The 144,179-nt window shown below is 36.1% G+C and overlaps 2 protein-coding genes, 1 long non-coding RNA gene and 2 pseudogenes across 7 annotated transcripts; 2 read left to right on the forward strand and 3 right to left on the reverse strand.

The window, feature by feature from the left end:
- Positions 1 to 12,589: 12,589 nt before the first annotated feature.
- LOC143304823 (very long chain fatty acid elongase 6 pseudogene) lies at positions 12,590 to 14,850 on the reverse strand (annotated as a pseudogene).
- A 16,441-nt stretch (positions 14,851 to 31,291) lies between these two features.
- LOC143304819 (omega-amidase NIT2-like) lies at positions 31,292 to 97,827 on the forward strand. The gene is made up of 3 exons (XM_076627305.1): positions 31,292 to 31,586; positions 48,864 to 49,048; positions 92,971 to 97,827. Exons 1-3 carry the CDS (start codon positions 31,292 to 31,294, stop codon positions 93,151 to 93,153), a joined length of 663 nt encoding a protein of 220 aa, XP_076483420.1. The 3' UTR covers positions 93,154 to 97,827.
- LOC143304816 (venom serine protease Bi-VSP-like) lies at positions 84,189 to 89,499 on the reverse strand. Of its 5 annotated transcripts, none has more exons than XR_013061446.1 (7): positions 86,992 to 87,755; positions 86,684 to 86,779; positions 86,329 to 86,607; positions 85,985 to 86,253; positions 85,805 to 85,895; positions 85,034 to 85,642; positions 84,189 to 84,888 (listed from the first exon to the last, which is right to left on the reverse strand). XR_013061446.1 is itself a non-coding variant. In XM_076627302.1 (7 exons), exons 1-2 carry the CDS (start codon positions 88,946 to 88,948, stop codon positions 88,450 to 88,452), a joined length of 171 nt encoding a protein of 56 aa, XP_076483417.1. In that variant the 5' UTR covers positions 88,949 to 89,499; the 3' UTR covers positions 85,166 to 85,642; positions 85,805 to 85,901; positions 85,985 to 86,253; positions 86,329 to 86,607; positions 86,684 to 86,779; positions 88,434 to 88,449. The 5 variants fall into 5 exon arrangements, 4 of the variants coding, with proteins under 4 accessions (XP_076483417.1, XP_076483415.1, XP_076483416.1 ...); XM_076627302.1 differs by lacking the exons at positions 84,189 to 84,888; positions 86,992 to 87,755 and adding exons at positions 88,434 to 88,488; positions 88,817 to 89,499 and having other exon boundaries at positions 85,166 to 85,642; positions 85,805 to 85,901; XM_076627300.1 differs by lacking the exons at positions 84,189 to 84,888; positions 86,992 to 87,755 and adding an exon at positions 88,434 to 88,488 and having other exon boundaries at positions 85,166 to 85,642; positions 85,805 to 85,901.
- A 2,688-nt stretch (positions 97,828 to 100,515) lies between the features above and the next one.
- On the forward strand, positions 100,516 to 104,809 carry LOC143304815 (katanin p60 ATPase-containing subunit A-like 2; annotated as a pseudogene).
- A 16-nt stretch (positions 104,810 to 104,825) lies between these two features.
- Positions 104,826 to 105,214, reverse strand: LOC143304817 (uncharacterized). The gene is made up of 3 exons (XR_013061447.1): positions 105,184 to 105,214; positions 104,984 to 105,063; positions 104,826 to 104,915 (listed from the first exon to the last, which is right to left on the reverse strand). It is a non-coding gene; the product is annotated as an uncharacterized LOC143304817 (long non-coding RNA).
- Between the last annotated feature and the right edge of the window lie 38,965 nt (positions 105,215 to 144,179).

Here is a 144,179-nt window from a genome sequence, read left to right on the forward strand (position 1 = left end):
TTATTGTCAATGTTAGTATTATTTTAGAAATGATATAAATAGTAAAAATGAAAAGGAAACAACTTTTAATTCTCTGATAATTTAATAAGAGGAGCATCTAACGCTCCTTTTCTCTCGATCTGTTTAGCAATAATTTTATTCACTAATTTTTCGAGAGCTTCAAATATGATCTCACTGCGCTCAATAGACTGTCAATAGACAACGTGCGGAGAAAACTTTGATGCCTCATCTGTGAAATGCTGTCAAAAAGGCTTTAAGTGAAAACATACATACATGCCTGTATGAAAACTGCAACTGCTCATGAATTCAATTTCGACTCGGATTTGAGAATCCTATAAGATATCATTTTAAACTATACTAAATATATAGAGTACGCTGTCCCGCGTATCCTGAAGATATCTTTAAAATGACGGTCCTACCAAATTAAATTCAGGCTGTTTTCTGAAACTGCTTAATCAAATGATGCATTGATTTATTTTTATAGTAGTAAATCTGGGCATCAGAAATTTGCTTCGTCCATTTGAAAGTCCATCGAACTCGGTCTATTTATCACCGTTATGAAACATATATACTCTAGTAGGAACATTCCTAACACGATAATGCTTAGAGGAAAGCACGCCAGAATCGCTGTCTCTCAAATCCATTCAATGAATAAGAGACGAATGAAGATGCGTATTATAGTTATATGCAAGTATCCGTAAAGTGGTGTGAGACGTTCGAACAGGTTTGTTCGATGAAAATCAGCTACATACTCTGTTAAGAAGAAATGAAGAAACTGAAGAAATGAGCCGCAAGTGGAAAAGGGTGAAAAGGGAAGGGGAAATAAGGAGAATACAAAGAGTTGATGAATGTAAGGAATGGAAGCTGAATCTCAAAATAAAGAACAAGAAAGAACAAGCTACTTACGATAACACGATTGCTAGTCATCTGTTCTCGATGACGATTGCCTATACCACCGCCCTTGTCGAATATTTTAGCAGTTCTAGTATATTTGAGCATATTATATTTATATTTCGATGCACACTACCTCTTCGACCATTTATTTCCGTGATTATGACTGAAGAACAAACAGAAGATACTTATCGTAAATGAAATTTAAGCAAGAAGGAACTTTTTGCGATGCTAACTCCAAATGAGAAAATATGTATATATCAGTATGGATCATGACCTGCCTATTTTTACATTAAATGTTTTGAAAAGTTGTATTTCAAAGCATGGCATGGTTTTCGTCGAAGGAAATCGTTTCGTGGAAGGAAATAGTTTCAAATAGTGAAAGAGCAAAATTATATAACTCTGAAAGAATAATATAATTTAACATGAAAATATTAGAAAACTGAGTACATCGAAATATAATAGATATTTTACAAGGGAAGTAAAAATATAGGTAAATAAATATAAGTAAAAAAGTATAAGAAATCATTTATTTTTTCTAAAATATATTTTGTATGGCGCGTGCTATCATTTTGTTATCTCAAATTTATCTTCTATTTATATTTCTTTACATAATTTTCACAATATATTTATGAATTAGATGTATTTTCATAACCTACTACTACCGTTCTACTAGCGAGTTTTCGCATGCTCAATGAGATATGTAGTATAGGAAGTGCATAAATATATATTTTTTATGTATCTTCAAACACGAACTAGAATATCGAGCATGTTATCATTTTCCTGTGGATTGTAAAATGATCAACCGTGGTTGATAAATTAACAAATTGTAAAAATTTGTCGATTTGTACTACGAGTGCGGAGTGCGAGTAGTAACGATAGTGAACACACAATTGAATACCCAAACGACAAAACTCCTGAGCTTTATACTTATTTTTACGTGGGTCCAAACTTTATCGATTCGATATAGGCTCCGACCGCTCTGGGTTATTTAAAATATATGTCGGGTTAAGATCGGAATTTTGGGCGCGTGACAACTCTTCGCGTGGACTAGCCAATGTATGTCCCATTGTATCGGCACCTCCGAGGTAACCTCACACGTGGCTAGGCCCGCTCTCGAGGCCGCATGCCGCCACAATCACACTTCTCGGAAAACCCATACAACCACTCGTCAGACCTCCGTTAGGCAAAACGTTTATCTCGTGACCGTGGCTACGTTCGGCGACCAATTGTCACCTCGAAGCCAATCTCGCTATCACTAATTTTAAACAATTACAGCTATAATAAAATCTAGGCTAAAGTACTAGAGGATGTTCCGAAAATTTCCAAGGAAAGGCTTCGGCTTTCCTTTCATCTCCGACATATAGGTAGAGAAATAGGAAAGGATAGGGGAAGACGTTTGGATATAGTGGATTTGAAGTACAATTTCATTCGCAAAATATAGCGAACCAAGAAAGAACCGTGGAAAGATTTGGACATTTGTGCGCTTCATGTGACGCTGGAGAGAAGAAAAGAAAAAAGAAACGAGAGGGAAGAGACCAAAAGAATGAAAAATGAAACCTTTCTTCACAAAAGACAGAAAAGATTCACTATGCATATTATTCGCTTCGCCTTATCGTTATCCACGTACGCACGCACGCACGCACGCACGCACGCACGCACGCACATTCACGGTTTCACCTTATACACTTGTTGTGTACTATCGTATCATTTTACCGACCAGTAGCGGTTGAAAATCCTATGTACTGTCTACCTCTCACTCGGTCGCAGATACATCGTTGAAGCCAGTTTAGACTCTAGCTCTGTTTAGACTCTAGGATATCGCGCGGGAATATACGCGCTCTTTCTCATACCTATAGAAATGTTAACTCAAATTTGGCGAAATTACTTATAATATTTATATTGATATTTATTTGATCTATTAGAATCGTTTTTAGATTAATATTTATATAATATTCCATAATCCATACAATGATTTTCCTCAAGCAAATAATAATTTAATATTTTTTTAAAAGTGTGATATCGTCCAAAACAATCGCTTCTGTGTAATGGAACATTGCAAAATTTACAGACAAAACATATTCTACTTCTTTTCTTTTTTAATTGTGCAAATTCTACATTGGGGTTTTGGGGCTTTTTTACTCCGACGACTAGACACTATGTTTATAAGTTTATGTTTTCCGAAATTTGATAGTCTTTGTGGGTGATCTAGTCTGGATGATCTGCTTGTCATATGTCTCATAAGTGTTTGCTGTACTAGATATTTCTTCGTCGTTTTCCTTTGATCCACAATCTTCTATCCACGAAATTATCACTTTTTGCAGGAAATTTTTTATATGTATTCTTATTCTATGGCCCATAATCATTCCCGTTGGGGCCCCGGGAGCAGCTCCTTTCGTCCCCTCGTAGTGCTGATCCCCACCGCTTGCCCTTCACCGTCGTTACTTCTGAGGTGATGGGCGTGATAGGTATTGAAGGAACACTCGAATATGTTTAACAATAAATATTTATTAACAAAATATATTCGCTGAGTATACTTGACGTAAAACTCGCGGTTATTAATTTCGGTTCGCGGTTCGCGATTACAAGTTCGAACTCGGGTAGATTCGGGTAGATACGATTCGATATGCGCTACGAGTTCGGACGATGATTGCCTGAGATGTCGAGCAACTCGGATCAGTGATTGCTGCCAACTATCAACTATCAATTCGGACAGGCGTCTCGCGACTGACTTTCCGTCACGATGATGCTGGATAGGAAAAACTATGATGGGGTGTGTCTAAGGATACGAGATCATCGGATTCGTTTAGGAAAGCGTTGGTTCGGAAAGTGAGGGAAGTGGACGTCGTTGTTAATTGGCTAAATTTTGAGTTGGTGGTTGGAAAAGGATACTAACCATCCTTGAGAGAAAGATGCTAGTAGGAAGCGTCGTACGTGAGAAAAGCAGATTTCCCGTATCTTCCCGTAGTAGGTGGTAGATTTAGGGACTATTGGGATAAAGACTGTTTGTCCGTTTGAAGGACCTTAATTAACAAAATCCTAAGATTTGTAGCGGGCCCTTAGGTTAACTGAAAATATTCTGTAAGAATGTATCGGCATCTGGCAATCATCTTGTCTTGTATAGGGTCTTTGTGTAACGAGCCACGGGACAGAAACCGTTGGAAAGTTTGCTGTCGAGTGTCGCTACACTTCCTTCTGTTACTGCCCTCTTAGTACACATTCCTTGGTCAACCGTTCCACCGTCTTCTGGAGACGACTGACCTCACTCTCCAGAAAGCGCACCGTCCTCCGCAGATATGCGCTGTCCGCGTGTTCATGTCCGTGAATCGGTTAGCTGTCCTTCTCGGTCCCTTCTCTTTCATCCGATTCCATCTTTATATCCTCTTTCCGCGCGTCGTCGCCGCCAACGGCACCGTCGCGGATGCAGAGACGGCAGAGATCGGCCATTGTTGAGGCGACGGCGGAGGTGGTTGTGATGTCACGTAAAATAACAAAATAAAAAAGGAATTTGAGGTGAAAAATAAAAAAAGAAAACTTTGTTTTTTTTTCTAACATCAATACACTTTACAATCTACCTCCGAACTCTAGGCGTGACTTTCTAAGACTGACTTTTATGATTTTACTTTCGATCGGATCCGATTACTTTCTTTTGTCATCCCTCAACATCCTCACCGTCCATGCATTTGTTAGGCGTCCGCGATCGTTGCCACGTGCTCTTTCTTCTAGAACCTTCGGTGGAAGGACCGTTGGGATGTTGATGGTTCATTAGGCACTTCAGCGATATACATTGTCGCCGAGTGCCGCCACATCTTTATCTCTATCGTCAGTCCGTCGGATTTGAAGTATGCCGGTCGTGACAGTGACCACGTGCGCCGTTGGAGTTCAGCGCTGGACGCTTTCGCCCTCCGTGAGGCCAACCTTGACCCAGTAATCTTCCGGTATGATCGCTTGCCGAGCGCGTTCACAACGGTCGAAGAGGAAGAACACGATGACATTTCGTCGTCGAATTGTTGCAAAAATTCCAACTCTGCGTTATTTGTAAAAATCTGTTTCTGCTTATTACTTGCGAGAAGAATGGAGTTTCCATACATGGATCAGTTGACCAATAGTCGTAGAGAGCATTCATTTTTACTTGTCTCGTTAGAACTGCTAGGCCTTAAAATTTCTTTTTTTCTGTTCATTTCTTTGTTTTTGATGTAATTTTGTATTTATCTATAACTTAATAATGATACCTATTCGGTTCTCTCACCAGATACTCATTAAAAGAGTCATTTCCAATGAATAAATTTGCACTGCCTAAAACACATTCTGGAGAATTCGGCATGATTTTTATGTCGGGATGTCGTGGGACGACGACGCACTCAGTGCTCTCCGCTTGTTTTCTTTTTTTTTTTTTTTTTGTACGTGGAGAAATACTCGTGGACACTCCACCTCTGCGGCAGCAGCAGAGCAGCGTCGGTCTCTTACCGACTAAAACTCCACGGTGGTCATCCTGACGTTTGACAGAAGTGTTCCCGGGGTCTCTCATGAATTACTAACAGTGCACTCCTTGCACTCCGATCCTTTTGATCGAGCCAACAATGCAAATTCCCTAACCGATTAATTTGTCGCTAGGGGAGGCCATCGCCCCCGAGGAGACCGCGCGAAGCAGATCTTCGTCCCTCTCGCCCAATATGTGCTAATAATGGGAAGAGAAACACGGAGACCATAGGTGTTTTCTATGATTGAAAACACCGTAATTAGCACAACGTTTCGGCTGCGTCAGATCACTAGTTAATGCAGAGAACGGTCGTTGTGAATCCAAAATGTCTTGGGCAAAATCCGCGTTAATCGTGTGCTTGATATTCTTGTTCGTTGATTGTAACTGCCAACGGATACTTTTATTCCGATTTCAAATATCGTACAACTGCGAAGTTATCAGAGAAGAGAATATACAAACTTTAAAATTCTCACCTTAAATGTATGCGGAGTCAATCGTGTTCTATTATACAATTCGGCGGTTAATCGAACTTTGGCACTTATTTCGCTTGGGCAACCTTCGTAGTTAACACTTATAAATTTCGTTTGAAACAATTATTCGAGAGATAACTGGCAGAGTGACGGTGTAAACACTTCTATCGAAAGATGGTAGCTCTTGTTAATACTTATAAATTTCTACTAACTTGATTCCGATTAAGACAAACTGTAGTTAATACTTATAGATTTCAATTGAGACAGACTGACAGAGTGGAGGTGTAAACGCTTCAATTGACCAAATGGTAACTAACTTGTGACAAAATGTGAATATCGTAATTGCTAGCTTAAGCTGAGGTTTCGTTTTTTTGGTTGTCTTGTTTACGCTGTGTCTTAATTTCTCATATTCCCTTTTACCTGAGGAAACGCGGGTGCTGCTTATCTTCTGCTGAAGTTTCGTCTTCTTGATTATCCTATTTACACCGCTTATTGCATAACCTGAAGCGTCTGTCGTAAAGTTAAAGGGTTTGGAAAGATTCGGACATTGCAGAATAGGTTTTGTCATTAGCGCTGTTTTTAAATTGTTAAATGCATTTTCTTGATTCTCCGACCATTTAAAGGAGATGTCTTTGTTCAATAGTTGTGTTAATGGTTTTGCAATTTTGGAAAAATTAGGTATAAATCTTCGGTAGTATCCCGCTAGTCGCAAAAACTGTTTGATATTTTTTGCTTTCTTTGGTCGTGGAAATTTCGATACGGCTTCGATCTTCTGTGGATCGGGTTTTACACCATCTTCACTGATTATGTGTCCCAAATAACTTCGTGTCGTAGGAATCGGGTTGCAATCGCAATTTGGCTTCCTTTAGTATTTCTATTAACTCGTTAAATTTAATTTCGTGTTCGTGAGGAGATTTTGAATAAATCACTATGTCATCCAGATTGTTCACAGAGAGTATAGTTTCAAAATTGAAATAATCGTTCTTGCTCAAGATTTAATGAATTGTCTGGAATAAAACAACTCTATCAACTTTCGATCTATTTCGTTCACAATTGTTCGCTGTATCAACCAGTGATTACGGTGTTTTCAACGCAAAAAACAAAACATATCTTATTAAATAAAATATAAGAATATAGACAAAATCACTCCAATAAAATAACACCCGCTGGGAACACATTTAGGCATATATACACACATGAACAAATAAGGCACTGTTACCAAGTAAAGTCAAAATCCACACACGGAGCATCCGGATACATCTCACGAAACCTATTTAAACACCATGAGAGTACGTCCGGACAAGTACCCCCCTGACCTGAGGAATGGTGGCGTAGGTAAGCCTCCATCACTTGATCAGGGATCTCCTCCCAAAAACGAACCTTGGCACAGGCATCTGTATCAACCACTTCGATCGAAGGAGAACTTGGCGGCAACTGAAGGGTGTCCTCATCGGAGAAGGTTAGATCAATAACCAAAAGGATCACCGAGACTCGACGATGGGGCTGGAGCCACACTATTGCTACCCTCTGTGGAAGACGATCCCTCCAGCCTCCTTAACCTCTGCCCACGAGCTTTTGCGCCGCCACGACGACCACGTTTCCTAGAACGTTTCGGAGGAGGTTTGAACGGCCTACGACTTTTTTTCTTCTTCTCACACTAAAATAAAACACACAAGTTTAAGAAAACGAACAACAATACGAAACAGGATGAAGTCAAAACAAATTAAAATAATACATACTTCTACAGCTTCAGACATATCAGTATCCATGATCCAACATAACCTGTATTCATAAGGGAAAACATGAAAATGCAATAAACAAAATCGACACTACCAATCATACAAAATATCGAATAATCAAACACTATCAAAATCACTTATTACTATGAATTAATGCATATTATTACCTAAAAGGAAAAACTAACCTAAAAACTCGCCAAGCAAATCAAACTCGCCAAGCAGAACAAACTCGCCAAGCAAATTAACAATTATTACAAACTACCACTTGGCGCCACCTCCTATGGAATGAAGTATTAAAAACTTGCCATTGGAATTTTAATAATTCTTGGGGAACATAGGAAATAGAGCGTGTTACACGTGCAAAGACTCGACAAACACTAAGTTGCCACACGCCTTGTACGTTTCATTGACATGAGCAAGGAAATTACCAAATACATCACAAATGCAACCTCAGCAAGGACAAAGCTGCCACGCGCCTGGCACGTTCCACTGGCATCAGTAGGGAAGGCCTGGGAAGCATCGCAGACGAAACATCAACAAAATACGAGCTACTACAATATCTACATTTTATCACGCACCTCGTATGTCACTAACACCAAACGAAACATGAGAAATTAAGAAGACGAAACTTCAGCAGCATCTACGTGTCTCAAGGATGTGCAAAATTAAAAATAGCGTAAACAAGATAATCAAGAAGACGAAACTTCAGCAGACTCCGTGCGTCCAAAAAAAGGTGAGATAATCAAGAAGACGGAACTTCAGGCGGCGAGGCGAGGTTCTCAAATTCTTTAATTACTATTGTAGGTGTGATAAATTCGTAATCTTTCGATGTGGTATTTATTATTCTTGTATATCCTTGTCCCTTATGGTTCTTCGCACCTACATTACCAAAATAGACTCCCTTGATTGGCTCGATTTTGGGAATAAATCCCTCTTTTATCTCCAGATTTGTAATGTTAATCGAACATTTGTAATGGTACCGAACTTCGTTTCCGCACGATTATCTTTTCTCTTGTATCGAAGGGGATATAAATATTTCCCCACTTACAATGCTTTCGCTCGTAATCCAAACGAGCCTTGCATCCTGCGAAAAATTCGGATCCTAAGATTCCATCTTGATCGATCAGCAATGAGTCAACTACGTGAAAAATAACTTTTTTTTTTATAATTATTATTATTAACGTAGAGGAAATCCGCACGGACACCAGGTCGCTTCTGGGGAAAAGCGGCGTGGTAATGCCGGACTCCAACCGACTAAAACCTCCACGATGACCGTCCCGGCAGCGGTCGAATAGGAAGAGCATGACGACATTTCGTCGTCGGATCTCACCGCCCCGCCGCGATTGCGGCGTCGCCGCATCCCATCCCGTGAGGGTCCCGGGCCGACGGTCATAACGTCGAGTTCCTCCAACCCTCTCCGAGACCCCCCAGTTCGTGTGTCCCCTTCGCCAGACGCATGAGCGTGTTTGGGGGCCTGGCGGCCCACCCCCGGACGGTCACGGTTGCTCGATGACGACTCGGGGCCCGTTTTACAACCCGCGGCTGCGCCGGTACTATGGTATCCCTCCCCTGCGCTGTAAACGATTTTTTGGTTCGTTTCTCTGTCCATTGTGATTCTGAAGTCGCCGAGGTCGTCAACAAGGGTTTTCATCCTGGTGCCACTCACTCTTTCGCACCCTGCCCCAGCAAAGGCCGGCGCAGGGTGACGGGGAGCCCCACAAGAAGGTGAGGTGAGTGGTCTTGGCAGATACGGGCCCACCAACTTCTCCGAGGTTCTTCGCACCGGATCGGCAAACTGGCGAGGGCCGAAGACGCCGACCAGTCACCACCCGGCTATAGGAGAACATTAGATTCATCGTGGTTTCCCGATGGGACCAGGGCGTGGTCCTACGCCCTGAGAACCCGTAGCCGCCTCGTGCTCCCCACGTGAAAAATAACTGAATTTCCCGCAACCTGCATTACGATTGCATGATTGCTGCAGCATGATTGCTGATTCGGATAAGGCAGGTTTCTTGATGACATTGATTTCTGATCCGGGGTCTAATAGTAAATTTGTCTTAGTTTTTAAATCTGGGAAAATTATTCTAGCGGTGGGAGTACTTGGAGTTTCGTTTATTTTTATTGAAATAATCCGGAGAGGTCGTCGTCCAAATCTGAGTCCGGCCGAACATATCCTTTAATTTGTTCCCGAAATCGTTCAAACTGTTTAGCTAACTGTCCTGTATGGCGAGGAACGCGTGCCCGCGAAGCTACGCCGCGAAGCTTACAGAAACCTGATGCCGCGGAATCATGTTTCGTGCGCGCTCGCATGCTCTTAAATATTGAAATACTGAGGGTCGATATCTGACGAATATTGGTACTGACTCGATCGCGTCTTTTAACTTAATTGGTTGGGGGCTACCGTCTGTCGGTATTGTCACCTAGAGAATTATCGGCGGTGATGCGGGTGTCTCGATTTCCTTTTTTGTCTTGAGTGAACGCATGTCGTCTTTTAATTCATTGATTTTTGTACTCATGTCGGCTATTACTCGTAAATTCGCATCGCATTCGCATCTCGCGTCTCCCCTATCTTCCGGTAGTTGGGACAAAGACTGTTTGTCTGTTTGAAGGACTTTAGTTAACTAAACCTTAAGATTTATAACGGGCCCTCGGGCTAGCCGAACATGTACTGCGGAGACGCATCGACATCTGGCAATCATCGAAGAATAGGGTCTGCGTGTGGCGAGCCACGGGACAGAAACCGTTGGAATGTTTACTGTCGCGTGTCGCCACGAATATTTCTTTTAAGGAGAGCTATAGAATTATTCCATACCTTTGTTAGACAAAGCGTTCATCCCGTGACCGCGGCTACGTTCGGCGACTGACTGTCGCCTCAAGCCCAAGCTCATTATCACAACTCTCGAACAATTACAATTGGACTGGGTGACTGCAATTATTTAATTACAGCTATGGTAGATTCTGAATTACAATGTTACGGGATTTTCCCAAAATTCCAAAGGGAAGGCTCCGGTGTTCTTTCATCTCCGACATATTAATAAGGAACCATTTGGCTGAATAACGAAAAAACATATAAAGAGTTCTTTAGATTATGTGACGCGGTCAAAATCAAATTTCAGGAGTTGAATTTAAAAACATTTTGTCCCTATGAATTCACAACCTCCCAAAGCTTCGAAATCCACACATATTTCTTCCTTCAGATGATTCTGTGATTACATTAGGGTTGTGAAGACATATTTTAAGTGAAACTAATTGTTTTAACTCGTAATTATTGTTAAAATAAGAATATTTAATGACAATTAATTGTTATTAAAAAATGTATAGGTTTCACTAATTGCTATTAATTTTTACTAACTAAAAATATATTTTTAGCATAAGAATATTTAATAGCAAATAATTTTTAATAATTTTTATTGGGTAAAAATTAACTCTTAAAATAAAAGTATTTAATAAAAATTAATAGTCACTAATTCGGCTGCAGTGGTCGGATCGCAAAACAGCTTCCAAGCCAGTCAAATGCGTGTGTCACGTCGAAGACAGAAGAAATCATGAAACCAATAGATCGCTGGTGATCTCCTCTCCTCGCGTCGCAGTAAATATATTCGTACGTTTCACGAATAACGTGAAGGAATTGAACTTCGTATAAGATGATGGAAATTTTATTGTATAAATCCAACGGAGTGACGGTTCAAAGTGTTACAGAATAATTAACAGAATAATGTGTTGAGCGCTAATGTAGGAGGGTTTTTATATGGAGGTTTTAGTCCCTTTGGAGGGGTTATCGTCCGATGTATATCAGAGGCGGCTATTCAGTTGCTGTTTTGTTATTATTTCGATAGCTGTGGCATGCAGGATGTTTCGTCTACTTTATTACTGTTTCTGAGCGGGTGACAGGTGCATCAGACGCAATGCAATACTTGAAACTTGCTTGTTGAAAAATAGAAGCAGTGCTGTCCATGATATTAACGCTGTGGTATATATGTCAACACAAACATGGCATACATATGTTGGAACTAGTGCGGCTATGGATATCGCCCATGTGATTCGAGTTTTAACAAACGTAGCCGCGTATGGCGCGGGGGTACCGGAAGAAATCCGTCCTTAATTAAAGCCTTAATTAAAGCTTACCGTCACACCGACGAATATTTTTTCCTCGATTCTGAAGTTTCATAAGGCTGCTTTTTAAAATATTGTAACAAACTAAAAAGAAAGCACTGTTTGCAAAAATTTTATCATTTCTTTAATTTTTGTAGTAATAACTCTTAAATTCATAATAAAACTAGTAGATGATATAATATAGACGCAATGGGAAGGTTATCAATTCTTCACCGGTAGTGTGTATTTTACAAAACAATGAGTATAAGTATTTTCTTACACCATTAGAATATGTAATACCACCAGAAAACGGCGGTATAATATACATACATATATACGTACATAGGCAGTTCGAATGAAAATAGAAAAACGTTTGAGAGGCGTTCCCTACATACTAAACAAGATAATAATCAATATTGACACTTAAAAATAGCAGAAAATATTCTAAGGCTCAATAAAGATTTTGAACTAATGCATGATCCATTTTTTAATATCACTCGTACTTTATTCATACAAATTGTTATGTATTCTATGGCTTCTTTCAATATATATAGTTTCATAGTTTTATACGTACGACAATAAATATGTCAACCCTATAATTCATTATTATAAAAGTATATCAGATTTGCCGGCGAATCTGTGTTTAATATTTTTTTTACTATTAGATGATTCAATATTAGATACGTTAATATTACCCGAATATTTACACATTACATTTTCAAATATTATATCGCTTCCGTTCTTGTTCCAGTAAGGTTTTGTCACGTTATCGGAAGAAGGAAACATTACAAATAAAAGAGACCAAAAAATTTCTTTGGAAATCGTTTCATAAGTAAACAGATTAGGGATATATGTGTTTCCAGGACGAGATTTATTAATTCATTCGTACTATAGTTAACGATAATATTGTTAAGATATTAAAAATTTATTTCTGATTTAGTGTGCGAGATTTACTTTAATTCTATTTCTCCATTTTCATTCATTCACAATCAATCTTTACAACTTTGCCTTCACAAAGGCTTGAGAGAACTATATTCATCAAATTATTTCTTGACGTCCATATCCATCACATGAGATTTTGATAAAGTTTTTCTTAAGATATGTCACTGAAAAGCATCCGTAAAAAAGATTTAAAAAATTTTTCACCTGCTCTACATAAACTTCAGCTTGTTATAACTTGCAGATCTATTAGGCTAATCCTTCTTTCCAATTTTTTTTATGTGTTTGTTAGATAAATAAGCCTGCTGGAAGAATCTGACAAATAAAATGAAATAGCTGAGGTACATCAGCATAGCAAGTTTGATGTTCAAAGGCGTAACGTGACATTCAACTTGGGCACTGTGTACATAGTAGTAAGCTGATGCAGTTAAAATGCAACCCACAACCATTTGTGATAGCTGTAGCGTAGTAACAAACATGGCGACCCATTTTGGTATATTGAACCGCATTGCTTTCAGAGCATAATAGGAGTACATCCAGGCATGAACGAAAGAGTTTACCAAGCCAAACCACTTGCCATTTTCTGTGGCCTCTGCATAAGAGAACCAGGTATAGAGAAGGACTGTTACGTGATGGTACCAATGTAGAAAAATCAACGGTTGCTTTCGTAACACAATGAAGGCTGTGTCGCAAAATTCTACTAGCTTCGATAGGGCAAAGGTCCACGACCAAAAACCGAAAACTGGATCTTGAGTAAGATGGCTGGAAAGAATATAATTACATTTCTATTATGATATAATATTTTGGAAATATTGTTATATGTTATGAACATGATATATAAATTGAAGTTACATAGTGTGTTTCTTAATATCTGTCTGATGTTGTGTATTTTTCATATTACAAACAATTTACTTTTATGTTGGAAGTGGCTGAATTTATTTCAAGTATAGTACAATAATAACAAATGCAGTTATTTTTGTTATAATATCAAAAATAAAAATTTCCATTTATCCATATTTTATACATTTCTTTGAAGTTTCTCAATTTTCCACAGCATCGAACAACATTTTGCAATAAAAGTTAACAAAAAGACGCGAATTTCTAGTATTAAAGAAAATTTGCAGATAAAATTAAATTATAGATTAAAACTGTTTAGCTGAATTCCTTGCTTGTAGACAATTGCTACGTTTAAACTGTCTTTCTAAACGTAATAATTTCCGGGATATTCCGTAAAATATGTTTTCAGTCTCAATTTTGCAGGATATTTTTGCTCCTTCGACATGGATTTTCCCGTGTAAAGATAATATGTGTCAAATATATTACGAATCCCCTGTTAGATACGTATGCTATCGCAAGGCGGATTGAGCATGTACAGATACTTTTAGCATAAAATCAAATTCTGTATGCATTTACATTTAAAACGTTTCGGGCTAATATTATTAAAAAGAACAGTTTTTAAGGTAAATGAAGTTTTATTATCTATTATTCAACACACATCCCTTCCTTGTCATATTTTTCTGAATTGCTTCTACAGTATTGAGTTGATGTAATGACCCACTTGAGAGGCTCGAATTGCTTGACTGACTATTCCCTCTTATGTTTTTCCGGAGGAAAGTTTGGCGTGGGTGTGCCCTTTGAACGAAGAACGCGGATTCGTTGTTCACACTTTTCGTCAAGGAAGTGAGGGTAACCATCCGCGATGCCGATTGGTTATGAGCCATGCTAATGAAAAAGGATATGAGGTAGTCTCCCACCAACGTGGATCGGGGGGTGACTTCGTTCCTGGGGAAAACCAGTCCTTTTCGATAAACATGTGTTCGGTATTCCCATTCGGTGACTACACGCTTTCTCCGTGATTTCTAAGAGCCTAATAAACTCAAGGACTTTTCCGAAACCCGAAAATAAACTGAAAATACTTACTTCTAGACAAACAGTTTGACTGGCAAACATGTGGAAACAATGAAGCCAAAGTTGACGGTTTATGGTGGGTCCTTGAGTTTATTGAGGGCCGCTGGCTGCCAGGTAGCGTCGGCTGGAGTACAGCTGTTCCATGCGACGTAACAGCGTGGGAAGCTAGTAGCGCTGTGTCGTCAGCAAATGTTGCTATTGTTATCTCTGTTGATGGTGGTAAATCGGTAACAGTGTAGATGGAGAACAGCAGGCGTCCGAGGACACTACCTCGGAGTATGCTAGATTCCATTGGGAACGCTGTGGAAGTGACGTCTAAGTATTTAACCATGAGTTGTCTATTGGTTAGGTAGGACTTTAAGATGGAGTAGTTGGTGTGTGGTAGGACTTTTTTAAGTTTGTATAGTAGTACTTCGTGTCATACTTTGTCGAATGCCTGTTGAATGTTTAGGAATATCGCTGAGCAATATTTTTTCTTTTCAAGGGATTGGTTGATAATGTGTGTTATGCGATGGATTTGCTCTACTGTTGAATGCTGTTTCCGAAAACCGAATTGATGATCTGGGAGTATTTTCAAATCCCCCAAGAGTGGAAGGAGTCTATTCGTTAGCATTTTCTCGAATAGTTTTGACAGGATAGGTAAAAGACTAATTGGGCGATAGGAGCAGAGTTTCATATATTGGTTTTCCGAGTTTAGGGATGAGAGTAATCAGTGAAATTTTCCAGGCCTTAGGAAAGTATTCAAGGCGAAGAATTGCGTTAAAAATCGATGTGACGAGTGCAATCCCTTTTATGAGAAGTTCATTGATTGCTCTATTGCCTATTAGGTCATGCCCCGCTGCTTTCTTGGGGTTTAGGCGACTGATTGATTCTATAATCTCTGCAGAAGTGAAGGGTTCAATAGGAGGAGACATTTAGAAGGGAGAGTGCAGGTGTTCAGTAATGTCTGCGGCAGCGTTGGAGGAATGGGGTTTAAATACTTTAGACAAGTATTTAGCAAACAGGTTGGCTTTACCTATAGGGCTACACGCCCATCCACCTTGCGGATAGCGGATTGATGGGATTATTTGCGGGGAGCGCGTGAGTTTCCTGGAAGCCCTCCATAGTGAGTAGTTGGAGTCAGCTGTGGGGGACAAATTGGCGAGATATTTATGAAAACAGTCGTTTTTATAATTTTTGATGATTGTGATTGGCTTTCTAGTTGCGTTGTTTAGTTTGCGTTTGTTATCCGGTGTTCTATGGGACTACCATACTCTTCTTAGTCTACGTTTTTCTGCTATTTTTTTAAATATGTAATGGGGATATTCACGTTTGCTGATAGAAGTCTTAGTAGGTGTGGAGGAGCGGATAGCGTTTATTATGCTCGTGTTTAAGTATTTCGTGACTGCTTCGATATCTTCATTAGTTTTTAGTGAAATTAAGGCTGAAGTTGAGTCATTAAAGACTTCTCTAAAGAGCTGCCAGTTGGTGAGTTGATTATGAATAAAGCCATTAGGTGTATTCTCGATACTTGTTGAACTGACTGTTGCTATCACGGGCGAATGGTCAGAAGAGAGATCAGCCGAGGAGTTGATTTGGACATATTTTGGCGAGATATTTTTAGTTATGAAGAAGTCAAGTAAGTCAGGTATTTTGTTAGTGTCAGTGGGCCAGTGTGTGGGTTCATATGTGGTGAAGTAGTCGAGATTGTTGGTGATTATGCTGTTTAAGAGATTTTTGCCTCTTACTGTGACCTCTGCCCCATTGGGTAAGTTTGGCGTTATAGTCTCCTCCAGCTATGAATCTATTGCCCAGAGTGCCAAGAAAATTATCAAAATCTTCTTTGGCGATGGAGTGTCTGGGAGGGCAGTATACTGCTGAAGTGGTGATTGTACCATGGTAGTCTTCTATTGCTACGTTTGTTGCTTGGAGGTAATCTTTCTGGAATGATGGAAGTTCGTAGTGCTTAATGCTGGATTTGATAATGATTCCGGTGCCACCGTGGGCCTTTCCGCTGGGATGTTGGGTATGGTAGAAGTTATAACCATTTATTTTCAGATAGTTTTTGTCGGTGAAGTGGGTTTCAGATACGAGCATTACGTCGACTTGCTGTTGCTTTAGGAAGAGTTCTAGTTCGAATTTGTATTGAGCTAGCCCCTTGGCATTCCAAAGAGCTATGCGTCTTGATTTTATTTTGCGTCGGGGCGTATTAATTTATCCATGGTGAGTGTTAATAGTGATAGCAAATTATTTATTTGTTCAGATTGTTTTTCCTTTAACTTTTCAACTCTAATGTCACGTTGATTCGGGATTATTTCACATTCCGCACGTAAGGTGAGAGATTCGTATTCCAATTATGATCGTTATTACAAAATTTATTAGAAACTGACAAAGTAACGATACAGAATGTTATAACAGAACAGAATAGAATGTCGAGTACTGACTTGGGAGGTTTTTTTATATCAAGGGGTTGGCTCCTGTGGAGGGGTTATCGTTGGATGCCGGTCACATAGGGATCCTGTTACTGCTTAGTTACTGTTTCGATGGCTAAGGTATGTGAGAGATATGATTATCCTATTGCTGCATTCGCGGGGCCACTGTGACACTAGAGACGTTGTCTGTGTTTTATGAATTGGAGACATTATTTTGAGAATGGTCCCTGTGGTTATTTGGATTATTTTGATTTCCTTGTACTGTTTGGGAGTAGTATAGGAGATTGAAGTAGTAGTGAATTTCGGAAGACTGGGTATTTGATTGGTTGTCTCTTTGGCTCTAAGCTTGGGATACTTATTTATACATAAGGTTTTGTAGGCTGAGCGGCCTTTGTAGTTAGCAGAATGGTCACCTTGACAGTGGATGCACTTCGTTGGGATTTCCGGTGATTTAGTGCACTGGTCAGTGGGGTGTGTACCTGCACATTTAACGCAGCGGATTTATATGCAATCGCTTCCTCTGCAATGTTTGCATTTTTCAAAGCTTTTGTTCATGCAATAGCTCTAGTGTTTTATTCTCGTGTTTTCGTTCTAGTTATCCTAGTTGAACAAGTTTTGAAGTGTCCGTGCCTGTGTAACGTCAATTCACATCAGAGACCAGGCCACACACCACGGACAGGATGGCACCCAGATGTCTGCATATCCTTGGCACGCACCCTCAATAGTCTTAAGTGCCCACCAGGGGCCTTGGCATTTTTATAGTTAAGGTCCTTCGGACCAAGCGAGTATTTCCTGTCTTAAATTTCCCTTTACGTTTATTGTCTACCACGTGTTAGCTTAGAAAGTTGGTTTTCTCCACATCTGGTATGTTCCGTTGGCAACTTTCTCGCGAGAGCGGCTAAAACCCTTCCTGGTCCACCAACCGTCCTATTATCCAATCGGAGACGGTATCTACTGCCCTCACTTCCTTAACCAAAATTGTCATCAACAAATCCGATAGTCCCGTGTCCTTAGACACACCCACCCCTAGCTTTCCTTAGACACAGTATCGTCAGTAAAACTTCACTTATTCTGTATCCTTAGAATAGTCAACATATCTATATCGGTCTCTACCCTTATAAGTCGCGTACTTAATATATTTACACGGAAGCTTGCAATTACACTAATGTCAATGAATATTAACGTATATGTTTATTATTACACCAAATAAAAGTGAAAGTACTCTAATGAAAAATACAATATACTTTAATGGAAATAAAATAAGTAAATAGCGAAGCATTTATTAATATTATTATACAGTACTATATTATATTATTATAATATTTATTAATATTTACTTACCTTTTACGTTTGCATAAAAACTACAAAATTGTAAATATCAACTTTTATAACAGAGATAAAACAAGTCACAGAAATTCGTGTCTTTCAATGGCAAAATGCGTTAAAGGAAGGGAAACGATAATCTCCGTTTCGCGTCACAAGCGGGACTGTGCCAGTTTTGCTCCTTGAAAGTACATGTAGCGGTACATGAGCTAGAGGACAATTCAAATTATGTTGTTTTTTTGCCTCGGAGTATCAATATCGTTAGGACATACATAATGTAGCAATAAATAAACTCCGGACAAAACTATGTTGCCGCTACGTGCAACTGTCGAACGAAGACGAATTTGAATTTTCCGATTCTCCTCCGACCAGTTTATACTGTACCAGTTTAAACGGACGCAATCGTAAAGAGTTATCGATCATGTAGTGGATCGTGTGAGGATCAATAATTTAGAGAATACGAGAAATTGCTGCTGCAATGCCTCAAATATATTTAGAATAAATAAAATAAATACGAATAAATATAAATACCGTCGAGAGACGCTCGTACAAATGTATTCGCGAAGCTAGGGTATGGTCGCTTGCGAAAAACTCGATAACTATAACTCGGATGAGTCGGATAATAACTCGTAGATATTGATCGATAATTCGTAGGTACTCGGTATATACAAACTCGCGATCACGTCCGTTTATTTATACTGGGGGAGGGGGGGGGGAGTCGGAAAATTTGAATTCATCTTAGATCGACGATTGCCCATAACGGTGACTTTGTTTTGTCCGGAGTTTACCTATCGATATATTTCGTGCGTCAAGGCGATGTCCGTGTTCCGAGGCACAACAACATGAGTCGCTCTCGATCCGCCACGTCCTATGACTCTACCGACTATCTACCGAGTATTGATCAGTTACTAACGAGTTATGAGCGAGCGGTTATACACTGTCTTAGCGAATCCGTTAATACGAGCGTCTTTGCGAACATTATCTGTTCTTATTTATTTAATCATTTTAAAATATACTTGACGGTTTCTACAACGGGCAATCTCGTCTAATAAATCTCTCGATTAACCATCCTCTACACACAAGTCCCTTAATACATAACGACTTTTCAGTTCAATTGGGATCATTGCGTTTAACGCCATCTATTCGTCCGGGCGCGCCATTTTTCTCTAGAATATAAATTGTACCGCATGCTTGAATATGTACCGCATGCTTGAAATAGCCAGCCATGTTGATATGGAAGAGGAGGCGAAAGTGGAGCATATTGTAGAAGGAATAGTAGATGAAGAAAACAATAAGTCTACTACATCCATTAAAGAATTGAGGAAGAGATTAATCATGTACGAGGAACAGAATTATCGCAGAGCAAAATTGATTGTGAAGCTAGCCAAAATTGAAAGGAGCAGGATGCCCAGTCAATCTGGAGATATGAAGAAGACGAGATGTTACAATTGCGGCGACGAAGAATATGAGTGTGCAGAGTGCCCGAATAGGTCGAGAGGACCCAAGTGCTTTAAGTGTAGAGAGTACGGACACATCGTATCGAAATGCGACAACCTGAGCGAGTCCCATAAAGTTGTTTCTAGCACGTGGCAATCGTTGCAGACGAAGCGTGGTAAAGACTTCAAGATCGGAAATTTCGAATTGAGCGCGCTAATAGATACCGGTAGCGAACTAACTTTAATGAGAGCGAATCAGTATGTGAAAATTGGTATCGGGTCCGGAAGAAATTGTACACTCGAAGAATTTTCGACGAATATTGTGATAGATGATGAGTCGTACGTTGTAACGATACATGTAGTTTCAGATACTTTGATGCAACACTCGTTCATAATTGGCACATACTTCCTGAATACCGTCGAATTAAACATAAAGGACGGAAATGCTTCTATTCGTAAAGTAGAGAAAAAAGATTGTAATAGACACCCGGAGGTGTTTAAAGTAGATATAGAAATGCGGCAAGACAAAGTAATTGAGTCTTAAAGTCTTAATCCGACTTTGCAAATCCGATCGTAGTTGAAAAAAGGAACGGATCTCTTCATGTTCCTATCGAGGAGAATAGTAGAGAATGTACGGCAGTTGTAGTTACCATGAGTCCTTATCTCGAGGACACCGTCGTCATGAAACAAAAATTTGTTAGATAAACCGGTTTTTTTGCGTGAAGAGGGAAAAATGCTATTACGCGTACCCAGAGAGATCCGCGTCTCTGGGTTATGTAGGACTCGGCAGGTGACATCGCCATACGCCCTAAAAACCCCTCGATCCTTTATTTGATTAGACACGGACAACCCCGGCATAGCCGATCAGCATTCATCAGGGTTGTCATTAACCGCGTCTCCGAATATTTAACGTTGCATGCTGGTACCGCTCCTCCTGTTCGCTGACCCCATAGCCATTTCCATTTCTCTTCTGTAATTTATTATCGATTTGCAGAACGCTTTGAGCTTTGTCCAGTATTCGTCCTTGGTAACCACGGTGTCCACCAAGTTGACCACACTTATCCTGAGACCCAGGAAATTCTCGAGTTCGATCGTTATGTTCATTAGGTCCATTTAGGACACACGAACAGGACGTGTTCTGCATCGTCGTTCGGGTCACCACAATCCCTACACTTAGTGTCGACCCCCTTACCGATCCTCTTTCTGCAGCTGTTGAAGATACCATGCCCCGTTAACATTTGCATCGTAAAGTAATCGATGTCTCTCCTTTCCTTGGCGAATATAGACGCATTACCTATCAACTTCCTAGTAAAGTTGTCCTCTTTGTAATTGCCCTATTCCGCTTGTCACTCCATTAGGGCTTTCTTCCTTATGTCATCCAGTTCTTCTTTTAACATGATGTATCTATCGATCACTTCACCTTCAACAGCTAAGCTCTTATAAATCTTCATTCTCTCGTATGATTCTTTCAACATCCTAGCTTTAATGTTGATCGGTAAGTTGCCGGTCAATACACAAAGCACCGCATGAGATACAGTGAGGTAGGCTGTAAATGTAATGCACAGGGCAGTACGTTGGGTCCTTTTTATAATCTTCCTGTTCTTCTCATAGTTCATTGCATCAGCCCACACAGGCGCACCATATGTCACGATGGGTTCCCAAACATTGTAATAATATTGTAAATAATATGTGTATAATATTTGTGTGTGTGTATATACATATTTATAGCTAAAATTTTTATAAATAGAATATTTATAATAGCATCATTGATTAACTTTGGATTGAAAAGAAAATATAAAATATTAAATTTTTGAAAAATTAAATTTATACGATAGATACTAATCTATAGTGTTAAAATGAATATGGGTAAATAATATGTGTATAATATTTGTGTGTGTGTATATACATATTTATAGCTAAAATTTTTATAAATAGAATATTTATAATAGCATCATTGATTAACTTTGGATTGAAAAGAAAATATAAAAAATTAAATTTTTGAGAAATTAAATTTATACGATAGATACTAATCTATAGTGTTAAAATGAATATGGGTAAATAATATGTGTATAATATTTGTGTGTGTGTATATACATATTTATAGCCAAAATTTTTATAAATAGAATATTTATAACAGCATCATTGATTAACTTTGGATTGAAAAGAAAATATAAAAAATTAAATTTTTGAGAAATCAAATTTATACGATAGATACTAATCTATAGTGTTAAAATGAATATGGGTAAATAATATGTGTATAATATTTGTGTGTGTGTATATACATATTTATAGCTAAAATTTTTATGAATAGAATATTTATAATAGCATCATTGATTAACTTTGGATTGAAAAGAAAATATAAAATATTAAATTTTTGAGAAATTAAATTTATACGATAGATACTAATCTATAGTGTTAAAATGAATATGGGTAAATAATATGTGTATAATATTTGTGTGTGTGTATATACATATTTATAGCTAAAATTTTTATAAATAGAATATTTATAATAGCATCATTGATTAACTTTGGATTGAAAAGAAAATATAAAATATTAAATTTTTGAAAAATTAAATTTATACGATAGATACTAATCTATAGTGTTAAAATGAATATGGGTAAATAATATGTGTATAATATTTGTGTGTGTGTATATACATATTTATAGCTAAAATTTTTATAAATAGAATATTTATAATAGCATCATTGATTAACTTTGGATTGAAAAGAAAATATAAAAAATTAAATTTTTGAGAAATTAAATTTATACGATAGATACTAATCTATAGTGTTAAAATGAATATGGGTAAATAATATGTGTATAATATTTGTGTGTGTGTATATACATATTTATAGCCAAAATTTTTATAAATAGAATATTTATAACAGCATCATTGATTAACTTTGGATTGAAAAGAAAATATAAAAAATTAAATTTTTGAGAAATTAAATTTATACGATAGATACTAATCTATAGTGTTAAAATGAATATGGGTAAATAATATGTGTATAATATTTGTGTGTGTGTATATACATATTTATAGCTAAAATTTTTATAAATAGAATATTTATAATAGCATCATTGATTAACTTTGGATTGAAAAGAAAATATAAAATATTAAATTTTTGAGAAATTAAATTTATACGATAGATACTAATCTACTGTGTTAAAATGAATATGGGTAAATAATATGTGTATAATATTTGTGTGTGTGTATATACATATTTATAGCTAAAATTTTTATAAATAGAATATTTATAATAGCATCATTGATTAACTTTGGATTGAAAAGAAAATATAAAAAATTAAATTTTTGAGAAATTAAATTTATACGATAAATACTAATCTATAGTGTTAAAAAGAATATGAGTAAATAATATATGTATAATATTTGTGTGTGTATATATGTATATATTTATAGTTAAAATTTTTATAAATAGAATATTTATAATAGCATCATTGATTAACTTTGGATTGAATAGAAAATATAAAATATTAAATTTTTGGGAAATTAAATTTATACGATAAATACTAATCTATAGTGTTAAAATTAATATGAGTAAATAATGTATGTATAATATTTGTGTGTGTGTGTATATATATATATTTATAGTTAAAATTTTTATAAATAGAATATTTATAATAGCATCATTGATTAACTTTGGATTGAAAATAAAATATAAAAAATTAAATTTTTGAGAAATTAAATTTATACGATAAATACTAATCTATAGTGTTAAAATGAATATGAGTAAATAATATATGTATAATATTTGTGTGTGTGTATATATATTTATAGTTAAAATTTTTATAAATAGAATATTTATAATAGCATCATTGATTAATTTTGGATTGAATAGAAAATATAAAAAATTAAATTTTTGAGAAATTAAATTTATACGATAAATACTAATCTATAGTGTTAAAATGAATATTAGTAAATAATATATGTATAATATGTGTGTGTATATATATATATATATATATATATATTTATAGTTAAAATTTTTATAAATAGAATATTTATAATAGCATCATTGATTAATTTTGGATTGAATAGAAAATATAAAAAAATAAAAAATAAATTTTTAATAAAAATTAAAATTTATATTTATAAATTAAAAAATATTAATTAAAAAATTTTAGTTTAAATTAAAATATTTTATTTACAATAAAAAGAGTAATTATTAATTAAAATTTTATAAAAAAAATAATAAAATAAAATTAAAAATAATATAAATAATTAAATAATATATAAATATAAACATATATATATAAATATAGTAAAATCAAATTTTTTAAAAAAATTACATTTAATGTAGTTTGCATATTAAATTTTGATTTTAATAGAATTAATAATATTAATAATATAAAATAAATTTTATAATGATTTTTAAATTAATTATATTTTTGTATTAATAAATAATAATTTAAAATTAAATATTTATTATATTTTAATAATTAAATTTAAATAATTAATGAAAGTTAAATTTAGAAAAAAAAATAAATAATGATTAATTTAGTGCCAGCAATAGCGGTTAAACTAAAATTGTAAGTTAATTTTATTAATTTATATTTATATAAATAAATATTTAAATATATTTTATTTAATAAAAATTATATATTTTAGGTGAAATTTAATTTATAATAAAATTAAATTTTATATTTATAAAAATAATAAGATAAAATAATAAACTAGGATTAGATACCCTATTATATAAAATAATAATATTAGATTTATTATTAAATGTTGAATCAGTAAAATTAAATTATATGGCGGCTTTTCATTCTTATTAGAGAAACTTGTAGTTTAATTTGATAATCCACGATAAGATTTACTTAAGTTGATGTTTATATATTGTTGTATATTTTTATATAAAATTAATTTAAATAAAAATTTAATAAAAAAATTTTAATTCAAATCAAAATGTAGTATATTTAAGAATTTATGAGTTATAATAAATTTAATTTTTGGATAATTATATTTTAATATTAATTAAAAAGAGGATTTAAAAGTAAAATTAATAAATTAATTAATTTGAAAATAGTTTTGAAAAGTGTACAAATTGCCCGTCAATTTCATTTATGGAATAAGTCGTAACATAGTAAAAATATTGGAAAATGTTTTTAGATAAGAAATTAATTTTTATAATATTTTATTTTTAGTAAAAATAATTAAAGTTAATTTTTTTTTTGAATTTATAAATTTGATATTTTAGTTTAAAAATTTATTTAATTATATTTTTTTAAAATTATATAAAAAATAATTGTTTAAGTAATAATTTATGAAATAATATGATGAATAATAGATTTAGTAATGTGAATGAAATTTTAAAAAATTAAATAAGTAAAATAAATTTTGTACCTTTTGTATCAGGGTTAATTAATATAATTTAATAATATTAATATTCTCGAAAGAAAAAGAGTTAAATATATAATTATGTTTTTGTGGAATAAAAAATTATAATATATATTTAGAATTTAAATGTTAAAACCTAACCCCAATCTATATATTTTTAATTAAAATATGAATATATTGAAAAATTTCTAAAATTTAAATTATTTACATTATAAAAATTAAAAAAATATATTAAAGTTGAAAATATACATAAATAAATTAGAATTAATAATATGAATAAGTTTTATTAGTATGAAGAATGAAATAAAAAAATAATGAATTAAAAATTGATGAACATCCAAATAATTTTTTTATAGAGAAGTCTATATTTGTATATAAAGCAATGAATGTATTATTAATAAATAAAGTAAGAATTAGATATGGTGTAATGAAAGTTATTGAAGAAAAAAATAAATTGGAATAAATTTTATAAATGTTGAAATAATTAAAATTTGATTTCATGAAGATATATTATAAATATAAATTATTCAAAAACAAAACGGAAATAAACCAATTTTTAAAAATATAGATAAATTTATTAGAAAATTAATTATATAATTTTTAAAAATAAAAATTTGTGTATAATTTAAAGAAATAATAATAATAATGAATAATCTTGAAATTGATGATATTATAAAATATATGATTCTAACAATTTTATTATTTGATTTAATATTAATTATTCTAGTTAAAATAATTGTTGAAAATTCTATTGATAATCATTTAATGTAAATTCTTGATGAATTTAATATAATAAAAAATAAAATAATTACTGATAAATAAGAGAATATATATATTTTATTATAAAAAATAAATAATTTTTTTTTGAAAAAATTAAATATTGTATATAAAAATAAAATTTATATAGAAAAATTTCTATTAGTTTTTAACTTATTATATAAATAGTAATAGTATAATTTAATTATATACATAAATATTTTATCAAAATATAACTTTTATCAGACATATTACTTATATTTTTATATTTTATATAAAAATTTTTTGAATTTATCGATAGGGTATGAACCTATAAGCTTAATTTAGCTTATTATATAGTTTATAAATTTAATTTTTAAAATATAATTGAATTTATTAAATTGTAATTTAATAGTAATTTTAGAATTATATAGTTAATTTATAGGAATAAAAATTATTGAATTATTTATAAAAAGTTAGATATATTTTAAGAATTACTATTAAATGCAATTTAATTATTATATTTTTTTATTAACTAATACCCAAATTGTTAATAATTAATTGATAAATTTAATATTATATATATAATATTATTATTAATAATAAATTTAAATTTTAATTAAATATATATATATACATAAATAAGTAACAGCGGTCAGTTTGTGAAAAGTGCTCGTTAACAAATCTTAAATTACAACGAAACGAAATTGTTCAACACCTTAAAATTGAAAATTACCGAACTAAGTAGGAAAAAGGCCACAATGTTTGTAGAACCTCGATAAGTGTTCGCCGAGACAGTTTCGACATCTGGACTACGTCGGACAGTTTACGACGGATATCCGTCACATAAAAGGGGTAGAAAATAACGTAGCCGATACTCTATCTCGCATCGAAGCGATCGGAAAATCAATAGATCACCATACGCTAGCTGCAGCGCAAGAAAAGGATAGCGAGCTACGCAAAATTATCAACGCTGGCTCGAGCGCGTTGCAGCTGAGAAAAGTACGATTTCCCGATCACAACGTCGAGTTATACTGCGATATTAAAACCGAGACCGTGCGACCGTACGTGCCGGAACTGTTACGCCGCACCGTATTCCAAGCGCTACATGGACTTTCCCACCCGGGGATGCGAGCTACGCGAAAATTGGTAGCGACGCGCTTCGTCTGGCCGTCGGTAAATAAAGATTGCCGAACGTGGACACGACAATGCATACCGTGTCAGCGCAACAAAGTCACCAGACACGTATCCTCGCCCGTCGGAACGTTCGGAACGTTAGCGGGCCGGTTCGAGCATATACACGTAGATATCATCACAATGCAATATTCGCAAGGATACCGTTATTGCCTTACGTGTATCGATCGTTTTTCGCGTTGGCCTGAAGCCATACCTATCGCCGATATGGAAGCGTCAACCGTGGCTTCGGCCCTCCTTTCTACCTGGATATCTCGTTTCGGCGTACCCTTGAAAATTACGACTGATCAAGGACGTCAATTCGAATCGCGTTTATTCGAGGAATTATGCCGGTTGCTCGGCGTCAAACATTTGCGTACAACGGCCTACCATCCAGCGTCTAACGGGATGGTAGAACGCCTACACAGACAATTAAAGGCGGCGATCAAATGCCACGACACGAGCAACTGGGTCGGAATTCTCCCGATCGTCTTATTAGGTATAAGAACCGCGATAAAGGAGGACCTAAACGCAACGGCGGCCGAAATGATTTACGGCACCGGCATACGTCTGCCGGCGGAATTCTTTTTGCCAACTAGTCAACGGGCCAACTTGGAATACGCGCGAAAATTTTTGCAAAAATTTCCTAAAGGAATTATAATCTATGAGATAAATGAAATAAAAATACAAAAACCAACTGATATTAAAAGAAGAATGATTATTTTACAAGATAATATGAAACTGTGTAAGGGATTACATATGTAACATATTGTCCCGATGTACACATATCTGCGAAGCGACTTACTACCCTGTATATTCCAGAAACTTCTTAGTTTGCCCCAGCCTTAGCAATTTGAAACTATTTTATTAAAATTAAGAATTTTCCACATTAGATCGAACGCACTTCTAATAGGTACCAAACAGTATATATATATAGCAAGATTTCACATATCTCTAAATTATTCACAGAAAATTAATACGGCACATAAATTAGACTTCGGATTGTAAATATTAAGAATAAATAACCGATACAGTCTCACAAAAATAGAAGGATAAAGATAGAGATAAGGGATCAAAAACAACAGTTATTTTTCAAATTTGTATGAAAAGCCCTTAAGAAAATAAGTTCCTCCTTAAATTGAAAACAGTTATATGTATAGAAATCAAACTTGCGATAAAAGTAAAAAAGATAGAAAATAAGAAAATTGTATTTGTTTTTATGACTCACTTTTACATGTAGTATATGCTATTTTAGCACAGAACAAATTTTTAGGTTAAAATTATTCATACAAAGCTAGTACGTAGTTGAATATTTTTTCATTTTATAAACATTCGTGTAAAATATTTACCTCACTAAACTAATCGTTCTTTATAGAAATTTCAGAAATCAACCTTCTAATAATCAAATTGTGTTCTTCACTCATCAGATATTACCAATTAATGCTTGGTAGGCAAAAGAATTGTTTCAGTAAATGTCTATACAATGTGTATCACGTATCCGAAAGGCGACTCAACTCAGACGATAACTGATTCCGCGACACTGTGACTCTAACGACAACAGACTAATGCTGTATAAATACAAATGACACTGTTATTTTGCGGCATGCTTGTAAAGTCTAGACGTGATTCTATTGTTAGCTTTTCATGATTGTACTACAAATTTTAGACTGATTAAATAAATATCTAATAACGGTTTTAACGCGTTGACTGTCACGCGTGTTTTCAAAGAAATCTCTGTCAGGCCACGCGTACAGCAGTACCGAGCGTTTTCTGCTAGGTGCTCCCCATCGATGTTTTAGTAATACGAGTCGCTCAAGTGGTGATCTCAAGAATGATCTTTCGTTTCATTTGTTCGCAACATTAAAACCACTATCTATCGTTGAATATAATGAAGGAAAGTGTGGTATAGATTATTCCGACCAAATGGTTTCTTATGCCACCACAATTAGAAAAGGAATCAAATGGTACAGAAAACTTGGCATTCAATTCCTTCTGAGAATTTCTGTTGTAAACGCTTTGACGGTTTAGAAAATTGCAACAAGGAAAAATATAAATATTAGAATATTTAGACAATTATTAGGTGCAAAATTATTAAGGTTGTCTGAAAATACAAAAAATCCTTGTCTTCGACGGAGTCAGCATAATATCGCCATTCGCAAAAATGATTCCGGAAGAAGCATTAGACGCGCATGCAAACTATCTATGTTATGCAAATAAAAGACGTCGAGTGGACCGAACAATGGCACAAAAGAATTTGAGGAAAACAACAACTTATTGACCAAATTGTCCCGACCAACCTCAGCTACGTATAGAATGCTTTAAGGTTTTACATTCTAAATAATTTTTTAATGAACCATTTTCGTATTTCTATTTTATAACAATTCAACAGTTTTATTATTATGGAATATCTTTTCAAATACCTACGAAGATCCTTCGCAAGTAGTCAAATAAGCGACACCCGAATATGGGTTACGCGGCCTGGTCAGAAACTTTGCTGACACCCGAATACAGGTGTCGTGGCAGTCAACGTGTTAATACTTAAAAATAATGATTATTATACTACGAATTTTTATATGGATAATAATATAATAAAATTTGTAAAATATGTATATGTCGGTCCAACCATCGCAGCTGTTACGACCGTTCGCGTAGAGACGCGATCGCGAGGGAAAAGTGTGAGCGGGAGACGTAAATTTTTGCTACGATTATGATAATCGACGCCGCGAATTAGTCGTTCCCCTGTTTCGGTTAAGATAACAGAGGTGGTTAAATGAATGTAACACTGTATAGTAAGTTACATATCACCGTTTATTCTAACAACTTGTAAAGAAGACAGTTACGCTGATGCGTATGTATAAGATGAGTGAGTGACTGATCTACGGGTGTATTCCCGGTCAAGGATGTTGACTGTTCGAAGGATGGAAAATCAGTGCTGTTCGGAGACGATGCTGTGGCGGAGGAAAGCTAAGGATCGGTGTGTCTAGCGCACGGGACCATCGGATTTGTTGGTGACGATTTTGGCTAAGAGAGTGAGGGAAATAGGCTTCGTTGTTAATTGGTTAAACGAAGGTTGGTGGACTAGGAAGGGTCTTAGCCGCCCTCGATAGAAAGTTGCTAGTGGGAAGCATCGTACGTGAGAAAAACTAACTTTCCCGTGTCAAGCCGTAGTATACAATACTCTTAAAAGTAGCGATTTAGAAAAAAGATATTTGTTGGGTCTGAAGGGCCTTAGCTAGAAAATTCCTTAGATTTACGATGGGTCCTTAAGACTATTGAGGGTACGCAGCAAGGATGAGCGGACATCTGGTTTCTGTCTGGCCCGCGGTGTATGGCCTGGTCTAGGTAGAGAGTCGCTCGACGTAACAGCCTCAAACGAAAAATTTTTATTATATATTTCCGACTTCTTTTTTCATAATGTACATGATAGTTTTGGAGAAATATTAAATATTAAAAATTGCAAAAATTTTAAACGGTACAACCTGAAGAGACGAATCGTGTGTATTCATTTGTTGTACGAATCGGATAATTTGGAATAATTTCCTGTCTTATTTATGATAAGTCTTGGTGTTTGGAACAGGAACCGGGAAACCGTTCTATTTGCCGATCGGCAATCTCCAGACAGTTGTTGGTCTTTTACAGACAGTTCTTTAAACTAGCAAAGAGCGTCGGCCGTTAATTTTTTAAACTTCCGCGTCTGGCTTTAACTTTCTATATAACAATCCTTTAAACGGTTTAAACGTTTGCGTATTCCGAAAAATTTAGAGGAATCAACGAAAAAGGAGCACGCAGGGGCATAAATCGGCGAGCCGTGCTCGGTTCGCGTCATTGCAAAGTATTCGGTCATTGCCGAATCATCTGATATCTGCGGTTGAACAACTAGAAAAGTTCTAAATGCCTATTTGCCTTCACTCCTTGTAATCCTTGACTAGATTTCATAGACGCGCTCGGTATATCTGATTATAATCATTTCTCGTGTATTGTTTCATTATTGAATTTTGTTTTAAATAAATTTTGATTATGAAATTGCGACGTCGTGAGTGGCGAGATCATTTCTCGCCAGTTTTAACTCTCCGTTTAGCGTATCGTCGGAGCTCTGACGTGTCCGTCCACGAAAAAATTTCTAACATGTACTATAAAAAACATGCATTCTTTGAATAGAAAATAGTATAGTACCTGATTACTGTTTCCGAACGAGTGGCCTTTTTGCGCATGTAACACAAACACCAGACGATTGGTCCAAACACCTAGAGACAGCGCAGAGGTATTTGAACGCATCTCCCAGCAAAAGTACGAATGTTACTCCGTTCCAGCTGTTGTTTGGAACGCGGATGAGAATGCGGGATGATCCGCAGATCAGGCAGCTGATCGAAGACGAGTGGGTCGCGATGTTCCAGGAGAAGCGAGATCAGTTGCGCGTATCAGCAAAGAAACGGATCGAGGAGATTCAAGCTGAAAACAGGCGGACGTTTAACCAGAGACGTAATGAGGCGACAACATACAAGACGGGAGAACTAGTGGCAATCGAGAGGACGCAGGGCGGTTCTGAGCTAAAGCTGCAGTCGAAGTTCCTTGGGCCGTACCGCGTGGTGAAAGTTTTGGGGAATGACCGTTACATGGCACAAAGAGAAGGCGAACACGAAGGGCCGCGAACGACCTCCATGGCGGCTGATCACATGAAATGGTGGGACGCTGTTGTAACCTCAATGCACATCAGAGACCAGGCCACACACCGCGGGCAGGATGGCGCCCAGATGTCTGCACATCCTTGGCGCGTGCCCTCAGTAGTCCTAAGTACCCACCAAGGGTCTTGGAATTTTCATAGTTAAGGTCCTTCAGGCCAAGCGAGTATCTCTTGTCTTAGATTTCCTTTTACGTTTATTGTTTACTACGGGTTAACAGGGAAAGTAGGTTTTCCTCGCGTCTGCTATGTTGCGTTAGCAACTTTTTCACGAGGGCAGCTAAAACCCTTCCTGGTCCACCAACCGTCTTATTATCCAATCGGAGACGGTGTCTACTGCCCTCACTTCCTTAACCAAAATTGTCATCAACGAATCCGATAGTCCTGTGTCCTTAGACACACTCACCCCTAGCCTTTCTCAGACATAGTATCGCCAGAAAAACTCACTTATTCTGTATCCTTAGAATAGTCAATATATCTATACCGGTCTCTATCCTTATAACAATCGCGTACTTAACGTATTGTTGTAACTAAATCTTACATAACGTGGTTGGAGTGAGTTGTGATTTATGTTAATTCAGTGTGTGTTACATTGTGATTGCTGAATTAATAATAAAGTTTAATTAAAACAAAGTTAATAGTTGTGTTACGACTCAGCTATTTTATTTTCACCAATCAACCCCAAAAATTACGTGACACTGTCGTAGTCAACGACGCGAGTGAAACTAGCGAAGATGAGCACATCTGAGGGCAGATGTGATTGCCAGTACGGCAGAGTGTAGTATCGTGGACGAAGGGTCTAGCGAGAGGAGGGGGGGGGGGGCGTGCGAATTATAAACAAGCGGTTGCTGAGCATGTGCGTGGTGCGGCTAAAACAAAAGATATAAGGTTAAGACAAAAGACAGGGGGTTGCTAAGGGACGATAAACGAATTAACAGCAATATGAATTGAGAGGCCAGAGAGTGCGGGTTGCGTTGTTGAGATAGTGTTGTTAGCGTTGTGAAGAGAGAGTTGAATCTGTGTTGACGAGAGTTGTTAATTAATTATCTAGTTGTCTTAATTATAATACGTTTTTGCGATTAGTTCATGTTAAATAATCATTGTTTTCTGTTTAATTAACATCTGTTTAATCAATTTATTATTAATAAACTAATTATAATAGTTTACGATACTACAATATATTTAAATCAATGACTTTATGTACATCTGTATCAAAAAACTGTATCAAAATCATTCACGTATATAGTGAAATCATTGACGTTGATGTTTGTATTAAAAATCATCTTATATAGACATATAAAGTGATTCAGATAATATGGGAAGTACGGAGGCCAATTCACCACACTAGAACGAGGAGAAAGGTCTATATAAACATTTACCCAATATAACCGCAGTTTCGAATGACAGCTTATTTTGTGTTGTAGCATGTAATTTTTCACAGAAATGCGACGGAATTAGTGGTTGGTTTAGCGCTTTTTTACGTTGTTTGAGTATCATGTAAACATTGTGTTATGTTAACGTACAAGCTACATTCACTGAATCAGAGTCTGTATGGGAAACGATTTTCGAATCGCCGTTTGCTTGAGAGGAAAATGTTACAAATAATAAACGAGCGTTTTCGAAATACCCGTTCTTAGAGGAAGCTTACAACAAAAGGAAATGCGCGTGTCGGTAAAAGTGTTAGACAAGAACGAGGTTAAGAAGTACGAGGGGGGGGGGAGAACAAGAGGAAAGTAAAAAGTGATATGCAGCTTGGTAGAGGTTCAGAAGAAAAGTCTGAGGAAATTGTGAAAGGAAAATGTCTGACATAAAATGTGATGATTAAGAAAAGAGTGGGGCATGAAACATGTTATATAAAATATATCTTATATGTTCTATTTTGGTTCATATATATGTCGGAGATAAAAGAACATCGGTGCATACCCTTTGGAACTTCAGGAGAAATCCCTTAACACCGTAATCTAGATTCTATCATAGGCATAATTAAACAATTGTCGTCTTTTAATCCGATTGTATTTGTTCGAGATTTGTAATAATGAGCTTGGGCTCGAGGCGACAGCCAGTCGCCGAACGTAGCTGCGATCACGGGATGAACGCTTTGTCTAACAAAGGTATGGAGTAATTCTATAGCTCTCCTTAAAAGAAATATTTGTGGCGGCACGCGACAGTAAACATTCCAACGGTTTCTGTCCCCTGGCTCGCCACACGCAGACCCTATTCTTCGAGTAAGATGATTGCCAGATGTCGATGCGTCTCCGCAGTACATGTTCAGCTAGCCTGAGGAGCCGCTATAAATCTTAGGATTTAGTTAACTAAAGTCCTTCAAACAAACAGTCTTTGTCCCAGCTACGGGAAGATAGGAGAGACCTATTTTTCAACGAACGGCGTCTCCAACTAGCAACATTCCCTCGAGGGCGGCTAGCATCTTTTTCTAACCACCAATATGGAAATTGACCAATTAGCAGCAACGTCAATTTCCCTTACTTTCTGAACGAAGGCTATCCTCGACGAATCCGATGATCTCGTGTCCTTAGACACACCCCATCATAGTTTTTCTCTGTGGCATCATCGGGACGGAAATTCATTCTTTCTTGCGATCTCATCGACGAAAAGAGTAACCCCATACGACCAGTGAATATTACGCGTTTTATTAACAAAGAGTCCGACTTAGATTTTGTGAGCCCGTACATCTACTATCCCGTTGACCGCGGATTCGTTATTGCACTTAGGATCATTGTCATTAGTTTCTCGAGTATCTAATTACCACGGTTACTTGTCCGATTCTATAATAATCGCAGTTGCACTAGTCAATGTCTTCCCTATTGCACAACGACAATGTGTAATCCAAATGAAGATTCGTTTCACGCCCCTAACCCTAATTCTAATGTAAACCCGACATTTATAATGTAAAAAATGTATATGTAATACAAAAAGAATGCAGAATATAGGTACTAATGTTTAATCTGATTTTCTGTAATTTTGACAGTTTTGTAATCTTTTATTTTTATATTTTTATATTTTCTATATCTTTGTGCTCTTGTATTTTTCATACAATTCTATATTCAAGTAACAGTATAAAAAGGATACGAAAAGTATGGAATGGCAATGCATGTAACGGTACGTGAATGTTACGCGTGCGCAAGATAACCAGGAGAGGTTGTATAGGAATCAAGAGGTCGTTGGACAAAGAGAACGTTTTTTAGCATTACCTTATGTTTAAGACATTCATATATTCTGCAGATATTAGTTCCTATCAGTATACCCACGTCGTTATTAACAAGATGTTTATGTATTTCCATTATCTTTGTTTTAAAATTCACTGTTATTTTGGGAATTTGTTAAAAAATCTCTTAATCCTTTTAGGAGATGTATCACTCTAAACTGAGATCTAAACTCATATCACAGGCTTTTTTTATTTTATAGATTAGATTCACAATTTGTCCAGTTTGGACATTTGGTAGAATTTTTTAACTGTTAGATTATTATGTGGGTAGCTACCCCCAGTGGGATACCATCTTCGTGTTTGTTTGGTTGTGTCCTTTGTGAGGTCTGCTGGGTATTTCCCTTTCAGCCTTCTATCCATGTTTGAGGTGTTGATCGTTTCCGCAGCTAGCCAGTTTGGCTGTGTTCCTATTCTTTCTTTGTATTTTTCTGCGTGTCTGCTAATTTTCTCTTTGACCATTGGTATTCCCAGGTCCTTCCGTATGCCTTCGCTTCTAACGTACCATGGGGCGTTTACTATTGTTTTAAGAATTTTAGCTTGTACTGTCTCTATTTTGTTTATATGGCTCATTGCCGCTGCCCCCCATAGTGGTATTCCGTACGTCCAGATAGGTTTTATGATCGTTTTGTATATTTTTAATTTATTTTCTATGCTTAATTTGGATTTTCGACTTGTTAGCCAATGCATTTGTCTCCTAGTTGTCTGTATTTTGTCTATTATTGATTTAGTATGCTGTTTCTATGTGAGTTGTGTTTCTAGGTGGTCTAGTCCTAGGTATTTGACTTGCCTTGTTTGCGGTATGTGCGTGCCGTTCGGTAGGATGTTTGATGGTGTCTGTTTTCGCAGTGTGAGTGTAATATGGTTGCATTTATCGGGGTTTGCTTTTATTTGTTTATCTTGCAGCCACTTTTCTATTTTTGTGATATGTTCTTGTAGTAATTTGACTGCTGTTTCTGGGTTAGTGTGCCTGACTAGTACAGCTGTGTCGTCCGTGAGTGTCAGTATTTTGCTATTGGTAGTTGTTGGTATGTTTTGTGTATAGTATTGATCCTAAGACGCTTCCTCGCGGAACCCCTGCCTTTATGTCTTTAACTTCAGAGTATGTGTCCTTGATTTTTATTACGAAGGTTCTGCTGCTTAAGTAAGATTTTATTAATTGGTATATTTGCTCCGGAAATTGTTTCCTGATTGTTTGTAGTAGGCTTTCGTGGTGTATTTTGTCAAATGCTTTATCTATGTCCATAGAGAGGGCTGTACAGTATTGTTTGTTTTCTAATGCTAGTATTATTTCTTTAATGAGCCTGTGCATTTGCTCTATAGTGGAGTGTATGTTTCTGAATCGAAATTGGTGATCTGGTATTAATTTTTCCTTCTATATTATTGGTTTTATGCGGTTGCATATTATTTCCTCTAGTATTTTGGAAAACACAGGAAGTAGTGATATTGGTCTGTAAGATGCAGTTTGGTGTGGTTCTTTGCCTGGTTTAGGTAACATTATGTCCTGTGCTAGTTTCCACAGTTTAGGAAAGTATTGGATTCTTAGTATTGCATTGAATATTATTGTCATTAGTGTTATCGCTTTTGGCGAAAGGTTTTTCAAGATTTTACCATTTATTAGGTCGATTCGTGGTGCTTTATTGTTTTTTGTTTTCTCGATTATGTTTCTAATTTCTTGTGCTGTTGTTTTAGGTATGGTATAGTGGTTGTCAGTTGAGGTACTAGTGGTAAACGCATCCTCGTCCGTATGACATTTGGGGTTGCTGTTGTTGATATTATGTGGTATAAATGTGTTTCAAAGGTGGTTGGAAAATTCTTCAGCTTGCTCTTCGTTGCTTCTTGCCCATGTGTTGTCTGCCGTCCTGATTGCTGGGACTAGTTTTATTGGTTTCTTTTTTTTCGTGGCTTTCCATAGGGAGTAGTTGGAGTTCTCGTGAGCAGAGAGTGACTCTATGAATTTTGTGAATTCGTTATTGTTGTGCACTTTTATTTTGTTTTTTATTTCCTTTGCAAGTTTGTTTAGGTGTTTTTTGTTTTCTCGTGTTCTATGTTTTTGCCATTTTGCTTTCGCTTTTCTTTTTTCTCTAATTTTTTCAAGTATGTCTGATGGAATTATTTTTGTTTGTCTGTTGGTTGGTTCAGGTATAGTGGTTGTCCATGATGCTTCTAGGATAGTTTCTGTCAATGGTGTTACTGCCTGTTCGACGTGTTCGGGTGTTTCCAATGGGATGCTGCAACTGGTTTTGCTCTCGATTATTTCTTTAAAAATTTGCCATTTGGTTGTTCTGTTGCATAGTGTCCCTGGATTGCTATAAAGTATTAATTTGTTTCTGTAAGCAATTGGGCTGTATGCAATGAGGCTGGGTGTTATTTTTAGTTTATTTGCGTTTAGTCCCTTTGTAACTGCAAAATCGAGTAGGCCAGGTATTTTGCTCAGGTCTGTCGGCCAGTATGTCTTCCCGTGGATAATATATTGAGATTGTTGTTAATGTATTTTTCCAGGGTTCTACCTCGAGGTGTGGTAATTCTTGATCCCCATAGCGTGTGGTTTGCATTGTAGTCTCCCGTTGCGATATACTTGTCACCTAAGTGTTGAAAGTACTCTTCCCACGTTTGTGATGTCATTTTGTGTCGCGGTGGTACATATACTGCTGACAACTGTAAATGGTTGCTGCTAGTTTGTACAGTAACGGTGGTTGCTTGTATATATTCCTTACTAGCTTGGCTGTGTTAGTGGTGTTTAATGTCGTTTCTTATTATTACTGCGGTCCCTCCGTGTGATTTTCCTGAGGGATGCTTGGTATCATATATTATGTAGTACGGTATTTTTATGTAACTTTTTATAGTGAAGTGTGTTTCCGATACGAGTAGTATGTCGATATTATTATTATACAGGAATGTTTTAGTTTCTAGGGCCCTTTGTTATAGTCCGTTAGAGTTCCATGCTGCTATTTCAAGCATGTCCATTTTTATTTTTTACTTAGCAAGTTTGTGAGTAGTTGTAACATGACTGTTGTTTGTTGTACTTGTTGCCTTAGTATTGTGTTTTTCTCACGTACCATTTTTCTTAATATCTCTGTACCTTTAATGGATTGTTTGAGCATTTCTTTGATTTCTGTATCGTCTTCGGTGTTGTTGCTTTGATTCTGTTTGTTTGTGGGCGTTGTTTGTCTAATGTTTTGGGTTACTTGCGCGTAGCTGCGGTTTCCTTGGGGATCGGTGTTTCCGTTTATAGCTTTTGGTTCATTTTGTGCTTTCAATGTTGCTTAATTATCCGTTATACTTTGTTGTGGTTGGTAGTTGTTGATTGATCTATTGCCAAGTGGTGGAAACTGTTTACGTTGTGATTGTTTTCTGATTTCGCATCCTTTATAGCTGGCTGGGTGGTTTCCATTACAGTTGTAACATTTTACTTCATTTATTTTCCCTACGTATGGACAGTGTGTTGTTAAATGCTTCGTATCGTATCTTGTCATATTGTTTATTGCTCTTGTTTGGTGACCAATTTTTGCTAATTCGTCACTTAATTTTTTTTGTGTTAGTTTTTGAATGTAGTCCTCTTATAACTATTTCGTAGCTCCTTTCCGTTTTCAGCTGATATGTGTGGTACACAGCGTTTTTTCTTTTAATTCTTTTATCACTTTCCTATAATTTTCTGGGGTGTTTATTTGAATTTTTACTTGTTCTAATTTTGTTTGTTTTATTGTGTAGTTTTCCTTCCCAACTATATCGTTTAGTCGATCAATAAGCGGGTCTATTATCTGGGCGTCGACAAATATTGGTGGTGGTTTTGTAGTTTGCGTTGATTTAGTTGTGTTTTTGGTTGTTGGGTCGTCTATTTCTTCCGTAAGTGAGCTGAAGGAGTTTCTTAATGGTAATTCTTGCAGCCATCGCTGCTTTTCTGTATCTGAATTTCCTGTTATTTTTCGTTTCTTGTTATAACTTGCCACCTTCCAGCTTTCATCCTGTTGGGTTAATTCGTTATTGGTAATATTCTCTTCATTGTTTGGTATTGTTTCCATATCAACTTCGTTTGTAGCTGAGCATTCCTGTTCTTCGTTTATTGGTTGGCTTGGTTTTGATATGTTTGTTGTTTTATTTATGTAGTATTGTTCGTCTTTGTTAATTATTTTTATCGGTGGGATGTGCTTTTTCATTTTAGTTTTGCTTGTAGTCTTCTTAGTAGAAGACACGAGTTTCCACCATTTAGCTATGGGCGTTGCCGTTCGTAACTTTCTCTTCCCCACTTGCCGCACTTTTTCTGAAGCACTGTTTTACACGTCCGTTTGGCTCGGTTGCTCTGGCAGAACTCGATTTACAACATTGAGAACATTTATATCGAAAATTCTTTCTCGCATGAAGCTTCTGTATTAATACAAAAGGCACGAATTAAGATATATGATTGTTCACAAGTATTAGAGTACTTGCTGATCTTATAGATTTTATAGAAAATGTGATACATGATTGACCAAGATTATTAAGAAAATGAAGTTTACATCCGTATGAGATTAACGATCCGAAATACACACTTTGTGAAAATTCGTGACAGTTTGAGGAAAAGTAATGAATTAACGATTATGTGACAGCAATTAAAATCCATCGATCTAAGGTCTTTATTAAATTAAATAGTTCAAAATCGTTTACATATTAGGTGATCCCATAAGTTTTTGTGTATATATTTATACACTTTTGTGTATATATTTCATGTGTCGATTTCTAAACATACGGCCATACGGGACCAATGCACTTGAGCTTAGCTGATCGAGAACAGGCTAGAGTAGATCTTCGTGGGCATAAGATCGTAATATAGTGAACACAGTGCCTTCTAACAGTAAAAAATCACGAGTGAAATGCGTATCCATTTTCGACATCTCATGTTATATGAATTTCGGAAAGAAAGTTCGGTAATAATTGCCAGGAAAAACATATGTGCTGTTTACGGAGAAAATACGCTTTCATCTCGCACCTGTAGGAAGTGGTTCCAACGTTTTAGAGCTGGGAATTTCTGTTTAGAAGAGGAGGTACGCTCCGGGCGTCCTCCTCAGACAGACGGAGATAAAATTCGGGATCTTGTTGAAAAATCACCAAGTTTGACAGTTCAAGAGATGTCAAATGTCCTGAAAATACCTAAGACAACGATTCATAGGTGTTTAAAAGAAATGGGGATGGTGTCAAAGTTGAACGTTTGGGTGCCCCATGAACTTACGGAACGGAACCGTCTTGAACGAACGACAGCGTGCATGTCATTAATTGCACGTAATAAACGTGAACCATTCCTTAAACGCCCCTGGTAACTGGTGATGAAAAGTGGATACTTTTCGAAAACCCTGAACGGAAACGTAGTCGATCCCAACGAAATCAGCCACCTGAACGCTGTGCAAAACCAGGGTTACATCCACGTAAAGTTCTTTTGTGTGTATGGTGGGATTATAAAGGAATACTCTATTTTGAACTTTTATCTAGTGGTAATACCATTAATTCAGACAAATATTGCGCTCAGTTAGAAAAATTAAGGGAAGCACTAGCTGAAAAACGGCCAGGTTTAGTGAATAGGAACAACGTTATCTTCCATCACGACAATGCTAAACCGCATGTCGCGAAAAGCGTTACAAAAAAATTGTCTGAATTTAATTGAAAAATTTTACCACATCCCCCATATTCCCCAGACATTGCCTCATCTGATTACCACCTGTTCAGAGCATTACAACACTTTTTAGTAGCTAAAAAATTTGAAAATATTGACACTCTCAAAAATAGCATAGAAAATTATTTTAAAGAAAAACAAGAGAACTTTTATCGAGACGGAACCTACCAGAAAAATGGGAAGAAGTTGTACAACGAGAGGGGGATTACATTTTTTCATGAAACTGAAAGGTATGTAAACGATCTTAACATATATAACCTCTCGAAAAACGGCACGAACTTATGGGATGACCTAATAATTAAACAACTATAAATATATCAAAAGATTATAATAAAAGAATGTAATAGAATATCTAATGTCCGTACTTGTAAATACAACGAAAAACGTAACGTGTAGATTGCAGATGTTTATGAATGTAAAATTTGCGAAAAGCATATGAAAGTTATACACATAAAATATACAAATATTGATATATGCACGAAAACTATGCGTATATGCACAAAGATATGTACAATTTATGAGTAATATGTCTAATATTGATTTATTAACGTTATGTGAATTGATACAAAAGGATATTTAACAATTTCGTTTTAAATAAAAATCTATTTATGACGACGCGCCAAAATTCGCATTACGATAAATTACGATAAATTATAAATTGCTTTTCCGTATCTGCAGCACTCGAATTGTACAAGTAATGTGTGCGTTTGAGGGCCCGACCTTTTGGTCGACCGCGCCATACCTGCAGTAAAAACGCATACTGGCTTCGCATTTAGACGTTCGCGTTCGACTTGGGAATGGCGCGCATAGATGGTCGGCGCGCTACTTGCCCTCTCCTTGCGGATCATTGGACAAGTTAAACCTACCCTTTCGGGCGGCAGCTCGCTTAGCTGGCGCCACGCGATACCTGCCACCATATAGCTCGGTCCCAGCAGATTGGCTCTCCAGCCGATTATTCCTGCTCGGCAACCATTTTGTAGGCTTACCGCTTGCACCGACGGTCACAGGTTTCCTCTCCAGCTCGCACGCTTCGTGCTTTTTTCTGCGCCCCGGTTCTTCGTTACTGTTGTTTTCTTGGTTCTATCTTGTTTATTGTTCTATCTTCGATCCAGTGTTCTGTTTGTTGTATCCGTTTATTTCTTCGTTGCGATTCTTTATTTGGTTGTTGTTGTTGTCTCTATAAACTTGAAATATAAATGCAATTTCCTTTTAAATACAGTAACGAGGTTTATTCAATTTCGATAACATTGTATTAGTAAGATATCGAAGCTAGCAACTTTTCGTTGAAGTTTATTTTATATTTCTTAAATTATTCGGGTAAAGATAACTCCACACTGACGGCCTATTGTCCACAGACAGATGTCGTAGTAATCGGCGGACAATGTCTGTCAGTGAAACTTAAGGCGCGCACGGGCAGACTACAGGCGTCTGTAGACATTGCCTGCCGACAACACATGCCAAAACATGTATATAAACTGCCTGCAAGCAACGTCGCTTGTCCACTAGAAGTTTGCCGGGTATCACTGCGTATCGATGAGTCGAAGATGCCTTGGAGATGCAACACACGGATCGTTTAAATCTACCTGTAATCCAATCAAGCTAGCCTAAAAAAAAGACAAATTCAACATTAAATTGTATCGGACATTTTGCTACAACGCTCAACTGATAGAAATCATGCTCAGGAACAAATATATGTCTTTGCTAACTTTCTAAATATATGTAGACGACGTTTTAAATTGCTAGTAGTTGAAACAAACAATATGATATATTTTTGAGTGATCTATAAGGATTTACAGGCCCACTGGGAAATCTTATTAGTGTTCTCTTGCACTATGTATTAAAGCGCATCAACACCGATAGAAGCACTGTACACGCGATATCGTCGCGTCGTGTCTCCTGAAAATCGCCGATAAGTCGCTCGAAACTTTACTGGAAACATTTCTCCATGTTCTACTGACAATCACATAGCATGTGTCATTGCTGGAATTTGATAAATTTGGTTGAGAACACGAAAGAATTTTCCGTTTACAGTAAAGCAAGGGACTATCGAGTTGGAACAATTCGTGTTTGAAAATAGCGTTCTATGCTAAAATAGCGGTGGAAATTATACTACATGTAAAAGTGAGTCATAAAAACAAATACAATTTTCTTATTTTCTATCTTTTTTACTTTTATCGCAAGTTTGATTTCTATACATATAACTGTTTTCAATTTAAGGAGGAACTTATTTTCTTAAGGGCTTTTCATACAAATTTGAAAAATAACTGTTGTTTTTGATCCCTTATCTCTATCTTTATCCTTCTATTTTTGTGAGACTGTATCGGTTATTTATTCTTAATATTTACAATCCGAAGTCTAATTTATGTGCCGTATTAATTTTCTGTGAATAATTTAGAGATATGTGAAATCTTGCTATATATATATATATATATATATATATATATATATACTGTTTGGTACCTATTAGAAGTGCGTTCGATCTAATGTGGAAAATTCTTAATTTTAATAAAATAGTCTCAAATTGCTAAGGCTGGGGCAAACTAAGAAGTTTCTGGAATATACAGGGTAATAAGTCGCCTCGCAGATATGTGTACATCGGGACAATATGTTACATATGTAATCCCTTACACAGTTTCATATTATCTTGTAAAATAATCATTCTTCTTTTAATATCAGTTGGTTTTTGTATTTTTATTTCATTTATCTCATAGGTTATAATTCCTTTAGGAAATTTTTGCAAAAATTTTCGCTGGAAATTTTCAGAAAACCTTATTCCTGAACAAAATTTGTTCTGTACTACGAACTGTCGCATTTAAATAAGAAAAATTCTATTTATTTAATTTTGTTATTAAGCTTCTTCATATCCAACTTCAAATTATCTGTAGCTTGTTTATAATTAATTAAGTTTGAAATGTTTGTTTGTTAGTTATTACAAAAGGGTCATAGCTAAGTTTTTGAGTTGTGCTCAGGTTATTATAACTTCAGTTATTATGCTCTGAGCGTCATGTTGTTTCTTAATAAAATTCTTTAGTCTCAATAATCAATTTTCTCTGTTCATAAAGATGGTGGTTGTTTATTTTAAGAATTTTGTTCTTAATTCCAAATATTGCGGACATTCTTTTATTATGCATTAGTTGGTATCCAATCTTCTTGGATAGGACGTATTGCATATTTCATTTTTATTTGGTTTATATTTTATCCTGTTTCCTAGACTCACTGCACAATCACGTTTGTCTCTCTGCTAATCTAACTTGTACTATTATTCTTTTAGTTATTAACAATAATTTCATATCTAAGCAACTCACTTCAATTATGTTTTCTGAGTCGTTAGTATATTTATATACTTCACCGTTGATAATCCTGTAGATTATTCTATTCTCTCCGTTTATTGCGACCCAAGGCTTACTGTAGGCCCTGTTCCTAACCGTCGCAAACAGATCGTCTTACATGACCGTCGAGATATACACAAAGTAGCGATAAACGCATAGTTGTCGTCAAGCAGCGAGTTCCAGAAACATCTATTCGCCTTCGGTGCGTTATTTTATCCGCATAAAGAAACTGGTATACGTGATCATAGGCGCGAACGGTGGCGTGATCCGAGCGTAATGGGGGTCGTCTTCCAGAGAAGACAACGAAAAGGATCGAAGAGTAATCGGTCCCTTCTGAAGAGTCAAACGTTATAAATTGCTTAGTCTAACGAATTCATTGAGAGATATCGCAATGTCGGGTTGAATTCCTATAACATATCAACTGTATTTATCGCTAAATAATTTGTGACGTTCTTATTATTACATTCATTATTTTTAAATATACAAGCTATATTAACCTGTTAATACAGTGTTAAATTCATTGAACCACCCCTATTATCGTAACAGAAATCAGGGGATCGATCAGTTCGTGGCGTCGGTTATCTAATTGCAACGGGAATTTACTACTCCCGTTGACGTGCTTTCTCGCGATCGCGTCTCTCCGCGAATGCTCGAATAAACACGGATTGCTTTTTAACTAAACGTATTCATACCCTGTTTTCTCAAAATCGAAAGCTTAAAACATCCGTTCTTACTGATGTTATTTCAATTATATTTGTCGGATCACGATTCGAATTTTGGGCGCGCGACGACTCTTCATGTGGACTAGCCATCGTTTCACAAAGCCGAGATTTTATTTACACGTATATACAGGTCTATCACTAAGCTTAACAAATAATAAGTACAACTAATAATAAGTCTAACAAACACTAAGCCTAATGAATAATACGATCTACGAATAATTAAATTAAATAATACTATTAGCAATGTTTGAGTTCAAACGAATCCACGGTCACCGGGATAACTCCTTACTAAGCGAAACTAACTTAGACGCAAATGCGATCGTCGAAAATGCTCGATGTATCACTCTCCAAGGCAATCGCAAGAATGCCAGCCTCGTGGAGATTTTTCTCCCTGTACAATTGCATTTTGTTTTCTATACCCGTTTGGAAGCATCGAGAAGGTTCCAAACGCCGTTGCTAGGCACACTCGTTGGGAGCATCGAGAAAGTTCCAAACGCCGTTGCTAGGCAGTTTCTGCCTGGAGTTTTGATTACTAATACAATGTATGTCCCATTGCATCGGCACCTCCGAGGCAACATCACACGTGGCTAGGCCCGCTCTCGAGGCCGCATGCCGCCACAACCACATTTCTCGGAAAACACATACAACCACTCCAAACCTCCGTTAGATAAAACATCCATCCCGTGACCGTGGCTACGTTCAGCGACCGATTGTCACCTCGAACCCAATCTCGCTTATTACAAATCTTAAGCAATTACAACTATAATAAAATCTAGGCTAAGGTACTAGAGGATGTTCCCAAAATTTCCAAGGAAAGGCTTCGGCTTTCCTTTCATCTCCGACATATTTATATCGCGTTATTTCAATTATCTAATATATTTTTTACTTTTTTCATGTAAAATCATCATTTTACCAATTGTATCATAATTATTAGGAAGCTCTGTTAGAATTTAATCTTGGAATTAAGATTAATAATCTGTGGAAGACACAATGTTTGTGTTGAAGCAATATAATGTGATATTTATTAAACAATTATTACAGGAATTATAAGTGTGTGTGTTCTGGAATGTAGACAGTTGGCTAGTTATTCACAGACTGACTGGCTTAGTGACCCATGGCCCTTGAAAAGGTTTTGAACCTCACTCTCTATGCAGTAATGAGTGTGACCTGTGTGGGTGTCTGTGTGGCGTCACATGTGCCACAGAACCTTCTAGTAGCTTCTCGACGTGCCCATCGGGAATGTTCCATCCATATTCCTACGCTTCTTCCGCCGAATTCTCGAAAGAGCATGCACGTGCTAGCCGCCGTGGTACATCTCACGAACGCACGCTAATGAGGATATCGCTGAACAACGAAGGAAAGAATCCGTTCGATCAATCACCTCATCTGTATGCGATTAATATCGTTGTATTCCAACAAACTCTGAACAATAACTTAAACACGAAACTGTAATTTGTGTCTTTATAATTTGCAACGTTGTTAAAATTTTGTATCTCCCTTTGCAAATGCAAATAATTTAAATGAAAAAATACATGGTTTTTAAATCGTTTCTCTTATATTCGTAATAATAATTTCGTTCTACAGTGAATGCATTTATTATTCAACGACGTGATTTTCGGTTGTTTATTGGAAAGTTATAATGCTGCTGATCTATAGAATTAGTACTGACTGTTATAGTAATATGCACAGCGAGTCATTTGTAATAAATTGTAATTACTTGTAATGTATATCGATTGTAATTACTTGTAAACCACTCAATTCATAAATGCATACATATGTGGCGGCACTCGACAGCACAAATACGACAACTCGACACTAACTAATACCAGACAACGGCAGCGCAGTGGTTAGCGCCTCAAGTTACGAACGTTCGGGATCTGGGTTCTTAAATCCCGGCGACCGTAGTCCGATTTTTCTTCCACGATTCTTAAATGAAAAGAAAATACAGCAGTACCCTAGCAGCGACATCTACAGCCAGCGGTAGATTTTTCTTCATCGCCCGCGATGCTCGCCGCCGCGAGCTATCTCTCTAGTAAGGAGAACCATAGCACTATCTTCTAGGGCATCGTCAAAGGCACGCGGACTACTTCACTGGTCGTAACTGTTTTATTCTTGTCTGACATATCGTTAGCGCGCCCGGAATCACGATCATTGAAATCTCATTAGCTCGATCACGTAGGGGTCACTTACACCTCACATATTTCAAATAAAATCTGCATAATTCTGAAGGAAACACAACTACATTTGGGTTATCTTGTTTTCACAGAAACCTGAGAATTGCTCAGAGTATTTTAATAAAATATTCAACTACTTTAAAACGCAAAAAATAGTTTATTGTATGGAATATATAGAGTGGTTCGCGCAATTGTTTCGGCATAATTGGAAAATTCGAAATGTGTAGCTTTAAAAATATTGCAGAGGAAAAATCGGATTCGTCGAGGACAACCTTCGTTCAGAAAGTAAGGGAAATTGGCATTGCTGCTAATTGGTCAATTTGTATATCGGTGGTTAGAAAAGGATGCTAGCCGCTCTCGAGAGAAAGTCTCTAGTGGGAGACGTCGTTCGTTAAAAAATAGGCGTTTCGACCGTTCGCGGAGAGACGCGATCGCGAGATAGCACGTCAACGAGAGTTGTAAGTTCCCGTTACGATTAAATAATCGACGCCACGAACTGATCGATCCCCTTATTTCGATTATGATAATAAGGGTAGTTCAATGAAATTCCACAGAATTAACACAAAGAAATTAATGTTTATTTCAACAACTTATTAACTAGAAAGATATAAAAGGAACAAAAAAATGTAACTGCGTTTTGATTGATAAGTAATGCGCGACGTATCAGATGTGTTGACGGTTTGACTTCTCGAAAAGTTCTGAACGCCTTTCGATTTTTTTTCGTTTTTTCTGGAAGGCGACCCCCACTACGTTCGGATCACGCCACATTCTTTTACGCGAGGTAAAATACGGGCCACGAGTCGACGTTTCTGGAAGTCGCCCTGCTTAATGAACCATGCGGTTGCCACTACAATGTTTGTTTGCCGGGCACATGCGACGATCCGTCTGCGACATTATAGTGCCGCGATCGATAGTTAAGAATATGACCTATGGTAAGCCGCATGGCGTAACATTCTCCCCCCGTTGAGAGGGTACCGATCAAACTAGCGAGGTGTGTTTGAAGTTCCCACCTTATTTCGTCTCGGTGGCTAGTTGTTCGGGTTTCTCGAGATCGGGTTGAATTGGCAGTGGGACAAGCCTTTTGACGCCCCGATCCAAAATGCTATTTGCCGTCTGAACTGTAGCTGTCCGGATGACACCATCGGCGCCTGGATGAACCTTGATAACTCGACCCAGAGGCCAATGCATGGAGGGAACGTTGTCCTCTCTGAGGATGACGATTGTGCCCTTTTGGATGCTGTGTCCACCCTTGCTCCATTTATTGCGGTTGGTTAGCTCGTTCAAATACTCCTTATGCTAGCGGTTCCAAAAATGTTGTTTAAGCTGTTGGATATGCTGCCATTTGGAGAGTCGGTTCGATGGAATGTCTCTGAAATCTCGATCACGTAAGCACATTAATGAATCGCCAATGAGGAAATGTCCGGGAGTGAGGGCTAGGAGATCATTTGGATCGGTGGAGATAGGAGTTAGCGGGCGGGAATTGAGGACTGCTTCTATTTCTATGATAAGAGTATTACGGTGTTAAGCTCATATGTTTCTGTTTCTCCACTCGCGCTGCGCCATAATATCCTTTGATATTTCCGATCCTCTGGTCGTACGAGAAATTGCCGATACATTTTCTCGATGTCGCCAGTGAGTACGTACTGATGAGCGCGGAATCTAATTAATATACAAAATAAATTGTGAATTGATTCGAGAATATAGGATTTCCCCATTTTCATGATTATCGTGATTTTTGTATAAATATATTTTTTAACATACTAATAATTAGGTACTTATAAATTAGTATTATCAATTATTTTGCATTTATAATTCCGCCTCTAGTATAAGTGTTAATTGAAAACTAACTTTATGTTTCAAAAAGTACTAGCAAAGTCGTTGAGTAACAAGCCACTGATGCTAACACAAATAGCATTGTCGTAATTAAATATTTCTAAATATTCATTTTTCATTTTGAACCTGTAGAAACAATTTATTATATATACTATTAGCTAAGTAATTGCATATTTAATTAAGTCGAAATATAAAACTTAGTTATTTTAATAATTTAAAAAATAAAAAACTGACAAACATTTCAATTTAATTTATGGTTGGAACAAAAGACAGTTATTTTTCATTAATTGAAATATTGCAATGCAGAGTACTTTCCAAAATACGCCGAGAGTATTCCTGATGGTGAAACGAGCGTTGCTTCATCGAACGCAGCTAAAGAAAACAACATCTATGTAGTTGGTGGTACGATGCCTGAAATAGAGGGCGATAAATTGTACAATACCTGTACTATTTGGGGTCCCGATGGAACTTTGATAGCAAAACACCGGAAGGTAAGTAATATATTCCTTTATGGCTTTGAATTTGAAAATATTGGGGTGAAGAAAGTGACTCTATCTAGGAATAATTTAGGAATATACATATGTACATACGTATACTATAACCAATTCTATAATTTACGGTTTATAAAATACGTTATGATACGGGAAACGCCCATTTTTGTTGTAATGTGTTTGTTGTTGTATAAATTTTTCACATACGAAAATACTTATTTTTTCTCCTTTTTAAACATTATTAAATGATAAGATCTTTTAATAAAAGAAAGTGATAAAAACGCTGTCAGTTATTAAATAAAAAATAATTAAAGTTTAGGAGTTGGTAACTTTGATATTAATTTACATAAGTTGCAGCAATAGAATTAGCGATTACATTTTTATGTTATTAGGTACATCTATTCGTGTTAAGGAAATTCGAGGATTTGGGAATACAAATAATTGACTATATTTCCCACACAACAGTTATACATCTATATTACGCTCTGAAGAACGTCTTGCACGCACGCTTGTCTCCAACCGACTATCCTAGATTCTTCTAACATCTGGCAACAGTCTTTTGTCTCAACTAAGACCTTGACGCCCTCTGACCCTTACACACACACTCTCATGTACTGTGTAAATGTACCACTTCCCTAACAATTTTTATGATTAGATTTAAATTATTAATATTTGTATTTTTAGTAATATTAATTAGTTCTTTTATTTAATTATATAGAATTAGATATATAAATTTAAATAATAAATGTTTAATTAATCGTTTTTATTATTTAATATTAATGTTTTTAATATCAATAATTTTTTAAATTTTGAGACCTAATATATTAACTTTATTATTAGGATGAGATGGTCTGGGTTTAATTTCTTATTGTTTAATTATTTATTATCAAAAATTTTTATCATTTAATTCAGGAATAATTATAGTAATTTTAAATCGTGTAGGAGATTCTAGTTTATTAATAATTATTTCTTTTTTAGTAATTTTTGGTACATGAAATTTAATTTTATATAAAATAGATTTATTAATTTTATTAATGTTCTTTTTAATAGTATTTACAAAAAGTGCACAATTAATATTTATGATGTGATTACCAGCTGCAATAATTACTCCTACTTCTGTGTCTTCATTAGTTCATTCATCAACTTTAGTTACTGCTGGAATTTATTTATTAATCAATTATGAGATAATAATTGATTTTAAATATAAAAGATTTATTTTAATAATTTCAAGAATAACAATATTAGTTTCAGGAGTTATAGCTAATTTTGAAATAGATTTTAAAAAGATTATTGCTTTATCAACATTAAGTCAATTAGGTCTTATAGTAAGAATTTATCCTTTAGGAATAACAGATTTAACATTTTTACATTTATTTATTCATGCATTTTTTAAATCTATAAAATTTATGTGTGTTGGAAGATTTATTCATTATATAAATGGTATTCAGAATTTTCGTTTTTATTCTGGTATATTTTATTTATATCCAATAAAAGGATTATTAATAATATTTTCATTATTAATATTATGTGGATTTCCGTTTTTAGTAGGATTTTATTCTAAAGATTTAATTGTTGAATATTATTTTTTAAATATGAAAAGAATTTTTAGTACAATAAATTTAATTTTTGGAACAATTTTTACAGTATCATATTCTTTTCGTACAATATTTATAATAATGGGAAATAATTATATAATAAATTTAATTTATTTAAATGAAGATTGTATTATAGCTGGAATTATATCAGTAATTTTAATAATTATATCAATTTTAAGAAAATTTATTTTTAATTTTTTCTTTTATCAATTAAATATTAATTTAATTCATAGTTATAAATATCTTGTATTTAAGATAATATTATTAGGATTAATATTTTTAGTATTAATATTAAATATTTATTTGAAAAAAATTAATATTTATCAAAAGATTTTTTATAATAGAATTTTTTTATAAGTTTATAATGAGTTATTTAACAAATAAAATAATTTATTATGAATTTGATTTTGAAAAATGTTTAGTTGAAACATTTACAGGAAAGATTATAGGATATGTTTGTGATTTATTAGAAATACATTTTAGATTAAAAATTTCTTATTTATTATTAATATATATTTATTTATTAATATTAATAATAATAATTTGATTATAAATATATTTATAATTAATTATTTAATTATTATTACTAATTTATATTTAAATTAAATAAAGAGAAAGATGAACTTGTTTAATTTAAATAGCTTATACATTTAGAGCATAATATTGAAAATATTAGGGAAATTTAAAAAATTTTGAATATTAAAAAAAAAATATTTAAAAATATTAATACGTATGTCGGATTAGCACTGGGAGTAGGGTTGTGGGCGTCAAATGAATCTTCACGGGAATTAACCATTGGTAAGGTACACGCAGGTGTAGTTTATTACAATAATAGAGTTATTACAGTTTTGACAATAGATCACGACAATTGGCACTCGCGAAACTAGTGACGATGATCTCAGGCCCGATAACGAATCCGCGGCCAACGGGATCACAAAAGAACGTGTCGGAGATGAAAGGAAAACCGGAGCCTTCCCTTTGCAATTTTGAGGAAGCCTTCTAATGCTTTAGCCTAGATTTTATCATAACTGTAATTAAGCAATTGTCATTTGTAATTGTTTGACATTTGTGAAAGCGAAAGTGGGTTCGAGGTGACAACTGGTCGCCGAACGTAGCCACGGTCACGGGATAAACGTTTTGCCTGACGAAGGTGTGGATCGGTTGTATTGTTCTCCCTAGAAATCACATAGAATTGTACTTTGGAGATGCTGATATAATGGGACACACGTTGTATTAGGAATCAATCTCCAGACAGAAACTGCCTAGTATCGGCGTTTGGATCTTTCTCGATGTTTCCAAAGAGTATACAACAAACTTTTGACAGAAATTGCCTAGCAACAACGATTGGAACCTTCTCGATGTCTCCAGCGAGCATATAACAAACAAATGCAGTCGTATAGCGAAAAAGATTTTCATCAGATATTCATTCGTGTGATCGCCTTGGAAAGTGATACATCGAGCAATTTACCGAGTGTCTCAGCAATTGTATGTTGTGTTTAAAATTATTCTACGCATAGTAAAGAGTTATCCCGTTGACCGTGGATTCGTTTGGAATCATTAGTTAAACTTATCATTTGTTAATCTTATCATTTGTTAATCTTATCATTCATTAAACTCAATACTCATAATATTTTGTAAAATCTTGTATATTCGCGTAAATATAATCTCTGTTTCATAAAACGATAGCTAATTCAAACGAAGAATCGTTACACGCCTTAAATTCTAATGTTAACCCGACATATATATATATAAATAATATAATAATAAATCAAACTTGCTCGAGCCTGCTTGAATCTCTGTATCATTGTATCATAATGTGAGAACTTTCACAAGCCTAAATCCTGGCAGTCTGACGATCGAGAATATTGCTATCGGAAGAATCGCTCTCATCCGTAAACAAGATATTTCCAAGGATTGCGTTATAATTTTCTTAGCGGCTAACCATCGAATATTCGTCAAACGACATAATTTCGCACACGGCGAACCTTATATCGTACACCTTTTGGCGTATTATTTTTCCCACTTTTTTTTTTTTTATTAACGTGGAGGAAATCCGCACGGACACCAGGTCGCTTCTGGGAAAAAGCGGCGTGGTAGTGGCAGACGCCAACGGACTAAAACCTCCACGATGACCGTCCCGGCAGCGATCTAGAGGGGCCCGGGAACTGGTGTGAGGGATACACCCCCTCCGCGCTCAATACACCCCCTAATGGAGCGATATGCGGCCACGTTACACCGCGCCTCGTCGCCGGAGCCGCCGTGCCAGACAATCCGGTTCCCCTGCCGGGCAGATTTGCGACGGACCTAGCGCACCTCACCGAAGGGCTTCCATGGCCTCTGTCGCGCCCTCGCCGGTCAATTCTCTCAGGGTGAGAGTATTATTTTTCCCACTGCTGCGTGTGAAACCCCTATTGGACAAACTGTTCTTTGCAATACATCGATGGATAAATACGCGCACAAACACGCAATACGTGCAATAGAATGCTCGAGGTCAATTTTGTGATCCTCTTTTTCAACAGATCTTCGCAAATCCGAAGGTGTAGAATTACCTCCCAAAGACATAAGATGACAACAAACACTTTCTTGACACACTGTATAACATTGAGGTATCCAGTTTTGCCACATACAATGTTGTCATTGTCACGTTTGACTTTGTTCATTGTAAAGTCAAATTTGCACACTCCATCTGTGAAATAGTACGAAGAAATCATAGTGACTTGTATTCCTTATGATATCATGATGCCACATAATATATAATACAATACAATAATTCGCGAACAGATCACTCGTTAATTGCTTTTAAAAGAATTACCACGGAAGCTTCCTAACACGGTACCCGGGGGCCAGGGATTTATTTCGTCGATAAGTTAGGTTATTAAACTTATGTTCTTTCATTGAAGACATCGATGGACGCTGTGTTCCAGAAATAGCCAATCACACTTGGCGAAGCATAATAGTAATTTACGATAACAAATACTTAAGAATGCCTAATTTTGCTAAACATAGGGTTCAATTTACAATTATGTAAATATTACTTCTTGAAAGTAACTTCTTAATCAATTTTAACAAATTTTGTAAAATCATGTAATAAATCTTATTATTTATCATACGCGTGTATTAAGCCAATTGCCAACCGAACATGTTCAAACTGTATTTTTTTCAAAACGGGACCTTAAGCTAAAAAGCTTTATTTCACATATTCGACTTGTTCTTGTATGTGGTATCAGCACCTAGTCGGATGCCCGCGTTATGCAGGACACCCTGATGGCGTTGAACGCAACGATTCAAATTGAACTGAAAAGTCGTTATGTTTTCAGAGGACTTGTGTGTAGAGGATGGTTGATCGTGAGATTTATTAGACAAGATTGCTCGTTGTTGAAACCTTCAAGTATATTTTCAAATGATTAAATAAATAATTATAGATAATGTTCGCAAAGACGGTAGATACTCGTAGATACTGATCCATAACTCTCGTGAACTCCTTACGATTGCGTCCGTTTAAACTGGTATAGTATAAACAGATCGGGGGAGAGTCGGAGAATTCAAATTCGTCTTTGTTCGACGGTTCGACGGTTCGACGGTAACGTAACGGCGACATTGTTTTGCCCGGAGTTTATTTATTAATATATTATGTATGTCCTCACGATCTTGATACTCCGAAGCAAAAAAACAACAACATGATTTGAAATGTTCTCTAGCTCATGTACCGCTACGTGTACTTTCAAGGAGCAAAACTGACACAGTTCCGCTTGTGACGCGAGACGGAGATTATCGTTTCACTTCCTTTAACGCATTTTTGCCATTGAAAGACACTAATTTCTGTGACTTGCTTTATCTCTGTTATAAATCTCTCTTTATATTTAAAATTTTATAGTTTTTGTGCAAACGTAAAAGGTAAGTAAATATTAATAAATATTATAATAATATAATATAATGCTATATAATAATATTAATAAATACTTCGCTATTTACTTATTTTATTTCCATTAAGGTATATTGTATTTTTCATTGCATTACTTTCATTTTTATTTAGTGTAATAATAAACGCATACGTTAATATTCATTGGCATTAGTGTAATTGTAAGCTTCACTGTAAATTTAATAAAATTTATAAGAACGGAATTATTAAAAGGGTATATATGTGTAATTAAACTAGATTCTATTCTCAATGTTACTTCATTATTTTATTATTGTTTCATATATATATATATTTTTTTAATTTACATGTGCTTCTAAGTTAATAGAACTAAACACATGTGTATGTATTAATTGCTATATACGTCATAATTTCAACCATAATATTAAATTATGGTATGTATTATTAAAAAGTATAGTTTAATGTATATATTAAATATATATCATTTATTCGTAGATTTTAAATATGGATACTGGATCAAAGAAGGAGATTAAAGAAATGATTACCAAAGATATATCGAATATACATAATTACTTTCATTTCGAACTTTTTTAGTCTTATTGTTACGTCGATTCTTATATTTCAAGATCTAGTCTTGTATGTACGCTGGGGAGCGCTTTTATTTATTGATTCAACAAAGAATATCGTTGTAGGTGTCATACATGCGAGTAAAAGTAACGAAGTACGAGCAGTTTCACTGTAACATACTTCCTGATAATTTCTCGTTATTTATACCATAAGAAAGTATCAAAGAGGAACTCTTATCTCGAACGTGGATCTATTTGTCGATAATGCATCCGTGTAATACTCGAGTGTCGTTCATACAGCGTAAATATACGTGCAGATACGTAAACCTTTTATGATTTTTGTATCAAAGGCAGACCTGCTATAATACTCGCAAGTGAAATATAATTCTACGAAAGAAAATGGAGCAAAAGAGTTTCGTTGGTAATATATTCTTCCTTTTTCATCACAAGTTTCCTCTTTGTTGTGCTTCTGTTACATTATAATCCTGTTAGATTTACGCGCGTAAAATTTCACTTTGTTGCACTATATATCTCATCATCGCCATCTGCCGAACACCTGTGAGAAACGCGGTTTACTTTGTCTCAAAGCGAGCAAACGTCTAATTTCACAAATTGGATTTTCATCAACAGCGAGAAGGGCATATGCGATGTAAAGGAGGCTGTAAGGGTGTCCTACGGCTTACGGTGGTTGTCACGATGCCGGAAGTGGCGCCGAGCAGACACGTCAAGGGAGAATCAGAATCGCTATTGGCAAAAACCATCGCGAACATTTGTCCTTCGCGCCACCAAAATTCTATCTTCCGAGATATTTTTCGCGTTTCCGAGGTCATCGCCACTCTCCTTAACTTTGCCTTACGATGTATAATATCTCGATGTTACGGTAGTTAGAAATTTGTATTAATTTGGAGAACCTTGCAAAAGTACGCAAATCTGCTACGATAGTCGGATAGAGAGTATCGGCAGAGATCTGTTCCTTTATCGTGAAACTCTCTCGGACAACTTAGATGCTACCAGATATCGATTCTCGCATCCAACCATTTCGTAATAAACGTAGATCACCCAAGAAATTTCTCAATTGTCATCCGTTAATTTCGCGCAACTTTTGCTTTATTTTAGCTACGTGGGAACCTATTAGTGCGCAAATGTTACCCCGAAAATGTTACTCCTCTGTGCCAAATATCGCTCACGTGTATAATCAAAGTTGCATAAAACCGCGTACAATTGCATCAGGAAATTTCTAATAATTTGCTCGTCTCGCAGGACGAAAACAGGCTCACGAAGGATCCCTCTGTTCTGGCTATCGAATGTACCGCAAGCACGTAGTTTCAAGTGTCCGTTCTCTAGAAAATTCGAAACAATTTATGGTCGATGGTCGAGTGAACGGTGCAACGGTCGAGTCGGAAAGATCAGAAAGACAAATCATCATAGTTCGAACAGACCGGGAAGCAGAAACGCACTTCCATGATCATTTGTATCGTTGCTCGATCTGTTGCTGCGCAATGACCGAGCAAGCTGTTGATTTTTCTTTTTCTGCGATGCTACTATACTCTACACTCTATGCTTTATACCGTTCTTTTGCCCGCTATTTACCTTGTACGCGAACTTTTTATCGCTAGTGGATTGCAAAAATCCTTTTTTATCACGAATTTTACGTGACAATGCGTAGGTCAAGGTGGACGTAAGATAAAGGAAGGTGTAGATAAATAAGACAGGGTGTATTTAAAAATAATAAGTTATTTATTACAGTTTATTTAATATGTATACAGGCTATTCGTATTATAGCAGCGATAGCTAGTGTTAAATTAACAATGACAGTTTCTATCGTAGTTAATATTATATTGGTTATTGGCCATGACGAAGGCGAATTTTGATAGCCCTGGTGGAGGTCGGTGGTCTGGATCTATAACAAATAATACTATATTAATATAGCAAAGAAATGTCGTAAATATCGATATCATTTGCAAGGCGATTCTTTTTGGGCATAGTGAAATTATGTTGATCAGTTTGTGGATATTAGGTTGAAATTAGATAATAAAGTTATAGATTTACCCGTTTTAAGGGATTGTTCAGGCGCCGTTAATTCACTGGATATGTCGCCCTGAAGCAGGATGTTTAAATTTTGGATCATATATTGTACTGATAGGAAGTATTTCATCGATACAATTATGAGTTTATTTGATTAAAATATCTAACGTAGTGTCCAGTCACCAAACGAATTAGTAGATCAGCCGTGAACAATGGCAGTAATTTGTATAATAACAAAGGATAAGCCAAATATAGCAGAATGACTCATCGGCTAGCGGGAGGTTGTGTCTAATTATCAAAAGCGAAAGAAATATGAAAGATCCTAGTTTGTAGGACTTGTTGACAATCAATGTCAACAATTTTTTCGTTTGGTCCATAGAATGTTTTGAGTGGGCTGTATTTCGACACACGACAAAATTGATAACGTAAATAAATCTTATATATTTGTTTCAAGAAATGATAGCTTGTTTGTGAGCGGTATCTTTAGACAGGTTGTTGAAAACTGGATGTTAATTCGGATTTTATATTTTCAATAACTTCGCATGAGTATTTTAGTCAAATCTAGCACGAATCGAACAGGTGAAAACAATCTATACGGCGTTCGTGCTGAGGTGGTATGGTGATAGGTGCGTAAGGAACTACTCTTGGTGTTTTTAACGAACAATAGTTTATTTAGAACTAATCAACAATCAGAGTTAACAATTAACAATTAACAATTACACTTAACAGACAACTGGTAACAACTTACAAATAACGATAGACACCGAGAGATCATTCGACGCGTTGCTATGCAAATAATACCGAGGAGTTACACATTTAATGGCGTAAGGCAGACTGCCTGTGCTTTTGTTTCGGATCGCGCAGATTCTTCCCTTCGTAGCCCATCGATATCGTAGCCCAGTGCTGGCACGTGTATGCTCTTCCGAGAATTCGGCGGAAAGAGTGTGAAGATATCGATGGTACATTGGGCACGTCGGTGTTGCGCTTTGGCGGCGTCGCGCTTTGCATCCGGAGCCGTTGAAAAGTTCCGTGGCCCGTGCCGCCACAGTGCTTGGCAGGCTTTTATTTTGTTTACCTAGTGGATCGGTATGATAGAGTTCGAGACATGTGGAAAGTACGGCTTCCAGGCAAGCAGGGGCTGATTCAGCGCATTAAAATAAGAAGAAAATTTCGTATAAACGTTTTCGAGTAGACGCTTGCTTTGTGTCACAGTACTTTCTTACCTATCTTTAGAAAAATTACTCGAATCGACCAGTTCCAGTTCCAGTTTCTACGGAAACGAATGCGTCGCGTCATAGATCGTCCATCTTGTTCGAACAGCTTACACGAATTTGTCGAAAATTTTGATCGTCACGTCAACTAACGTTTTATAAGTAAGAGATTTTAAACGCCCCCGTATTTAATAATCGAACGGATTCGGATCCGAAGAGCGTATTGGTCCGGAAATAAGGCCAGCACGATTTATCTATTTTCCAAGAAATCGTTCATCTGTGTAATGTTTAGCATCGCAAAATAAGCTATAAGCGGAACGTATGGTCATATTAGGCATATTATGTTATATAAAATTTTCTTCTTATTTCAGTATTCAGAATCAACCTCTGCCATATTTTCCACGTGTTCTGATTCACCTTGTATAATATATAAGAATGATAATTGCAAATATATTTGTATAATAACTCTATGATAAGCGCTTAATAATACATACAGTGAACTTGTACAGAGTAACGTTTGCTGACTGTCGGAGGCACATTGTTGCTGTCTATGCAAAGACAAGTGCCCATTTCTTGTCGAAGAACTCCAGTCAATTCTAGCGTTTCACCCACATAAGTTTTCAACGCTGAAACATGAAGATATATAGTCGTTATTTTTTAGCTTTGCCTCTATTTGATCTTCATCTTATCTGCTTACGCGCTTAATAATGGAACTAGGTTTGGTCTACGTAAAAATTAACTTCTTTTTATTAAGACTCATATTTATTAAGATTTAATAAGATACAATTTATTAAGATACATGTAACGAAAGGCAGGAAGTAGTAACATTTTACGTGAATTTGCATGGATCGAATATGCTGATGTGCTTACGAATAAGAGAGTATTGATCGATAATTATTAAAGCCAATTGTTTGTGACATGGGAATAAGCAAAAGTCATTTTTAAGTTTAAAGATCTTTAGTTTAGTATTGAAATGTGTTTAATGTATTTTAGCAAAAGTAGATAAAATAGGAATATTAAAAAGTTGTGTTTTGAAGACAAAATTTGACAAAAATGATGCATATACAAATGCTATCTGTGGTCATTAATATATTTTTTCGTTATCGACAGAACATTTTCCCTTGATTTTATTGACATATTGGATTAATCACTTCTTTAAGTTACTCGTTGTTGAAACAACATCAAAATCGTATATTGTTTCGTGCTAAAAAATCTACTAAATCCATTGACAGTGAAACGATATTTCGTATACGGTTCTTACAAGAATTATTATTATTTAAGACTTAGGAAAACGTATATACAGTAGCCACGCACACTGTGCGTATTTCTGGCGCGCGTTTCCGTTCAGTGACAGTACTTCGGCGGACTGGATTGCCGAAGCGAAAGGGTTAAAAAAATACGATAAAATCACATGTAGCTCTCTATTTGTCTAGTCGCTTTTGTAGCAATATCACTATGTCCTCTGACATACTTGAGGTTTCTTACAATTCACAAATTAAATGAACAACTGTGCAAGCGAAATCGCTGCTGTAGAATCCCCGCTTCTGTAGAATCAGTCGTATGGATTTCAAAATTTAGTGTGTCGCCGGGATTAGCGTTATCCAAAGTACGCCACAGGAATAGAACATAAAGATATTTCTCAAAATTTGTTATTGCTGGTATGATATTGCTGAAATACAAGGCTGCAGTTTCTTAATGTCGTCAAAACATTCAGTTCTTTTTTGGTCAGTCACTTTTCGCGTGTGTCACGACCGGCATACTTCAAATCCGACGGACTGACGATAGAGATAAAGATGTGGCGGCACTCGGCGACAATGTATATCGCTGAAGTGCCTAATGAACCATCAACATCCCAACGGTCCTTCCACCGAAGGTTCTAGAAGAAAGAGCACGTGGCAACGAACGCGGACGCCTAGCAAATGCATGGACGGTGGGGATGTTGAGGGATGACAAAAGAAAGTAATCGGATGCGATCGAAAGTAAAATCATAAGAGTCAGTCTTAGAAAGTCACGCCTAGAGTTCGGAAGTAGATTGTAAAGTGTATTGATGTTAGAAAAAAAATAAAGTTTTCTTTTTTTATTTTTTTACCTCAAATTCCTTTTTTAGTTTGTTATTTTACGTGACACGTGCTTTGTATTGCTCTGTCGAATTTGAAAGTTTCTATTACGATAGCGGATGGTGCGAAAGACGCAAGTTTCTAGTATTTTAGAGATGTCTGAACGTCAGCTGCGTGATTATGTAACAAAAAATGGAGATATCCATTGAAATATTTTAACACGCAAGAGATTTCATGTTAAGACAATACACGCAAAGTAAATACACACGAATATAATAGTATATCCCTTTCGATGTCATTCGATTTTTGTGTCATTCATTTTTTCCCCGATATATTTGAGCGATTCGAGATAAACAGGATACACTTCTAAACAATTCCTCTCAAAAGTGGCAGGAATTAATATTTTTTCTACTGAAAACAAATAACTCTGGAAATATTGAAAATGTAAAAGAATAGGAAGCTTAAAATCCGTTCACTTGTCGATGCAATGAGCAGAACAATACATATTTGCGATAATAAGAAGAATATCTCTAATGATACTGTAGTATCGGGGAGAAGGGCCCAAGAAACGTCGAGCTAACTACAGACAATGTCGCGAGAGCAGAGGCGCTGTCGGCTCCATCAATGCATTACCGGGTCCTTCAAGTAAATAGCCTTGCCGAAAAGACCTACGTGACCCTGGCTACGAGCGTCTGCAGAACACGTGTGCGGTGGGCCTAGCAAAAGACAATAGAGTGCTACAACGGCCAGAGAGTCAGTCGAGAAGCAGAGTGCGAGTTGAGCGGATACGGAGTGTGAGTCGGCGTGCGACGATATTGTAGTCGGTCCTTTTGTTATTGAATATCACTTATTAAAATACACTAAACTTTGAACTCTACCATCATCACTTGTCCTTACTCTAAGAAACCATCAGTTACTACAATACTTTTAATACATCAAAAGGCAAATACTATAAAAAGATTCGACGCGCTCTTTGAATACAGCTACTATCAAGATGTATAAACATTAGTACACATAATTAGCCTAGATCGTGTCGAAGTAGTAAGTATGTATGTACTTTTGACGAATTTTTAAATTCAAAATTCTTTTGAAATCACGTTTAAAATACAGTTATTCTTAGAATATGATTTAAAATATAATCTTCTTTTTACTTTTTGCGTAATTTATTACGTAAATCATTACTAAAGAAAGTTACTTTCCAGTTGTGTTACAAAGTAATCCACTTTGTACACAGGTATGTAATAAGTTGCCAGAAACTTTGATGAGAACGAACTTTTTATTAAAAAAAGTGACATCTTTCATGTATGATTTCCTCTTCAATCTAATATTTGCTTGGTAGTAGTATATCAAATATTTTTGAGCTAAAAGTAAGTAATAAATATTCGGTAGGCTTATATGCGGAATGCATAAATAATTGTTATGAGTATTGAAAGTATTACATTTTTCTGTCTAAATCGTTTCGGTTCAATTTGGAAAATCTTATTCTGCGTGTGCAATTAATACCAGCAGCATGTCAACTCTAAAGTTTCATATCACGAAAAGAGTTTATGCAAAAGACGAGTAAGAGTTAAGTTTGACATCGAGTAAAGAAAACCCAATTTGAAATTGATCTAACAGTGTTTTTCTAAATTATTTCTAGGTATTGTTCAATTTGTTCTTTTCTCAATATTGTTGGATTTAATTAACGCAGCGTCATATTTACGCTAATATCTGCTTGTTAAGCATAATTTTAATATATAATAACATGATCTATAACTCTTTACAATTTATATTTTATCATGGCATATGTTTTAGAATATTCTCCGGCTTCTTGTAATTTTTATTCATACCTATTCCACGTGTATCATGTTCTCTTTATTAACTTGAAACGTTTTACACGCACAGGTGTACGCGAGTACTATCAATTACACGTACATACAGAACTTCCTCAAGCTAATATTATCAACTCTAGAGCTATTAATAAATGTTCATAAAGGGGATACTTCTTCACGACATGTAGTTTAATAGTTTATTAACACATTGACTGCCACGCGTGTTTTCAAAAAAATCTGCGTCAGGCCACGCGTACAGCAGTACCAAGCGTTCTCTGCTAGGTGCTCCTATCGATATTTTAGTAATGCGAATCGCTCAAGTGGTGGTCTCAAGAATGATCTTTCGTTTCGCTTGTTCGCTACATTAAAACCGCTAGCTGTTGTCGAATATAACGAAGGAAAGTGTGGTATAGATTATTCCGATCAAATGGTTTCTTATGCCACCACAATTAGAAAAGGAATCAAATGGTACAGAAAACTTGGCATTCAATTCCTTCTGGGAATTTCTGTTGTAAACGCTTTGACGGTTTACAAAATTGCAACAAGGAAAAATATAAATATTGGAATATTGTTATTCTATAAATTTATTATTATTATGTTATTTTTATTTATTATTATATTATTTTTTTATTATTATTATATTATATTATTATTATTATTTATTATTGTATACTGTTATTTTATAAATTCAGAAAGATAGTTATATTCACTGTATATACTACGTACATATATGTATAAAATATATGATCTTTTAGGAATATCTCTCTACTTTAAACTGTTACTAGCAAAGATACTTTGCAAGTAGCATTCTTATATGTTGGATTTCAAGCTATTTCAATTAGCCTTGCAGTGAATATACTGTACAATATTTGTAATTTTAGCGAATGTCGTGATATTGTTCTGTAGGAGTACCAAAACATAGTTATCTTCTATTAGCAAATAAAATTCTATTTTTGATGAAATTTAGTAAAAAATATTAAAGTATCCGAGGAACAATTTCTTTTGCCTGCAAAAGTCACTTTGAGCAGGTGAAATCGAATCTTCAAGATTTTGATTAACTTGTGATGATCCGAGATACAGTAAAACTTTGCATCGCTCTATTGAAAAATATTTGTGCGCTAGGAATAAATCTCGAGTAAATAATGAGTTTGCTATTTTAAAGATAAAACGTGTAACAGGCATTACATGTAAGAAATACAATGCGGGCAAAATAACAGCTCACTTAACATTTCTGTTAATTTCTAAATACATAGGATTTTTCACCAGATATTAGCGCTTTTATTGGAACAAACAAATGAAAATGAACAATTCCGTGTAACATATTTCGGAGCCATATTGATCTGATATGTCAAACATATACATTGATATTTCGAAAATTAAAAATTATTTTCTAGAGTTGACATGTTGTTTTTCAGGTAAGTAAAATTTTTTTTAATGTATACTATATCTAATTTATTAAGTGTAATTACCAGTTATTTGCCCCACTTTTATAATTTCCTTTGTATATTATATACATTATAATCTAAAACGTATTTGTTCAACGTATTTGTCGTCCAATACCGATGATTTAGTCATAGACCGAATTTCTTTTACCTGTAAGTTCAATATTTTGGCAACTGAGACTAAATTAGAAGGTGTCCGTTTAATTTTTCTTCTACCTTTTCCCATAGAAAAATGTTTGAAAGTCCAAAACAGAAAAGAGAGAAATGGTCAGAGGAGAACATGAATGGGGCTTCGAAGCTACTCTTCAAAAATAAAATGGCCCAAAGACAGGTCACTGAAGCTTTCAATGTTTCAAAAACGACGAATGTGAAGTCTGGGCACACGTCGAATGCGCAGATCAAGAAAATATTAAGTATTTTCCATACGATATACATAATAATCAAATTTGAATAAGAATATGTATACTGACATCTAGAGGACTTTTTAAAACATTATTAACCATTTAGAGCAAAAGATCAAATAATTAAATAATTGATCGGTACTGGACGACAATTTTTCGTTTCCTACAAATTCCGACATTACTATTCTTGCACATTGTTAATTCGTCAATTCGTATTATTGAATTTCATAAAATTAATTTTCCTACTTTTATCAAGTTCCATTTGTGCTATAAAGTCACTTTGTAAATTCTCACTTTTATCAACTCTAGCACAAGGTACCGTGCGACTCTCCCCTGCATCTTAATTTGTATGTGATTCGAAATCCAAATTATTCGATATTTTTCATACCAAACTACGATAAAGATTCTTAACAACTTCTGCAAGATTACCTATACTAGCATTTATGACGTTCCTGTCTCACAAGATCAATAACCAAGCCTTTTCCTCGATTCTTTTTCTCTGATGAAACGTTAAATAGTTTTCTTCCTTCTTTCTGTCCGGATGAATTTTATCTTTTTCGTAGGTCATTGATATCTGGTCGCTTTTTTAAATTACTTTTTCCGTAGTTTTCATGTCACAATAAAGAGATTAAAAAATGCTGGATCAAAATTCTTAATGCTTTTCTCACCCACTCCGTACTCTTATCTTTCTGTTCATGTTCAAAATAGCGAATAGAGGTACATATAGAGGCGAATACTTCTGTGTTTAGTCTATTGACACCCCCTCCCTCTCGCCCCTTGATGAGGTTGACTCGTGTTAGATTACAATATCAGTTTGCCTAACAATCAGAACTACATGGAATTTTGGGGATATACAGGCTGAGTCTTCAACAGCAAACCACCTGAATAATTCTTTCAATTTTTTGAGACGCAGGGAAATGTTTGAAACAAAAGTTGTTTGGTTTCGAGGAGGCTATTACGCGATGGAAAAAGTTTTTCTCAGATGGACGCGTTTACGAGTTTTAAAGAACACTTTAATAGGCTTCGTTTTTTTTTAAGTGTAGCCGTGTAGTTTTGAATACCTATTTGTCCCATTGTTGCTCTTTTGAAGACGGATTTAAATATCGCGGTCATTTAAGGTCACTCAAGGTCATAAAACGTAGTAAAATAGTCCAATCGAACGTAATGTTTCAATATTCCGAAACAAAGGAAAATGGATTTACCATTTTCAAGATAAGCGGCCCGTTTATAAAACACCATTAAACTAGGAGACGCAATCAATTGGAGAAAAGATAAATTTTCTGTGACTACTTATCGTACTCGAATTCGACTCTACATCTTCGTTACTTTGTCGAAATTGCTATGTATAATAATTATTAATTATGAATAACGAAAGAAATCCTTAACCGAAAAATACTTCGTTATTCAGTATTCGTTGTTTAATATAATTATAAAACACCAATCAATAATAACACAGGTACTTCACAGTGAGATATTTGAATTATTCATCTAATATAAAGAATAAGAATTTTGGAACAAAAAATTAAACGGTTAGTACAAACATTCGATAATTGCACGAAAAAGTCCTCTACGTAGTTACACAGCCGTCGTGTCCACTTTGAGAAGGACAGATTTCCCTGAGGTATCGCGGAAATTTGGCGGTCCATTGCGATCGAGCAGTGTAACATGATCCAATATTATCAGTTATCGTTGAGACAATGTATCCGAGTAATCATTCAAAACTGAAAATTGCCTTATTTTAGGTTTTTTAAAATTAAATTTCCACTAACGCATTTGTAGGATTTCCCCGACTAAAATAAGATCAAACATGATATAATATGAATAATATTTAATTATCAATTATTAAGTAAGCAAATATGTTCCAAATTTTATCGTGTTTGGTGTCATTTTAACCAGTAAAACGCGAGAAACATATTAGCAAAAATTTCATTGATCAAAAATCGCAAATAAGAATCTTTCAACTTATCGCCAGTCTTTAACGAGGCTCTCTTTCTCTTTCATTCGCGTTGTCAATTTTGAGGAATAGAGTCGTTCCTACGTCTCCATAATTGTAACGTTTCAGTCCCGATTTTTGTGCAATTATCGAATGTAATTATCAAAATTGTATACACGACATATTACAAACATTGAATCGAATCTTCTTCTGCAAAACGTTATCGAACACGAAAAAACGAACACGAATAATCGAATCGAAAATTACTAAACGATCGGCTGTTGGATAAGTGTTTACTAAGAATCTGACTAAGTACACTCTCTTAAATGCAAATGACTCATTGAACTTTTTTGATATTAACTTTTTAATGAACGGCAATCCTCGAATAAAATCTTACTCAAACTGATAACATTAACAAAATATTTAAAAAATGTCAAAATCGGCGGTATCTCCTTTTTTTGTAAATATTTACCGGCTATTGAATCCATTGATTCTCGATTGCCTTATCTGTTTGCTTGTGTATATCTTTTATATATACATAGATGGATACACAAATAAGTTTCGTCTATGGCGAGATCAATTTAGCCACCTGAGTAACCAGCTATCTTTCGAATCAACAGATACAATACCGATACAATGATACGACATGCGATGTACATACTCGAAACGTTACAGATTGAATCAATGAATTAATGAATTAATGAAGAGTAACTGCTAATCATTGGTAGGATACACGCTTGTTAAAGATCGAAGATGTCCGTGAATTAATTAGCTTTGAAATTAAAAGGTTAGGTACGTGGGAGATTTTGCGTTTGAGGAAAATTATTCGAAGATAGCAATATGGTTGATGATACGGAAGTGTAGGGGTAATAGGGTGAATGCAACGAGCAATGTATAATAAACAATTGATAATTGGTAATAATGTATAAATAATTCGTAACGATTAAGAATAGAAGCAGATAGTAATATTTAATTAGAACCCATGTTTTTTGTTTCAACTTCCAATTTATGTTCCTTTGATAGCAAAAACTAAAATGGAATTGATTATAATAAATTTTGAATATAGGAGATTGAAAATTGAAATGGTTTATCAATTGGGCTGATTTCAAACTAATCTCGTAAAAAAGTTGTAAAGAGGAGAAATATAGCTTTAAGAAATACGCAATTAGTCGAGTGTTTACGGTACGTGCCAATAACAAGACAAGCTTTTGACTTTTGGAGAAGTCGACTGTAACAAAAATATACTATATTATATTATATTATATATTATATTATATATTATAGCTATAATTTTAGCAGATACTGTTTATCTATTTCGTTTTGCGTGTATTAACGTCCTCATGGTGTATCGTATAGTAATTAATGCATCAGATTATATACATATCGGTGTTTGTAGGTAACACGTTATACAGAGTGGAGAAGCAGCATCAAATTGTCACGATTGCAAAATAAAATGAGTGAACGGCTGGTGAACGAGCAAAATACTCGTACAATAACAAGTGAATGTAAAGGGAGCTCTAAATTCCAAGAAATTCCATTTTATCAGCCGAACAAAATGTATAATCTGATAACGTTTTGAGGATAGTAAGTTAGGCAGGCGAAAAAAATAAGTGTTAACGATCAAGTATAACAGATACAGTAGTAAATATTCAACAATTTTTCAACCGTAATGTATTTATACACAAATCTGCGTACTTTGTATCAAAGTTTCTGTTGAAAATGACAACGTGAGTTCGTGCTCGCCATCCATATGCAGATACGTTAGTGATAAGAAATAGTAACTAGAGGATGATGCTAGTTACAATCGATAGATTTAATCGATAGGCTTAAGATGCTCTTTTGTTTTTATCCCTAGTTTTTGTAAGCGTGTGCAATAAAGGCTCTTTTTGGCTCAGAACGGTGTAATAGATTTATCCATTCAATAAAATAATAACTACTCTGATCTTACCTCTGAGTATAGAAATAACAACAGTTTCGATACATATATTTTTATGTACAGCATGTATAAAAAGTGTCAGGGCGTATAAGTGTCCACTAGCGTGATTTCGGAGGATCGGAGCCTCTGGATCGATTGATTCATGCAAAATTTTGTAAAAATTGACGTTTGCTGGCACCGTATGCCACTTAGCACGAGGATCAAATGGAACTTTACTGGGAAAGTATATTTGGATACCATGATGTGCAAGATATTATTCTTGTATATGTAGGATTTGTATACATTTTAATCAATTTACTTTTTTTAATCAATTTAATCCTCATTTTATCAATAAATCCAATTATTTTGCCATCTATCTCTATTACCGACTATCGAATTGTTCGTTGTTCCAAAAATGTGTTGCGCGCAATACTGGGCACTATTAAATAAATTTTCATTTAAATAATTGTTTAAATGTTAAAAGACAGAAATAAATTATTTGCAATTTCAACAAGTTTAAATATATTATTCAAAATAATGAGATTAATTGTTATTTACAAATTTTATTTTCTATTTATTCTAAAAGAAAGCTAATAAAATCAGAATCTTTGTTTGAAAGTCTTTTTTCACACAGTAGATAATTCTGTAATAATGTGAAATCACGCTGATTGCTCCATTCTGTTTATCACGGGCTATCCCACCTGCTAACGAAAACTTGTTGTTTTCTCGTTGATGTCACATTGCTTACTTTCTACCTGACTGCGAAATATAAACTTGTTGCGAATAATCTCGATGTAAGACCCAATGGAATTTCAACGTCATTTCTCCAGAAAACGGTTCAATTGCGACTCATAGCTTATTTTGAAAAGTTGGCAAGTTGGTCCTCGCGATGAGTAGACGTTTGTAAAACTGTATCATCCAGAGTTGTAGAATTAGGGTGGTCCGGTCAAATAAGTGTATTTTTTATATACTCTGTACATATACAGGCTTTTCCAGAATAATTCCATACCGCCAGACAGGATAAGACGTCAAACAAGAAAAAAAACATTTTTCTTTTCTTCAGCTTATTTTTGCGCGTAAACTTTTTGTATTTAAAGCTAAAGTTTGAAATAGTTGCCGATACTCTGTCACACTGAACGTATTTCATTGTAAGCTAGCTCAAGCAGAAACAAAGCCTTATACAAGAAAACTTCATCCTCTTCCTTTGACTTACTTTTGCATACAGAAAAATCTGCAGTCTAAGTGTGCTATCCTGAGATTCCTTGATTATACATATCTTTTCTAAATTTTTCGTTTCTGTTAACAAAACTTCCATAAATGATAAAGTGCAGGTACTCCTAAAGGAAAAAAATGTAAAGAAACTAAAATTAACGCCCAAACACCCAAAATTTCAACATTAACCCGCCATATATATATTGTTAAATATGTAAATTCGCACGTTCGTGGGGAGACGCGATCTCGAGGAAGTGCGCCAACGGGAATCGTAAATTCCCGTTACGATTGACTAATCGACGCCACGAATCGTTCAATCCCTTATTTCTTTTGGGATAATGAGGGTAGTTAACATGAAGAGAACGCTGCTATTAACAGATTATTATATATGTCGGAGATGAAAGGAAAACCGGAGCCTTCCCTTTGCAATTTTGAGGAAGCCTTCTAATGCTTTAGCCTAGATTTTATCATAACTGTAATTAAGCAATTGTCATTTGTAATTGTTTGACATTTGTGAAAGCGAAAGTGGGTTCGAGGTGACAACTGGTCGCCGAACGTAGCCACGGTCACGGGATAAACGTTTTGCCTGACGAAGGTGTGGATCGGTTGTATTGTTCTCCCTAGAAATCACATAGAATTGTACTTTGGAGATGCTGATATAATGGGACACACGTTGTATTAGGAATCAATCTCCAGACAGAAACAGGTCGTCCCATATAACGTAATACGTTATACCGTCATACCATATAACGTATTACGTTATAAAGTTATAACGTTATACCATATAACGTAATACGTTATAACGTCATCCCATAAAACGTAATACGTTATAACGTCATACCATTTAACCTAATACGTTATAACGGCATACCATATGATGTATTACGATATAACGTCATCCCATATAACGTAATACTTTATAACGTCATACCATATAACGTATTACGTTATAACGTTATAACATATAACGTAATGCGTTATAACGTTATAAGATATAACGTAATACGTTATAACGTCATCCCATATAACGTAATACGTAATAACGTCATACCATATAACGTATTACATTATAAAGTTATAGCATATAACGTTATACGTTATAACGTCATAGCACACAACGTATTACGTTATAACGTTATAAAATATAACGTAATACGTTATAACGTCATACCATATAACGTAATACGTTATAAAGTTATATCATGTAAAGTAATACGTTATAACGTTATACCATATATCGTTACATATGTCACGACCGGCATACTTCAAATCCGACGGACTGACGATAGAGATAAAGATGTGGCGGCACTCGGCGACAATGTATATCGCTGAAGTGCCTAATGAACCATCAACATCCCAACGGTCCTTCCACCGAAGGTTCTAGAAGAAAGAGCACGTGGCAACGATCGCGGACGCCTAGCAAATGCACGGACGGTGGGGATGTTGAGGGATGACAAAAGAAAGTAATCGGATCCGATCGAAAGTAAAATCATAAGAGTCAGTCTTAGAAAGTCATGCCTAGATTTCGGAAGTAGATTGTAAAGTGTATTGATGTAGGAAAAAAAATAAAGTTTTCTTTTTTTATTTTTTTACCTCAAATTCCTTTTTTATTTTGTTATTTTACGTGACACATACATCGACACTCTGTGTTACCACAGATTTTATACGAAATAGTGAAATTGGAAATTGAATACTGTATTCAGAGTTAAAATATAATGCTATATGGAAATGAAATAGCACTTCAAAGACTTGATAGATTTCGTTAATAAAATAAAGCAAAATAAATCTTTAATTCACTCACTACGAATTTATGGTATTGATTAAAATCAATGAATGTAGAGTTACTTCCGATTAAGGGTACAACTGTTATAAATTAAGAGCATAATTATATTGAATTAATGGGAAAATGTTGTTATAAATTATTGGTATAACTGTTAAGAATTAATGATGTAATTGTTTTAGATTAATGGCTTAAATGTTATAAATTAATGGCTTAGAAGGTATAAATGAATAGCTTAAATGTTATAAATTAATAGTTTAAATGTATAAAATAACAGTTTAAATGTTGTACATTATTGGCTTAGATGTTGAAAATTAATAGCTTAAATGTTATAAATTAATGGCTTAAATGTTATAAATTAATAGTTTAAATGTTATAAATTAATGGCTTAAATGTATAAAATAATAGTTCAAATATTGTAAATTAATGGCTAAGATGTTGTAAATTAATAGCCTAAATGTTATAAATTAATAACTTAAATGTATAAAATAACAGTTCAAATGTTGTAAATTAATGGCTTAGATGTTGTAAATTAATAACTTAAATGTTATAAATTAATAGCACAAATGTTGTTGAGAATTGTGGATCTTTGAAGTCGAAATAATGTTATAAGAACACTAAATTTATACTGAGGATTAATTTTAAAATAGTAATATATTTATTTCATGGACGATTTCTTATATATTCATCGATACACACTTGCACGCGTCTCACCACTTTCTTCTATACCCGACTGTTAACGGACTGAACAGTTTACATTCATCTGTTTTCGAGACGCCGCGCACACACATACATCCACACGCTGATATTCACATACAAGTATCTCTACTACACATTTAACCCAGTCCAACACAGAAAATTATACATATCTCAACAAATGTTATAAATTAATAGTTTAGACGTTATAAATTAATTGCTTATATGTTATATATTAATGGCTTAAATGTTATAAATTAATAGCTTAAATATTATAAATTAATTTCTCAAGTATTGTAAATTAATGGCTTAGACGTTATAAATTACTAGTTACAATGTTGTTATTTGATATTTTTTTTTATTTACCTTATATTTAAATTCTTCTTGGATGTTCACTGTCCGGAATTTCAGGCACGAAAGAGCTCACGCGCGACTTCCGCGTTCCTTATATATCTTGACAAGGTGTCGAGATGTCAATCAAACGTTAACGATCTCTTGACATAGCAAAGGACGGGTTTTCCATTATAACAAAATAAAATTGAACAATTTCTTAATTTTTATCGTAAATTGGCGCCTTCGACGATTTAATACGCTATCCATTTTTATCATTTTAATAGTTTCTACAAACTAAGACTAAATTCACACCTCCTTGATACTAGTTTTCGACTATCAATTAGTTTGAACAAAAAGGGAAAAGAGCCTAACGGCAGTCGATGACGTTACTGTGAAATATGTTATGGTATTTAAATAATCAGCCAGATAAAATTCATATTAATCATTATATTATATTATCGATATTCGTTCATTTACTCGTGCTAATTACAAAATAAAATGTTCTCTTTTCTTGAATAACACCTACATCACCGTCTGCGATATTTAAATTTCTTATTTAATGCTTATTTAAAAGTCAGGTACCTTTTTAATTCCTCTCAAGTTAAACGAGTAAATTTACTCGTTATAGTTGTAACATAAAATGGCTATTTTCTTCAATACCACTTGCATCGCTGTACGTGATACAAATATTAATTATGTATCGAATAATATGTACCAATTGGCTGTAATCGCGGTTAGGTATTTCTTCGTTTGATCTATCAAGAGATCTATTAGGCTATTAGCGAAAGACTTATTGATTCCTCAAAGATGTATCTTAACTTAAATCTTAAAGATTAACTAAATGATTATATTTGATTAGTGTTCGACAGTGTCTATCATATTCAGCCATCTTCTTTTATAATTGATACTGCTCGGATCAATTATTTTATAATAAATTGCAGATTATGCCACGGTATATTATAAGATATTTGTCTATAGCTCTTTTTTTCTAATTCATTGATTTTATTATTAGTCTCGTTGGTTTTTCCTGTGAGTATCTGCTGTACGTACATTGGAAATACATAATGGATACGTACATTATATATATATTTTAAAATATAAAAATAAAAAATTAACAATACTATTATAAATATTGCTATTATAATTAATTAATAATAATTTAATTAGATAATTAAATTAAAATAATTTATAAATATTTAACGTAATAAAATAAAATTTTTTAATAAAAAATTGAAATTTTTTAATAAAATTGATAAAAATTGAATTATCTTGTATATAAGTATATATTAATATATAATTATTAATTTTAAATATATTAATTTTAAAATCTTTATACATATATTTAATTTTATAAAAAAATTAAGATATAAATATAAATATTTTAACTTTAAATTGAAAAAAATGCATTATATATAATTAAATATTTATATATAAAAATTAATATAAATTATAAATATTTTATTATCTTGAGATATATAATTAAATTATTATTAATAATAGGTAATATTAATTTATAATTATTTATTTATTTATATATATATATATACGTCGGGTTTACATTAGAATTAGGGTTAGGGGCGTGAAACGAATCTTCGTTTGGGTTACACGTTGTCGTTATGCAATAGAGAAGACATTGACTAGTGCAAATACGATTACCATAGAAGCGGACAAATAACCGTGGTAATTAGATACTCGAGAGACTAATGACAATGATCCTAGGTTCAATAACGAATCCGCGGGCAACGGGACGGTAGTCCTACGCACTCGCAAAAAATCTAAGTCGGATTCTGTGTTAATATTCGCTGACCGTAAGGAGTTAATCCTTTTTTGTCGATGAGACTGCAAGAGAGAGAGACTTTCCGAACCGGTGATACCCCAGAGGAAAAATATGACGGGGTGTGTCTAAGGACACGAGATCATCGGATTCGTCGGGGACATCCTACGTTCGGAAAGTAAGGGAAATTGACGCTGCTGCTAATTGGCCAATCTCCATATCGGTAGTTAGAAAAGGATGCTAGCCGCCCTTGAGGGAGTGTTGCTAGTGGGAGGCGTCGTTCGTGGAAAAATAGGTCTCTCCTGTCTTCCCGTAACTGGGACAAAGACTGTGTATCTGTTGAAGGATTTTAGGTAACTAGATATTAGTGTTTATGACGGTCCTCGGGCTAGCCGATCACGTACTGTGGAGACGCGTCGACATCTGGTAAACATCCTGCCCGGAGAATAGGATCTGCGTGTGGCGAGCTACGGGACAGAAACCGTTGGAATGTTTACTGCCATGTGCCGCTACAAATCTTTCCTTTAAGGAGAGCTATAGGATTACTTAATGCCTTTGTTAGATGGAGAGTTCGTCCCGTTGACCGTGTGACACCAATTACCTCTCAGAGAAAAGACATCGACTCCCGACTGTCGGACGCCAACGCCGCGACGCATCTTAGTCCCCATCAGAGATAAGGCCCCAACCCCGACTTTCGGACTCCTTGGAATCCACACCAAACCCCCCAACATCCCCAAGCCAGGGTGTATATAAGCCGAGACTTCACCCAGCCCGGGGAGTTCTCGTTCTAGTTGCTGTTCTTGTACAACACCCCTTTCTCTGTTCAACGTTATTCTACTGTAAGTGCCAAAGTCATAATAAAGTTCGATAAAAGAGAATTAATAGTTGGGCTACGACTCAGCTTTCTTTTCTCTCGCAACCCAAGTATCCATTTTACGTGACATTTTGGCGATCCGTGCCAGGATCCATCAACTTCAAGAAAACGAAATTACGCATTTCGGATGCGATCGACTGCAGATCAGCTCACTTTGCGTGAAAACGACTTCTACGGAAAGCGGACTACGGTCATCACCAAAACTGAAACTGGTCACGAAAAGAAGAATATTCAGGTAAAGAACTGGATTCTTTTAAATATTATTGTACTCGTCGCAATAGCTTCGCTAGTACAGACTCCAACAACAGTACAATAACCACTATGAGCAAAAAATCAGAAGACACATCTTCTGTTAGCCCTATGGCTACTGGTGTGGATCCAAGTATTCGGGCCATACTAGACGCTATGCAGAAGCAGAACGAAATCAAGTTAAGAAAACTGTTAAAGGAGACTATTAAAGCAGCGACTAGTCGGAGTTATCAGGGTAGTTTAGTTTCTAATACTTTGAACAGAAGCTTGGAGAAAACAGACGTTACTGTAGGAAATGAAGAAATGGTTTTGAAAGAATTTTCAAAAGAATTGCAGTCTAATGTAGAAAATTCTTATGAAAAGAAAGTATCAATTGACACCGCTTCACAGGATTATATTTTCATTAAAACAGACTTAATGTTTGATGTCAATAGCTCAACAGAATACCAGAAAGAGTCTGTGAAACGAAGGAAAGAAGATATTGCAGTATTGTATAATGATTTGTCACCATCTTTGTCACAAGATACTCAAAATTTACAAGAATGGTTTGACGAAAAAAGTAAAAGTTTAGGAGAAGCAGAAAAAGATCATAACAAGAAGGACAATATTTCAATGAGAAATATTTTGGACGGCGATACAAATAAAGAAAACCAAATTGAAACGAAGGAATTAGAAGCAGTTAGTAAATCAACTGCTGAAAATGATACAAAATCAATAGACAATGTTGAACAAAATATATCATTAGAATCCATACAAAAAGCAAGAGATAATGCTTACAATAATGAACATTTGCTTATAGAAGAAGACCAAATGATGACAGCGAAAAATGCGTGTGACACTACAGAATCAAAAACTTCAGCAGATCTTATGTCGAGAAATTTAGATGCTAATACACAAGAGAAGTCTTTAGAGAATAAAGATGACAAGAATCCATCTCCATCTATGTTAGATAGTAGTAAACGGAGCAGTCGTTATAATGTTGCTGCAAAGCCTGCTACTTCGCCAAAATGTGAAGAAATTGTTTATAATCAAACCAGACAATCAAACACAAATAAAATTTTGCGGAGCGCTTTAAAGACGAAATTAATCGAAGACAAGTCTGAAATAATTAATAAACAAAAGGCATCGGAAAATGTAGAAAATAAATTTGCCAAAGAAGAAAAAAGAGGTGTTAAACAAAAATCAATTTCAGATAGTGAAAACGAAACAACTGATACTCGTCAACGAAGGGAAGTTCTTTTAACGAACACAGCTAGTGATAGCGATAGGTATAAATCTGTAGAAAATGATAATGCAGTAACGGGTGTAATAGCAACTGATGAAGCGAAACATAGAGGCAGACCTAGGAGATCGGATAAAGTCGAAGTTAAAAAAGATGAAGATACAAGGAAGATCCTACAAAATGAGAAGGGTGGATTAGAAGAACAAAGAAAACTCGAAGAAGTTACAAAAGAAGAAACTGCAGAGACAGAAGTCAATTCAAAAGGTATATTAAATAATAAGTGCGATTTACTTGATACCGAAAGAGCTATTGAAATTAATGATACGGTTCAAGATATTAAATTTACTGAAGGTAGAAGCCGCACTCAAAATGATATGGAAGATGTAGTAGAAGATTCACAAGAATTATCTAATAAAACTAAGTTATCAGAAATAAGGATTGCACTTAACAAAATTGAATATACAAAAACTATTTTACGGAATAAAAAGAATTCATTAGAAAGAGAAAGAGGAGTAAGGGAAAAGAAGAAAATGTACAGACAGAAATTATTTCAAAAATTATATCAGATGATAAATGTGATTTGCTTTAGAAAAAAAAAAAAAAATATTATCCACAAACTACATTAGGAATTTATCTATTTTAGTGGGGAGAAAGAGAAAGGATAGAGGAGTTGATCAATAGACTGTGGATTTTGAAGCGTTTATGAAAAACTTACAATTTTAATAAAATATTCAATGTAAAGTCTTTGTTATAATATTCAGATAGATAGATGAAAAAAAACTGAATTTGCATAATTACTCATGGCTTATTGATCAATCATGCGACTCGTTCAGAGGTAACTCGAGTTGTAAAGGCGACAATTTATTAAAAATGGTATATCTGACGTACGATGCATTTGCTTATGTTAAACTATTTAAATAAGTATAAAAATCACGCGAAAAAAAATCTACTGAAAATAATGTTGAACTAGTTAATAATAATAAATCATATAGTGAAACACAAACCTTAAATCAAGATTTTAAGTTCAAAAAAAAAAAAAGAAGAAAGAAGTTGATAAAATGACAGCAACATGTAGCAGCAGGCGAGAGAAAATAAGCCAAATTTCTAAAAGAAGAAACGATGCTCAAGAACTCGGAATTTCTCGAGTGGATATGCTAAACAACGAATTTAATGAACAGTTGAAAGAACGTGAAACAGCAATAGAAGACTTACATCAAATGTTAAAGCATCAATTGGAAATTCATAAAGTTACCTTAAATGAAGCAAGTTTGAAAATAGGAGAACTGCAGAGTGCAGTGTATCAATGTGCACTAAAAATGCAAGCGACGTGACGATTACTTTTAGAACACCACAAGCACCACGAAAACACAATCAAGACCAAACAAGATCAAGTTCAAAAGTGAAGTTACGTGAGCTTATTACTGCTAACGACCAAAAATTGAATTACGATCCCGAGCATCAACTCGCTGATCTTCAAGTAGAATGTTCCGACAAAGACAGGACGACACAAGAGTTCGAGAAGCACATAGAAGACATGAAGGAGGAAGTGCAAAAATTAGAATTGCAACTCGACGAGTTACAAAAAAAAGAAAAACACACACGCACGTAAAAAGAGTTCAATCTTTTGGAATACAAATTGAAGAACTAACAATAAAATTAGAAGAAATAACATAAGTCACAAATATGAAGTTGACTTGCTGGAACAAAAAAAAAAGGCCAAACTTAATTCATGTGTTAGTAATTCAATGGAGGAACGTGAAGCTGGAGCTAAAGATGCAAAAGAGATAAAATGTAGTTCTTGAACCACAAGGACAAATAATCTGCCCTTCAATGTGAACTAGACGAACTAAAGGGTGAATATGAAAAAATGGGTGATTTTGGATATAAATATGAAGAAGAAACTAATAAATTGAAACTGGATTTTAGTAAAGTAAAAGATATGCATTCAAGATATGCAGGTGACACATCTTTAGATAAAGAAAGTACGAACGATGTTGAAATATTTAATACAAATGAGGGTGAACAAAACATTGAGAAACACAACGTTTGTACAGTGTTAAATATAGATACAGTTAGTGTTTACTAATGCTCAGTGTCAAGCATTAATTAAAACACTTGGTGAGACTTTTGATGATAAAGCCCAAACATTGCATGTCACGGATACAGACACAGATTTGTCTAAACTAGTTGATAGTAGTTCAGAAGTAATGGTACTGACTGTAGAAACTACTATATATTAATGATATGAATGAAAGTACAGAAGAAAATATTGTTTTAACTGTACATGAAAAGGATGCTGTTGTAAATTCCAATGAAGAAAAAAAATGTTTCTGCAGAACAAAAAGGAATGAAGAACGCTGAAATTGTAAATGAAGAATTTAATTCGATAGGTTAAGCACGAGAAAGTGATGGAACAATTATAGAAGTAATTTCAACAGAAATTGTGGCCCAAGAAGTTTCTGAAAATTGTAGCCAGAAATACAATTATGACATATTAAATCATACAAAGACAAGAAACGATTCTATAACTCCTATTACCTCAGGAGTAATTAGTGATCTAGAAACTGTAGATGACATTGATATTAAAGAAAAGAATAACAAGAAACAACAAATGGAAATGGCAAGATTGATCTTTTGATAGTTCACATAAAATTAATGTAGAAAAGAAAATTATTCATAATAAAATTGTCGTACTTATACATGTTGCTAATACAGAAGGAAGGAATAAATCTATAAGTGAAGCAGATAAAGTGCGCATAACTAACAAAAGAAGTGTCATTCAGGATATCTTTGATGATTGGGGCATTGAAAATGCAGAAGATGATAGTCAGTCGGTATCCAAAGCTCCAGATACTGTGGAAATTGAATTGAAAAGTTTACTAAATGACACAAAAACACGAACTATAGAGGAAAGCACAGTTGTACTGGTCGAAGAAGAAATTACATGCATGGAAAAAGAACCAGTTGTAGATGCTGAAAAGGCTTTAGAAGTTGCTAAACAAAACAAAGAAATGCAAGTATCAAAGGAACAACTGGATAACAATCAAACTATAAAGAAACAACAAGATAGTATAAAACCATTACTCAAAGACCACTAACTCATTCTATATCACAGGCTGTTAGAAAGTCTACAAAAGATTCAACGCGTGATACTGCGGCATTTCGTCAAACTTAGCAAATTATCCCTATTAATCGTAGTCGAAATTTAACCAGCCAACAACATTCACAGGTTGAAATAGCAAAAGCATATACCACGACGAAGAAGAACAAGTACAAGTCGAGCCAGTCAGAGTCCAATTCCATCGCTCCATACTGAGGAAACACTAAGATTTTGGAGGACCAAAATCAATCTAAAGAGGGGGGTATGTGACATCAATCACATCTCAACCTACATCAGTGATAATACATCGACGGTCGACTTTCGAACACTTTTGGACACATCACCACCTTATCATCATAGCATACACCAAGACTGTGACGCACCTTAGTCCACATCAGAGATAGGATATGGACCCCCGACCTTTGGACACTTTTGGATACATCACCACCTTATCATCATAGCATACACCAAGGCTGTGATGCACCAAAGTCCACATCAGAGATAGGATATGGACCCCCGACCTTCAGACACTTTTCTACATCATAACCTACACCTATCCCCTCAACATCCTAAAACCAAAACGTATATAAACCGAAACTTCACCCAGCTCGGGCAGTTCTTGTTCCTCTTCTAGTTGCTGTACTCATACAACCCCTATTCTCCGGTTCGATGTTATTTTGTAGGTGTTTATAATAAAGTTTTATAAAGGAAAATAAGTAGTTGGGTTACGACTCAGCCTTCTTACTACCACCCAAGTACCAACTTTACGTGACAGGAGCCGCCTCGGACCAAAGACTGATAATATAGGACTTGGGTTAAGTAGTAGAAAGGTAGTCGCGATACACTGTGTGGTTTTTAATAGTTCTTACACACGGTGTGTACGCGAACCTTTCCCACCAAACTAGATTAAGAGTGGGGCCGCTCCACTGGGATACGTCGCAAGAGAGGGTAGGAGATCCGACCGGCCTTGGATACAGTGTCCGGCCGTGGGAGGGAGGAATCCGTCTTCAATGTCTCTGCCATGTACATAGCTTTGTTTCCCCCTCCTTCCATTGTATCTAAGGCATGAGCCTGCTAGGTAAGCCTTACTGATGAGTCCACTAGCAGGCTCTGGACGAAACACACTTTTTTTCTTCTTTTTCTCCGTCTTCCTTCATATATCCGTGATAATTGTAGCCTGCTGGCTGTAGATGTCGCTTGCCGGGGTGTAGTACTGCTGTATTTCCTTCTTATTTAGATGTCGTGGAAGAAAAATCGGACTTTGGAAAAGTACGAGGCGCCGGGATTTGAATCCGGGATCCGAACGTTTGTACTCTATGGCGCTAACCACTGCGTTGCCGTCGTCCGACACTAGTTGGTTTCGAGTGGTGAGATTTGCGTTCTCGTGTGCCGCCACGAGAGGAAATCTCAGTGTGGGTGTGCTTTCTGAACGAAGAACGCGGATTCGTTGTTCACACTTTTCGTTAGGAAAGTGAGGGTGCCCATTGATTATAGCCAATGTTAATGAATGAAGATAGGAGGAGGAAGCCTCCTACCAACGTGGCTCGTGGGTGACATTGTTTATTGGAAAAATAACTACCCGCTTTCTCCGTTATTTGTAAGAGTGCGCAATAAACCTAAGCATTGTTCTAAGGACCATCCATAAAACGAAAACACTTACAGGGTTAGAGATTCCTTCAAGCTATTAAGATTACGTCAAAGGATTCAGTTTATAGGATATAGTATGTAGTAGATCAGTATATAGTATAAAGTTTCAGACGGCGCACGGACCATCGTACGCGCCGTAACAGAGAGAGTTATAAGAATATACATAAAATGTAATTAAACATCGCAAAAGTAACTTAATTAGAAATGACTAGAATGTATGATGTATAATATAATGAATTCAAATTGTCTAAAAAATATTACAAATTTATAGAGATTTTACTATAAAATGTTTTTAACAGAAGCTGATACAGTTATATAGCATTTTCAAGCATTTACGAACATTAATGTACGAATTTGAAATTAGCAATATTGAAGCGCGGTACTCGGAAAGACGAATGTACATGGATAATTGTATGCACTAATCAACGATACGGTTATAATTGCATGCTTGATAGAAAAATATCATCGTAAAATTGATATGATTTCATGGAAACGCGTCTAACTTGGTATCTCGAAAGTATCTTAAGCAAACTAATTAGCGTGCCTGTTATGTCTTTTAAAATGTAAATTAACATGTAACAAAGAAACCTTCATCAATTTGATTCGCTTCAAACTGCGCAAATAAGTAGTATAAATAATATTTGTGATAAATTTGGCATCAATTCCATGTTTCCTTTAATATTTGCCTTTAGAAAGTTCAATTCGTTTCACGATTATACAAATTACTAAAAAAATGTCTATATTAGTAATTTATTTATTTTGCATTAATCGTGACATGTTAGTTGCATTATGTTATATGTAAACTACCACAGAGGAGAAATGATAATCTTTCAGTTATTAGTTTTCTAATTTTAATGTCATTTTATGAGTACTTTAACACGAGGTACTTGTAAATGAAAACAACCAATTAGGTCTAAAAACATAAGCCTGTTACCAAGACTCTTATTAAATTGAACAAGCCTTTCAAAAATCGAACGTGTATATTAACGCGAACTTATTATTTGACTGATTTGACTGACATCCGAAATTGGTGAGATCATATGAAATTTTGCTTTTCGCGGTTCGGTGTATAAGAACGCGTCACCGATTGCTCAACTTTCGATATAAAAAGCGGATCAAGTCTACCGGATTATCCTACAGACACGCATTAATTCGTAAGAGTTAGTCATCATCTGGATAATAATTATCTGAAGAAACTTTCAACGTGAAAATATAAAATTTTCATTGATTACATATTGCGTTCGCCATAATTGAAAAAATGGTAAACCTTCGATCTCATCTTTCTAATACACATTTTCTTTACCTCGTGATAAATAAATTCTTGGAAATTTAGGAAAATTTTCAGTGATCATTTTAAGGAATTTGACAAATTTCCAACGAGACTATGTGACACCGTTAGGTAAAAGTGATTCAAATGTAGTAGCGATATTAAACGAGAAATCTATAAAGGTGTCATTAGAAATTCTAAGAATGTCTCTGCATCTTTCTCTTAGGTATCACGCCAATAGTTTTCATTACCGTGATGTAATATTTATCATGCTTATTTTGTACGTAAAACGAATCGTTGGAATATTCCCGAAGCTAACGAAGCATTTCCCAAAAGTTAAACCGAAGAAATTAACGCGAATAGTTAAGTGAAATTTTTCCATTAACTTGCTGACCAACCGGCAAATAAAAAATCATAAAAATTGTTTCAATGTGTTGAGGTCACGCATAACTTCTTTTTTCATTGACGATTACCAAACAGGTAAAATTTCGAAATTGTACGAAGGCCACGTGACCAGATCGTATTGGAATTTGAAGTGCATGGAAAAAGACAACTCGAAGTACAAACCTTGAGCTGTACTACTCGAAGTACAAACGTGAACTAATGGATGCAGAAAAGCAATTAACGCCAAACATCCGAACAGCATCTTGGAGCCCGTCATTGTTCTGAAATAAAAGAAGTGACGAATTAAAAAGACGCAGGACTAATAATAATAAAGGAAACTTAGTTCGTATTATAAATTGAATTTACATCAGAAAAGAAGCACGATCAAGCGAAACAGATCGTAGAAATGACAAATATCATCGATATACGTTTCAGTGTAATTTCACTTTTGAAAATTATTTAGTTTAATACGATCGTATTCATCGCTCTGAAACTTTCATTGTGCTGCAATTTGTGCTGCGTCTTTTTAATTTCTCTATCTTTCTGTGTTTTCGGAAAAATTACTTGAAAGATTAAGAATTGCTTGCCTTATTTTATTTTCGATTAGTTAGGATTTGATTATTCCAGGTAAGCTTTATTATTTATAACAGGTTTTATCACTTGTTTATTATTTAGGAGTTTGTTATTTTAGGATTAGTACCTTTTAGGATTTCTTATCCTTCGAGTTTCTGTTTCAGATATCTAGGTCTATTTCAAGATGTTTTATTACATTAGGATTATTTATTCGATTAAGATAATTTAAGAGTTTCACAATGTACAAAGAAATAATCGCGTGAAATTTAGATTTATGCTTTAAACGTATTAAACACGCGGTAATTTCAATGTCTATAGCCTCGAACGTGTTCTGATTAGTTGTGTCATTGTCTGTGACATTGAAATCACAAAAATCCATTGCAAGTGTGCTGTCATGCAATGTGGATGTAATTGGGTTTTTTGGGTATTTCCTGTATCATCTGATTTGTACAGTACTATTTTAACGCAAGGACAGGAAACTTATTATATATTTCCCGTCCATTATTTGAATCGTTGTGAAGTGTAACGAATTATATTCGATTCGAGGAGATGTTAATGAATTACTCATTTCATATGTAATTACATGGAAATAAAAATCATTGCAAAAATAATTGATCTAATGACAACGGAATTTCCAATATTTTTTTGTTTCGTCACGTCTTTTTCATAATATATCTTTTATAGGTACGTGATTTATTAATCGTTCGAATGGAAATAATTATTCGTATGATATTCAAATGATTCTAGCCATAAAATAAATTAAAACGATACCTGTCAATGATATGCAATCTGCGTATGACGTCAACCTCGATCTATGCTTATACAAGAAATTTTATCAATCAATGACTAGATATACAATAATCAAATATTATAAAATTTCCTGAAAACCTTTAGGTGTTAATATTAAGGTGTTAATATCTTTAATATTTGCAAGTTATTGTTTAGCGCTAATTAGTTAGAATGTAACAAGTGGTGTACCAGAATTGAGATAATTAAGCCACACGAACAATCTTATTTAGATCTTTTTAATTTTTTAATTCTCTTTTGCTCTAATACTTCGTAAAATTAATCTTCATTAGCTACTACACTTCATAGAATAACAAGAGATAATTTTTCTTATATAACGTTTCATTCATAAAATCTATCATTAAAGTATATCTTCATAAAAATATCATTCCATACTAACGGTATATTTGGTGTCATACGAGATAACAGTTACCAGTGATGACATATGTAACTTTATAAAGATATCTCGTTTTATTATATATTAAAAGAATGTACTCATTGCTGCTATATTTCAGATGAAAAAAAGGAGGCAATGATTTTACAGTAAAATCGTTCGTTTACAACTGATTCATTTACATTTCATGATAATACTGTGCATTCTGAATATGCTATGATTTGGTTTAAAATAATAAATAGTCCATTCTTGCATACTATTGCTCCAGCTTTACTTGTATTTTCGATATTGGTATAAATAGAAAGACAATTAATGTCGTTCGAGTCTATTTTCGGATCATTTATATTACGTTTAATCCATATAGTTATTATATGAGACATAGTATCGTAAAATTTGAAAGAATAAAACGTTCGTACAGGAAGTACATTTTATAAGAACTCCAACAAATCTGCGTGTGCACCTAAAATACAAACTGATAGTGATTGTTCATAAGTTTATATAGATTATCTAATGTCAATCGAAGGTATCAATTCTTTTTCTCCATAAGAGTACTTTTTCATTTATATGTGTTCAAAAATACATGTGTTCAACCGTGAAGCATATGTCACCTACAACGAAAAAGAGTTTTCCTATACTTAATATTTCCTTTATATACCTATGAAAGTCTATTCTTCGCGTAGTATGAAATTATGAATAAATCTGGAATATTGTTCAATCTGAAAAGAAAAATAACTTATTGACATCATTCATTGATACGAGATTCAGAATGTTTGTTTTGTCTTGCAGAAAAAGGAAGGCAGCCCTTTCTTTTAATGTGAAATAGAAAGCGAAGATTTGAAAACAGATTTTTTGGAAATTTACTTGCAAATATCGTTTTCAATATCGTGATTTTCTTCCCAATGGTACTGTACTTTCAAATTTTCCAGTATCCCTCTAAAAACAAAAAGTCGAACCTCGTTATTATTAACGTAGGCATTATAAGGAAGAGAAGTATTAGAAAGCAGCTCCTTTTTATTATGGATTTCTTTATAATCATGTAAATAAGAAATTCCGGAAATTTTTTCCTCAAGAATTTAATTCTTGTGTTTTGATTGATAATTATTACACTGCATACTAACTTTTCGCATACTGTTCGCGTCTAACAATTTCCTAATAATAACTACTTCAAAATTACATATGTTCTTGCACGAATTCAAAAGTACGTATGATACAATTACAATTGATTCTAAAATAATAATTATTTGAAGATATTAAGATACTAATTAAACGTTTCACTATATTTCAAAATCTGGAACAACAAATTTTTATTTATAAAAAATGAAACTGTGGTTATATATTCTTTGTCATGATGCTATTTCTTATTACCATGTCGACATTTTTTAAAATTCATTTTGTTATCTCTACGCAATATGAAAATTCATATACTGCTTAATATTTTTTACATATTATCCATCCACCGCATGATATCTCCTGAAAAATCAAAATATTAATGTTATATTATTACAATGCTTCTTAAATTTCAATTTTTGACAAATTTGAAATCCAATATATTTTGCACAATTATTATTTATCAAAAAATTCTAAGTTAGTAACTTTCTTTTCAAATGGCAAATAACATATACTTTGACTTACCTGTAACTTTTTGCTCCTAATCATCATTTCCTCTTATAGAACATCATTATTGTTCTTATAATTACTACCAGTGTCATAGATATTGTAGTGGCTACAACTGAATTAATAGAAAATGATAAATAACTGTGTATAGCACTAACACATAACTGTGTATAACAATGACACATAACTTTTACTTACATATCAGTCGATAAGGGATTACTGTGATATCCTGTTGATGTTTCTTAAGGCACTTGATTAGGTGTGATACGGTATCATTCCTTATGGTATACTGTAGATAAGTATTTTAGAAAATGACAAGAATAAATCTAAATTATTCAGAGGTTCCAGTTTCGGCTTAGACATAAATACAGGACCATTTGCAAAGAAGAAAGGGTGCGTTTCTACAGCCTCGTTATAGTAACCATGAATACCAATCTCTGAATTACTGGTTAGTAAACATAAATATCCTATAAAATTTAATATATTTCTTTAATTTTTAATACATACATGAGTTAGTAGTTCTAAATTATGAATCATCCTACCTGTGATATTACACTTTTCCTTATAATATCATCACTCAAGTGAACAACATTAAGATCATGTAAACCATGTCATCCTATCTTACTGTGAAGATACTTAGTTATGTTATCTAACATTATAAAAATATCATCAAATTCAAGTCCTTTTATTCACATCACATGGCCACGACCATCTGGTTCTTCGTTATATAATGTTCTAAAATTTGTCGTACATATAGGATGTACAAACCGTGATATCAAGGTATCAGTTCTTCCTTCCCAAGGGACAGTTTCATTAAAATTCTGATAGAATTAAAAATTAATTATTAATATTCTAACAATCATATATGTTAAATACATTATAGTCAACGATATATACCTGAGCGAATGTAGGGGTGATTCCTTGATAATTATAAATGTCATCAGCCCACATCATTGTGCCACTTCCTTGTACTCCAGCCTCTAGATTAACAGCCTAAACAAACATACAAAATTTTATAGAAGCTGTACAAAATATAGTATATACGCGCAATATTGAAGCTTTCAAGGGGATATAAAGGTAATGTACATCACATACACGTGTACTCTCATGCAACAAAATACAATTAGATTTAATAGTATAAGCTCTTTTATTCATCATAATAGATTGGAAATTTAAGTGTCTTACGAGGGTGAGTAAAAAGTTACCCGCTCTGTCGGTGTAGAATTTATTTTAAGCAATTGTCAAAAAAGACATACATCATTTTTTGACATAATCACTCAATTTCTGTATACACTTTGTCCATTTGCTGAAAGACCTTCGTATTTTCTCATTAAAAAATGTTTTGGGCTGAGCTGCGAACCACGAATGCATCGTCGTCTTCACCTTTTCATCAGCTTTCTCGGCATCCATCTCGCACAAACTTTTTAAAACCCAAATCTGTCGTGCACTATTGCATAAGCAGAGCCGTGGCTGATTTGCAAATGATTTGCCACATTATCCAGTGTCACTCGTCTATTCCATAGAGCATAAGTTCATGAGCACGTTCAATGTTGTCGTCGTGGATGTGGACGGGCGTCCAGCTGTTTTTTCATAACACTTGTGCGATCTTCTTTGAACTTTTGTGCCCATTCAAACACACTTCGTGACAAAACACTTTCTCCATAATGTGCATTAAATCTTTGATAAATATAGGCATCAAACATAACTTCCGACCACAAGAAACGAATCACAGCATCCTGCACTGTTTTCCTGCAAATCGCCATTGCAAAGCGCCATTACTCGCGCAACGGTCACAAACGAATTGACGTAACACAATGAAACCTGCGCAGCAGCACTGAACAGATATTGACGTCATACGAAGAGTGCAGATGGATCAATACGGTCCACAGAAGTTTTAACTATCTGGAGTGCGGATAAATTTTTACCGAGAGTCGTATAGGAATCTATAATCTGTAAGTACACCTTTGGCTGAATGGAAATTTCTCTTACATATAGTCAAAAATGCAGAAACAGTGTATTGAATTGGAAAGTGATAAAAAATAAGTGAAGTTTCGAGGTTGCATGTGATTGCATGAGTACACAGGACGTTTTTAGCGAATAAAAAATAATTTTGAAAGACACGAGACTTATCTTGTATTTCATGTACTCTCTGTGTCCGAATTTCCAGAAGCTCTCTATCTTATGAAGTGTTTTAGATTAGCCGGAAAATTTTGTATGTACATACAAGAAGTATACGATCTAAGTGGAATATTCCATTATTCTCTTGATACAACAGAAACGAAATTTACAGAACTTCTCAGAAAGTTGGTTTATTATTACCAAATTAATAGAATTAATATACGTTTATCATCTTTACATACCTAAGTCGTGGAGGTTTATCGTGCGTAAAAAATTAGTGTCCTTTCAAAGTTACATTTCGTACATTTTAAGCCTATAATTTGTAACGTACAAAACAATGTAAATTTGAGCTGTTTCTTATCTCCACAATAAGAAAATCCAACTTTACGTTTTTTACACAATGATATTTATGGAACAGTAATATCATATTATTGCATCGCTTGGAGAATGAAGTCAAGGTACGATGTGACCCTAGTGTAAACGCTGGGATACCCAGCTGTGTCGCACTTATAAGCATAAGACACAATACCTATTAAATACGAGGTTCATTCATGTTGTATCAGCAGTGGTCCGCCGCGGTCAGCCTGAAAGGATCGTTAAATTTTTAATCAAAGATACTGAAATATATCGATCGAATTGTATTGAAATTATACTTATATACAGTAATAATCTTCTATTGATTTGTGTATTGAAATACTCCAATTTATAATGTACATGTTATATGTATTTTGAGCAAAACTAAGATTAGAAGGAAATTAGATTAAATACCATAATGAGGTGTGAGAAGTGGGCAAGACTATTAAATTGTGTTTATCTATTATTTCTAATGTTTAAGACGTCGATTTGATGTTAATTCGAATTGACGTGTCTTCAGATACCGTATAGTTTGTAGTAACTCTATAACTTAATTACCGTACAAGAATCCTCTCCACCCTGAGCATGTTCGGCGCATATTATACCATCAGTGATATCAGGTGCATTAGGAAATTTGGAATAAGCTATTTTGCATTCGGCGTTCTTAATCACTGGCATTTGTACTTCCATTAATGCATTACGTCGTGGTCGTCCTACGAAGAAAATAAGAAAGATATTTAAGACTGGAACTGTTTAATTTTATTATAAAATTGATATCACTTACTATATCTTAATGCTCCCCATCCAGCAACAAGGGGGTTATAGCCGACGAAGTTGCTCTTTCGTAGGGGCTCTTTCGTACAAATGGGATATACGTACCCTGAAAAATAAAAAAATAAATGAAAATGCAGGAAACGAATGACCAAAAGTATGAGAAAGAATTGTACACGCTTTATGACACAATATATGTGTACAGTAAGAAATTTCAGGATATGATACTTCAGTAATACTCAATAGCATATATATATATATATTTGAGGACTTACTCGAAAATGGCACCTCCTCCACCAATCTAAGAATGGCAATATTATGATTGTGTATGTTTTCTATTCCATCCATATGTGCACAATGTGCTGCGGTCAAAACATGCCTAGCCGATATCAGGGAACCTCCGCACTTCCATAGTGGTTTGTCTGGGTTTCGGGGATTACGAAAACCTAATGCAGCGATCCATGGCCAAGCGCCTAAAATGCAATAGTCATAGTTGTGAATATACATAATTTTTTCTCACATAATGAGTAACAACGATTATTACCTATTCGATATTCGATCATACAGCAGACGATAAGTACATACGTACAAATACTCTGAAATAGAGATTTGATAAAGACAGAAATTAAATTTTTATTCCAGTGGAATACAAATTATTAAATAATTCTATATAATTTCTATTTGAACTATACCGAACTATAAAGTTCAAACGTGTAATTTCTGCCCTAACAGTTTTTGATCTCTATCCATATTATTACTCCTATATCAATTTTTTATTTCAAGCAAAAAGATACTCTTCCTAACATGAAGTAAAAGAAAGAAATAATTCAAGTTAATAAGTAAAGTTAGTACCGATAAAATCATAGCATTATTATTTAGTCTAATTGAAATGTACATTGATGTGCTGTTTAATGCCTTTAAAGTTCATTCTTTGCAGTAAATGGCTTATTATTAATCGGAAAGAAAGACATAAAACGTACCAAGTTCAGCTGGTTTACTATCGACCACTCTGGTATGAGAGACGTTGCTAAAACCACAGTATGGTGGTCGCCAAGCCTTATACTTATACACAGTTTTTATTAAAATTTCTCTCTTCTCTTTGTTTGGATCGTCCGGACAGCAAACGATCGTAACATTGCCCTGGTATCTGCACACTGATCGTCTATAAAAATCGGTGGCTGTACGGTACTGTATCTGCTATATTTCTTGCAGAGGTTTACATTTTCTGTAGTCAAGGCACCTGCCTTCTTGATTGTCCGGTGTGGTACATTCTGGATCAAACAATTTTAAAACATTTATACAGTTCAAAGATGCGTAAGAAAGCGACACCGATTACTCAACTTTCGAAGTAAAAAGCCGATCAAGTCCACCGGATTGCCCTACAGACACGTATTAATCCGTAAGAGTTAGTCATCATGTTGATAATAATTATCTAAAGAAACTTTTCACGTGAAAATATAAAATTTTAATTGATTAGATATTGTGTTAGCCATACTTAAGAAAGAAAATGAAAATGAATGAAATGAAAGAAAAGGACTACCTTCAACCTCATTTTTTAAATAAACACTTTGTCAGTTTTGCGGTAAATAAATTCTTAGGAATTCAGGACAGTTTTTAGTGAATCATTTTGTTTCGACCGTTCGCGGAGAGACGCGATCGCGGGATAGCACGTCAACGAGAGTTGTAAGTTCCCGTTACGATTAAATAATCGACGCCACGAACTGATCGATCCCCTTATTTCGATTATGATAATAAGGGTAGTTCAATGAAATTCCACAGAATTAACACAAATAAATTAATGTTTATTTCAACAACTTATTAACTAGAAAGATATAAATGGAACAAAAAAAATGTAACTGCGTTTTGGTTGATAAGTAATGCGCGACATACCACATGTGTTGACGGTTCGACTTCTCGAAAAGTTCTGAACGCCTTTCGATTTTTTTCGTGTTTTCTGGAAGGCGACCCCCACTACGTTCGGATCACGCCACATTCTTTTACGCGAGGTAAAATACGGGCCACGAGTCGACGTTTCTGGAAGTCGCCCTGCTTAATGAACCATGCGCTTGCCACTATAATGTTTGTTTGCCGGGCAGACGCGACGATCCGTCTGCGACATTATAGTGCCGCGATCGATAGTTAAGAATATGACCTATGGTAAGCCGCATGGCGTAACATTCTCCCCCCGTTGAGAGGGTACCGATCAAACTAGCGAGGTGTGGTTGAAGTTCCCATCTTATTTCGTCTCGGTGGCTAGTTGTTCGGGTTTCTCGAGATCGGGTTGAATTGGCAGTGGGACAAGCCTTTTGACGCCCCGATCCAAAATGCTCTTTGCCGTCTGAACTGTAGCTGTCCGGATGACACCATCGGCGCCTGGATGAACCTTGATAACTCGGCCCAGAGGCCAATGCATGGAGGGAACGTTGTCCTCTCTGAGGATGACGATTGTGCCCTTTTGGATGCTGTGTCCACCCTTGCTCCATTTATTGCGGTTGGTTAGCTCGTTCAAATACTCCTTATGCCAGCGGTTCCAAAAATGTTGTTTAAGCTGTTGGATATGCTGCCATTTGGAGAGTCGGTTCGATGGAATGTCTCTGAAATCTCGATCACGTAAGCACATTAATGAATCGCCAATGAGGAAATGTCCGGGAGTGAGGGCTAGGAGATCATTTGGATCGGTGGAGATAGGAGTTAGCGGGCGGGAATTGAGGACTGCTTCTATTTCTATGATAAGAGTATTACGGTGTTAAGCTCATATGTTTCTGTTTCTCCACTCGCGCTGCGCCATAATATCCTTTGATATTTCCGATCCTCTGGTCGTACGAGGAATTGCCGATACATTTTCTCGATGTCGCCAGTGAGTACGTACTGATGAGCGCGGAATCTAATTAATATACAAAATAAATTGTGAATTGATTCGAGAATATAGGATTTCCCCATTTTCATGATTATCGTGATTTTTGTATAAATATATTTTTTAAGATACTAATAATTAGGTAGTCATAAATTAGTATTATCAATTATTTTGCATTTATAATTCCGCCTCTAGTATAAGTGTTAATTGAAAACTAACTTTATGTTTCAAAAAGTACTAGCAAAGTCGTTGAGTAACAAGCCACTGATGCTAACACAAATAGCATTGTCGTAATTAAATATTTCTAAATATTCATTTTTCATTTTGAACCTGTAGAAACAATTTATTATATATACTATTAGCTAAGTAATTGCATATTTAATTAAGTCGAAATATAAAACTTAGTTATTTTGATAATTTAGAAAATAAAAAACTGACAAACATTTCAATTTAATTTATGGTTGGAACAAAAGACAGTTATTTTTCATTAATTGAAATATTGCAATGCAGAGTACTTTCCAAAATACGCCGAGAGTATTCCTGATGGTGAAACGAGCGTTGCTTCATCGAACGCAGCTAAAGAAAACAACATCTATGTAGTTGGTGGTACGATGCCTGAAATAGAGGGCGATAAATTGTACAATACCTGTACTATTTGGGGTCCCGATGGAACTTTGATAGCAAAACACCGAAAGGTAAGTAATATATTCCTTTATGGCTTTGAATTTGAAAATATTGGGGTGAAGAAAGTGACTCTATCTAGGAATAATTTAGGAATATACATATGTACATACGTATACTATAACCAATTCTATAATTTACGGTTTATAAAATACGTTATGATACGGGAAACGCCCATTTTTGTTGTAATGTGTTTGTTGTTGTATAAATTTTTCACATACGAAAATACTTATTTTTTCTCCTTTTTAAACATTATTAAATGATAAGATTTTTTAATAAAAGAAAGTGATAAAAACGCTGTCAGTTATTAAATAAAAAATAATTAAAGTTTAGGAGTTGGTAACTTTGATATTAAATTACAAAAGTTGCAGCAATAGAATTAGCGACCACATTTTTATGTTATTAGGTACATCTATTCGACATCGACATTCCTAATAAGATTACTTTTCGAGAGAGTGATTCACTCAGTCCTGGTAACTCCCTAACGACGTTCGATGTGAAGGGCTGCAAAATAGGTATTGGCATTTGCTATGATATTAGATTCGAGGAAATGGCACGCATTTATCGGAACAAAGATACAGTAACTTAATCGATCAATACTTAACTAGCAAAAAATTAAATATCTTTCTTAAATATATTCTATATAAAATTAATATAATCTGTAACTCTGTATAAAAAGAAGCTTAATTTAAAAAACCAGTATATTTGCTGAAAATGAAACAAATAAAAGAATTAAAAGCACAATAAGAGGACTGTCCTCGCATATTCAGAAATGATGGAATGTGAACCGTGCAACTACGAAGTTAATTGGTATTCGGTGGCTTCATATTTCCTGCTTCTCCGGGTTAGGTTGCCAAATGCTGATATATCCAGCGGCATTCAATATGACCACTGGACCACTGCACTGGTCATTACTTCAGCGTTTCAGAGCGAATGATAATCAATTATACGTTGCCTGCATATCACCGGCTCGTGTTCCTTAAGCAAGTTACGTCGCATGGGGACATACACAGTTGACCAATCCCTGGGGAAAGATTCTTTACGATTTGGAAACTCAAGAGAATATGGCAGTCACCGATATCTGTAATTTACAGCTTAAAATTAAAAGCGAGAGATCCATGATGTAATTAATTTTTAGCCTCGTTAATTTATCGATTTAGCCATCTTCCTCTGTATTTGTTGAATTTATTAGTAAGCATTACTTATTACTTCGTATGTTTCTTTTTTTCTATCAGATCTAAAAGTTGTTGAGGAAGTAAGGGCTCAGATACCTACAGTTTCTCAGAGACGTACAGATTTGTACGACACTGTCTGTAAGAAGGAGTAACTCTACACTAAAACAGAAAATGTTTTTTTATAATATTTCTACTACCATATTCTTTTTTTGTGAATTATTACTAATTTCTTATCATTTGTACTAAATGAATGACTCAATTAAAAAAACCAAAACGTTATAAATAATAATCTGTATATCCTGTGTATCAACATGTAATTGGATATTATAATAATATAGGAATGCTATAATAATATAGGATAATAATATAGGAAAATAATAATATAGAAAAACACACATGCTTTTAAACACCTTTAATATCGATCACATAAATTGTTATAATTCACAATGATTACGCATACATAAAAGACCCCTTGATAGTAAAATTTACGATCAAAAGGCAATTACGTATCGTTTAACAACATTTAATTTATAACACCTTTTAAACATTTAGACAGATTAACACATAACACTTCTTATATATAAACATCAATTCGAAGTTATCAGCTTGGAGAAATTGGTCGATTAATACCTGTAGATTGTCTGTCTCGATGAAAGACTTAAAGAGAGCAAAAACATGATAATGCCGCTAATATAATATTCCTTCTTTCTTGTATCTGTCTGCCTCTCAGGTCGTTTTACTAATTACAATAAGTAATTTCGACTTCTTTGCGCTCTCTTTTAACGCATTCGAGACCGAAAGAAATTCATATCAGTCAGTAGGCAAGGGTATAATATACATATTTTATATATAACTTATGTTGTTACGCCGCCTAAAACATCTGCACGCCAGCCCGCGCGACCGGACAACAACCGACCTGCGTAACGTCACTTCGACCCTCAATAAACCTAAGGGCCCACCATAACTTTCACTTTCCTGTATTGTTTCGCCATGTGTCGTCAATCCGTTTGTCCTGAAGAATTTCTTCAGCCTAAAAGTATTTTCGACGCACATCTGGTTTTTTAGAGAGGTCCTTGGGTTTATTAGTCGCACTTAAAACACGGAGAAGGCGGGTATGCACCCATGAGGAAAATCCGAATAGCCCTGTAATAAAACAAGCTATGTTTTCTTACGCACACAGTCATCTATCCGCCACGATGGTAGGAGACTCCCTACTCATCCCTTCGAGCAGTAATGCAGGTCATGACCAATCGACACCTCGGTTCGTTACCCTCACTTTTCCTAACGAAATTGGGAACAACGAATCCGCGTTCTTTAGGCACAGGGGCACACCCACACCGAACTTTTCTTCCGTATTAAAAAAAGAGCGACAGTCAGTCTAAAAACTAACGCCTAACGCGGCAGTCTGCACATAGCGCGAGAGTCGCATACTTCCCGCAAATCTTTGTCGGTTCTCGGTGTGGTCGAACATACATCTTCTCTCCTAAATACATCATAGTGCTAAGTCCATTAATACACTAATTTCCAGTATAAGAGCCCTGCTCTAGCGCACATATCTATCGCATCGTCGTGCGACAGGTTGTTAACTATTTATTTCGGCATCAGTGTAGTCTAAGTGTTGGACATATATAATTTATAACTCTGTGAATCACAGGGTTATACAAACTCAATCACCCCTTATTATCTCAACGGAAATCAGGGGATCGATCAATTCGTGGTGTCGACTGCTACAGTCGTAACGGGGATTTACGACCCCCGTTGACGTCTCTCCTCGCGATTACGTCTCCCCGCAATTGGTCGAAATTACATATGTAGTAATGTATATATCATGTTAATTTCATATTTTCTTCAATATAGAATTATTATATATATATATATATATATATATATATATATATATATATATATATATATATGTCGGAGATGAAAGGAAAGCCGAAGCCCTTCCTTGGAAATTTTGGGAACATCCTCTAGTACCTTAGCCTAGATTTTATTATAGTTGTAATTGTTTAAGATTTGTAATAAGCGAGATTGGGTTCGAGGTGACAATCGGTCGCTGAACGTAGCCACGGTCACGGGATGGATGTTTTATCTAACGGAGGTCTGGAGTGGTTGTATGTGTTTTCCGAGAAATGTGGTTGTGGCGGCATGCGGCCTCGAGAGCGGGCCGAGCCACGTGTGATGTTGCCTCGGAGGTGCCGATGCAATGGGACATACATTGTATTTAGTAATCAAAACTCCAGGCGGAAACTGCCTAGCAACGGCGTTTGGAACTTTCTCGATGCTTCCAACGAGTGTGCCTAGCAACGGCGTTTGGAACCTTCTCGATGCTTCCAAACGAGTATAGAAAACAAAATGCAATCGTACAGGGAGAAAAATCTCCACGAGGCTGGCATTCTTGCGATTGCCTTGGAGAGTGATACATCGAGCGTTTTCGAGGATCGCATTTGCGTCTAAGTTAGTTTCGCTTAGTAAGGAGTTATCCCGGTGACCGTGGATTCGTTTGAACTCAAACATTGCTAATAGTATTATTTAATTTAATTATTCGTAGATCGTATTATTCATTAGGCTTAGTGTTTGTTAGACTTATTATTAGTTGTACTTATTATTTGTTAAGCTTAGTGATAGACCTGTATATACGTGTAAATAAAATCTCGGCTTTGTGAAACGATGGCTAGTCCACATGAAGAGTCGTCGCGCGCCCAAAATTCGAATCCTGATCCGACATATATATATATATATATATATATATATATATATATATATATAGTAACTTTCGAACCAATAAATCCCCGAACTAAGAACTGTCATATTTCGTCTCTATTTATCGAATATTGTTAGAAAATGCAAAAAAAAGAAGTTAAATAGAAAAAGTACTTGGAAACTTAAAAGAAAAAATCTCGAAAAATCTCTTAATACTTTTTACTGTCGTCTTGAGACGCACCATATGTTAAGCTTCTTCGTAGTTACAACTTTTACCGCAGATGTAACGAAGTGACAAATGCTTCGAATGGCGCGCGCGCGTCAACGCCTACACTTCAATTTTAAATAAATGTTTTTAAATAAATGTTTAAAATAATACATTAAATGTATTAACTTTGTTGCGCAGTTTCATTTAATTTCTTACGATATGGAGGGTTTAATTACGTTTAAGATATCTATTTGAATCTTTTAAATTCGAAGTTTTTTAAAAAATTACCTTAAACTTTATAAAATTAAATCGTTTTTCCACTTTGTTGTATCATAAAACAGTTACTTAAATTCAAACCTTACCGTCGTCTTAAAATATTCTATATTTTCCTCGTCTTAAAAAATCTCCCTACAGAAAGAATAAAGAAGAATAAATTCCCATACGTTAAATTTCGCGTGATTGATGGAATACATAACGATAACGAGAACTAACTAGCGACAACAAGCAACCATTAGTAAGGACAACTGGCGACTATAACTGTCGTCTCTATGATGTATGGTGACTAAGGAGAACAGCCAGCAACTACGGATTACATGTAACAACCAACTGCCCCACTTCTAAAAGGCAACTAACTTGCAAACCCTTTGATGGTTTCTGTAGCGTGATATACCCCTTGAACGTGGTTAAAGAATGTGGTCGCCGCTGGACGGCGTTTTGACAGCAGAGCGATCTCGCCAATTCAAAGCTTGACATTACTGTGGCGGCACAGGCCACGCAACTTTTCAACGGCTCCAGATACAAAGCGCGACGCCACCAAAGCGCAACACCGATGTGCCCAATCTGTCATCGATATCCTCACACTCTTTCCGCCGAATTCTCGGAAGAGCATACTCGTGCCAGCACAGGCGACACATCTTATGAATGCACGCGAGTGGGGATATCGATGGGCTACGAAGGGAAGGTCTGCGCGAAGAAAAACAAAAAGCAGAGTCAGTCTGGCTTGCGTCATTAGAAGTGTAACTCCTCGGTCCCTTTTCGATAGCAACGCGACGAACGACATCTCGGTGTCTATCGTTATTTGTTAGTTGTTACCTGTTGTCCGTTAAATGTTATTGTTGACCGTTAATTGTTAACTCTGATTGTTGATTAGTTCTAATAAACTGTTATTCGTTAAAAACACCAAGAGTAGTTCCTTACGCACCTATCACTATACCACCTCATTACAAACTACCGAGAATCATTAGGCTCGTTATCGAGCATCTAGCTTTCAGAAGATGCTTTATCATATGATATGACTTCACGATATTTTTATAGCAAGAAGAATGGCCAACCTCTAACAAAACAAATTTTTACTAAGTGCTGCATGTGAGCTGCAGGCCGGCCTACTAGGGAAATTTGACGAATGAATAAACTAAAATATATACGAATATATTCGTTATATCATAAAATGCCCGCGTTATGTTCTCTAACACCATAGAGGAAACTAAATTTATATATTAAAAAATTGGAATACCTGTTATAAGAGAGTTAATTAAATTCTAACCTATCGATGACTCCATAAAAACCTTTATTTCCTAAAAATGTATATCTTCCAAATTCTCCTTAGAAAGTATCATAGAGAAAATATGAAACCTGAAAAGTACATCACGCTGATGCCTCGATCAACCCTCGTGCTTCGCAGTCCATGTGTCCGAGCGATGAATTCCCTCCAAACAAGGAAAAAACCAAGGGAGGTCTTCTTCGAGGGACGTGAGAGGGTAAGGGAAGCAACGGGAACGATGATCACGCGATATACTGGCGGCGTACGTATAGAACGGCTGTTGCGAGAGAGTTCGCAAGAAACAAGAAGAAAAAAGGAATCGTAGGCCGACGCGACTATACGCTGTCGACGGACAAACAGCGACTGAGCCTAACTGAAACGAACTCTGTCGCAGTATGAGCATGGGCTACGTTCGCGGGTCGATCCAACACGTTCTGCGTCTCTCCTCGGCACCGGCGTCAAAACCACCCCCGACGAGCGCAACGCACTGGTGCACCTGCAATATTAACCACTGGTCTTTCCTTTTTCGCGCGATATTATATCAGCACCTATGATACCATTTCAAAGACCGCAATCAAAACATTAAATACCGCATTAAAGCCATACAATAATTCGCAATATTCATTCGTAAACGTTATTGTATATGTGCTTAATTAATCGTTATTATGTTTCGAATGATTTACTACCTCGTATTCCATAAGCAGATATATGGTTCATTTTCACCTCAAGTACGATATAATTTGTAACAAATATTTATAATTCACAATGTAAAATATTTATAATTCATTGGAAATATTTTTCTATCACGGTATAGTGGTCAAATTTCACATAAATCACAAACATATGGTAGTCAGAAGCTATACTCACGACATGACAAATCATGAAGATGTCATGAAAAATGGAGTCCGTCCATATATATTCAAACGCAACGAACAAGTTCGAACTTTTCGAGAACAAACGATTTGTTCGATAACATCTGTCGCGAGCTTCTCTTCCTTTAACGATAACAATTGACAACTAAAGCTCGAGAGGCTCGTAAGGATGAACAGCGACGAGTATCTAGAAGCTATGTACTCACCTGGGCAAGGAGACTCCAACACCAAGGACGTTGGAAGTTTCGAGAAGCGAAGATGGAAACTGAAGTAGCACGTCAGGTCAACTCCGGCGAAAACTGCTAAAGAAAGAAAAATCCAACTAATTTGTTTCCAACGATAAAATGAAATTAATTTGTTTCACAAATTATTAACTGGATATTATTCAAAAATTATTCAAAATTCGCTTGATTGATTCATGACCCGGGACATTTGGGTCATACCATTTTGGTAATGGACGAAAATGGCAGAAGGAAGAACGACTGTTTTTTTCATATTTCTCTTTCCCCGGGAAACGATGGAATGCCCGAGCACCTTGTTTCATTTCTTCTCGACATCAATTTCAATCTTTTTAAACGAAATATAATCTGAACGATGAAAAGTTCATTCAAATAATGCTCCGCGCCAGACACTCACGAAAATTAAGAAGAAACACGGAAAATTCGCGAATAAAACGGATTTCTTTGTCCCAGTGAGATAATAAACCTCGTTCACGTATTGGTTTTTAAAATCAATATATCCACCAATGTGCACTCGTTTAACAAGGGTGATGGAACGTGCCAAAAATCTCTCAAGAGGGTCTTGGCAACGGAAGAGTCGAAAACGTCACAATTATGAATGAAAAATTCGAATAGTTGCTGATTTTACAGTCGAAACCGATAAAGAACTCCAGATATTCCCCCAATTAATTTACAATAAATTCGCGAAAATGATCGATTGCTGACGTCATTGTATTCTAGAAAGATTGTAAAACGATAAGAATTTATTGAAAAAACTTATATTCGATGATAACACTTCTAATAAGAGTACTAAGAGGAGCGATTCTGTACTCACCTTCCTGCCTCGAAGTACCGAACGCAATTAACCGTCCGCCCAGGATGGAACCGTTCGGAACTTTTGTAAGTCACTGCACGGCCGCTGCTTATGGTGGAAATGTAATAGATATAAATACAGACGCGTGAGCGAACTAAAAACGCGATAGAGAAGTAGAGAGAGGATGTTCCGTCCTTGTCTAATGACGCGCACTTGTACAGGAAATATGTAACAGGGGTATACGAGCAGCGTCAGTGTCCACTAGTGTGCATGCCTGATTAAACAAGGACAGGAAGTATCTATACATGGTGTTCTCTTTCTATTTCCATGTTGCATCCATCTTACTATACAGTACACACACTCAGCTATTCTATCATTATATTTGTGCGTTGCTTATGTGTGAACCAAACATTTCCATGGCAACAAATCGTTTGTCTCTTGTTTGATGCTCGGTTTTCAACGGAGTTGAAAGAATTTTTTAAGAGAAACGTAATGGACGGGTTGTTTTTAAAGTAATAAACGGAAATTCTCGTATCCATTGAGAAACGATAGGCGATTTGAAAGTGTCACTATGAACGGTGATTTATCGATGCAAGGTAGTATGAATAAGATATTTTATAATCTGCGAAAAAAGGTAAGGAATATTCTAGATTTTAGATTTTAGAATTTCCACGTCACAGACGAGTGTGTTTTGTTATTTGATTTGTAATATTGCTGCAGTTCTCTTAATAGCTGTTCGTTTCATGCGATACTCGCACATAGTATCTATGACTTTTGCTTCTAACAATTTTTATAATTAGGCTGTATCAAATATTTTTAACGTTCGTGTTTCATGAAAAATCATGTGTAACTCGTTGAATTCGCAAATGTAACAAAAAATTACATGAAAAAACTTATATTATTGTAATGAAAAAATAATTATATTAGGAGGAGAGTCGTATTTCGGAACGTCATCGGAACATATTATACCTTGTATGTGATTATTTGGAACACAATGGGTGAGTATATTATAATTAAAATATATTCCTAGTTCCAATTCTCTTGAATAGTGTCAGTGACCAATCGAAATAGAAATCAGTGGACATCGTGGAAAGAGAAGGCGAAACCAAATTTGAAAATTCAACATCGGTAATTCAGTAGTTAAGAATAACTCAATCGATAATGTAGATTAACTAGTTATAAACAAATATATGAAATATAAATTCAAATTATTCTTATCCATCTAAAAATTGGAAATTAAAGAGCAGAAGACAAGAAATTATCTTCGAGGATTTATATAGTAAATACATTCTTTTGCCTGTATTACCTAGAGATAAAACAGTTGTTTGATGGTTATCTTATAGTGTTCAGTCATTGCGAAAAATATTTTTAATCGGTTAAAAACTATAATTAATTAAAAACTACATTTCTTTAGGTATATAGACATTAGCGATGTATTATTCCGGGAAGCTCGTCTATCTCCCGAACATCGGGTCTGCGACAACATCGATTTGGAAATTATCGTTGCAGAGTATGAAAATCATTACAAGATGAAATTTCAAAAATATCCCATATTGTGTAAGAAAATAACTGGAAGGGAAATGACAAGGGAAGTGACAAATGCAAGCAAAACGGAAGAATTTAAATTATTTAACGATATTAAACGGTATTCAACGTATTCAACGTATCGTATTCAACGTATCGTATTACAATATGATCCAGTGTTTGTAGAAGTATTGAGACAAAAGCCAAATCTATTAGTAAACAAGCGAGAAGTGAGCCTGTGAAAGAGACGAATCTACAGCAGAAGATAACTGATGACAATACGAATCATATTAATCTCGCAATGACAGTGACGTCAATATTCCCCAATGAGAGTGATGGACGTTCATCAGAAGAGCTATTTAACGTCCCAATGGAACAATCCATGCAATCGAAGATATTGAAATGCATTGAAAAGCTTTATTCAGATAATCAGGAATTACGAAAGATTGCTGAGGACATCTCATGCGTAAGTTATTTTCGATTAATATACGTATCGTAAACCTTTTAAACGATAAAATTCCCGTCGATAAACCGTCCAACGTATATCGACGATGACATGATTTCAGTAACGCTTCAAATATCAAATTACGTAACACTTACTTAATATAGAGAAGACGCCATTTTATCTTTGTATCTTCACAGGAGATCATAGTAAACAAATTAAATGTACATTGGGATGACGTTATAGGCCTAGAGGAATGTAAAACCGCTGTTAAGGAGGCCGTTGTGTATCCCCTTAAGTATCATATCTTTTTTGATAGCCCGTTTTCCCCCTGGAAAGGTATTTTGCTGTACGGCCCACCTGGTACAGGTAAGATACTCGTATTCTTTTCATTTCTGTACGTGTTTACAAGAAATATACAAAACAGGGAAAACGAAGTTAGCGAAGGCAGTCGCGACAGAATGCCATTGCACCTTTTTTTAACATAACTGCCAGCTCATTGGTCAGCAAATGGAGAGGCGATTCCGAGAAGTATATACGTGTAAGTTGCTTTGTCTATGTAAGTTTCTTTGTTCCTTTGTCTATGAAGGAGAGATTCTAGGTATAAAAAGATTTGATTTTATTTTTCGTCATTTACATATAAATAGAATAGTTGTTTGGAAAACGAAATGATATCATATTCGTGATGAGGCAATGAATTTAAGGAATTTCGAATATAATATTTAATGAATAATACATTTGTTAAACTGAACAGGTTTTATTTGAACTTGCCTATAGTCATTCGCCTACAATTATTTTTATCGACGAGATTGACTGGATCGCCACAAATAAAGGAGACTGTATATTGTCTGAACCTGCAAAGAGATTCAGATCAGAACTTCTTTCTAGATTGGATGGATTAGTGTCTAATGAGAATTCTAATGTAGTTCTTCTGGCTACAACTAATTCCCCTTGGTACGTATATCACGTTATTTCAATGTTTTCTAAGTAGAAAATATCGTAATATTTCTCCAAATTCCAAATATGTTATTGTGTTGTTTGAAGTATTCCTTCATTATTATTAGTATAATAGAACGATAATATTTATTGTAAATATGTTATTAGGGGCATTGATGCAGCTTTACTCAGGCGTCTCGAAAAGCAAATATAGGTATCATTACCCAATGAAGTTGCTCGACTTGGTATATTCAAATTATACCTTAGCAACCACTTATTAGAAAATACAGATATTGTAAACCACATAGTAAAATGTACTGAAAGATATTCTTGTGCAGATATAAAATTGCTTTGTAAGCAAGCGTGGCTACTAGAAATAAGCCCGATATGGAGGAGACTTGAAAAGAAAGAAACACCTGTTACCACTTTGAAATATGAATTAAAAAGTTATGAAATATTAGCAAAATTGTTTAAAAAAAGTCACCTACAGTTATGCAAATAGATAAATATGATACGTGGAACAAATAAATACGCAATCGTAAGGACAGATATTGAAAAATATAAATAAATGGATTATCGTTCGAGAAATCATTCGCATGTGTGTGCATGTGTGTATGCGCGCATGTGTGTGCGCGCATGTGTGTCATGTGTGTCATGTGTGTGCGTGTGTGTGCGCGCACGCGCTATAGGCTAAGTTTAAAATATTCGGTTGTATTATATCCTTGTATTATATATGTCGGAGATGAAAGGAAAACCGGAGCCTTCCCTTTGCAATTTTGAGGAAGCCTTCTAATGCTTTAGCCTAGATTTTATCATAACTGTAATTAAGCAATTGTCATTTGTAATTGTTTGACATTTGTGAAAGCAAAAGTGGGTTCGAGGTGACAACTGGTCGCCGAACGTAGCCACGGTCACGGGATAAACGTTTTGCCTGACGAAGGTGTGGATCGGTTGTATTGTTCTCCCTAGAAATCACATAGAATTGTACTTTAGAGATGTCGATATAATGGGACACACGTTGTATTAGGAATCAATCTCCAGACAGAAACTGCCTAGTAACGGCGTTTGAATCTTTCTCGATGTTTCCAAAGAGTATACAACAAACTTTTGACAGAAATTGCCTAGCAACAACGATTGGAACCTTCTCGATGTTTCCAGCGAGCATATAACAAACAAATGCAGTCGTATAGCGAAAAAGATTTTCATCAGATATTCATTCGTGTGATCGCCTTGGAAAGTGATACATCGAGCAATTTACCGAGTGTCTCAGCAATTGTATTTTGTGTTTAAAATTATTCTACACATAGTAAAGAGTTATCCCGTTGACCGTGGATTCGTTTGAACCCTGGAACATTGTTAATAGCGTTAATTAAATTCATTATTCGTGAAACCTATCAATCGTTAATCTCATTATACGTTAAATTCATTATTCGTAAGACATATTATTCGTTCCTCTTATTGTTCGTTAAACTTATTAATCTTTAATCTAATTATTAGTTAAACTTATCGTTTGTTAATCTTATTATTTATTAAACTCATTATTCATAATATTTTGTAAAATCTTGTTTATTCGCGTAAATATATTCTCTGTTTCGTAAAACAATGGCTAATTCAAACGAAGGATCATTACGCGCCTTAAATGCTAATGATAACCCGACATATATATGTGAGTGTATTTTATCAAAAATATGTTTTTTATGTTTTCTTATCTTAGTAATTATTTTTTAAAAAGTCTTAAAGTCTTATATGAAAATAAAGCTGTTCTTTATTTCAAATAATTGAAGTAAATAAATACAATGAGTTTTATATTTTATTATATCTTATATTATTGTTATATTGTTATTGAAAAAATTGATATAATCAACAGTTCTTCCTGTTCTCTTGATTGTTTCTTGCTTGTTTCAAACCATGATAATAACCTACAAAAGAAATAACATAGTCCATTGAAAATTTAATATACAATAAAATACTTATATGAAATAATTACCTGTGTAATATACCATATAACCACTAATATACCATGACATCAACATACTTGAAAGTGCGTCTGTATCATTATCTGGTAATCTAGTACATTTTATTAAAATTTCGTATTTTTTTTCCAAATAAAATATTAAACTTATTCCAAATTACTTATTAATATTAGAAGTATTCAGCATTCCATTAGAATTTTTAAATTGTACTTACTTGGCCATTAATTGTGGTGGTAAAGGAGGTGCATTATATCAGTCATCGAATTGAAAGATGGTCCCGGTATGAAGTGATGTTTATACGCATTTGCTTCTTCAGAGTCACAATCCATTTTTTCTACATTATATTTTTTCGAATTTACATTTGTAGAAAAATTAGTCTCACAAGTCTTATCGTTCTCTTCATTGAATTTCTCTTGCAAAGCTTTCTTTTGTTGTGCTATTTGACTTTGCAAACCTTCTGATTCTAAAAGAGAACTCAACTCGACTTTCTCTGTATTACCATAGCCTAAACACAAAGTAAAAGAAATTTTTGTCATTTAATAGAATTACTGAGTGCCATTCAGTTACTGTCCTTACAGGCAATGTATTAGAATTTCCCGTGCATAAATGTATATGTATAAATGTTTGCCTTGATATATGTAGTAATAATCACTCGTCTAATGAGGAGAATTATATTCCAAGCAGCTAATAATGAACAATAAGTAACATGCATGTTTATGGTTCATGACCCTATATCCCACGGGTCTCCCCATAGACATTGACAGGTACTCCTGCCCAGTTAAGGACCTGCTGAATGACACTGTGATAGACTATGCGAAAGCCTTTACTTCATATATATATGTATTTTTAGTACATTTCTTAATTGACATAACCATCATGCTAAAGGTATTACCTACAAATTTTACAACACACGTGCCATTGTTTTCGTAAATTTTTGATATTATAGCTTCATAAATTTCTCCATCCTCTGAGTATATTGCACGATAAGGTGCTCCTATGATCCATTTCTATAGAGAAAAGATGTGTATACAAATAAATATAAGTAAATAGCAAAATAAAATAATTTGCTTCTTAATCAATATATTTAATAATATTCTGTATCAAATTTGTAATATTCTATCAAAATCACAACCTTGTGTAATTTACTTGCGTGTTTAGGCTGCTTAAGATTTTGTAGGTTTTCTTTCGGTTGAGAATTTCCAACATCCATTCCCATTCGCTTGATAACTTCTTCTTTTGCTAAATTTATTGCTTTATCATATGCTTCTATTAATGCACTCTCATCCCAAACATTATCATTGGCTGTGTCTGTATCCTTTTGAGATAGCAAATTATACGTTATTAATATTGATACAAGTATTTTATTATCAAACTATTGCAAATTATCATATATGTCATTTTTCAAAAATTGACTAAAAGGTAGTGGATACTGTTAATTACTATTATGCTAAAATCTTGTACTAAAATAATGTTAAAACCATTACGTTTCCATTACCATACATACGTTTCCATTTCCTCGTATAAAAAGAACATTCATATCATCTGCCATTTTAAAATAACATCATTTAAATATTGAATTTGCTTCTGAAATATTAATTTGTCTCATTTCTTTAACTCTAACACATTGTAAACAATGATGACATTATGCCAACTATAATACTAAAAATCTATTCCCCATTCATTCGAAAGATTATTTTTTGAAGCAAGGTTAACATTGAATGTTCCCAAACTTCAATAACTGTATTTTACTTTCTTTACAATATCTAACAATATATTAGAATACTATAAAAAAATATTGTATGCACAAGAAACTGTTTATAGCGAAATAGCAAAAGAATTAATCACATATTATAACTAAAACGAGATTGTTAAGTAGATTATATTATACTGCATATGCGTTAGTGTTTCAGCTGGTAAATATAGTTTTTATATCTGAAGATAAATAAGATTTAATTCTATAAAATTGCATAATGAATTATACATCTATCTATTACTATTCGTATTTCCCCTTAGTTGTATGTTGTCAATAGCATCAATCACGAACATATAAATAAATATAGAAGAAACCGTTCGGAAATGGAAAGGGAAAAATGAACATGGAAGACAAGAAAGTTTTCTTCAGGTTTAGCGTATGCGTGATACGCTTTGAATGTCTCAGATAAAGATAAAGATACTCCGCTCATTTCTATTTGTTCCGCAGAACGAGAAATTTGTTGTCTTTCATATTGGTTTTTACGATTCAATTTTTGGGCAGTTTTCCCTAGTGAGTGTCGGTCCCTGTTTGATATAACCAGACCGTAATTTATACAGATATGTATTATAGATATATATTTGTAAAACTGAAATCAAATGAAATAAATGTTGCCTGAGGTTTTAAACGTTTAATAAAAACAATATTTCATTTGGAAAAAATGTAAGATATGTAAAATTACACATTGATCATTTTGCTGGTCTTGTATCATAAAACGTGTGGCCCGAAGAGCATGTCACGACCGGCATACTTCAAATCCGACGGACTGACGATAGAGATAAAGATGTGGCGGCACTCGGCGACAATGTATATCGCTGAACCATCATGAATGAACCATCAACATCCCAACGGTCCTTCCACCGAAGGTTCTAGAAGAAAGAGCACGTGGCAACGATTGCGGACGCCTAGCAAATGCATGGACGGTGGGGATGTGGAGGGATGACAAAAGAAAGTAATCGGATCCGATCGAAAGTAAAATCATAAGAGTCAGTCTTAGAAAGTCACGCCTAGAGTTCGGAAGTAGATTGTAAAGTGTATTGATGTTAGAAAAAAAATAAAGTTTTCTTTTTTTTATTTTTTACCTCAAATTCCTTTTTTATTTTGTTATTTTACGTGACAATACCATCGGCGCCTGGATGAACCTTGATAACTCGGCCCAGAGGCCAGTGCATGGAGGGAACGTTGTCCTCTCTGAGGATGACGATTGTGCCCTTTTGGATGCTGTGTCCACCCTTGCTCCATTTATTGCGATTGGTTAGCTCGTTCAAATACTCCTTATGCCAGCGGTTCCAAAAATGTTGTTTAAGCTGTTGGATATGCTACCATTTGGAGAGTCGGTTCGATCGAATGTCCCTGAAATCTCGATCATGTAAGCGCATTAATGAATCGCCAATGAGGAAATGTCCGGGAGTGAGGGCTAGGAGATCATTTGGATCGGTGGAGATAGGAGTTAGCGGGCGTGAATTGAGGACTGCTTCTATTTCTATGATAAGAGTATTACGGTGTTAAGCTCATATGTTTCTGTTTCTCCACTCGCGCTGCGCCATAATATCCTTTGATATTTCCGATCCTCTGGTCGTACGAGGAATTGCCGATACATTTTCTCGATGTCGCCAGTGAGTACGTACTGATGAGCGCGGAATCTGTGGCGGATCGGTATCAACAGGACGCCGACAGGTCGAGACATCAACGCGGTGCAACACCTCCCGCGCGATCCGCGGGTACCAACCGCCAACACTAGAGGGCTACGACGACAACGAGTCTGTCTGTCTAACTCGCTAGCGGTCGAATATACGAGCGATTGATATAAATACCGCACCTAGCGAGACTCCCTCTACGTTTAAGGCAGGGACTACCGGGCATAGCCTTACTGACGAGTCCACCGGTAGTCCCGGGACGAAACGCACAACTCTCCCTCTCTTTTCATCCGTCACAAATCTAATTAATATACAAAATAAATTGTGAATTGAGTCGAGAATATAGGATTTCCCCATTTTCATGATTATCGTGATTTTTGTATAAATATATTTTTTAACATACTAATAATTAGGTACTTATAAATTAGTATTATCAATTATTTTGCATTTATAATTCCGCCTCTAGTATAAGTGTTAATTGAAAACTAACTTTATGTTTCAAAAAGTACTAGCAAAGTCGTTGAGTAACAAGCCACTGATGCTAACACAAATAGCATTGTCGTAATTAAATATTTCTAAATATTCATTTTTCATTTTGAACCTGTAGAAACAATTTATTATATATACTATTAGCTAAGCTATATACTATTGACTGACAAACATTTCAATTTAATTTATGGTTGGAACAAAAGACAGTTATTTTTCATTAATTGAAATATTGCAATGCAGAGTACTTTCCAAAATACGTCGAGAGTATTCCTGATGGTGAAACGAGCGTTGCTTCATCGAACGCAGCTAAAGAAAACAACATCTATGTAGTTGGTGGTACGATGCCTGAAATAGAGGGCGATAAATTGTACAATACCTGTACTATTTGGGGTCCCTTTGGGGGGGAACTTTGATAGCAAAACACCGAAAGATAAGTAATATATTCCTTTATGGCTTTGAATTTGAAAATATTGGGGTGAAGAAAGTGACTCTATCTAGGAATAATTTAGGAATATACATATGTACATACGTATACTATAACCAATTCTATAATTTACGGTTTATAAAATACGTTATGATACGGGAAACGCCCATTTTTGTTGTAATGTGTTTGTTGTTGTATAAATTTTTCACATACTTAAAATATTATTATACTTATTTTTTCTCCTTTTTAAACATTATTAAATGATAAGATTTTTTAATAAAAGAAAGTGATAAAAACGCTGTCAGTTATTAAATAAAAAATAATTAAAGTTTAGGAGTTGGTAACTTTGATATTAAATTACAAAAGTTGCAGCAATAGAATTAGCGACCACATTTTTATGTTATTAGGTACATCTATTCGACATCGACATTCCTAATAAGATTACTTTTCGAGAGAGTGATTCACTCAGTCCTGGTAACTCCCTAACGACGTTCGATGTGAAGGGCTGCAAAATAGGTATTGGCATTTGCTATGATATTAGATTCGAGGAAATGGCACGCATTTATCGGAACAAAGATACAGTAACTTAATCGATCAATACTTAACTAGCAAAAAATTAAATATCTTTCTTAAATATATTCTATATAAAATTAATATAATCTGTAACTCTGTATAAAAAGAAGCTTAATTTAAAAAACCAGTATATTTGCTGAAAATGAAACAAATAAAAGAATTAAAAGCACAATAAGAGGACTGTCCTCGCATATTCAGAAATGATGGAATGTGAACCGTGCAACTACGAAGTTAATTGGTATTCGGTGGCTTCATATTTCCTGCTTCTCCGGGTTAGGTTGCCAAATGCTGATATATCCAGCGGCATTCAATATGACCACTGGACCACTGCACTGGTCATTACTTCAGCGTTTCAGAGCGAATGATAATCAATTATACGTTGCCTGCATATCACCGGCTCGTGTTCCTTAAGCAAGTTACGTCGCATGGGGACATACACAGTTGACCAATCCCTGGGGAAAGATTCTTTACGATTTGGAAACTCAAGAGAATATGGCAGTCACCGATATCAAAAAAAAAAAAAAAAACTGGCGAACCGTGTGTTACCACAACGAGACACGCGATGCTATTTGTCGCTTTAAATTGTGCCGCAACTCGTTTTTGAGATCTTTGCCTGGGGCGCGTTAAAATATGCTGAAAATATATTTCTGGCTTTTCTGGATTTTAACTGAAATATTACAAATAACGTTGTAAAACATATGTACTTATGACTTACAGAGTAATTGAGTGTACAAAATATATAGTATACAAAATAGCCAGCGATTTAGGGCTTTAAAAGATCAAAAGGAAAGAAAAGAAAAGAAAAGAAGAAAGATAATATGTTGTGGCAGTCTAAGTCGATCTAAGAAAATAGATAAAGGGAGGGAGGGGCAAAGCTAGTTAATCTGGAAAGAATCCAAGCGTCAATTTCAAGCATTTACAGAGAATCAAGCGGGCTGGTTAAAGTCGTGAGTTGAGCAATTATCCCGCGTTAGGTTCAATCAGGTTAGTCCCACGCGAAATTGATCCAACCATGCGAAAACGAGTGTATTCTGATTTCTGTCGCAGATACTTCTGGCTAGTGCAGTACCTACACGGTGGTTGTTGAAATAGCCGCTTCTCATCTACTTTCCGCAGCGCGGACATCATCCTTTGATCCCTTACGACTAACGAAGTTTTCAAAGATGTACGGCAGTTTGAGATTCTACTTGAAAATGATCATCATTGCGGTCTGTGTGCCGTCTGCTCTTCTTTTTGTTCTTCCGTTAAAGACTGGTAAGTTGATACTGATTAATTATGCGATCGAAACCCTATATAATTGCTATAAAAATTCCGCTAATATAATATTCCTTCTTTCTTGTATCTGTCTGCCACTCAGGTCGTTTTACTAATTACAATAAGTAATTTCGACTTCTTTGCGCTCTCTTTTAACGCATTCGAGACCGAAAGAAATTCATATCAGTCAGTAGGCAAGGGTATAATATACATATTTTATATATAACTTATGTAGTAATGTATGTATCATGTTAATTTCATATTTTTTTCAATATAGAATTATTATATATGTCGGGTTTACATTAGAATTAGGGTTAGGGGCGTGAAACGAATCTTCGTTTGGGTTACACGTTGTCGTTATGCAATAGAGAAGATATTGACTAGTGCAAATACGATTATTACAAAACCGGACAAGTAACCGTGGTAGTTAGGTACTCGAGAAACTAATGACAATGATCCTAGGTTCAATAACGAATCCGCGGTCGACGGGATGATAGATGAACGTACTCACAAAATCAAAGTCGGACGCGTAATATTCACTGATCGTAAAGAGTTACACCTTTCATCAATGAGATCGCGAGCGAGAATGCCTTTCCCGTCCCGATGATGCCACAGAGGAAAACTATAATGGGGTGTGTCTAAGGATACGAGATCATCGGGTTCGTCGAGAAAAGCCTTTGTTCAGAAAGTAAGGGAAATTGGCGTTGCTGCTAATTGGTCAATCTCCATATCGGTGGTTAGAATGATAGCCGCCCTTGAGGGAAAGTTGCTAGTGGGAGACGCCGCTCGTTGAAAAATATGTCTCCCCTATCTTCCCGTAGTTGGGACAAAGACTGTTTGTCTGTTTGAAGGACTTTAGTTAACTAAACCTTAAGATTTATAACGGGCCCTCGGGCTAGCCGAACATGTACTGCGGAGACGCATCGACATCTGGCAATCATCTTACTCGAAGAATAGGGTCTGCGTGTGGCGAGCCACGGGACAGAAACCGTTGGAATGTTTACTGTCGCGTGTCGCCACGAATATTTCTTTTAAGGAGAGCTATAGAATTACTCCATACCTTTGTTAAACAAAGCGTTCATCCCGTAACCGCGGCTACGTTCGGCGACTGACTGTGGCCTCGAGCCCAAGCTCATTATCACAACTCTCGAACAATTACAATCGGATTGAATAACTACAATTGTTCCATTACAGACTCCGGTGTTCTTTCATCTCCGACATATGTATATTTTTTACATTTGTAGTTGCGCACAGATTTTATTAAAGAAAAGTGTTAACAATGTGTTTTCATGATTTATTTCTCGCGACTGACTTCCATTAATCCCTAATATTCCTGTCGCCATACGCGTGTAAATCTAACATGGCTGCTCATAAATGTCATCAGCAAAGTTATAGTGACGGGTCTTTAATTTTGTTTAATATCGAAGTAATTTTCCGTCTGCCGCTCGTTTTTCCTTATTCTACCGCAATTAGAACATTTATTTATTAATATTGCTTTAAAGTGACAAAAGTAATGTTCGTGTGAATATACGTATATATATATATATATATATATATATATATATATATTTATGTTGTGTGTTATTTTAATATGGCTAATGTTTTGTAATTCTTCGATTGCGTTATTTATTGTTTTGAGTAGTTTATTTTATAGAGTATTCGATAATATAAATCTATATATATATATATATATACGTATTCATATGCATATTTCTCTTGGCAGTGTAGTATTCATACGAAATGAAATGTCAATTATTTATTTATCCTTTACCGGAATGTAGGCTAGTTTTAAGTATGTATCTTAGATTATCGGTTTGATAGAATTCGCACACATATATATATTTCTGACAATGTAACCTTCATTTCTTTAATAATACAATATTGTATGTTTTATGTATTCGTTAAACTATTAGTTTTTGACTTCATGTATACTTATATTTCATAAATTGATAATATTGTATTTATTGCATAGTATTGGAAGCACTGTCTCTAATATTTACTAGGTTATTACATGTTCGGCATATATGTTTATACTTATATGTAACTCTCCAAATTGATTGATTGAAATATATTTATATATATATATATATATATTCCTGGCGTTTCAATTATTTTCCCCTTTTGTAGTTATTCTTATTTCCTGGTTTATTTAGAATTGTGTGTATATGTATTTTGTTTATTGGTTGGATCCGTTAATCGCCCTCGTTTTGTTAATCCTTCCTTTCGTTTCGTAGTGCCGTGTGTTCCTTTGTGCATTCAAATCCTTATTCGCGTGTTTTGTATAGAATGGTTTTCTTGTTCTTGTTACGACGCGTGCGGAGCGCGGGACGTGACATCCCCGCCCTTGAAGTTCAAATTTCCAAAGGAAATTTGACTGATGGTATCTCTGAGTTCGCTCAAGGCGGACGTAGATGTCGTTGGTAGTTGAGTGACTACCGGTGTTATCGATATCCCTTGAGGTTGTGCTGTTTGATCATCGATATTTCGTCTTCTTTTGAGGTATAGTAGCGGGTGGGTGACTGAGCCGCATATTGCTCCTTATAGGGCGATTCCGCATTCGTAAGTTTCACGTAACTGGTATCCGTGTGCGGCTATATATATTATTGTCTTGATTAGTTTAAATATTGCGAGTATTCCAAATATTGCTGCACTGACAGTTCCAAATTCCATAAAACCAGTCCATAAGCTTGATACGGTATTTTTCGCTATTGTCGTTAATGTGTTTTGTCCATCATTCCCAGGATGTTTACTGTTCCAGGGACGATTGTTTTTCCTGTTGCTCCTCTGGCCAATGCGTTCAAGACTGCAGATTTTCTGCCGGGAACATGACGTGGTCCCGTAGTGCATCGAGGTCTTTTGGGTATACATTCCGCTCGTGGCCAACGACGATGGTGCTGAATATCGCCACGTTTGGCGCACGTCCGGGCGGAGTTCCTGTGGTGCGATTCCTTTGCCAAACGGGTAGTTCCGAGTAGCATTTTGTTGTATGTCGTACCTTTACTTGTACCGGAATGCATTTGACTATATGGACCGCTTCCCCTGCGATCAATGTTGAGAAATGTTAAGTTGGTATGATCGCTGCTTACTACAAGCTAAGTTGGTACGACTTCTAACGACGCTCTTTTGTCTTAGAAGTCGACCACGTTGTTCTATTGACTTAGAGATTCCTGTGTGGTAAGACGTGTTATAAGACTGAAATATATTGGAGAATACGAATCTAAGTGAATCGTTATAAACCCAAAACCATATTAAATAACAGGTTATGGGCCCAGAGCAGTAAACTGCGGGGAAAAACGGTATTATTTTTTTGAGTTTTTTGTGTTTTCTAAGACAATCCGAGAAGAGACCACGCCATGGCCGATCACGACAAAGTAAGTGATGTGGACAGCGATATGAAGCCGGTCCTAAGAAAGGGGAATTACGAGTATTGGAAGATAATGACGGAAGCCTCGCTAATTTTCCTGGGTTGCTGGGAGGCAATAGAACCAGGATTTACGGAAGCGCAAAGGCTGGACCCAGAATGCATGAGGAAGGATAACATGGCACGTGCATATCTTTTCCGACATATTCGCCCCGAATATATCGGAGAAATTAAATCCTTGAAGACAGCGAGAGATTGTTGGAAGGCGCTAGAGGACGTCCATGGAAGGTCCACGTCGATGGACACTGTCCTATGCATACGGGAACTGGGTACCATAGAAAAAACCCCGATATGGACGTCGCAAAATACTGCGGAAAGATATACGATCTGTGCGAAAAAATTTCCAACGCAGGTTTAAGAACCGAAGACCACATGATGGCGTGTTTCATCTTAGCCGGCCTCGTGGCGGACCCAAACTACACGACATATCTTAGGACGGTAAGACTCGATAAGAATCTAACCTCGAGGGTCGTGAAATCCGATCTCCTACTTGAGGAAAGGAGAATGGAAGCGGCCATGGGTCCCTCCGAGAAGAACAGTGCAATGGCGGCTTGCAAACAATCGAAGACCAAGCCCCAACAAAATCAAGATGGCGCTAAGAAAAAGCACAAAAACCCAAAGGGTAAAAAATGCTATAAATGTGGAAAACGAGGCCACATATCGTACAACTGCCATGAGGGAAAAGAAGACAAGGAAGAGAAAGACCCAGAAAACAAAGTGGAGAAAGGATCGGAAGATAAACCGAGATCCAAGGGACTTATCTCCACACTGGCTTTATCATCTATCAACCACGTGGAAAGGGACAGGATCAGCTATCTTGACTCGGGAGCCTCAAACCATATGACCCCGGATAGGTATCGGTTCGTGGACTTCGTGCCTGCGACTGGACAGATCCGGATTGGTAAGGGGTACCTGGAAGTCAAGGGAAAAGGCACGATCGTCGTGAAGATGACCAAAGCCTGTGGCGGGTGGAGTCTATCCTTGTCGAACGCCCTGTGGGTGCCTGAATTAGATGTAAATCTAATCTCGATCACTCAATTGGCATGGGGATGTGGTATTTAACTCAAAGGTAGGAGACAACGTGTACTACCTAGAGACAATACCACCTGAGAGGCATGTAGCAAACGTTTCCATGGAGAACGATCAAGAAGAACCTGGAAATGATGACGACCACGCCGAGGTTATTGAAGCTAAGGCGTACAAAGGTATCGTGTCATGGCATGAGAGGTTAGGTCATCTACATGGGGATGCGATGAGAAAGATCCCTGTGAGGAACGTGAAGGAGGGCTCTAGGATACATGAGGAACCATGCGGGGTCTGCGTGACAGGGAAAATGACAAAAGTACCATTTCCGAAGACAGCCCACCACATGTGTCAACGTCCTTTAGAAATAGTTCACAGCGATATTAGTGGCAGAACGCAATGCAAGTCGCTGGGCGGAGGTAATTATTTCGTAACGTTCATAGATGATTTTTCTCGTTTCATGCACGTCAGAATCATCAGTAGGAAGAAAGAAGTACTCAAGTGCTTCAAGGAGTACCAGGCGGAGGTGGAGGCTTTACACCAATCCAAGATAAGTGCCCTTCAAACAGATAACGGGGGTGAGTACACAGGAGAAAACTTCGAGAACTACCTGAAGGAGAAAGGCATCTTACACAGGAAAACTGTTCCTAGAAACCCTGAACAAAATGGGGTCTCCGAACGAGCGAACAGAACCCTGGTCGAGATGTCCAGATGTTTACTCATCCAATCTGGACTCCCTGACTATCTGTGGGGGGAGGCTGTGAACACGGCATGCCACATAAGAAACCTATGCCCATCCGCTGCCATCGGAGACAAGATCCCACTGGAATTATGGAAGGGTAAGGGATGTGACCTCCAAGGGGAGATAAACAGACTGAGAGTGTTTGGATGCAGAGTCTGGTATCTAAAGAGTCCAAGCGGAGGAAAATTCGAGAGCAGAGCGGATGAGGGGATATTTGTGGGATATGACAGACAGGTCAAAGGTTATAGAATTTACCTACCGAAGATCCAAAAGGTGATAATATCCTGTCATGTCAGGTTCGAGGAGAACACGTTTCCCTACAAGAGCGCTAAGGCGGAAACGAACCATATAAAGGATAAGTCCTCGGAATGGATATGGGATGTAGAAGCCTTTGAACATAGGGGAGAAGCCGGTCAAACTGACGTCGAGACACAGAGTGACGGAGAAAACGACGAAGGGGAAACCGACTACTTTATGGACAGTTTAACGTGTGAGGACAATCCAGTGAATACTGTGAGTGTACCGTTTGTGCCGAGGAGGTCGGCAAGACTACACAAACCAAGAATATGTGATTGTTGTGCTCACACTGCGACTATTCGTAAAGCTCAAAACGTGTGTGTACCTGTGAATGTGTATGAAGCCCTGAGGGGGCCAGACGCTCAAAAATGGACTGATGCAATAAGGAAGGAACTAGACAATCTAAAAAGTAAAGATGTGTGGGACATTGTGCAAAGACCCTTAAATAAAAACGTTATAGACTGTAAGTGGGTGCTTGTGATAAAGAGAGACCCTGATAGGTATAAGGCTAGGCTAGTAGCTCGGGTATTCTGGCAGAGGCCTGGAGTAGATTATTCAGAAACCTTTAATCCAATAGTAAAACGCAGAACTCTAAGAATTCTGCTTGCTCTATGTGCGGAAAATGAGTGGGTTTACGAGCACATCGATGTGGAATGTGCGTATCTCAACAACCCTCTGGATGAGGATATATACATGGAGCAACCAGAACTCTTTAGAGTTCCAGGTAAAGACAGAACTAAATTTGTGTGTAAGCTCAAAAAGAGCCTGTATGGACTGAAGCAAGCTGGAAGAATGTGGTTTAGACACATCAATAGCATTTTAAGAGGTTGGAGTCTGAACCCATGCGTGAGTGGTCCATGCGTGTATGTGGATGCGTCTAAAAAATTTATTGTAGCTGTGTATGTGGACGACATCCTTGTGTTTGGGACGAATGAGTGGATTGAGATATTCAAAACTAGGATTAAGGACAAATTAGATGTTAGAATGCTAGGTGTAGACACTCAATTTCTGTCCATCCACCTGAGTAAGCCAAACAGCACCACTGTAGTATTCGATCAATCTGTACAGATAGGTCAAATGCTGGATCTGTTTGACATTACTCGTGAGGTTGGGGTGGTGGGAGTGTCGACACCGCTAGCTAGAGAATGTGAGGCTGGTTTTGATATTGAACGTGATGAGCCTTTCGACAGTAAATTATATGAACAAGCTGTGGGGCACATAATGTATGTAGCTACTGTAAGTCGTCCTGATGTTGCGTGTGCAATAGGGAAACTAAGCCAAAGATGCGCGAATCCGACTGTATCCGATTGGAAAGCAGTGAAGCGGGTATTCAGATATTTACTAAAGACCAAAGACTTGAAGTTAGTATACCAAAGGACCGGGCAACCTCTGAAGGTGTTTTGCGACTCGGATTTTGCGGGTTGTACGGTAGACAGGAAATCCAGGAGCGGGTATGTGTTCATACTCGCTGGTGGTGCGATATCCTGGCTATCCAAAAAACAACCGATTATAGCTCAATCGACGTGCGAAGCGGAATTTGTGGCAATGCAGGAAGCAGCAAGGGAAACAGTGTGGATTTCTTTACTGTTAAAGGAATTGGGTCAACTGTCATATTGCCCTCGCCCCTGCAAGATATTCTGCGATAATATCGGAGCTATTTCATGGTCAAAGGACGAGATAGTTGCTGAGAGTTCTAAGCACGTCCAAGTGCGTTACTTTTACGTTAAGAACTGCGTATCGAGGGGGATACTAGATTATACTTATGTACCTAGTCCTGAGAATGTGGCTGACATTCTCACCAAAGGCCTAAATAGGATTAAGACTCAGCAATTTACCAAAGTTATGGGGCTTGTAGAAACTAGCGAACAAAGGGGAGTGTTGAGAAATGTTAAGTTGGTACGATCGCTGCTTACTACAAGCTAAGTTGGTACGACTTCTAACGACGCTCTTTTGTCTTAGAAGTCGACCACGTTGTTCTATTGACTTGGAGATTCCTGTGTGGTAAGACGTGTTATAAGACTGAAATATATTGGAGAAAACGAATCTAAGTGAACCGTTATTTTATAAACCCAAAACCTTATTAAATAACAATCAAAGCCATGTGTCCTGGGTTTTGGTTATGGTGTATGCAAATTCGTCGGGCGGTAAGTTTGCCAAGCTTAAAGCGTTCTCTATTAGTTTCTTCTGTGTGGTGTATCTTTGCGTCAGTGTATCATGGTATAATGTTTTCATTTCTCGAGTTTATCAGAAATAGGAATAACCTTTTATAGAAAAAGAAAATTTTATATTTATATATATTATATTTTTTTCTTTCCTTTTTTTTCTTCTTTTTTTTTCTTCTTCCCCTTTTTCTTTTTTTTGTTTTTTTTTTTTATTGTTAATACCTTTGTTTTATTTTAGGTTTTACGTACTTGTTATCAGTGAAAATAAATATTATGAATACTACTTGGATTGGAATTATATATATATATGCGTACAAAATCCATTTCTACATGTTAGATATAATAATATAACAATACTACGTAGATTAATACATAATAAAATATCCTTTTACTCCGGTTATATTTATTACTAACTCTCAATTAATCTATCTTAATTATTTTCTAACCACTTTCTATATATATCAGCTATTTTATTTCTTCTTGTTAATCTGCGAAATCCATGCATGTACACTTCCTTGTATGGTGATTGATTGTTCACGAGGTAAGTTGCACTTTCACTGTTTTCGTTATTCGTTGAACTAACACGTTTTACATTCAAACAGTAATTGGAACACTCGTAATAAACTTCTTTTCTTTTTCCAAGTTTCCGCTATCTGTGTCATTCGACGAACAGTGCCACGCCTCCACAGCACCGTTATAACATTTAGCGATGCTGCTCTTTGCATTAAGGCAATTGAAGTTAATTCGTTCGTTTATTTTCAGCTGGTACATGGTGTTCCGCAAGCAGGGAGCCATAACCTATTTTGCATGTAGACCTTCTTGTATGATGATTACTTGTTTACAAGGTAACTTTCACTTCCCCTCTTTTAATTATTTATTGAATCGACATGTTGTATATTCAAACAATAATTGGAGTACACATAATAATTTTCCCTTTTTCTTTTTAGGTTTTCGCTATCTGTATTATTCGACGAACAGTGTTACACCTCCTTTTGATTTATCCATAATATAATTATAACATTTAGTAACCTTGTATTTTGCACCGAGACAACTGAAACTAATTTATTCACTTATTTTAGGTAGCTGTCATACATTGTGTTCCACGAACAACGATCCATAACCTATACTTGCACGTACACTTTCTTGTATGTTGATCACTTGTTCACAAGGTAACTTTCACTTTCACTAGTTAATTGTTCATTGAGTTAACACGTTTTATATTTAAGCAATAATTGACACACGTATAATAATTTTCCTTTTTCCTTTTAGGTGTTCGATATCTGTATTATTCGACGAACAGCACTATAACATATACTACCGCACTACGTTGCCCACTGAAATCGCTTTATTCATTGCTTATTTCGATTATGCGCTAGTTTTAACTTGTTTAAATGCACCGTTCGCGGAATCCCTTTTACTTCGATCTTGACGTTTTGGTTCTGCAAGATTTCTAGCACTTTGTATGGTCCAGTATATTGATCGGAGAATTTTCCTTTACTGGGTTCTTTTAGTAAATATATCGAATCTCCTACTTTAAAATCTTGGGGGTTGATTCGTCGGTCGTAATATTCTTTTGATCTTAGTTTGGATTTTATCAAATTTTCTCTTGCCATTCGTTGTACGGTGTTAATTTTATCGAACAGATCTTCGAGATATTCTGCGTAAGTTGGTTCCATGTTCTCTTCGATTATTACTTCACCAGTAGGTTCTCTGGCTAGATGTCCAAAAACTAATTCGTGCGGGGAGAATTTCGTTCCTTCGTGTACAGAGGTATTATAGGAAAACATAGCTAATTCTACCCATTCGTCCCAATTTTTGGAATTTTCAATGTATAATTTGAGATATTCTATCAGCACGTGGTGAGATCTTTCGATTGAACCGTTACTTTGTGGATGATATGCCGTCGTGGTATATTGTTTGATGCGGAATCTCTTTGCTACTTTCTTCATTAGTGAGGATGTAAAGTTCGTTCCTTGATCAGTGAGAATAGCTCTCGGTGACCCGAAACGACAAACAAATCGCTTTACAAAAACGTCCGCTATCTCCGCTGAAGAGATTCCTCCTAGTGGAATCCCAATTGAGTATTTTGTTAATAAGTCTTGGATAGTTGATATATATTCGTTTCCCTTTTGGGTTTTTGGTAATGGACCTATAATATCCATACTAACCTTATCGAACGCTTTACCTGGTGTGTCTGTAAGTACCATTGGTTGCTTTGCTTTTATTCTTGTGAGTTTCTTCAATTGGCATTCCTTACATGTTATTACGTAATCTTGAATTTCCTTTTTCATATTTTCCCAATAGTAATGTTGTCGTATTCTTTGATAAGTTTTTGTTATTCCTTTGTGTCCTGCTACGCTTGATTCATGTTTTTCTCGTATTATGTTGTTCCGCGCTTCCACAGATGGGGTAATTACTTCCCCAGTGCAAATGGTGATGGTTAAGGTTTTTTCCATAAATATTTCCTTTAATTTTCTGATTGTATATCGCCAGGGTATTTCCTCCAAGTTTCCTTTGCTAATGCTGAACGAAGTTAACTGTTTTTCATTTATTGCGTCTAATAGAGATCTTAGCGAGTTTAATAAATTTTCTGGTGTTATTGGAATATTTCTATTTTCCTTTATCGGTAGGAATACAATGTATTTTCCAGAATCGTAATTCAATCTTGCTTTTTCTAACATTAAATCTTCATAACGAGGTAATTTTCCCGTTTCCTTCATTTCTAAGGCTCCTTTATCTATCGGATTGCCATGTATATCTATAAATACTACTTTATGGTCATTTACTCTCGCAATTGAGTCTCGGGTTTCTGAAATTCTTAGTTCCGCAATTATCGTAGGTCTCGTGTCCTTTTCTCGTTGTTGAATTAGTTCTGGAATTACAGTGGAGGTCTCTTTTTCGCTTGTTGTATCCGTGCCTTCTTTTTCTCGATTGGTTATTTCTCTATCTGTACTTACATCGATTTCTGCTAATGCTTGGTCTAAATATTTTATGGGGGTTTCTTCTATTGTAAAATGTTTTCGGTTAAAACCCTTTCCTTGATTTTTAGAATCACTGGATTGAGGCAAGACGTGTGGTTTAGCTTCGAATATGGGAGAGTCTTCGGTTGACGTATCTATTTCGAATCTTTTTGAGACAGGATAGCGAATCGGTGAGACTTCCTCTCTCTTTCTGATTGGTAAACAAACTTCCGGAGGGTTCCTAGATAATGCGTCTGCGTTTGCGTTCGCCCTGCCTTCTTTGTATACAATATCAAATTCGAAGTCCGATAACTTTAATTTCCATTTCCAAATTCTTGAAGTAGGATCTTTGATAGAATGCATCCACACTAAAGGTTTATGATCGGTTACGATGGTAAACTTTCTTCCGTAAAGATACGGTCGGAAGTGCATTGCGCTGTAAACAATTGCCAGACACTCCTTTTCTATGGTAGAGTAGTTTTGTTCGGCGGGATTTAATAGCCTTGAGGCATACGCAATCGGCAAATCCTTTCCGATTGGCCCTTGACTCAGTACACCGCTTATTGCATATCCTGATGCGTCTGTAGTAAGGTTAAAGGGTTTAGAAAAGTCTGGATATTGCAGGATGGGTTTCGTCACTAACGCTGTCTTTAAATTATTGAATGCGTTTTCTTGATTTTCTGTCCATTTAAAGGGAGTGTCTTTCTTTAATAGTTGTGTCAATGGTTTCGCGACCTTGGGGAAATCGGGGTATAAATCTTCTGTAATATCCTGCTAGTCCCAGAAATTGTTTGATATTTTTCGCCCTCTTTGGTCGTGGAAATTTTGATACGGCTTCGACTTTCTTTGGGTCGGGTTTCACGCCATCCTCACTAATTATATGTCCTAAATAATTCACCTCGTGTCGTAAAAATTCGCACTTATCAGGTTGTAATCGTAATTTAGCTTTCCTCAGTCTTTCCATTAATTTATTAAATTTAATTTCGTGTTCTTGGAGAGACGTGGAATAAATCGCTATGTCATCCAGATAGACGAATAGTTCTATTCCTTGCAGACCAGATAATATTGAATTCATCAAACGTTGAAATGTTGCTGGGGCATCTTTTAATCCAAAGGGCATTCTTTTGAATTGAAAATGCCCGTATGGTGTCGAAAATGCAGTTTTGTGGGCATCTTCCTGTGACATACAGATCTGGTGAAAGCCCGATGCCAAGTCAAACGTGGAAAAATATTTTGCACTTCCTAATTGATCCAATATTTCTGTAATGTTGGGTAGTGGGAAGGCATCGCCAATCGTTTTATCGTTCAATTTTCTATAATCGATGACTAATCTCCAGCGCTTATTTCCTTGCGAATCGGGTTTTTGGGCACAATCCATAACGGGGAGTTATATGGAGATATTGATGGTTCCACTACGTCCGTATCTAGTAGTTCTTGGACCTGTCGATTTATTTTTTCTCGATGTATTGGTGGATATCGATACTGTTTAGTATTGATGGGTATATTATCCGTTGTAATTATCCTATGTTCCAGAACTTCGGTTGCTTCCAATGTATCTCCTGGAATATGAAACCTATCTTGATTATTACGAATCAATTTTCTAGCATTTTCCTTTTCTTCTTCGTTCAAATGTTCGAGTCGTAGTAACTCATTTATTTTATCGTATCTACTTTCCTCCGATCTTAGAACTGTATTGCACGCTGTCCTAGGAAGCGGGGGGCGGGGGGGGGGGGATTTTCAAATTCTTTAATTACCATCGTTGGTGTTGTAAATACGTAATCTCTCGAAGTAGTATTTATTACTCTTATGTAACCTTTTCCTTTATGATTCCTCACAACTGCATTACCAACATAGATTCCCTTGTTCGGCTCGATTCTTGGAATAAATCCCTCTTTTATCTCTGGATTAGCGATATTAATCGAACACGTTATTGAACTTCGCTTCGGTATAATTATTTTTTCTTTAGTATCGAAGGGAATATAAATATTTCCCCATCTGATATGTTTTCCCTCATAATCTAAACGAGCCTTACAACCTGCAAAAAATTCGGATCCTAGGATTCCGTCTTGATCGATTAGCAATGAATCATCGACTACATGAAAAACAACCGGATGGCCCGCAACCTGTATTACCGTCTGCCCTAAGAAGACCAGGCTCGTTGCCGTAATTCCTCGCACTTCGATTGATTCCTTTTCGTCGATGATGGCTGAATCGAGTATAGCAGGTTTCTTGATAATGTTGATTTCCGATCCAGAGTCTAATAATAAACTCGTCTTAGTCTTTAGATCTGGGGAAACTATTCGTGCAGTTGGGGTCGTTGGGGAATCGTTAAATTTTATTGAAATAATTCGGAGAGGTCGCCTTCCGAATCTGAATTCAACTCCTGATGATTTTCCTTCGCCGGTTGCTTGTGCTTCACTCTTTTCCTTTTGCCTTGAGATTCTGGATTCTCTGTCTGTGACCTCGTTTGGTTGTGGGATGACTCCCCCACAATATTTAGTGGTTGTTCGTTCGATCTTATGGTCGGCATTGCGTTCGCTCTGTCTCTCGTTATGGGTGGTGGAGTCGATCTCGCGGGGGTGGCTGTCCTTGTTGTGTTTGTTGCCGTCGGCGCCGGTCGCCTGGTTGCCGCCTGTACTCTTGGGCGATTCGGCGTATCGTTCCTTCGTGGCTCGCCCCATTCTCCCGAAGGACGTGTTTGGTTTCCCGATGGTCTCGAAGCATAGGGTACGATTAATCCGGCATCTACTCGGGCTTTAAATTTGTAACAGTCTTTCACTAGATGCCCGGGTTTTTTGCAATAGTTACACGTGATATTTTGTCTTGTAGAATTCAAAAAATTCTGCGATGGAGGTAGCGATCTTCGATCTTGGCGGTTGTTCCTGATATTGTTGTTAGTGTTCGAAGGATGTGCGTTGTCGCGTCTGTAATAGTTCGAGGGTGTCGGTCGTTGGGGTCGCGTTCTATCGGTTATTTGTTTCAATTCGTGTGTTGCTTTGACGGCTTGACGACACGCATCTTCTAAAGTATGGTACCCTGCTATTTTTACTCGCACATATACCTCGTTCGGAAGTCCTTTAACGAAAGCTTCTTTCGTTTCCCAATCTATAGTATCTTGGATATCGGGGGATATGATGCCGTAGTCGCCTCTTTCTCCGTCCATTATTGCCAATCTAAGATTTCTAACGCGATCCATATAATGTAATATGTCTTCCCCGGGTCGTTGAAATATCGTTCCTAATTCCCCTTTATATTCGTTAAGAAATTTCTTTGGGCCGAATAGATCCTTTAATTTGTTTCCGAAATCGTTTAGACTCATTAATTCTGTGTCTTCGATGGCGAGGAGCGCGTGTCCACGGAGCTTATTTACTAACAATTTTACCAATTGAGGTTCTTGATATCTGGGAATCATATTTCGCGCGCGCTCACAAGCTCTTAAAAAGTGGAATACCGATGGTCGATATCCGTCAAACACTGGCACCGATTCGATCGCATCTTTTAGCTTAATTGGCTGGGTATGTCCACTCGGCTGGACCGTCTCTTGTTGCGTTGTCGGCGGCGATACGGGTGTTTTAGGTTCTTGTTTTGTTTTAAGTTCGAATAAGCCGCTTTGTAATTCGGCGAGTTTTGCACTCATATCGCGAAAGTTCGCATCCCATGCTTTAAGCTTTTCCGACAATGTCAAAACCATTTCTTCGTCCAACGATTCCACTACACTCGCCATTGTTTCTTAAATATTTGTTAAATATATATATTAATCAAGATAGACTAACTAAATATTAACGACAAGACATGACTGAACTCGGTGCAAAGGAATAAAGTTATGCTACACGAAATAACTGGTAACACAATACACAAAACATTAACTAAATTAAACGAGACTTACATAAATGCAAGTCACGTATAATCGAAACAATGACTATTGAAATTCGGTAACAATACAATCCACGCTATCGCATTAAAGTAGCACACGGTATTGACACACACAATATCATGAAACACAAAACAATATTACAAAACACTTCTAAATAAAATTATAGTGATTAACAATTAATTAGTTATTTCAACAACACGTTACTGTTGACATTAAACCAACGCCATACCAAAGAGACACGCGAGCGACCATGTTGAAAAATTCGTCGCGCGCACATACAAATAACAGCCAATGCAATACAATACAGCATCATAATAGCAATGTTAGGTACTAATAAAAAAAAAAAAAAAAAAAAAAACAAGAAAAAGGGGGAGAGAGTTAAGGAAACTATATATAATAAATAACAACTAACATAATTATAACATATTATACATATTATATTATATACAGGGATACAGTATTCGTACAAAGGAACAGATCCAAACGAAAATTATATATATAAAAAAATAAATAAATAGTATATATATGTAATATCGTGATATAATATATTTACAAGGAATGGATGATACAGATGTTAATCGGACAGAAAAAGACGATTGTTGTTCAACCTGAACTATTCACACCAAACGTACAGAAAACAGCACAACTAAATAATTAGATAACGACTCGACTTTCACCAAATGCAATCAACACTCTCTCGGCAACGCCACTCGCAAACTCCGTTTGTTGATTCCTTTTCTCCCATCCCTTGGCAACCGCTCGTGGCCAAGATCACGTAGGTCTCCTCTTTCCAAAACTACGCGATCAAAAACAATCGCCTCGGCTCTCGCGACATTCCACGCGGTTCACCCGCCAACTCCCAGGCCTCTCACTCACGATACTACACTCTGTCATCCTGCAATAACATCTGCCCTCAGATGTTGCCTTCTATCTCTCTGTCATCAGATGCGTCACTTTCGGCGTTTATGACCCAAGGTTTCATAAAATCAGCAGTAGTTGATGACCGTTTTGGCCCCTCATGCTCTCCTACCTTCTCCACAATGTAGCGATCATTCCGCATTGCTCGCACTATCCGGTACGGACCCAAAAATCTTCCTCCCAGTTTTAATCCTGGGCCAAACTGCGTTCTCTTTATGGCCACCAACTCTCCACTTAGGTACTGTTTCGCACCTTTTCTTCTTTTGTTGTAGTGCCTCCGATTTTCCTCTTGAGTAGCAGCAATTTTCTTTTTCGCGTCCTCACGCAGTTCACGACGTTGCTCTTCGAATTCCACCACCCATTCTTCTTCAACCAATTTTCGGATCTGTGGGTCTTCTTTAGTTTGCATCTCGACCCCGACAAGTAGCTGGAAAGGAGTTTTTCCCGTGCTCCTGTTTAATGTAAAATTCAGGTATTTCTGTACTTGGTCGACATGTTTATACCAATCATCGGGTTTAGGGGCAGTCAGTTTACTTAGTAAAGGTATGAGTGTCCTGTTTACCCTCTCTACCTGCCCGTTCCCCCTCGGCGCCCCCGTCGTGACTAATAAATGCTTTATATTTTCTTCTTCGCAATACTCTTGGAACGCGTTGGATGTGAACGCTGTTCCCCGATCAGAGATAATTCGTCGTGGGTTCCCAAAAACAGCCGCTTGCTTCTTCAGTCGATCGATAACATCCGCGGTATCAGTAGATCTAGTAGGATAAAGCCACGTAAACTTCGTGAACGCATCCACTACTACAAAGATGTGTGCGTATCTTTTCTTTGTAGCTGTCATAGGGCCCGCATGGTCAATATGGTAAGTGTCTAACGGTGTGTCACCTTTGTCTAACGGATTTAGATATCCCTCTTGCTTGCCCAATTTTCGTTCGGCTAGGATACAATCGAGACAGTTAGATACCACATGCTCGACCTTTTTACGTAGCCCCTTAAACCAAAAGTCCTTCTTGACTATAGCTTCTGTTTTGGTGACCCCAAAATGCCCACGCTCGTGCGCCTGCCTGACTACCTGAACCTGCATAGCCTTCGGTACTACTATTAACACATCATCCTTACACTCTTTATACAAAATATTGTTCCTTATTACATACCCATCGACCTGATTGCACGTTGCGGCGTCTAAAATCCTACGGACTTCAACGTCCTTGTTCTGTGCACTTCTCAACCGTGCAATCAGCCCGTCTTCACTTTCCGTTACATACATAGTGCTCGGCAGGGGGTTTCTACTCAGAGCATCCACATGCTGCATGCTTTTACCTGGCCTATGACACACCTGATACTTAAACTCGTCTAGTAACAAGGCCCATCTGGCTACACGCGCACACAAATCTTTCTTTTTCATTGTCATAGCAAACGCTTGGCAATCCGTGACGATAGTAAACGGCATACCTAACAGATATATTCTAAACTTGTTCAACGCTTTTACAATTGCTAGTACTTCCAGTTCGTAACTGGTGTACTTTGCCTCGGCGGGAGTTGTTTTTCCGCTGGCAAAGTAGACCGGATGGAATTTTCCATCGTCCAGATCTAGTTGCATTAAAATTGCTCCGTAACCCTCTGCGGACGCGTCTGTATGCAACTCAGTCTCCGCGCCCATTCTATACAACTTTAACACTGGTTCGTTGACAAGCGCTGTTTTCAAGATTTCAAAGGCCTCTACTTCTCGATCGCCGAACTGAAATTTTACCTCCTTTTTCAACAAATCCGTCAAAGGCTTAGCAATCTTCGCGTATCCCCTAATAAATTTTCGAAAGTACCCCGTAAGTCCCAAAAAACTCTGAACCTTTTTAACAGATGTTGGCTTGGGAAAGTTTGCTACTGCCCTAGTTTTATGTGTAGACGGCCTTATGGTATTTTTTGAGACTATATACCCCAAATATTCAATTTCCTGCTGCAGAAAACGACATTTTCCCCAGTTTATAATTAGCCCATACTGCTCAGCTAACTCTATGACCATTTGCAAACGTTCCCACGCCTCCTCTAAATTCTTTGCAAGAATAATAATGTCATCCATATACACGATAACAATACCTTTACCTACTAGTTCCTTAAAGATCATCGAAATATACTTCTGAAACACAATGGGTGAAATCTTTAAACCAAACGGCAACTTCAAAAATTCATATTGCCCCGATGGCGTAACGAAAGATGTATATTTTCGGCTGTCTTTGTCTAAACACACGTGAAAAAAACCATTCTTTAAATCCAACGTTGTGAAAAACTGAGTACCTTGCAATGCATCTAAAATATCATCAATTAAAGGCAATGGGAAATGTGGACACTCAATAAGTTCATTAAGCTCGCGAAAATCAACACAGACTCTGATAGAACCATCTTTCTTTCTAACTACAACTATGGGACTTGCATATTCTGAGTTTGACGGTTTTATTGTACCTTCATTTGTCCATAATTCCATCAACTCGTCCACCTCTTTTTTCTCCGAAGGCGCCAATCTTCGCGGCCTTCGAACCACAGGTTTGTCACTCTTTAAAACGATTTTTGCCGTTATCCCAACGTCCCGCTTTTTCTCCGGCCTATACCCCCTAACGATATCGCGAATCGCTTCACGATAATGCGGTTCCCGTACGTGTGTTAGGTCTGTTTCGTCGGTCTGTTCTACCACGTTAACTCTAAACACATCCGGCACGTCTTTGTTAGTCTGTTCGTCAAGCCGCAAGAAAGTCACTTCGCCTCGTTTAACCCGTAACTCTACCTGATCCAGAAAATCAGTGCCTAACAACAGGCCGTGCTTCGTCAATATTTTGTTTGAAACAACGTGCAAAGTGATTGGCAGTTTACACCCATCAACCGTCATTACCTTGGTGAATTCACCCCAGGTCTCATTGCCAGCGGAACCAACACCGTCGAACTTAAGCGTGCATTTACCTAGGGGTGGTGACCCTAACCTCGCATACTCGTCTGATCGAATGAACGTGAGATCACTACCCGTATCCACTAGTGCCACAAACCTACAATCATCTATCGCCACTTCCTTCACATACTTCCCCTTTTCGGATCTTGACACTACGCAAGTCTCTTTCGGTCGTGCCGTACACCTCGCTGCAATATGTCCAAATCCGCTGCACTCGGAACACCTAACACCTTCTCCCCTCTCCGGACACTTAACACTTAGATGATCCTCACTACCGCAAATGAAGCATCTTCTTTTCTTCATTGCATCTACAGATTGACTGGGCTTCCCGTTCTTCTGGGTTTTAGCCGGCTTCACAATCGACTTTATTCTGCGACTCTTCTGCTCTTCGTACATCACTAACCTCTTCCTCAACTCTTTGATTGATGTAGCGCCGTACAATATAGCCTTATTGTTCTCGTCGTCTATTATTCCATCCACGATGTATTCCACCTTTGCTTCCTCCTCTATGTCCACATGGTTGGCTATTTCGAGCATGCGGTACATGTAAGCCAAACATGCTTCATCACTCTCCTTTTTTGTTTCTTCAAGTTTCTGATGTACTTGCCTACTGTTGACTTTCCTCGAAAATTCTTTCACTAGCCCCCTCTTCAACTCATGCCAAGTCCTGGCATGACACTCGAAGCTCGCAAATATTTTCGCTGATCCCTTCAGCAGCTTCCTCGCGTAGACTGCCTTCTGCCCATCCGACCACATGCACGTATCAGCGACTTCCTCGAACGACTCGAACCATCGTTCGACATTTTCACCTTTGTTGCCACTAAACGACTCTAATGCATCTTCGACGTCTCTAAAACTCAGTGTCGAACCAACACATGCCCTTCGACAATATTCATCACGGTCCTGATACACCCTTCGCGTACCTCTCTTGTATCCTCTTGCGTCTTTTTTGTCATCTTCATACTCACTTTCGTCGTCGCTTTCTTCTTCCGACGATATGTCATTACCATCCATGGCCGCTTGTAGCCGTGCGCGTAATTCTACTTTTCTTCCCGTCGTTTTTAAACCCAAACTAGCGAGGCGCTCCTTCAACTCCTTCGTATTCATTTTCTCAAAATTTTCATCTTCGTTACAATCACGCTCAGCTCTCTGTACATTTCCTAAATCTCGTTGACCGGTTAGCTCTTCACCGCCCGTCGATCCCTTAGGATACGATTGTCCAGCCCTACACGCCCGATTCAGCCTTGCAATCAGCACTGACCTCGCACCAGATATAGGGAGGTTCATTCGTGCGAGCTTACTCCTCAGCTCCTCCAGCGTCGAACCCTCTTCACCCGACAATCGTTCGTCCCCAACGTTTGCCATTTTTCACACTACACAAACTTAAACAGTCAACGATATCGTCTTTTATCGCACCGCGTACCGGTAAATTCACAACTAGCTCGAATAGCTCTGTTAAACCGTTTCGTTTTCTGTCTTGTCCAATCCCGGACGAGCCCCCAAAAATGTAATATCGTGATATAATATATTTACAAGGAATGGGTGATACAGATGTTAATCGGACAGAAAAAGACGATTGTTGTTCAACCTGAACTATTCACACCAAACGTACAGAAAACAGCACAACTAAATAATCAGATAACGACTCGACTTTCACAAAATGCAATCAACACTCTCTCGGCAACGCCACTCGCAAACTCCGTTTGTTGATTCCTTTTCTCCCGTCCCTTGGCAATCGCTCGTGGCCAAGATCACGTAGGTCTCCTCTTTCCAAAACTACGCGATCAAAAACAAACGCCTCGGCTCTCGCGACATTCCACGCGGTTCACCCGCCAACTCCCAGGCCTCTCACTCACGATACTACATATATACATTAACTATTTTTATATGTGTGTACAGAACTGATGGCGAACTCATCAACCATTTTCTGAACGACGGATGGAAGAACATGAATAGCAATCCACACAGTGGAACTGTAAAGTATTTGTACGCCACTCACGAAACCAAACACTGATGCTATCCACCTGTAAACAAACAACATTTATAACTATGCATATCATTTTCACTTATGTTCATCACTATATATATATACACGCATGTTGTAAAGTAGGCGATATTTATAACATTCACTTCCATTGATAATGCAAGTGACTCATAAAAATAAGCCGTCATATTTACCATTGCACGCGCATATATGTATATATACTCGAAAACAAGGTACATTTGTGATATTTATTCCTATTGATGATATATACTTATATATTTATAACAATAAAACAAATCTCATTTATACTACTTACCAATACGTACGCATATATGTATATAATTACAATCCAAGTAGTATTCATAATATTTATTTTCACTGATAACAAGTACGTAAAACCTAAAATAAAACAAAGGTTTTAACAATAAAAAAAAACAAAAAAAAAAAAGAAAAAGGGGAAGAAGAAAAAAGGAAAGAAGAAAAATATAACATTGTTAGGGAAGTGATACATTTACATTGTACATGAGAGTGTGTGTGTAAGGGCCAGAGGGCGTCAAGGTCTTAGTGGAGACAAAAGACTGTTGCCAGATGTTAGAAGAATCTAGGATAGTCGGTTGGCGACCAGCGTGCGTGCAAGACGTTCTTCAGAGAGTAATATAGATGTATAACTGTTGTGTGGGAAATGTAGGCAATAATTTGTATTCCCATATCCTCGAATTTCCTTAACAAATATATATAAATATAAAATTTTCTTTTTCTATAAAAGGTTATTCCTATTTCTGATAAACTCGAGAAATGAAAACATTATACCATGATACACTGACACAAAGATACACCACACAGAAGAAACTAATAGAGAACGCTTTAAGCTTGGCAAACTTACCGCCCGACGAATTTGCATACACCATAACCAAAACCCAGGACACATGGCTTTGATCGCAGGAGAAGCGGTCCATATAGTCAAATGCATTCCGGTACAAGTAAAGGTACGACATACAACAAAATGCTACTCGGAACTACCCGTTTGGCAAAGGAATCACACCACAGGAACTCCGCCCGGACGTGCGCCAAACGTGGCGATATTCAGCACCATCGTCGTTGGCCACGAGCGGAATGTATACCCAAAAGACCTCGATGCACTACGGGACCACGTCATGTTCCCGGCAGAAAATCTGCAGTCTTGAACGCATTGGCCAGAGGAGCAACAGGAAAAACAATCGTCCCTGGAACAGTAAACATCCTGGGAATGATGGACAAAACACATTAACGACAATAGCGAAAAATACCGTATCAAGCTTATGGACTGGTTTTATGGAATTTGGAACTGTCAGTGCAGCAATATTTGGAATACTCGCAATATTTAAACTAATCAAGACAATAATATATATAGCCGCACACGGATACCAGTTACGTGAAACTTACGAATGCGGAATCGCCCTATTAGGAGCAATATGCGGCTCAGTCACCCACCCGCTACTATACCTCAAAAGAAGACGAAATATCGATGATCAAACAGCACAACCTCAAGGGATATCGATAACACCGGTAGTCACTCAACTACCAACGACATCTACGTCCGCCTTGAGCGAACTCAGAGATACCATCAGTCAAATTTCCTTTGGAAATTTGAACTCCAAGGGCGGGGATGTCACGTCCCGCGCTCCGCACGCGCCGTAACAAGAACAAGAAAACCATTCTATACAAAACACGCGAATAAGGATTTGAATGCACAAAGGAACACACGGCACTACGAAACGAAAGGAAGGATTAACAAAACGAGGGCGATTAACGGATCCAACCAATAAACAAAATACATATACACACAATTCTAAATAAACCAGGAAATAAGAATAACTACAAAAGGGGAAAATAATTGAAACGCCAGGAATATATATATATATATATATATAAATATATTTCAATCAATCAATTTGGAGAGTTACATATAAGTATAAACATATATGCCGAACATGTAATAACCTAGTAAATATTAGAGACAGTGCTTCCAATACTATGCAATAAATACAATATTATCAATTTATGAAATATAAGTATACATGAAGTCAAAAACTAATAGTTTAACGAATACATAAAACATACAATATTGTATTATTAAAGAAATGAAGGTTACATTGTCAGAAATATATATATGTGTGCGAATTCTATCAAACCGATAATCTAAGATACATACCTAAACTAGCCTACATTCCGGTAAAGAATTATAAAATAAGAACTATATTACGGAACATGCATGTCTATATATAAATATATAAATTATATTCTAAACTAAACTACTATTAATGTATGCGCATTCTACATTATTGATTCAAATCGATAATCTAAGATACATACTTAAAACTAGCCTACATTCCGGTAAAGGATAAATAAATAATTGACATTTCATTTCGTATGAATACTACACTGCCAGGAGAAATATGCATATGAATACGTATATATATATATATATATATATATATATATATATATATATATATATATATATATGTGGGCGCGTATGTTTTATATTATCGAATACTCTATAAAATAAACTACTCAAAACAATAAATAACGCAATGAATTACAAAACATTAGCCATATTAAAATGACACACAACATAAATATATATATATATATATATATATATATATATATATATATACGTATATTCACACGAACAATACTTTTGTCACTTTAAAACAATATTAATAAATAAATGTTCTAATTGCGGTAGAATAAGGAAAAACGAGCGGCAGACGGAAAATTACTTCGATATCAAGCAGAACTAAAGACCCTTCACTATAACTTTACTGATGACATTTATGAGCAGCCATGTTAGATTTACACGCGTATGGCGACAGGAATATTAGGGATTAATGGAAGTCAGTCGCGAGAAATAAATCATGAAAACACATTGTTAACACTTTTCTTTAATAAAATCTGTGCGCAACTACAAATGTAAAAAATATATATATGTCGGAGATGAAAGAACACCGGAGTCTGTAATTGAACAATTGTAGTTATTCAATCCGATTGTAATTGTTCGAGAGTTGTGATAATGAGCTTGGGCTCGAGGCGACAGCCAGTCGCCGAATGTGCGTATCTCAACAACCCTCTGGATGAGGATATATACATGGAGCAACCAGAACTCTTTAGAGTTCCAGGTAAAGACAGAACTAAATTTGTGTGTAAGCTCAAAAAGAGCCTGTATGGACTGAAGCAAGCTGGAAGAATGTGGTTTAGACACATCAATAGCATTTTAAGAGGTATGAGTCTGAACCCATGCGTGAGTGGTCCATGCGTGTATGTGGATGCGTCTAAAAAATTTATTGTAGCTGTGTATGTGGACGACATCCTTGTGTTTGGGACGAATGAGTGGATTGAGATATTCAAAACTAGGATTAAGGACAAATTAGATGTTAGAATGCTAGGTGTAGACACTCAATTTCTGTCCATCCACCTGAGTAAGCCAAACAGCACCACTGTAGTATTCGATCAATCTGTACAGATAGGTCAAATGCTGGATCTGTTTGACATTACTCGTGAGGTTGGGGTGGTGGGAGTGTCGACACCGCTAGCTAGAGAATGTGAGGCTGGTTTTGATATTGAACGTGATGAGCCTTTCGACAGTAAATTATATGAACAAGCTGTGGGGCACATAATGTATGTAGCTACTGTAAGTCGTCCTGATGTTGCGTGTGCAATAGGGAAACTAAGCCAAAGATGCGCGAATCCGACTGTATCCGATTGGAAAGCAGTGAAGCGGGTATTCAGATATTTACTAAAGACCAAAGACTTGAAGTTAGTATACCAAAGGACCGGGCAACCTCTGAAGGTGTTTTGCGACTCGGATTTTGCGGGTTGTACGGTAGACAGGAAATCCAGGAGCGGGTATGTGTTCATACTCGCTGGTGGTGCGATATCCTGGCTATCCAAAAAACAACCGATTATAGCTCAATCGACGTGCGACGCGGAATTTGTGGCAATGCAGGAAGCAGCAAGGGAAACAGTGTGGATTTCTTTACTGTTAAAGGAATTGGGTCAACTGTCGTATTGCCCTCGCCCCTGCAAGATATTCTGCGATAATATCGGAGCTATTTCATGTTCAAAGGACGAAATAGTTGCTGAGAGTTCTAAGCACGTCCAAGTGCGTTACTTTTACGTTAAGAACTGCGTATCGAGGGGGATACTAGATTATACTTATGTACCTAGTCCTGAGAATGTGGCTGACATTCTCACCAAAGGCCTAAATAGGATTAAGACTCAGCAATTTACCAAAGCTATGGGGCTTGTAGAAACTAGCGATCAAAGGGGAGTGTTGAGAAATGTTAAGTTGGTACGATCGCTGCTTACTACAAGCTAAGTTGGTACGACTTCTAACGACGCTCTTTTGTCTTAGAAGTCGACCACGTTGTTCTATTGACTTGGAGATTCCTGTGTGGTAAGACGTGTTATAAGACTGAAATATATTGGAGAAAACGAATCTAAGTGAATCGTTATTTTATAAACCCAAAACCTTATTAAATAACAATCAAAGCCATGTGTCCTGGGTTTTGGTTATGGTGTATGCAAATTCGTCGGGCGGTAAGTTTGCCAAGCTTAAAGCGTTCTCTATTAGTTTCTTCTGTGTGGTGTATCTTTGCGTCAGTGTATCATGGTATAATGTTTTCATTTCTCGAGTTTATCAGAAATAGGAATAACCTTTTATAGAAAAAGAAAATTTTATATTTATATATATTATATTTTTTTCTTTCCTTTTTTTTCTTCTTTTTTTTTCTTCTTCCCCTTTTTCTTTTTTTTTGTTTTTTTTTTTATTGTTAATACCTTTGTTTTATTTTAGGTTTTACGTACTTGTTATCAGTGAAAATAAATATTATGAATACTACTTGGATTGGAATTATATACATATATGCGTACAAAATCCATTTCTACATGTTAGATATAATAATATAACAATACTACGTAGATTAATACATAATAAAATATCCTTTTACTCCGGTTATATTTATTACTAACTCTCAATTAATCTATCTTAATTATTTTCTAACCGCTTTCTATATTTATCAGCTATTTTATTTCTTCTTGTTAATCTGCGAAATCTATGCATGTACACTTCCTTGTATGGTGATTGATTGTTCACGAGGTAAGTTGCACTTTCACTGTTTTCGTTATTCGTTGAACTAACACGTTTTACATTCAAACAGTAATTGGAACACTCGTAATAAACTTCTTTTCTTTTTCCAAGTTTCCGCTATCTGTGTCATTCGACGAACAGTGCCACGCCTCCACAGCACCGTTATAACATTTAGCGATGCTGCTCTTTGCATTAAGGCAATTGAAGTTAATTCGTTCGTTTATTTTCAGCTGGTACATGGTGTTCCGCAAGCAGGGAGCCATAACCTATTTTGCATGTAGACCTTCTTGTATGATGATTACTTGTTTACAAGGTAACTTTCACTTCCCCTCTTTTAATTATTTATTGAATCGACATGTTGTATATTCAAACAATAATTGGAGTACACATAATAATTTTCCCTTTTTCTTTTTAGGTTTTCGCTATCTGTATTATTCGACGAACAGTGTTACACCTCCTTTTGATTTATCCATAATATAATTATAACATTTAGTAACCTTGTATTTTGCACCGAGACAACTGAAACTAATTTATTCACTTATTTTAGGTAGCTGTCATACATTGTGTTCCACGAACAACGATCCATAACCTATACTTGCACGTACACTTTCTTGTATGTTGATCACTTGTTCACAAGGTAACTTTCACTTTCACTAGTTAATTGTTCATTGAGTTAACACGTTTTATATTTAAGCAATAATTGACACACGTATAATAATTTTCCTTTTTCCTTTTAGGTGTTCGATATCTGTATTATTCGACGAACAGCACTATAACATATACTACCGCACTACGTTGCCCACTGAAATCGCTTTATTCATTGCTTATTTCGATTATGCGCTAGTTTTAACTTGTTTAAATGCACCGTTCGCGGAATCCCTTTTACTTCGATCTTGACGTTTTGGTTCTGCAAGATTTCTAGCACTTTGTATGGTCCAGTATATTGATCGGAGAATTTTCCTTTACTGGGTTCTTTTAGTAAATATATCGAATCTCCTACTTTAAAATCTTGGGGGTTGATTCGTCGGTCGTAATATTCTTTTGATCTTAGTTTGGATTTTATCAAATTTTCTCTTGCCATTCGTTGTACGGTGTTAATTTTATCGAACAGATCTTCGAGATATTCTGCGTAAGTTGGTTCCATGTTCTCTTCGATTATTACTTCACCAGTAGGTTCTCTGGCTAGATGTCCAAAAACTAATTCGTGCGGGGAGAATTTCGTTCCTTCGTGTACAGAGGTATTATAGGAAAACATAGCTAATTCTACCCATTCGTCCCAATTTTTGGAATTTTCAATGTATAATTTGAGATATTCTATCAGCACGTGGTGAGATCTTTCGATTGAACCGTTACTTTGTGGATGATATGCCGTCGTGGTATATTGTTTGATGCGGAATCTCTTTGCTACTTTCTTCATTAGTGAGGATGTAAAGTTCGTTCCTTGATCAGTGAGAATAGCTCTCGGTGACCCGAAACGACAAATAAATCGCTTTACAAAAACGTCCGCTATCTCCGCTGAAGAGATTCCTCCTAGTGGAATCCCAATTGAGTATTTTGTTAATAAGTCTTGGATAGTTGATATATATTCGTTTCCCTTTTGGGTTTTTGGTAATGGACCTATAATATCCATACTAACCTTATCGAACGCTTTACCTGGTGTGTCTGTAAGTACCATTGGTTGCTTTGCTTTTATTCTTGTGAGTTTCTTCAATTGGCATTCCTTACATGTTATTACGTAATCTTGAATTTCCTTTTTCATATTTTCCCAATAGTAATGTTGTCGTATTCTTTGATAAGTTTTTGTTATTCCTTTGTGTCCTGCTACGCTTGATTCATGTTTTTCTCGTATTATGTTGTTCCGCGCTTCCACAGATGGGGTAATTACTTCCCCAGTGCAAATGGTGATGGTTAAGGTTTTTTCCATAAATATTTCCTTTAATTTTCTGATTGTATATCGCCAGGGTATTTCCTCCAAGTTTCCTTTGCTAATGCTGAACGAAGTTAACTGTTTTTCATTTACTGCGTCTAATAGAGATCTTAGCGAGTTTAATAAATTTTCTGGTGTTATTGGAATATTTCTATTTTCCTTTATCGGTAGGAATACAATGTATTTTCCAGAATCGTAATTCAATCTTGCTTTTTCTAACATTAAATCTTCATAACGAGGTAATTTTCCCGTTTCCTTCATTTCTAAGGCTCCTTTATCTATCGGATTGCCATGTATATCTATAAATACTACTTTATGGTCATTTACTCTCGCAATTGAGTCTCGGGTTTCTGAAATTCTTAGTTCCGCAATTATCGTAGGTCTCGTGTCCTTTTCTCGTTGTTGAATTAGTTCTGGAATTACAGTGGAGGTCTCTTTTTCGCTTGTTGTATCCGTGCCTTCTTTTTCTCGATTGGTTATTTCTCTATCTGTACTTACATCGATTTCTGCTAATGCTTGGTCTAAATATTTTATGGGGGTTTCTTCTATTGTAAAATGTTTTCGGGTAAAACCCTTTCCTTGATTTTTAGAATCACTGGATTGAGGCAAGACGTGTGGTTTAGCTTCGAATATGGGAGAGTCTTCGGTTGACGTATCTATTTCGAATCTTTTTGAGACAGGATAGCGAATCGGTGAGACTTCCTCTCTCTTTCTGATTGGTAAACAAACTTCCGGAGGGTTCCTAGATAATGCGTCTGCGTTTGCGTTCGCCCTGCCTTCTTTGTATACAATATCAAATTCGAAGTCCGATAACTTTAATTTCCATTTCCAAATTCTTGAAGTAGGATCTTTGATAGAATGCATCCACACTAAAGGTTTATGATCGGTTACGATGGTAAACTTTCTTCCGTAAAGATACGGTCGGAAGTGCATTGCGCTGTAAACAATTGCCAGACACTCCTTTTCTATGGTAGAGTAGTTTTGTTCGGCGGGATTTAATAGCCTTGAGGCATACGCAATCGGCAAATCCTTTCCGATTGGCCCTTGACTCAGTACACCGCTTATTGCATATCCTGATGCGTCTGTAGTAAGGTTAAAGGGTTTAGAAAAGTCTGGATATTGCAGGATGGGTTTCGTCACTAACGCTGTCTTTAAATTATTGAATGCGTTTTCTTGATTTTCTGTCCATTTAAAGGGAGTGTCTTTCTTTAATAGTTGTGTCAATGGTTTCGCGACCTTGGGGAAATCGGGGTATAAATCTTCTGTAATATCCTGCTAGTCCCAGAAATTGTTTGATATTTTTCGCCCTCTTTGGTCGTGGAAATTTTGATACGGCTTCGACTTTCTTTGGGTCGGGTTTCACGCCATCCTCACTAATTATATGTCCTAAATAATTCACCTCGTGTCGTAAAAATTCGCACTTATCAGGTTGTAATCGTAATTTAGCTTTCCTCAGTCTTTCCATTAATTTATTAAATTTAATTTCGTGTTCTTGGAGAGACGTGGAATAAATCGCTATGTCATCCAGATAGACGAATAGTTCTATTCCTTGCAGACCAGATAATATTGAATTCATCAAACGTTGAAATGTTGCTGGGGCATCTTTTAATCCAAAGGGCATTCTTTTGAATTGAAAATGCCCGTATGGTGTCGAAAATGCAGTTTTGTGGGCATCTTCCTGTGACATACAGATCTGGTGAAAGCCCGATGCCAAGTCAAACGTGGAAAAATATTTTGCACTTCCTAATTGATCCAATATTTCTGTAATGTTGGGTAGTGGGAAGGCATCGCCAATCGTTTTATCGTTCAATTTTCTATAATCGATGACTAATCTCCAGCGCTTATTTCCTTGCGAATCGGGTTTTTGGGCACAATCCATAACGGGGAGTTATATGGAGATATTGATGGTTCCACTACGCCCGTATCTAGTAGTTCTTGGACCTGTCGATTTATTTCTTCTCGATGTATTGGTGGATATCGATACTGTTTAGTATTGATGGGTATATTATCCGTTGTAATTATCCTATGTTCCAGAACTTCGGTTGCTTCCAATGTATCTCCTGGAATATGAAACCTATCTTGATTATTACGAATCAATTTTCTAGCATTTTCCTTTTCTTCTTCGTTCAAATGTTCGAGTCGTAGTAACTCATTTATTTTATCGTATCTACTTTCCTCCGATCTTAGAACTGTATTGCACACTGTCCTAGGAAGCGGGGGGCGGGAGGGGGGGGATTTTCAAATTCTTTAATTACCATCGTTGGTGTTGTAAATACGTAATCTCTCGAAGTAGTATTTATTACTCTTATGTAACCTTTTCCTTTATGATTCCTCACAACTGCATTACCAACATAGATTCCCTTGTTCGGCTCGATTCTTGGAATAAATCCCTCTTTTATCTCTGGATTAGCGATATTAATCGAACACGTTATTGAACTTCGCTTCGGTATAATTATTTTTTCTTTAGTATCGAAGGGAATATAAATATTTCCCCATCTGATATGTTTTCCCTCATAATCTAAACGAGCCTTACAACCTGCAAAAAATTCGGATCCTAGGATTCCGTCTTGATCGATTAGCAATGAATCATCGACTACATGAAAAACAACCGGATGGCCCGCAACCTGTATTACCGTCTGCCCTAAGAAGACCAGGCTCGTTGCCGTAATTCCTCGCACTTCGATTGATTCCTTTTCGTCGATGATGGCTGAATCGAGTATAGCAGGTTTCTTGATAATGTTGATTTCCGATCCAGAGTCTAATAATAAACTCGTCTTAGTCTTTAGATCTGGGGAAACTATTCGTGCAGTTGGGGTCGTTGGGGAATCGTTAAATTTTATTGAAATAATTCGGAGAGGTCGCCTTCCGAATCTGAATTCAACTCCTGATGATTTTCCTTCGCCGGTTGCTTGTGCTTCACTCTTTTCCTTTTGCCTTGAGATTCTGGATTCTCTGTCTGTGACCTCGTTTGGTTGTGGGATGACTCCCCCACAATATTTAGTGGTTGTTCGTTCGATCTTATGGTCGGCATTGCGTTCGCTCTGTCTCTCGTTATGGGTGGTGGAGTCGATCTCGCGGGGGTGGCTGTCCTTGTTGTGTTTGTTGCCGTCGGCGCCGGTCGCCTGGTTGCCGCCTGTACTCTTGGGCGATTCGGCGTATCGTTCCTTCGTGGCTCGCCCCATTCTCCCGAAGGACGTGTTTGGTTTCCCGATGGTCTCGAAGCATAGGGTACGATTAATCCGGCATCTACTCGGGCTTTAAATTTGTAACAGTCTTTCACTAGATGCCCGGGTTTTTTGCAATAGTTACACGTGATATTTTGTCTTGTAGAATTCAAAAAATTCTGCGATGGAGGTAGCGATCTTCGATCTTGGCGGTTGTTCCTGATATTGTTGTTAGTGTTCGAAGGATGTGCGTTGTCGCGTCTGTAATAGTTCGAGGGTGTCGGTCGTTGGGGTCGCGTTCTATCGGTTATTTGTTTCAATTCGTGTGTTGCTTTGACGGCTTGACGACACGCATCTTCTAAAGTATGGTACTCTGCTATTTTTACTCGCACATATACCTCGTTCGGAAGTCCTTTAACGAAAGCTTCTTTCGTTTCCCAATCTATAGTATCTTGGATATCGGGGGATATGATGCCGTAGTCGCCTCTTTCTCCGTCCATTATTGCCAATCTAAGATTTCTAACGCGATCCATATAATGTAATATGTCTTCCCCGGGTCGTTGAAATATCGTTCCTAATTCCCCTTTATATTCGTTAAGAAATTTCTTTGGGCCGAATAGATCCTTTAATTTGTTTCCGAAATCGTTTAGACTCATTAATTCTGTGTCTTCGATGGCGAGGAGCGCGTGTCCACGGAGCTTATTTACTAACAATTTTACCAATTGAGGTTCTTGATATCTGGGAATCATATTTCGCGCGCGCTCACAAGCTCTTAAAAAGTGGAATACCGATGGTCGATATCCGTCAAACACTGGCACCGATTCGATCGCATCTTTTAGCTTAATTGGCTGGGTATGTCCACTCGGCTGGACCGTCTCTTGTTGCGTTGTCGGCGGCGATACGGGTGTTTTAGGTTCTTGTTTTGTTTTAAGTTCGAATAAGCCGCTTTGTAATTCGGCGAGTTTTGCACTCATATCGGGAAAGTTCGCATCCCATGCTTTAAGCTTTTCCGACAATGTCAAAACCATTTCTTCGTCCAACGATTCCACTACACTCGCCATTGTTTCTTAAATATTTGTTAAATATATATATTAATCAAGATAGACTAACTAAATATTAACGACAAGACATGACTGAACTCGGTGCAAAGGAATAAAGTTATGCTACACGAAATAACTGGTAACACAATACACAAAACATTAACTAAATTAAACGAGACTTACATAAATGCAAGTCACGTATAATCGAAACAATGATTATTGAAATTCGGTAACAATACAATCCACGCTATCGCATTAAAGTAGCACACGGTATTGACACACACAATATCATGAAACACAAAACAATATTACAAAACACTTCTAAATAAAATTATAGTGATTAACAATTAATTAGTTATTTCTACAACACGTTACTGTTGACATTAAACCAACGCCATACCAAAGAGACACGCGAGCGACCATGTTGAAAAATTCGTCGCGCGCACATACAAATAACAGCCAATGCAATACAATACAGCATCATAATAGCAATGTTAGGTACTAATAAAAAAAAAAAAAAAAAAAAACAAGAAAAAGGGGGAGAGAGTTAAGGAAACTATATATAATAAATAACAACTAACATAATTATAACATATTATACATATTATATTATATACAGGGATACAGTATTCGTACAAAGGAACAGATCCAAACGAAAATTATATATATAAAAAAATAAATAAATAGTATATATATGTAATATCGTGATATAATATATTTACAAGGAATGGATGATACAGATGTTAATCGGACAGAAAAAGACGATTGTTGTTCAACCTGAACTATTCACACCAAACGTACAGAAAACAGCACAACTAAATAATTAGATAACGACTCGACTTTCACCAAATGCAATCAACACTCTCTCGGCAACGCCACTCGCAAACTCCGTTTGTTGATTCCTTTTCTCCCGTCCCTTGGCAACCGCTCGTGGCCAAGATCACGTAGGTCTCCTCTTTCCAAAACTACGCGATCAAAAACAATCGCCTCGGCTCTCGCGACATTCCACGCGGTTCACCCGCCAACTCCCAGGCCTCTCACTCACGATACTACACTCTGTCATCCTGCAATAACATCTGCCCTCAGATGTTGCCTTCTATCTCTCTGTCATCAGATGCGTCACTTTCGGCGTTTATGACCCAAGGTTTCATAAAATCAGCAGTAGTTGATGACCGTTTTGGCCCCTCATGCTCTCCTACCTTCTCCACAATGTAGCGATCATTCCGCATTGCTCGCACTATCCGGTACGGACCCAAAAATCTTCCTCCCAGTTTTAATCCTGGGCCAAACTGCGTTCTCTTTATGGCCACCAACTCTCCACTTAGGTACTGTTTCGCACCTTTTCTTCTTTTGTTGTAGTGCCTCCGATTTTCCTCTTGAGTAGCAGCAATTTTCTTTTTCGCGTCCTCACGCAGTTCACGACGTTGCTCTTCGAATTCCACCACCCATTCTTCTTCAACCAATTTTCGGATCTGTGGGTCTTCTTTAGTTTGCATCTCGACCCCGAC

The sequence above is a fragment of the Bombus vancouverensis genome, unplaced genomic scaffold, assembly GCF_051014615.1.
Source record: "Bombus vancouverensis nearcticus unplaced genomic scaffold, iyBomVanc1_principal scaffold0056, whole genome shotgun sequence".
Classification (NCBI taxonomy): domain Eukaryota; kingdom Metazoa; phylum Arthropoda; class Insecta; order Hymenoptera; family Apidae; genus Bombus; species Bombus vancouverensis.

What these genes read in the sequence shown, in the direction of transcription:
- LOC143304819 (XM_076627305.1), top strand. Translation starts at nt 31,292, where the DNA reads ATGCGGGATGATCCGCAGATCAGGCAGCTGATCGAAGACGAGTGGGTC. An exon ending in TTACATGGCACAAAGAGAAG is followed by an intron (nt 31,587 to 48,863) that starts GCGAACACGAAG and finishes ATTGCAATGCAG; the next exon opens with AGTACTTTCCAAAATACGCC. An exon ending in TGATAGCAAAACACCGGAAG is followed by an intron (nt 49,049 to 92,970) that starts GTAAGTAATATA and finishes TTATGTTATTAG; the next exon opens with GTACATCTATTCGACATCGA.
- LOC143304816 (XM_076627300.1), bottom strand. Translation starts at nt 86,740, where the DNA reads ATGATGTGGGCTGATGACATTTATAATTATCAAGGAATCACCCCTACA. An exon ending in TCACCCCTACATTCGCTCAG is followed by an intron (nt 86,608 to 86,683) that starts GTATATATCGTT and finishes TAATTCTATCAG; the next exon opens with AATTTTAATGAAACTGTCCC.